A 112486-nucleotide genomic window follows, 5' to 3' on the forward strand; every position below is an offset into this window, starting at 1 on the left:
ACAATAGAGCTATTTTCTCTCTTGATTTCTCTTAAAGAGATATGTTACTGCAAAAGTGGTTCCAGTCCCAAGGCAAACAAAATAAGGCTGTTCCTGGTAGTGTATAGGTCTCCTGCTTCCATGCTGGACAACAGAAGTGGATCATCTCACAGTCCGGAGGCTGGGAGTCTAAGGTCACAGTGTCAGCAGGGTTGCTTCCTTCTGAGCGCTGTCAGGAAAGGATCAGTCTCAGGCCTCCTCCTTGGTTTGTAGAGGGCCGGCTTCTCTCTGTGCCTCTTCACATGGCCTTCTCCTTGTATGTTGCCTTCCTCGCCTTTATGAGATGATCATTTCTTCTGTTTTATGCAGAAAAGAGGTGAGAACTCTTTCCGCCCTTTTGCTCCCACCAGCAATAGCACCTCTATCTCCTGTAGACACCAATACACTTTTATCACAGAGGAGGTGTCCTTGGGCCCATCGCTGATTGCTCCTTCTTGGGACACCTTCCCACTTCCTCAGTGAGCTCATTCTATTACTTAACCCCTTTTTCCTGTACTGCAAAGGTCTCCTCTAAACAGACCCACTCTTCTGTATGTAAAGACAAGCTTAAGTCCCCTGTGTCTTTGGGAGAACCTCTCTCAACTTGACAACCTCTAACCACTTCCCTACTGCATTCTTACTGTTCACAATTGTTACTTGAAAGAGCTATTTACACTCACTGTCTCCACTTCCTCATTTCCTACTTACTCTTCTACCTACATGAATCTGGCTTCTGCTCCTGCCATTCACGCAGACTTGCTCTCGCTGAGGTCACCAATAACTTCCTGATCATTAATCACACAAGCACATTTTGGTGATTATCAGATACTACTGCCTACTTCCTCCCTCCGAATCTCTTTTCTTTGGCGTCTGGGCCCCACTCTGTCCTGTTTCTCTGCTCTGCAGCTGGCTCGCTCCCTCAACCCTCTGCAGTGTCCTCCCTTTGCTTAACACAGTATGTGTAGGGTGCTCCCCAGGACTCCGCCCAAACTCCCTGCCCTATCTCATCCACATCCCCAGCTTTAACTATACACTTTGACAACCCCCCAATCTGTCTCTGTGGCCCAAACCTGCAACCGTTGCTCCCTGCTTCTCACTGACAGATATAGGGCTATACCTGCATGTCCCTTTAGCACCTCGGAGAAGGCCTCACAGAGAAGGAATTCTTGACCTTGAATCTCTCCCTTTCTCCTTACGGCCACCACCGCAGCCTGAGTTGTGCTGCTTGGGCCATTGTGCTGGTTTCCTGGCCTTCTTCTCATTCCCCCTTTATGGCATTGCTAGAGTCACCTTCCTGGTCAGAATATGGCTACCTTACAAAACTCTACCAGCTCCTCCAGGGAAATCTTCAAACTCCCTCAGCATGGTGTACAAAGCCTTTTATGACCTTCCCCTCCACCTTTCTGGCCTTGCTGCTCATCATTACCCAAGCTCAACATTCTCCCTCATTCCTCTGTTCAGAGGCTGAACCCGCAAATGTCTACAGGGAAAGAATAGAGGTGGGTGCTCCAGTTACCTATTGCAGAGTAAACCACTCCAAAATGTCGTGACATAAAAGGACAACCACTTCATTATCTCTCAGTATCTCTAAGGACTAGGCAGGTAACATGAATAGTAGTGGGCAGATGAATTATAATAGGGACTATAGCTAAACTAGCATTTGGTCCTCATGCCGGAATGTGGGGCTTGTGTAGCTAAACCTGGTTTTTCATAATAAGTTAGAAATATGGATTTTTATATGAAAGTTCCAGATCTTCCAATGTTGGGAACTAAATTAAAACTTTCTGGCCCTTATCAGTGTGTCTCTGTTGGTTGGAGTGTCATCTTGTAAATGGCAAGGTCACAAGTTTGATTCCTGGTTGGGGCACATGTCTGGGTTGCAGGTTCAGTCCCTGGTCGGGTGCATATGAGAGGCAACCAGTCAATGTTTCTCTCTCATATCAATGTTTCTCTCCCTCTCTCTCTCCTTTTCTTCCCCTCTCTCTAAAATCAATAAGTATGTCCTCCAGTGAGAATTTTAATTTCTTTCCCCTGAAAGTGTTATATGAGCAAAACTAAATATGTCTTTGGTTTGGATGTGGTTTTTCTGGTCAACAGTTTTTTGAACTCTGTTCTTTGCCTTTGGCACAGGCTTAAAATGTCTTACTACTTTTGCTACCCAACTCCTACAAACCCTATTTATCCTTTCAGCCTCAGGTCAAAATTTCTCTCTCTGTGAAGTCTTCCCTGATACCCACTCCGCCACACAGTCAGTCCTTAAATTATTTCTTTTCTCCCCTGTGCTAGGGGCCCCTGGTGCATCCCTCTACCATGGCAATTAGTACCCTGGATAGTAATTGTTTACTGCCCAGCTCCTCCACCAGACTGAGTTTTATTCCCCCAGCACAGGGCCCAGCACTGGCATTCAATAAGCATAAGTGCTTCTTTCTTTCCCAATAACACTATTAAGTATATTTCATCTTCACCATTTTCTTTCCTGGCCAGTCCATCCTCTGTCCCCACTGCCATTTTCCTTCCTCACTTCTGCCCAGAATGAGTCCAAGAGCCTACTAACAAGCCTCCCCAACTCCAGTCTCCTCCACCGTCCCCAATCCCTGTTCTCAGACAGACTCTTCCCTAATGCACAGATCTGACTTGTGTCAATCCCATTTTAAATTCTTCCTTTATTCCTCAGAACTAAATCCAAACTCCATGAACTGCATTAGTGAATCCTTTTTGTACATCTGAATGCTGTTCATTTATTTTGGATTGTACATTGTGTTTGTATATTTAGGCTTTGTTTCATAGTAACCTCTCATGTTACAGAGTTGATTTGTATTAAGCACAAACTAAAATAAAAAGAAATGGCTGAAAGGGCAAAAATAAAATAAATGAAGCAATTCATCGTAGATATATGGGTTCATTTGTGGACTCTAGGTTCTATTTCGTTGATCTATATGTCGAGCTGTATGCTAGCACCACACTATCTTGATTACTGTAACTCAGTAGTAAGTTTTGAAATTGGAAAGTGTGAGGGAGTTGTATCACTTGGAGAGATACCTGGGGCTGACAAGGCTTTGGAATAAAATTATCCCTGGGGTCATGTGTGGTGAGCTTGGTTTATCAATTGCAAAATGGAAGTTGATCAGTGGTGAGTCTAGTGTTTGGAAAATGCAGCATGGCGCAAATAAATTAAGCTGGGGCCTTCTTTACTGAATGTCCTTTGTCTCATGTGCCTATCAATTCTGCTTTTAAGATTAGTCAAACCAGGCCCCTGAGACCACCAGCGGGTTCTTCATCTCACCTTGACTCTGAGAGCTGGGAAAGCCTGAGATGTACCTGGCTTCATGCACAACTAGATTGAGGGGCACAACAAGGTAATCAACTCAACCTCTGTCTCTCTCCATTTCCCACTCCCCACTTCATTTTGTTTGTAGACTTTATTCTCAGAAAGGTTTTTCTCAAATAGTGACAGAAATGGCTCCAGAAAAGCAAATCGATTGGCCCTGTTTCCACCCTGAACCAGCTGTGCTGGACAGGCACAAATCCTATTCTAGCACCTCTGAGTTTCCATATGAATTTTAGGATGTACTTGTCAATTTCTACAAAAAAGCCATTAGAATTCTGACAGAATTGTGTTTAATCTGTAGATCAGTTCAGCAATATTGTGTCTTCTGATCCAGGAACACGAAATGCCTTTCAATCTATTTAGACCGTCTTTATTTTTTAATTATAAAATAAGTTTATTGATAACTTTATATAAGTTATATATTTTGAGATATACAGAATCCTTGTATGTAACTGGCATAAACCTCATTATTTGAGCTCTCTTAATCACTTCTGTGATTTCTCGTTTCTTCCTACAAACACTTGTAATGTGGCTTCCATGAATGTATCCAGTAAATGGAGAGATAAACTGGGACAAAAGCTATACATTCTTATAACCTACAAGTTTTCGACAGAAAAATTTTGAAAAGAGGCTCCTTATAAGGATTTTCCATTGGGATGGGTACGTCTATATTGTGAACAACTCCACAGCACCACCTGGGTTCCGGGATTTGGGATGGACACAGCCGTGCATCTACTTTTTCCTCCCTATGGAGGAAAACAGCAACCATAACTGCCATTGGTTCCTGCTCCTCTTCCTACCTTCCTCAACAATTATTTGAAGTTTGCAGGGTACACGTTTTGTATTTCTTTTGTTAAATTTTCTCTTAAGACTTCCGGTCAAGATAGCAGCATAGGTAAACACAGCTTGCCTCCTCACATAACCACATCAAAACTACAACTAAAGCATAAAACAACCATCACTCAGAACAGTCAGAAATCAAGGTGAATGGGAATCTGAAAACTCGTCGTCGTCGGCGGCGGCAGCCGTCCGTCTCGAGAGACGATGGTGTAGCTTCTTAAGAGTCTATCTGCACCGCCGAGAATGGTTGTGCAGTCCGACTCGGGAGTGACACGGTATCTGTCTCCTCCCGTGTTGAATCGACATCTTGCGATGACGCTGGAGTGTCCTCTCCAGTGAAGCTGAAGCTACAGAGCCTGGGCAGGGTGATATGGAGGGTCTGCTGTTGCCCATGCAGCAGACCCCCCCTCTCTTCGCAGCTGAAGGATCCAAGGGAAAGACGGAGTCAATACAGCTTGGCTTCAGGTGCGCTGCAGGAGTTGCCGGTGTTGACTACAATGTCAAACCGCCTTAGGGACTCCGGCTCCGGATTTTCTGTCGGGGTTTACTCCCTTAGCCTTTCCCCTAAAGAGGTATGCCGCAAGGCAGCGGAGGTTTTTTGGAGTCAGAGTTTTCCTTCTCTGATGTGCCCTGACTGGAAGATCGAACCAGCGACACTTAGCTCGCAGGCCGACGCTCAATCCACTGAGCCACAGCAGCCAGGGCGTGGCTGCACCGTTTTACATTCCACCAACAGTGCACAAGTGTTCTAATTTCTTCACACCCTCACCAACACTTGTTTTCTGCTTTTTAAAAGTTCATGACCATTCTAACAAGTGTAAAGTGAATCCTCATTGTGGTTTTCATTTGCATTTCCCTGATGATTAGTGATATATTTCTAATTTTTTAGTGGACACCTTAAGATTTTCTATATAAAAGATAGTTTTACTTCTTACTTCCACTCTGGGTGCTTTTTATTTCATTTTGTTACCTAATTTTCCTGGCCAGAATCTCCAATACAACATCAAATAGAAGTGGCAAGACTGGACTTCCTTATCTTCTTCCTGATCTTGCAAGAACTTTCACCATTAAGTATGATGTTAGCTATGGGTTTTTCATAGATACCCTTTATGAGGTAGAGGAAGTTCCCTCATATTTCTAGTTTGTTGAATATTTTTATCATGAAAGGGTATTAGTTTTCCAAAGGCTTTTTCTGCACATTCTAAAGATTATTATGTGTTTTTCCTAAATAATATGTATTCTTCTAAATAATATAGTGTATTACATTAATTTATTTTTAGGTGTTAAACCAATCTTGCATTTCTGAGTTATCTCACTCGGTCATGGTTTATTATTCTTTTTATAGTTGCTGGATTATGTTTGCTAGTATTTCTTGGGATTTTTGCCTCTATAGTTTTATTTTTTTGTCATATCTTTGTCTAGTTTTGGTATCGGGGTAATACTGGCTTCATTGAAAGAGTTGGCAAGGGTTCCCTCCTCTTCCATTTCTTGGAAGAGTTTATGAAGAACTGGCATTAATTTTTCTTTAAATATTTGGTAAAATTCACCAGTGATGCCACCAGGCCTAGGCTTTTCTTTGTGGAAGGTTTTTGTTATTAAAAATTCAATTTCTGTACTTGTTCTACGTCTATTCACATTTTCTATTTCTTCTTGAAATTTGGTAGTTTTTGTCTTTCTAGGGTTTTTTCTATTCCATCTAAGTTATCTAATTTACTGACATACAATCGTTCATTGTATTCCTTCATAAACTTTATTTCTGTAAGATTGGTAGTAATGTCCCTGAAGTGTCTAATGAGAAATTGGATTTAATTAAATAGAAGCTGAATTCAATCACCTGAACCTAAAATAACTTTTGGGGAGTCAGGTACTGTTTTACTTTTTTGAACATTTTTCTGAGAAGAAAAGCTGTCAAATAGAACCCAGAAATTAATTATATTAAACAAATACTTTGCATGTGGCCTATCCAGGATAGGCAAATAAATCCACAGAGACAAAAATTATATTAGTGTTTCCAGGGACTTAGGGTGTAGGGAGGGACTAGGGAGTGACAGCTAATGAGTATGGGTTTTTTCCTCTTGGGGTGGTGAAAATGTTCTGGAATTAGATCATGGTGATTGATGCACACCTTTGTGAACATACCAAGGACCAAAACCACAAAACTGTACACGTTAAAAAAGTAAACTTTAGCCCTGACTGGTATGGTTCAGTTGGTTGGGCATTGTCCTGTGAAGTATAAAGTTACTGATTCTATTCCCAGTCAGGGCATATGCCTGGGTTGTGGGTTCAGTCCCTGGTCAGGGAATGTACAAGGTTTTTCTCTCACATGTATGTTTCTCTCCCTGTCTTTCTCCCTCCCTTCTCCTCTCTCTAAAAGTAAATAAATAAAATCTTTTTTTTTAAGCTAAACTTTATGCCATGTGTATTGTATTTCAATAAAGCTGTTGGTTGTCTTTAAAGGTTATATGTGGCCATGCTTTGATCCTGATTTTAAGGAATTAAATGCTGTATTTTCCCACCATTCAGTGAAAAGAGATAAGGGCTCTCTTGCTGTCAACTTATTTTATTACCCTTCTAAAATATAAAAATGTTTTACAAGAGTTGTGAAATACATTTTAATAATTGTGAGGAACTGTTAATAATACTTTATTAATTTTACTTATCTCAGATGAACCTGATTTACAATGAAATTTATGAGATTCCCCATTCAAAAGTCCTCTTTTGTTCCTTCAAACTGCAAAAAGGTGGTACAGCTTTTAGTTTTTGAGATAGCCAACATACTTTTCTATCATTCTTCTGCAGAAGTTAAAAAACAAGCTTAAATTAAAACAACAAAAACAGTACTTATGGCAGTTTCTAGACCTAAACATTCTTGGAACTTTGTTAATATTTCACAGCTACTACATTGCAATATTTTCTATTGTCCTTGCTAACATTCCCAAACCTGGTTTTCTCTTGAAAACTAAAGTGAAACTATTTCAAAGACTCAACTGAGAAAAGAGTGTTCCTGAGTCTGGCCGCCACACTGATGCTCTGACCGTGAGCTGCTAATGCAGGAACCGCCCCGCAGCATCCGGGCGGAGCCTGGAGAAGTGGGAGAATGGCAGCCTTGGCATTTGTCTGAGCCTGAGGGTCTTTCACAAAACACCCAGATGGTGCAACTGATCCTTGGCATTTGAAGCATTTCCTTTATTGTTCAGCCACAGAGTGGTAAAGAAAGAATTACTTTTTAATGTTTTCATAATTAAAAATTTTAATCTCAAAAGTAATAAACGTTCATTGTCTATTAAATCATGAAAGATAGATAAAGTTAATCATTTCCCCGCGAACCCTCCATTTCATTGCCCTGAGGTAACCAGTGTCAACAACTTGATATGTATTCCTGCACACTTGGTAAAGAATATCCTGAATGTGGGCACTTCACAGAGAGCCAAAGAAAGTCCTGGGCAATGTAAGCCTTCAAAAGGAAGAGGAGCCTAAAAACAAGAATAAAAAGGAACAGCCTGCAGTCAGGCCTGAGAAATCTTTTTGGAGTGATGGAAATGGTGTAAAACCACACTGTGGTAATGGTTTCACACGTCATTAAATTGTGCACATAATATGTGTGAATGTAAATTAAATCTCAATAAAACCATTAAAAAAAAAAATCAATCAGGCCCTGGCTGGTGTGGCTGAGTGGATTGAATGCTGACGTGCAAACCAAAAGGTCGCTGGTTCAATTCCCAGTCAGGGCAGCACATGCCTGGGTTGCAGGCCAGGCCCCCAGTTGTGGGTGTGCAAGAGGGAATCAACTGATGTATCTGTCACACACCACTGTTTCTCTCCCTCTCTTTCTCCCTCCCTTCCCCTCTCTCTAAATAAATAAAATCTTTTTTAAAAAATCAGGGCGCTAGGAGGAAAACAGGTGCTGGGGGCAAAGCCTATCTGTGAAGGGGGACTGCTCTGTGAAAGCCATGTAGGCACCCGAGGCAAGCAGAGTAACACCCCCTCAAGGATGTCCATACCTAATCCCAGAACCTGTGAACATGGAACCTTACATAGACGAGAGGACTTTGCAGGTGTAATTAAGTTTATAGACCTTAAAATAGGGAGAGCATCCTGTGTTCTTCAGGTGCGCCCACCCTAATCACATAAGCCTTTAAGAGAACTACTTTCTCCAGCTGGAAGCAGGAAAGACGTGGCAGAGGAAGGAGTCAGAGATTGACTTACTGCCACTAGCTCTGGGATGCAGGGGTCTGTGCAGCAAGCACAGGAGTGGGGCCTCTAGGAGCCCAGGGTGGCACCCAGTTGACAGCAGCAAGGAAATGGGGAACCTCAGTCCTACCTACAATCTGAACAGTGAATTCTTTACAGAGTCTCCCCATCCAAGTCCAGCCAACTGACCCCTTGATGCCTGGTGAATCCCAGAGCAGGGAAACCAATTGAGCCAACCAGGACTTCTGAACTACAGAACTGTGAGATAATAAATTTGTGTTGTTTTAAGTCTCTAGGTATGTTGCAACTTGTTAGGGCAGCAATAGAAAACTAATACAACACCTAACTTTAAATCTGATGCCAGACCCACTTCAAACCTCTTAATGACTTTTTATTGCCAAAAACCAGATGGAGTCTAAACTCCTTAATGTGGCATGTACAACCCTCCATGACCCGACCCCTGATGCACTCATTAGCCAGAGGGCTACGTACCCTGTGCACACCCTGCTACCTCTCATCTCCCTTCCTCTCCCTCGTATACTCATTCTTTGGACTAAGGTCAGGCATCACCTGTTTCAGGAAGACTTCCCTGTCTGTGTTCCATAGCAGCCTCTGCATAATTCCATAGTTACAATGCAGTAGTATAATTGTGATAATATAGTGTATAATTACAACTATAAAATATTACAATGAACCATTCATGTGCATGTATTGCCCTCTAAGACTGTAACTTCTTTGAGAGCAGGAGCAAGTCTTATTCGTCTTTGCTTCCCCAGTGGGTGCTCAATAAATACTACTTACATATGCCATTTGGAAGGAAAAGTTATGGTAACTAATAAATAATCTTATTAATCTATAAACAGATTAGATCCTGAAGGGCTGTTCATATGTCCATTCATTTGTAAGAAAGTAAGTGGGAATTAGGCTTGAAACAGCACTGTGTGTTAGTTCTCAAGTCCTAAAACAAGCTCCTCTTGCCCTCCTTGCAACTAATGTTTTTTGTTATAACACTACTGCCCTTCCTCCACATCTCAGTAACAGTGAGATCTCCTCGCAAATAACCACATCCACACTTGCCTCCTGGTGACTCATTTGGATGCCGTCTGTGTCAGAAGGGCCTTGAGCATGATACTACCAGAGCCAGGTGACTAAAGTTTTCACACAGTACCTTCACTAAGCTTACTTAGCCTGTAAGTTTTCTTAACTGGTATCAAGCTAGTAGACATGGGAGGCATTTGCCAATCTGTTTTCCTCTTCTCTTGATGATTAACGTCAATGACACTTTTGCACATTGCATAATTAGATATATGCTCTTCAGACTGGTTTCTGTTGGGGGAAAATGCATGTCATGTACACATAACCATTCATCATTTTCTTGTTTACAATTATTTATTGCTAATATCGCACTTCCTAACTAGTACTTTTAACTGTGATGAGGGATGGTGGGTTAACAATGTTTGTAAAACACCTCAAACCAAGCACAAACCAAGGAAACACACCAAAGATGTAGGGATATGCTAACGTTGAGTAATGAGAAAACGTTCGCACACAACCACTTAACTCCATCAAGCAGAGGAGGCATATGTTTTTTTTCAGGTACAGCTTGATTTTTCCTATAAAGGTTTATAAGTTGAACAAATAGGAAAAAATTGTGTTTTTGACTTGAAATTAAAATTGCACTGTAATAGTAAAGCACACATATTTAGAGAAAAATGTTCAAAGTGTCACCATTAACTTGCACAGATTGCTAAGAATGATGATCCATGAACTAACAAGCATTTAGTTTTCTATACTTTCTCTTGATGATCTTCTCCTTTAAATAAACAAGTCCCTAGGATCTGTCATGTAAACTAAAGGTGGCTGCATGTGTTGCTTAGTCAGTTTCATATTAATGTCTCCAACATTTGCTGAGCCCTTGATAAGATTTTTCTTTTCCCTAATATCCAATTATGGTGTTCAACCTCTGGCACGCTCCTGACACCCTGAACTTCTACTTTTTCCCCCAAACTATAACTGGTGGAATCATATGATGTCACTAACACCAACCAGGGATCTTATCAGGAAACACTACAAATTATCACATTTCATCTATATTTGTAAATGTCTTCATCAACATTCAAATGTATAAATGTTTTCCGGCAATATTCTGAGGCTGAGAAGCAGGATAAAATACTCTCTTCTAACAGAAAATCCAGTCTTCTTGTCCTAGCTCTTAGGGCTTATTTATAATCTGCCCCTCATATTCCTCCCCACACAGCTCTTATTCTTGACCTCTTCATTCATTTTCCCCCACTTTTGGTGTTTCTCATCATTTCTTTTACCTACCCAACCAAACCCAGCCCAAATTCCTGAAGTCCCAATTTTTTCATGAAGTTAGTCCTTCCTCTTCTGAACTTCTAAACAATTTATTAGGAATCAGAAAATTTAGTCACAAACAAATCGGATATCTGTATCTTATACATCAAGAAAAGGTTTAATTTTTAAAATTGGAACTCTTCAGATTAAAAGTGGTAGGTTAAACACATATATTTACTTTGGTTCCTTCCAGAACCATAATAAAATGGCAGTATGAAGACTTTTCTAATGCCACAGCCCACAGGAACCATGAGAAGGGAGAGAAGACCATAGGGGGAACAATTTTAGAGACTGGTACTAGATGGACACATGATAACAGATTTGCAAGAACTGACAAAGCAGACTCTTGAGCTGGCAGTGGGAGAAATGAGAAGTCAACAGATTTTCTTCACAGAAGCCACAAAAGACACAGAAGTTGGCACCTTTAGGCCGGAGATTGGAAGAGCCTTCTGTAGAGAATCTGGCCAACCCAAGAAGAAAGACCTGAAAATATTGACATAATGATGGCCAACTGGTTCTCCCTACAGTGAAGGTCACAGAATAGGCCTGCCCACATCTGCAGAGGTGCATAATAGTCCACACTTAAGTATGAGCAGAAACCCATGAGTAAAACATCTGATATATAAAAGACAGAGGCCAGATGCATGAGTGGATAAATAAAATGTGATACAGCCCTGGTCTGATGGCTCAGTTGGTTGGAGCATTGTCTCATACACCAAAAGGTTACAGCTTTGAATCGTGGTGAGGGCACATACCTATGTTGCAGGTTTGGCCTCCAGTTGGGGCAGATACGGGAGGCAACCGATTGATGTTTCTCTCTCACATTACTGTTTCTCCCCCCCCCTTTCTCCCTCCCTCCCTCTCTAAAATTAATAAACATGTCCTCAGGTGAGGATTAAAAAAGAAAAGAATAAAATTTGATACACACAAATAATACAATATTATTTTGCCTTAAACAAAGAAATCCTGACATAGTCCCACAACATGGATAAACTCTGAGGATGTTACACTAAGCAAAATAATCCAGTCACAAAAAGAGAAATACATTATGATTCCACTTCTACGAGGTACCTAGCATGGTCAAATTCACAGAGACAGAAAGAAGAACGGGCTGAGGGACAAGGGTTGGAGAGCTGGTGTTTAATGGGTACCAAGTCTCAGTCTGGGAAGAGAAAGGAGCTCTGGAGATGGTTACACACCTGTGAACATACTTAACACTCCTGAACTGTATGCTTAGAAGCAGGGAAGATGGTAAATGTTATGTCATGTGTATTCCATCTCTATAAAGTCCTAAACAGGCAGAACTAAACTGGGTTGCTTAGAGATTTACCCATGGGAGATAAGCTATGAAGAAAGTGAAGAAGATGGTGATCACAGCAGTCAATATGGTCATTACACCTGCAGAGTGGGACCAGCCTGGGATTGGGGTTGGGCTCTAGGAGGCTGGCAATCTTATTTCTTGACCTGGGTGATAGTCCTTTTAATAAACATTACTACAATAAAAGAGAAAAAACACTTAGGAAATGACTTTCCAGATTGATGGCACCCAACGCAGTGAATGAAACAGATCCAGACCAAGAATTTTAGAAAGCTGGGGCCAGGGAAGATCCCCACCTGCTTCCAGAAAGACAAAAAGGTTTCCAGCGGTCATGAACCAGAATGGAACTGGATTTCTCAGTGCTGACAATGGGAGCCAGAAGAGACAGGTGTGCACTCAAAATACTGAGAAAAAATGACTTTTAATCTTGAGTTCTTCTATTCAACCTATAAACTGTGAAAGTAGAATAAAGACATTTAGAGACACAGCGAAGTCTCAGAAACGCACCCTTACTTATCAGGGGTACCCTTGCTTTATCCCTGGCACAAAGCAAGAAAGAGGGAGACACAGAATCCAGGAGACTCGGGATCAAATTTGAGAAAGGTGTGAGGGGAGTCCCAACAGATGCTGAAGGGGCTTTTTGAGGAGATACCTCTACAGCAGGCCTGGGGAGTAACCACTCCTCATGCAGGCAGGTCAGAAGTCTTCACAGAGGGGTCGCTAAGAAAATTAAGCCATTAGATAGTTGTGGGCCAAGATGGAGGCATAGGTAGACACACTACATCTTCCTCCACAAATGAGAAGGAATACAACTACCTCAAAACTCAAAAAAAAACCCAAAAACTTCCGGCCAAGATGGAGGCATAGACCAACATGCTCTGTCACCCTCTACAACTAAGAAGGATTACAACCACTGCAAAACTAAAAATAAGAAGAAGTTCCTGAAAATAAAGCTACATGGAAGTCCAGCGTACGCAGTCATAAACAAGTGGTGCTCGTCCGGACGGGCAGGAAGTGCGAGCCCGCGGCTGAGAAAGACCGAACTGTGCTGGAGGCGGCAGCCGCAGCAGCGAACAGCGGGACCAGGTGAGCAGACGCCTGTGTTTGGGGGGACAAGAGAGGCGCCTGGGGGCCGCCCCGGCTGCAGACCGAATCCTTCGGCTCGCAATTCCAACAGAGGAGAGGGCAGACCCTGTTGGGAGGCGGCCCTGTTCCTCAGCGGAGAGTAACAGCGGGAATCCATCTTGGACCCCCCGCCCCACGCGAAGCGCCACAGGGTAGTGAGAAAGGTCGCCAGGTTGTGACAAGCACACGGGACTCCGCCCGATACAGCGTAGCAGGTGTGACAGCACCCTGCCCAAGAAGGAAAGATAAACAAAATTGTCAGAATGGCAGGATTAATGATTGAAATACCAATCACACAGCTAATGAAAGAACAAATAAAAGCCTTGACCGAGGAACAAATAGAGAATCTTTCGGAAGCTCAGTTTAGAGCCATAGTTATAAGACAGCTTAAGGACCTAACAGAGGGGCTGAATCAAGACTGGGAAGGAATAAAGGCTAGTCCTGCTAAAATGAACAAAAATACATACAAGACAGGTGGTGAGGAAGGGAAAGCCATGGATCAAATCAACAAATCGGAACATAGGGAGGGAACAAACAGTCAACCAGTGCAGAAAGAGGAAACGAAGAGTGAGGAATACGACGAGAGGCTCAGAAACGTCTGGGACAGCTATAAGAGAATGAACATTCGGGTTATTAGATTGCCAGAGGGTGAAGAAAAAGAATTAGAAATAGAAAAATTATGGAAAAAATAATGAAGCAGAACTTCCCGAACTTGGGGAAGGAGGTGAACTTACAGGTCCAAGAAGCACAGAGTTCCGGATAGACTGGACCCAGGGAGGACCACACCAAGACACATTATCATCACAATGTCAAAAATTAAAGATAAAGAGAGAATCTTAAAAGCAGAAAGAGAGAAGAATCATGTACAAAGGGGTCCCAATTAGACTATCAGCGGATTTCTCAAAGGAGACTTCACAGGCAAGAAGGGAGTGGCAAGAAATATTCAAAGTAATGAAAATCAAAAACCTACAACCATGATTACTCTATCCAGTGAAGTTGTCATTCAGGATAGAAGGGCAGAGAAAGTGTTTCCAGGACAAATTAAGAATGAAGGAGTTTGTTAGATCCAAACCACTGTTATATGAGATGTTAAAGGGACTTGTTTAGAAGAAGGAGGATCAGGACAATGAACATTAAAATCAAAACTGTATTACAACAACCAACAGCAGAAGCTAGGGAACTGAGGCAAGGGCAAACTAGGCAATGAGAAGGGAAAAAGAATTATAGGTAAGGGGAGCATATTGGGGGGAGAACAGCAGGGAGTGGGGAGAGGGAGGGAGATGGTGCAGGAATTGGGAAGCACAGTGGGAGGGAGCGGAATAGACAGGAAGATGTTGAAAGGAACTATATGCAGGACCAATGTGCATGGAGTAAGGGGGAGACAACTGGGGGGGGAGCAGAGGGGAAGGAAATTGGGACAACTGTAACAGCATAATCAATAATAAAAAATTAAAAAAAAACTCAAAAAAAAAAAGAGAGAGAGAGAGAGAGAAAGAGAGAGAACTACCAGAAAGTTGAACTGCATGGAAGTCCAACGAACAAAGATATAAAGAAGTAATTAATACTCATTCAGACACACAGGAGACTTCAGCTAAGATGGAGGCCTAGACTGACATGCTCCATCTCCCTCCACAACTAAGAAGGAATACAATTACGCAAAATCAGAAATAACTAGAAGTTCCAGAAAATAAATGGAAGTCCAACGTATGAAGGTATAAAGAAGAGGTGCTCATCAGATCAGGTAGGAGGGGCGAAGTCAGGGAGGAGAGGACAAGCTGTGCTGGCCGTGGCAGCGGCAGCAGTGGTGATAGCGGCAGGACGGCAGTAGGCACAGACACCCGTATTTAAGGGAGGGTGAGAAGCACCTGGGGAGCATCCCCAGCTGCAGACAAGACCATCAGCTTACGATTCCAATGCTGCGGAAGGCAGACCCCCATTACCTTGGACTGTGAGGCTTGGAGGGAGTGGGGACAGAGAAGGAGGCTCCCAGTCTCTCAGCAGAGAGTGAATGACAGGAATCCATCTTGGATCTCCACCCCCACAGAAAATGCCACAGTGTGGTGAGAAGGGTCGCCTGGTTGTGATGAGTGCACAGGGCTCCATCCCCTGTAGAGTAGGAGGTGTGACAGCCCCGCATAGGAAGCAAAGGTAAACACTAAACTGTCAGGATGGCACAGATCATCATAGAGATCCCGGTGACGCAGCTGACCAGACAGCAAATATCTAATCTAATGAAGCAGCAGATAGGAAATCTTTCTGAGGCACAGTTCAGAGCTTTGGTTATAAAAATGCTTGCAGACCTAATAGCAGATCTTAAACAAGATGGGGAAGGAATGAAGGCTAGTCCTGCTGAAATGAACAAAAACACATACAAAACTAGTGGTGAGGGAAAGAAAACCAGGGATCAAATCAACAAATTGGAACGGAGGGAAGGAACAAACAGTCAACCAGTACAGAAAGAGGAAACAAAAAGTGAGGAAAATGAGGACAAGTTCAAAAACCTATGGGACATCTATAAGTGGGCCAACATCCGAATCATAGGGCTGCCAGAAGGTGAAGAAGAACAACTAGAAATTGAAAACTTATGTGAAAAAATAATGAAGCAGAACTTCCTGAACTTTGGGAAGGAAATAGACTTACAGGTCCAGGAAGCACAGAGAGTTCCAAAAAAACTGGACCCAGGGAGAACCACACCAAGACACATTATCATCAAAATGTCAAAAATTAAGGATAAAGAGAGAATCTTAAAAGCAGCAAGAGAGAAGAAGAGAATTACATACAAAGGGTTCCCAATAAGACTATCAGCTGATTTCTCAAAAGAAACTCTGCAGGCAAGAAGGGACTAGCAAGAAATATTCAAAGTAATGAAAAGCAAAAACCTACAGCCACGATTACTCTATCCAGCGAAGCTGTCATTCAGAATAGAAGGGCAGAGAAAGTGCTTCCAGGACACAGTAAAACTGAAGGAGTTCATCAGATCCAAACCACTGTTATATGAAATGTTAAAGGGACTTGTTTAGAAGAAAGAGGATCAAAACTATGAACATTAAAATAAAAACTGTATCACAACAACCAACAACAGAAGCTAGGGAACCGAAACAAAGGCAAACTACATAGGCAACAACACTGGGAAAAGAATTATAGGTATGGGGAACATTATGGGGGGAGGTCAGCAGGGAGGGGGAAGAGGGGAAAGGGAGGGAAATGGTATAGGAATTAAGAGGCATAGTAGGAGGCTCTGTCTGCTGTGGCTCAGTGGATTGAGCGTCAGCCTGCTAGCCAAGTGTCGCTGGTTTGATTCCCAGTCAGGGCACATGACTAGGTTGCATGTCAGGTCCCCAGTTAGGGGCGTGAGTGAGAGGCAACCACACAGTGATGTTTCTCTCCCTCTCTTTCTCCTTTCTCCTCTATCTAAAAATAAATAAATAAATAAGCAAACAAACAAAAAAAAATTTTTTTTAAAAACATAGTAGGAGGGAGTGGAGTAGACAGGAAGATGTTGAGAAGAACTATATGCACAATCAATGGATATGGACTACGAGGGCAGGGACAACTGGAGTGAGGAGGGTCACTGGGTGGAGGGGAACAAAGGGAAAAGAAATTGGGACAACTATAACAGCATAATCAATAAAGCATATTAAAAAAAAACCTCATTGAGACAGGTAGGAGGAGTGCAGCGGGGGCAGAGAGAAGGTGGTGTGGTGGCGGTGGCAGCAGCACCAAGGCAGTGGCTGTCGCCAGTGGCAGAAAGTGCAGTCACACATAACAGAAGTCAAGAGGGACACTTGGGGAGCAATCCCAACCCCACACCAGACCATGCAGCTTGAGAAAAAATAAAGCCTCATTACTTCTGAGTACAGGTTGAGGAGACAGAGAAGTATGGCCCAAAAGAGGAAACAGATCAAGGTTCTAGTGGGATAACTAAGTGACAAGGAGATAACCAACCTAACAGATGAAGAATTCAAAACACTGGTAATAAAGATGCTCACAGCCTTGACAGACATGCTTGAGTATGGCAAATACATAAGGGAAGAAGTGAAGGCTGTGCTAAGTGAAACAAAGGAAAATCCACATAAAACCAGTGGTGAAGGGAAGGAAACCAGGATTCATATCAACGAATTGGAACATAAGGAAGTAATAAGCAGTCAAACGGTACAGAAGGAGGTAACAAGAATTGAAAAAAGATGGAGAGGCTTAGGAACCTCTGCAACAACTTTAAATGTGCCAACATCCGAATCATAGGGGTGCCAGAAGGAGAAGAGGAAGAACAAGAAATTGAAAGCTTATATGAAAAAATAATGAAGGAAAAGTTTTCTAATTTAGTAAAAGAAATAGACATACAAATCCAGGAAGCACAGAGTTCCAAACAAGCTAGACCCAAACAGGACCACACCAAGACACATCATAGTTAAAAGGTCAAAGGTTCAAGATAAATAGAGAATCTTCAAAGCAGAAAGAGTAAAGCAGAGAGTTACAGTAGTCCCTCTCTATATCACGGTTCACTTATCATGGCCTCACTGTATTGTGCGATTTTAAAAAATATTATATTTAATAATTTATCATGGATTTTTTGCTGTATCGTGGGACTTTGTGGTACTGTATACGTATGTTGTTAAAGTTACGTAGGTTTAAGAGTGTAGAATATGATTAAGAACATAAGTAGTGTTTATAAAGGTATGGAAAGGGTTAATAAGTGAATGGGAACAGTTTATAAGTGTGTGGGAAGGATTTATAAAGCCTTAAAATATATATAAATACTAAAATAAATGTAAGGTTCCTACTTCATGGATTTTCACCTGTCGTGGGGGGAGTCTAGATGTAATACCCATGATAAGTGAGGGAATATTGTACCTACAAAGGGATTCCTATAAGACTGTCAGCTGATTTCTCAAAAAAAACTTTGCAGGCAAGAAGAAACTGGCAAGAAGTATTCAATGTGATGAAAAGGAAGGACTTACAACCAAGATTACTCTATCCAGCAAAGCTATCATTTAGAATGGAAGGGCAGATAAAGTGTTTCTCAAAAAAGGTGAAACTAAAGGAGTTCATCATCACCAAGCTATTATCATATGAAATGTTAAAGGGATTTATTTAAGAAAAAGAAGATTAAAAATATAGACATTAAAATGACAACAAACTCACAACTATCAACAACAGAATCTAAAAAGTAAAAGCAAACTAAGCAAACAACCAGAATAGGAACAGAATCATAGGTATGGGGATCATTTGGAGGGTTATCAGCTGGGAAGGGGAAGGGAGAGAAATGGGGAAAAGAAGGGGAAGGGTCTAGTCAAGGAACTAGTATAAATGATGCATGGACATGGACAACCGGGTGGGGATTGACTGTGGGAGAAGGGTGGGGGGTGTGGGCAGGAGAGAGCAATGGGGGGGGTGGGACAACTGTAATAGGACAATGAAAAAATTGGGGAGGTGGAAGCATAATTGTTAGGTACAAAATAGGGGGAAGAAAGAATAGTATAGGAAAGAGTGAAGCCAAAGAACTTATATGCACGACCCATGGACATGAGGTGGGTGGGATTGCTGGAGGGAAGGGGGATACTGGGCAGAGGGGAGCAAAAGGAAAAGAAATTTGGACAACTGTAACAGGATAATCAATAAAATATACTTAAAAAAGAAAATAAAATTAAGCCATTAGAAAATATAATGTGTTTGAATGTAATGAGATATTTAAACCTCAAGGCAGAGTTTAGGCTTGAATTCATGTTATATACACAAAGCAAACAAAACAACAAAAACCATACACAACATTAACTCAGTTGAGGGGGGACAAAAAGTGCAGAAAAAATAGTCATAGTAACTACATGGTTCAACTATGAATAGTGTTTAGTGATGTAAGCTCTGAATACCTATATAACCAAAATTGTGCATGATACAGCCACATGGGGGAATGAAGACAGGAAGTGTATGAAAGATGAAAGAGTTAAAGCCTTGACTTCCAAAATGATAATAGTAATGGTTAAAACCAAAAAATCAAGAAGTAGCAATATGAGCATACTACTTAGATATATGGAGAATGCAAAATAATTAGCTAAAGTGGTTTAATGTAGTGCTTCTAGGGAACAGGAAATGATGAGGTTACCCCCAGCTTTTCATAGTATGTCTCATAGAATTTCTAAACATGCGCATATGTAACTTTGGAAATAAACACAACTGAGATGGACGAGAATTTTCCCACTTTCAGTATGTGTGCATTTTTATAAGAAACATATATTTTGTTTTTATGCAAAGATGTTTTAACAGATCAAAAGAAGAAATTGGTTAAAAGTAACTATTTCTGGTCACTGGTTTGACAACCTTCCAGACAGGGACATTATTTGTAAAACTGAGGCAGTTTTTAAATATGACCATGAATTCTTTTTTAATGGCTTAAAGCAATAACCATTTTATTAAGCTTGTAATTCTGTGGGCTGGCTGAGCAGTTCTCCTGAGCCATAAATTCTGACACCCCTCCCATCAAGAGGCAGGGCCTATGTCCGTTCCCCTACTCTGGGCTGGAGCGAAGGCTTCAGTAAAGAGCGATGGAAGTGATGCTCCGTGACTTCCTAGGATGGGTCATTAAAGGCCGTGTAACTTTCCCCTTGCTCACTGGAACACTCATTCCAGGAGTGTGGCACTTCCAAGTAAGAAGTCCAACTGCCCTGCCACACTACGCTGGTAGGGACAACTGTAGACACCATGGCTGAGCCTGTTCTTCAGGCACCCCAGCCCAACAACAGTTCCCATTGTTCCAAGTTCAGACATTAGAGTTACTCCCAGCTCTTCAGGTCATCCGAACAGGTGACCTGGAACAGAGTATAGCTTTTCCTGACATGCCTTTTCCAAATTCCTGACCCAGTGTGAACAAGACAATGCCTATGACTACTGCAATTCTAAATTAATAATTGGGTGCTAAATTGATGCATAAATTAATAGTTGGTTGCTAAATTAATGAACAATTATCACATTGCATGTACTAAATATTTTTCTCATCATTTTCCAATTCTAAACTAATATGTGTAGTTTAAATGATCATTTCAAGAATGTCCAACCAAACCTTTGTCCCTTTTAGATCCAGAAAGAGAAGCAATGGGAAGAGCATTTAAGGGAATGAAAGTGGCTGCACAGGAGATTCTATGATAGAGAATATGGCAGAAGGGCTGCCTACTTGGGGACAAATGCAAAAGACTGGTATAACAACCTGTAAGAACAGTGTCAGGAAGGCTGTAACTCGGGTGAAACTGAGATTGTGAAACATGCTATAGACAACAAAAAGGGTTTTTACATCTATATTTGGAGTAAGAAGAAGGAAGAAACAGGCCCACCGCTTAGCATAGATGGTGTAATATTTAACAGATGACCAAGAGAAAGGAGAACCTCTCAACTTTCATTTGGTTTGTCTTCTATAGAGAATGATGCTCAAAATTAAAATGGTTTAAGGGTATAGTTAGGAGGAAATTGAGGCCCCAAAGAAGTGAAGAATGATAAGAGAATACTAACTCAATTGAAATGTTTTAAAACCCCAAATTAGGATGCAATCCATCCCCCAAGATGCTGAAAGAAACTGGAGATACAGTTTTGGAACTATCATAGACAAACTTTGAAATATTTTAGAAAATAGGAAAAATACTGGGGATAGGCAAATCTCATTCTGACTTTCAAGAAGTTTTAAAATGTAATTTATAAAACTATTCACCGATGACTTTGATATTAGTCACCCTGACAAGGTTCTAGATTCTGTATTCTTCAGATAATTTGTGAGCACCAAGTAGTAGGAGCAGTGAGAACTACTCAGGCTAAATGAACCTCATTTCCCTTTTTCATAGTGTTTCAATAGAATTACAACACTGTTAAGGGAACTTTTAGAACTTTACTTGCTTTCTGCTTGATTTTAAGGAAGAAACACAATCTTTCAGGACATCTTTTCAGATTATATAAAGAAACCTGAGCACAGTATATAAATTCGGTGGGTGTACTGATGTTTGAACATTAATATTAATTAAATGTTGACTTGGGTGATGTCAGCAAAAATAGCAAAGGAAAGACCTATGAAAATTCACTCCTACCTAAAAACAATTTTTTTAAACCAGCAAAAAAAATGTCAGAATAAACTTTTTAAAGACTCTGTAATTTAACCAGAGCCCTGCAGCAAGTTGAGGAATGCTTATTCAAGAAAAATGACTCAATCTTGGTAAGGAGATTCAGCTCTGTGACTTTAACTTGCCCTGGTCCTGTCCCCACCTCTTCAGCTCTGTTGCAAGCCTGACAAATAGCCCCACATTCCCACTGAAACTTGGCAGCCACTGGAGGGAACAGAGTGGAGCTGGAGCTCTTTCCAAGTCTTATTCCCCAAAATTGTCATTATTGGCACTGACTTGTAGTTCCTTAAAAGACCCAGCTTACAAGGCTGTCTGCATTTGGCTTCACTTGGAGCTTGCCACGTGTGAAAAGCCAGCTTCTGAAATAATTTTTCAAAAGTAGTTACAGGCAAGTGTTTTAATTTTGCAGTTGCCGGAGGTACAGGATAGCTGTTAAAGCAAATAACAGGCTAACCAAAAAGCTTAAAAAGAAAAACAGGAAGATAAAAGTTCTGAGGTGACAATGTGAGAAGCTCTGTATACCCACTCCCCAGAAAGACAAGCAAAGCTGATGGAAAATTTTAAAACACTTTACAGTCTCGGAAAATTTTAAAACACTTTACAGTCTCTGAAAATTGTTGTAATGGCATATAGCCAATGAAGAAACATTTATTCAAGAAAAGCTACTAAAAACTTGGTAAGGATCAGGAGAGTCTGCATTGGCAGCATTTGAGCCAAACCAATTCCCTCTCCTTGTCACTTCCCCACCATTCTTTCCCTCAGCTCAACTTGAAGGATAAACTCTACTCTGGGTAGGAATGGGTAAGAAAACAATGTTTCTTCCCCCCACACCTCCCAATCAAGCCTTGCTTACCATATCTTGCCAGCGTTTTTCGTCCCCACTAACTCTAACTTGAAGAGGCTAAATTTCTAGTGAGTGTGGCAGAGAAGTAGGGGACTCCCTTCCCCCATGCAGCAAGGATGGCACCTGTGACCCAGGTGTGACAGCCCAAGTATACTGGGGCCCCACTGCCCTCATCCCAGCTTGCTAATAGAACAGATCCCATGTTGGGAGAAGCAAACCAAAAAGACCAGAGGCTACTGTCCTACCCAGTGCCCAGAGTAGTGGCTGAGAGATTTTTGCCCAGGCAAAAGTAGTCAATAGAAAATAGACTTGAGCCTCTCCCAAAGGCACTAACTTTACTTGAAACATTAATATGAGAAAGTTCAAGCTTAAGGGTCCTCTTTAAAAATAAAAAATAAAAAGTTCTTCTTAATTAAGAACCACAAGGCTAAACCATAGGTCACTTAATTCATTAGAGAGAACCAGGAAAAGAAACAGCTGAGAACTCTCCTGGGGTCAGAACATACCTCAAAGACCAGCCTCAAATTCTACTCCTGCCCACATTTAATCAGATCAGACTGCTAAACAACATATGCCCTAGGGAATTGAAGAAGAAAGAATAAGAAATAAGGAGAGGAGGCAGAGGAGGAGGGAGGGGGAGGGGGGGAGGGAAAGGAGGAGAAGAAGAGCAATCAGCCAGTAATTATACCTAACAGGTGGTGTGTAATACCAAATGAAGCAGACAGCTTAAAGAAATTTGTGAAAGATAGTCAAAGAGAGTCTGCTACAACCACTGTCATCCAAAGGTGACTGTGTGACCAAGGCTGTTTCCTCCAAGGAACAACAACAAAGATTTCACACTGAGAGGAAATAGACTTACCTAAAATAACCTTGTCAAGTAACAAAACAAGAATACAAACAACAACAAAAACAACCCCCATGGAGAAAGAAGGAAATTGTATCCACAGTTGCCACAATACAATATATTACCTAAAATGTACAATTTTCAATAAAAATTATGAGACATAAGGCAACAGAAACTTCCTGTGAGAGGGACCAGATGTCAATTTAACAAAGACCATGCTTAAAGAAATAAAGGAAGGTATGATGATAACGTCTAATCAGATAGAGAATATTAATAAAGAAGTGGGAATTATTTTACAAAAGAAAACAAAAAGAGCCAAATAGAAACTCTGGAGTTGAAAAGTACAATAACCTAAAGGAAATATTTGTTATAGGGGCTCAACAGTAGATTTGAACTAGCAGAAGAAAGAATCAGCAAACTTGGAGATAGAGATTATGGAATCCAAAGAACAGGGAGAAAATAGAATCTAAATAAATAAATAAATAAAGCCTTAGAGAAATGTGGGACATCTTTAAACACACCAACATATCTATAATAAGAGTACCAGAGAAGAGGAGAAAGAGAAGGAAGCAGGAAAAAAAGACAAGAAAAGAAAACTTGACTAAAGATTTCCCAAATGTGCTGAAAATTGTTAATCTATACACCCAAGAAGCTCAACAAACTCCAGAAGAGATCCACACCCAGATACATAGTAAAAGTGTTAAAAGACAAAGACAAATCTTGGAAGCAGCAAGAGGAAAAAGATTCATCACATGCAAAGGGATTACAATAAGACTAATAGCTAATTTCTCATCCGAAACAGTGGAAACCAGAAGTCAGTGGGATGACATATTCAAAGTACAGTGAATTCTTATTACTTATGGTAGCTATATTCTATAAAGTCACTGCAAACACTGAATTAGGTAATACTGAGTCATTGCTCCAAGGGGTAAATACAATACTTTTGTGAACCAATCAATATATAATCTTGTTTTATGGTGTTTCTGTTTAAAGATACTTTATTTAATATATATTATTGATTAATTAACATTGCACTTCCAGCCAGCAGCACTATACACATGCCTGAACAAATTTTATCTAAAATAAATATTTTCTAAGGCACATCACAGCTTTCTTAAACTTAGGAAAACTTGACAGCACTTCAGCACTATGCTTGGGGACATTTTATTTGTTTATTTATTTTAATATTTTATTTATTTAGTGATTTACTTTTAGAGAGAGAGGAAGAAAGAGAGACGGACAGGGAGAGAAATATCATGTGTGGTTGCCTCTCGCATGCCCCCAACTGGAGATCTGACCTGCAACCTAGGAATACCCTGACTGGGAATTGAACCAGTGACCCTTTGGTTCACAGGCCGGCGCTCAATCTACTGAGCCACACCAGTCAGGGCTAAACAGCAAAATCACCAAAAAAAAGTACAAAAATTCAAATCTCTGGCACTAAATAGATCATAACAAGGACACTTGTTTACAGTGTAAGAACTGAAACAAGAAGGCAGAGTTGTTCAAAGCTGGGAACAGGCATATCTGGTGACTTAACTTTCTGCTACATTGCGCTTGTCTGCAAATGACTGTGAAAGTACCATGAGTATTAATTTGGATATTACCAATAAAATTTAGCTAATAAGCAAATTTGTAAACACAAAATCTGTGAATAATGAAGATCAACCTGTACTCAAAGGAAAAAAAACTACCTTTCAAAAATGAAGGTGAAATAAAGATATTCTCAGCATTCTCAGATAAACTGAACGGAATTTGTTGCTAGCAGACCTGCCTTACAAGAAGTACTAAGAAATGTGTCAAAGTAAGCTGGATGGGCATAAACCCAGATAGAAATTCAAATCCATATGAATAACAAAGAGCACCAATAAAGGTGACATGTTATTATGTCAGTATCAGTGCACATTTTTCTTTTATTCTCTTAAATAATTTTAAAAGAAATTGTATTTAAAAATGTATATAATTGTATTGCTGGGCCCATAACATATAAGAATGGAATATACTTAACAACAACAGCACAAAGAAAGTGGGTGGGACCAAAGTTGTAATGGTGTAAGGAAATCACACCAGATTCAGATAATTTGAACGAACAGAAACAAAGAGAACGAGAAATAGTAAAATATATACTTGCTCTCCTGTCTTTTCTCAGGTTCTTTAATAGATATAAAATTATATAAGGTTATAGCAATGTATTACTGGGTTTGTAACATGTAGTAATATGTATGACAACAATAGCACAAAAAGGGGAGGAAGAACATTCTACATTTCAATAGCATTAAATTAGTATATATTTGAAGTAGATTCTGCTAAATTAATAGGTATATGGTAAGCCCTAGAGCAATCATTAAGACAATAGCTCAAGAAAAGTAAAAAATAATTAAAAATATTACAAAAAAAATATTTACTTAATGCAAAAGAAAGCAGTAAAGGGCCCTGGCTGGTGCAGCTCAGTAGATTGACAGCTAGTCTTCAAACCAAAGGGTTGCCAGTTCTATTCCCAGTCAGGGTACATGCCTCAGTTGGGGGCCAGGTCCCCAGTTGGGGGCGATCAAGAAGCAACCACACACTGAAGTTTCTCTCCCTCTCTTTCTCCTTCCCTTCCCCTCTCTCTAAAAATAAATAAATAAAATATTTTTTAAAAATTAAAATTAAAAATTAAAAAAAATTTAAAAGAAAGCAGTAAAGGAAGAAGAGAGAAAAAAGATATGAGACATATATGAAAATACAAATTTAAATAGCAGATAAAAATCCAACTATATTAATAACGTTACATGTGCATGGATTGAAAACTCCAATAAAAAAGCAGAGATTATGCCCTGGCTAGTGTGGCTTAGTGGATTGAGAACCAGACTGCAAACCAAAAGGTTGCTGGTTCTATTCCCAGTCCAGGCACATGCCTAGGTTGGGGGCTAGGTCCCCAGTTAGGGGTGTGTGGGAGGCAACCAATCAATATTTCCTCCCTCTCTTTCTTCCTCCCTTCCCCTCTCTCTAAAAATAAATAAATTTTAGAAAGGCAGAGATTATCACTCTGGTAAATCTACAGGAGACACACTTTAGATTGAAAGATACAAATAGGTTGAACATAACAGTATGAAAAAAATATATCATGTAAAAAGCAACCCTAAGAAACTTGGACTAGCTATACTAATATCATACAAAATAGACTTAAAAACCAAAAAAAAAAAAATGTTGCTACTGATAAAGAAGGATATTTTATAATAAAATGATCAACCCATCAGAAAGATAACAATTGTAAACATATATGCACCTAACAACGGAGCCCCAAAATATCTGAAGCAAAGTCTGACAGAATTGAGGGAGGAAATAGTAAATTTAATAATAATAGTTGGATATTTCCATACCTTATTTTCAATAATGGATAGAATAACTAGGTAGTAGAGCAACAAAGAAACAGAAGACCTCAACAACAGTAAACACAAACTAGACCTAACAGACATCTACAGAATGCTCAGTTCAACAAGAGCTGATATATATTTTTCTCAAGTGCACATGGGACATTTTCCCATGGATAGACCATATGCTAGACCACAGAGCAAACCTCAGTAAGTTTACAAGGATTGAAATCATACAAAATATGTTATCTGATCACAATTTAATAACAGAAAATTTGGGCAATTCACAATATGTGGAAATTAAACAACACACTATTTAAATGACCAATGAGTCATAGAAGAAATCCCAACAGAAATTAGAAAATACTTTGAGATGAATGGATATGAAGATACAACATACCAAAACTATGAGATGTAGCTGAGAAATGCTTGGGGGGGGGGACTTATAGCTATAACAACCATAAATTTGAACTATAACAGCTATATATTTGAGCCTATATAAGAAATGCCCATATTAGAAAAGTGGAAAGATTTCAAATCAGCAAGCAAATTGTCCATCCTAAGACACTGGGAAAAGACATGCAAGCTAAACTCAAAGCAAGCAAAGAAAAGAAATAATAATTAGATTGATAGAATAGTATTGAGAGCCCCGAAATAAACCCATATGTCTATGATCAGTTGATTTGCAACAAGGATGCAAGACAATTCAATGGGGAAAGAATAGTCCTGTCAGCAAATGGTGTTAGGATAATAACTGGGTATCCACATGCTAACTCACACCACATACAAATAACTCAAAATGGATCAAACACCTAAATGTGAGAAATAAAACTGTAAAGCTCTTAAAAGAAAACACAGGCATAAATCTTCTTGACATTGGAGTAAGCAGCAGTTTTTCTTGGATATGAAACCTAAGCACAAGCAACAAAACAACAACAACAAAAGAAATTGGACTTCATCAAAATTAAAACATTGTGTGTCAAGTAAATGAAAAAGCAATCCGCTGAACAGGAGAAAATATTTGTAAATCAGATCTCGATAAGGGTCTAATATCCAGAATATATGAAGAGCTTTCATAACTCAGTAACAAAAAGATTAACGTCCCAATTTTAACATGGGCAATGGACTTGAATAGACATTTGTCCAAAGATATACAAATGGCCAATAAGCACATAACCATCAGGAAAATGCAAATAAAAACTACAAGATACTACATCACACACACCTACTAGATTGGGTATAATTTTTTTTAATACAGATAATAATAAGTGAGAATGTAGAGAAATTGGAACCCTCACACACTGTTGATGAAAATGTAAAATGGTGCAGCCACCATGAAAAAATCTGGCAGTTCCTCAAAAGGTTAAACAGTTACTATATAAATACAGCAATTCCACTCGTAGGTATATACCCAAGACAATAGAATACGTATGTTCACACAGACACTTGTGTTTGAAAGTTCATAGAAGCATTATTCATAACAGTCAAAAAGTGGAAACACCCAAATGTCCATTAGCTGATGAGAGAACATATAAGTGTAGTATCTCCATACAGTCAAATATTATTCTGGCATAAAAGAAGTGACCCCTGGCTGGTGTGGCTCAGTGGATTGAGTGCTGGCCTGCCAACTGAAAGGTTGCTGGTTCAATTCCCAGTCAGGGCACATGCCTGAGTTGCAGGCCAGGTCCCCAGTTGGGAATGCGCAAGATGCAACCAATCAATGTTTCTCTTGCATATTAATGTTTCTCTCCCTCTCTTTCTCCTTCCCTTTCCTTCTCTCTAAAAAATAAATATAAACAAAATCTTTAAAAGGAATGAAATACTGACACATGCTACAACCTGAGTAAATCTTGAAAACATGCTAACTAAAAGAAGCCCAATGCAGCTGAGTCTCCCTCCACAACTAAGAAGGAATACAAATACCTCAAAACTAGAGACAACCTGAAGTTGCAGAAAATCAAGCTGCATGGAAGTCCAACAAACAAAGGTAAAAAGAAGAAATACCCATCCAGACATGTAGGAGGGGTAGAGCCGGGGCAGAGAGCATGAGGTGTGATGTTGGCAGCAGCAGTGGCAGCAGCAGGCTGGCAGAAAGGGCAGTCACACATTTTAAAAAGTTGGGAGGGACACCTGGGGACCGCTCCCAGCACCAGACAAGACCGCACAGCTCATGGTACCAGGGCCGGGGAAAATAAAGCCTCATTGCTTCCAACTGTGCAAACAAGTGGGGGTTGAGGTGGAGAAAGAAATTGCTGGTCTCTCAGTAGAGTCTGCTTGTTTAAAGGACCCCCACAGTCCTAGAACATCTGCAGACCCACCTACTCTGGAAACAACGGCCACGGCATCAGCTAGAGAGGCGCCAGTCCCATACGGAAGTGGGAGAAGTGCCTGGAAAAGAGGCAAATGCTGGGCAAGTGGCATTGCTCCATCCCAGACCCCTCCCCGACATACAGTGCCACAAGACGGTGAAACGGGTCGCCCGTACTGATGAATACCTAAGGCTCCGCCCCTTACAATGTAACAGGTGCAACAGCTCTACCTAAGACACAGAGGCAAACAAACACAGGAGTGTGTCAAGTTGAGGAGACAGAGAAGTATGGCCCAAAAGGGGAAATGGATCAAGGTTCCAGTGGGAGAGCTAAGCGACCAGGAGATAGCCAACTTAATAGACATAGAGTTCAAAACACTGGTGATAAAGATGCCCACAGGCTTGACAGATATGCTTAGTATGGCAAATGCAAAAAGGAAGAAGTGAAGGCTATGCTAAGTGAAACAAAGGAAAATCCACACAAAACCAATGGTGAAGGGAAGGAAGCCAGGGTTCAGATCAATGATTTGGAACATAAGGAAGAAAAAAGTCAACCGGTACAGAATGAGGACATAAGAATTGAAAAAAAATGAGGAGAGGCTCAGGAACCTTTGGGACAACTTTAAATGTGCCAACATCTGAATCATAGGGGTGCCAGAAGGAAAAGAGGAAGAACAAGAAATTGAAAGCTTATGTGAAAAAATAATGAAGGAAAACTGCCCTAATGCTACAGAGCCCCTGGGCTGCTCCAATTGAAAACAAACCCACGGGCTCTTTAGTTAGGGGTCCGATTGCCCGCCGCCAAAATTACAACTCTGAACATTATATTTGAGTGAAAAGAAAAATTGTTTATTTAACAGTTACACATATCCTTGCCTCCCCTCTACCAAACCTAGCCAGTTTTAGGGAGGTCAGAAACACCGTTTCCCTACTTCCTAGGCACAGTTCAGCTTTACCAGCAGCTGCCAATCACTCAACCTGATTGGCGAGATCCTTTCTGTGCTGTGGTGTCCTCCAGCTCTCGGTGCAGGACCGCCTGGATTCTCAGCCTCCTTGCGAACTGTCTTCTTTCTGTAAACCGCGTGGATCTCCTCTCCTTCTCCAGAGCACCTCTGCGAACACTCACCAGCGAGGGAGACAGCCCCCGAGCGTGCCCCCCCTAAAGTGTTCGCAGCTGCCTATATATCCCTGACTGCATCCTCTGACGCAGTGGATGTTGCCAATAGTTCTGACCATTGGCAAAACCCCACGTAGGCTCTGTGTGCTTTCCATACCATCACCTGGTTCAAGACTCCTCCCATCCACCTGAGGCTTTGGATGCATTATAGCAATTTGCATAATGAAAGACACCGGCCATCAGCCTCAGGCGTGTGGAGGCATTCTGAAAGCTGCTTCCTTCTCCCCATCCCCCAGCCACAAACTCCGGGGATTTTTGGACTCTCCTGTTTCTGTAACAGTTTCCCGCCTCTCAGACTTAGACGCTTTATAATCTTATAAAGGACAATGGGAGAAGGTCTCATGCTCTTCTAACTGCTTCCTGCTGGATGTGGTCATCGTCCTACCTAACCTTGGGTCTAGAGATCCCTAATAAGAGTGGGGATGTAGGGGAGGGTGGCCTTTCCACATGCGGAAAGATCTTGCAGAGTCCAGGTTAGCTGGCTGTTTCTGGGTAGTGGTATGCTTAGTTTCCAAGGGCTGGCACTGCTGGACAAGCTGGCATCCTTGTCGTATTCTGGAGGCAATAGATTTAAAAGGCAACAGGGTTAAAAAAACACAATTCAACCTACAACCGCTATATACAAAAGGCATCATTAAAACCATAATCACTAGATGACAAAAAAAGCAGGGATTTATCTCTCAGTGCCTCACATTACAAAAAGAAATGGCTTCTTTGGAGGAAGGTGTGCAGGGCGTGTCACACCTGTCCAAAGCCCTTTTGCCCACTTCACTTAGCTTGGGCTGAGGGGTATACTTTAAGATTTCCCCCCTCTCAGACCTCTGGGCCCTTTCTGTCCAAACCACTATGACAGAAAAGACAGACCAGTTTTAAGGTGAAGCCCACAGACACCCCATACTTCACCAACTCAACCACTTAGTTCGGCCAAGCCGTTGAGTCTCAGGAGGTGGGAATGCAGGTGGGCTTCTTAAGTGAGGCCTATATATACAGATAATCACTCAGGTAGAGATCATAGGTTTATGCCCTAAGAAAACAGGAAAAAAACAAAAAAACACACACGTTAATTCACACAACATGATTCACAAACCAGTCTCTAAATTTGCGAGACTGTCTTATTGGGAAGACCTCCAGTTGCAAGGCACTTGCTATTCTTCTATCCTTTATAATGTCACAACCTGGTCCAACTTTTAAATGAAAACAACCTTTAAATGAAAATAAACTTTAGGGACAGATAGCTGCACTAGTTTATGGTCTACCACTGAGCACTGTGATTTTCCTTGAGTCTTGATTTTTCTCCCTAAGGTCACCCTCCTTGTCAGTAAAGGGACTGCATTAAGTCCATTTATAATTTAGCCTGTTCATTTGCATAAAAACAACAAGAGCAGTGATTGATCACATATGATCTTTAAGTTTATTTTGCTGGAACTTACAGTAGGAACCTTCATGTTGACTTTTAGTTTGCCCGTCAGGGCACAGGAGCTGAGCCACACACCTGCCATTCAGCCTTGTCTTTAAGCGCCTGCTTTACCAAATCCTTCAGGTTTTCCATTATGTCTTAAGGTTCCTTCTAGCCACCTTTCAGGAAAGCAACCTTCGTTCCTTCCCTGGAAAGATCGCCATGAACCACACAACCAACCAAGGTGCCAGGCTTTTTCTTCTGGGCTTTCCTTAGCTTCAAAAGTCAAGTCTAGTTCCTCAAGGCTTTCTGGTGACAACCAGAGCCCAAGCATGCCTTCCTCAGGCATGTCATTCCAGCCAAAGTCTTGGTAAGAACCTCTATTAACAACTGGTCTTGTTAGTTTTATGCAAAGAAACCTAATGTCATTACCTAATTCTTCAAAATTGCCAAACTCTGGAGGCATCAGGTAAGGAGAAAAATACACAGTGTGGAGGAAAATCCTTGTCCTTCTATATAGAGCCAGTACCAATACAGAGAATTCCAGACCTCTCCTAGGTCTCAGAGAATTCTAACCAATACAAAGAATTCCAGACCTTTCCTAGGTCTGAGAATTCTAGACCTTTCATAGGTCTCAATGGCCAATACCAATACAGAGAATTCCAGACCCTTCCTAGGTCTGAGAATTCTAGACCTTTCATAGGTCTCAATGGCCAATACCAATACAGAGAATTCCATACCTTTCCTAGGTCTGAGAATTCTAGACCTTTCATAGGTCTCAATGGCCAATACCAATACAGAGAATTCCAGACCCTTCCTAGGTCTGAGAATTCTAGACCTTTCATAGGTCTCAATGGCCAATACCAATACAGAGAATTCCAGACCTTTCCTAGGTCTGAGAATTCTAGACCTTTCATAGGTCTCAATGGCCAATACCAATACAGAGAATTCCAGACCCTTCCTAGGTCTGAGAATTCTAGACCTTTCATAGGTCTCAATGGCCAATACCAATACAGAGAATTCCAGACCCTTCCTAGGTCTGAGAATTCTAGACCTTTCATAGGTCTCAATGGCCAATACCAATACAAAGAATTCCAGACCTTTCCTAGGTCTGAGAGAATTCTAGACCTTACATAGGTCTCCAATGGCTAATGCCAAACCAAAGAATTCCAGGCCCTTTCTAGGTCTCAGAGAATTCTAGACCTTACATAGGTCTCCAATGGCTAATGCCAAACCAATACAGGGAATTCCAAATGACCTTTCCTAGGTCACCAATGGCTAATGCCAATTCCAATACAGGGAATTCCAAATGACCTTTCATAGGTCCCAAGGCTAAATGCCAATACAGAGGTATGGTAACCATACAATAAGACCACAAGTTGTTGAGATTTCCTTTTCCCAGGTTTAAAAACTTTTACAACCTTATTATACAACATTTCCAGACTTTCCATATATTTACCCATTCAGATTTTAACCATAACCCATTTCCAATTCTTGTTCTTTTTTTTTTTCACACTGTAAAGGACTATACTCAAACTCAGTATCTGGCAGCTAAAAGTTCCCTAGATTTGCAGAGATATCCTGCAGTTTTCTTAAGCTTAGACCTTGCAAACACCTGTCATGCAGCAGTGACCTGAATGTTTAGACATATACCATTTTACAAACAAAGCACATCACCTTAAGAGCATACCTAACCCACCATTTTGCCCACTTCAAAGACGGTAGCATTACATGCAGCATCTTTAAAGATGGCAGCACCCATAAGTGCCACCCACAAGATGGTGGCAAACCCACGCGACTCTACCACCATGGTGGAGCACTCACGTGGCTTACCCAAAATGGCAGTATACCTATGAGGCTCAGTGTCCAATTCACAACCTTCATGCGGGCTCTGGAGGGAGAGACCCATTTCTCCTCCTGCAGGGGTGGAGTCATTGGCTTTGCAGTCACTTCAGAAGCCAGAATCAAAAAGGGTGGTACGAGAAAAGTCCCTTGAGTTTGCAAAGGGGTGAGCACTGCGGAAGCCACTCCCACCTGTGGAGTGGGTGGTGTGGTGGAAGCCGCCTCCACCTGGGGAGAGGGCAGTGCCGCAGAAACGACCTCTACCTGGGGAGAGGCAAGGACCAGAAAACATATATACCACTTAGGCATCCCCCTTCTCAGTTTTTTTCTTTTCACTCTCCAGGCATATTTAGGTGGTCAGCGCCCTCAGAAGATGTCTTCCAAGGGGGTCGGCCTGCCACGGGCAATTTATTAATGTCCCATCTGGGTCGCCAAATAGTTGCAGAGCCCGTGGGCTGCTCCAATTGAAAACAAACCCACGGGCTCTTTAGTTAGGGGTCCGATTGCCCGCCGCCAAAATTACAACTCTGAACATTATATTTGAGTGAAAAGAAAAATTGTTTATTTAACAGTTACACATATCCTTGCCTCCCCTCTACCAAACCTAGCCAGTTTTAGGGAGGTCAGAAACACCGTTTCCCTACTTCCTAGGCACAGTTCAGCTTTACCAGCAGCTGCCAATCACTCAACCTGATTGCCGAGGTCCTTTCTGTGCTGTGGTGTCCTCCAGCTCTCGGTGCAGGACCGCCTGGATTCTCAGCCTCCTTGCGAACTGTCTTCTTTCTGTAAACCGCATGGATCTCCTCTCCTTCTCCACAGCACCTCTGCGAACACTCACCAGCGAGGGAGACAGCCCCCGAGCGTGCCCCCCCCTAAAGTGTTCGCAGCTGCCTATATATCCCTGACTGCATCCTCTGACACAGTGGATGTTGCCAATAGTTCTGACCATTGGCAAAACCCCACGTAGGCTCTGTGTGCTTTCCATACCATCACCTGGTTCAAGACTCCTCCCATCCACCTGAGGCTTTGGATGCATTATAGCAATTTACATAATGAAAGACACCAGCCATCAGCCTTAGGCGTGTGGAGGCATTCTGAAAGCTGCTTCCTTCTCCCCATTCCCCCAGCCACAAACTCCGGGGATTTTTGGACTCTCCTGTTTCTGTAACACTAATTTAGTAAAGGAAATAGACATACAAGTCCAGGAAGCACAGAGTCCCAAACAAGCTAGACCCAAACACGACCACATGAAGACACATCATAATTAAAATGCCAAAGGTTAAAGATAAGGAGAAAATCTTAAAAGCAACTAGAGAAAAGCAGAAAGTTACCTACAAAGAAGTGCCTATAAGACTATCAGCTGATTTCTCAAAAGAAACTTTGCAGGCAAGAAGGGACTGGCAAGAAGTATTCAATGTAATGAAAAGCAAGGACTTACAACCAAGATTACTCTATCCAGCAAAGCTATCACTTAGAATGGAAGGGCAGATAAAGTGCTTCCCAGACAAGGTAAAGCTAAAGGAGTTCATCATCACAAAGACATCATTATATGAAATGTTAAAGGGACTTATTTAAGAAAAATAAGATCAAAACTATGAACACTAAAATGACATCAGACTCACAACTATCAACAACTGAATCTAAAAAATAAAAACAAAATCCAACTAAGCAAATCAGAATAGGAACAGAATCACAGGTAAGGGGATCATTTGGAGGGTTATCAGCTGGGAAGGGGAAGGGAGAGAAATGGGGAAATGGTGCAGGGATTTAGAAACATAGTTGGTTGGTAGAAAATAGACAGGGGGAAGTTAAGAATAATATAGGAAAGGGTGAAGCCAAAGAACTTGTATGCATGACCCACGGACACAAACTAAGGGCGGTGGGATTGCTGAAGAGAAGTGGGGTACTGGGCGGAAGGGGGCAAAGGGAAAAAAAAATGTTGGGTCTACTGTAACAACATAACCAATAAAATATACTTTAAAAAAAAGAAGCCCAATGCAAAAGGCCACATATTATGATTCTATTTACATGAAATACCCAAAATAAGCAAATTCATAGAGACAGAAAGCAGATTAATGGTTTTTGGGAATAGAACAATGAGGGAATGGGGGGAGGAGTGACTGATAATGGGTATGGGGTAATGAAAATTTTCTGGAATCACATAGTGGTGATGGTGGCACAGCCTTGTGAATGTACTTTAAAAATTGCTGAACTATGCACATTAAAATGGTGAATTCTATGGTATATGAATTATATCTCAATTAAAAAGTTGATTTCAGCCCTGGCTGGTGTGGTTCAGTGGATTGAGCTCCAGCCTGTAAACCAAGGGGTCACCTGTTCAATTCCCAGTCAGAGCACTTGTCTGGGTTGCTGGCCAGGTCCTGGAATGGGGGTATGTGAGAGGCAACCAGTTGATCTATCTCACACATTGATGTTTCTCTCCCCTTCTCTTTCTCCCTGCCTTCCCATCTCTAAAAATAAATAAATAATAATCTTTTCTTTAAAAGTTGACTTCAAAGAATGAAGTATTAATATATATGATATAAGTTAATCTCAAAAATATACTAAGTGTAAAAGGTCAAACATTAACACTACATACTGTATGATTTTGTTTATATGAAATCCTAGAAAAAGCAAAACTAGAGTGACTGAAGTAGTTCAGTCAATGCCTGGGAGACAGAGTCACCGGAAGGGGACTTTTTAGTTTGAAGAAATAGTTCTATATAATGATTAAGATGATTGTTACATGATTGTATTCAATTACCAAAATTCATAAAGCTGTATACTTAAAATGGATGGATTTTTATTGGTAATTAATATCTTAATCTTAAAAACAGTTAAAATTTGATGTCAACTTAGGGAAGTGTTTCTAATCATAAGAGACATGGAACATTTGTTATCTTTTGCAGTTTTAAGGCCTGCATATACAAAAATCTCCAAAACATTACTACACCTATGAACTTTGTGAAGGAGATAGAATTAGTTTTATTGTCACAAATTTACATTTAATAAAACTAAAGTTAAGAAAAGCTATGGCACAGCCCCCCTCCCAGACTCATATATAAAAGCATTTAAATCTCAACAGTCTCTTTGTCAGACAAGAAAGCTAAGGAAGAAGTTAAACAAGTGATAAGTGGTAACAGGATTCTAACTTGGGCATTCTTATTCCAGAGCCTGTATTTGTTTTCCTTTGTTTTTTCTTCACCCCCCCCCTTTTGTTTTTTCAAATTAAAGGAAAACAAAGTGACATGTGCCACCTGTTTATATAGTCTCCACTTGAGAGTCAGATAGACATTTGAGTCCCAGGCCCGACATTTATCAAGTGTGTGGTTTCAAGCAAGTCACCCACCCTTTCCAACCCAGCTGCCCCTTGTGTGAAAAGAGGCTGACGTCTAGCATCTAGTTCACAAAGCTAGTGTGAAAATTAGGTTAGATCATGGTACCCCCAAACATCTAGCACTTGGGAGGCACTCAGTTTTCCCCTCCAATTTAGCCGTTGCCTATCTGGCACAAAGGGGTTCAATAAATGTATGTTGAAATAACATAATCCAAGCTTCTGCAGTTAATAGAGTATACCTCATCTCTCCACAGTTCTGGGAAGTGAATTCCCAGAAGCTGAAAGTGAGGGACCTTGAAGCCCCCACACTTAGCACTCTATTACCTCACAAATGAATCTATAATGACAAATTGTGCTAAATGGCATGGAAGAAAAGAAGTCCATACAAGCAGTATATATTTAGATCGGAGGTTCAAGATAAGGCTCTGTGTGGAGGTTATTGGGCCAATGAGAGGGAAGCAATATTCATAGTGTACTCCCATTGGTCAGACTAGATATAGATAATGGCATTCTACCTACTGGTGTTGCTCAGTGGGTTGGGCATCGTCTCACAAACCAAAAGGTTGCCAGTTCAATTCCTGGTCGGGGCACATGCCTGGGTTGCAGGCCAGGTCCTGGCTGGGGGTGTGCGAGAGGCAACTGATCAATGTTTCTCTCTTTTTCTATCTCCCTCCCCCTTCTCTAAAACTAAATAAACAACTACAGTTGTTGTTTTTTTTTAATGGCATTTTATCTGGATGCTGCATTTTAACAGGAACACTCTCAACCCTGAGCTCATCCAGGAAAGCAGATTCCAGCTGATAAAGCCTGTGCAGACCATGCCATAAATATTCAATTCCCTCACTCAACAAATATTTATTGAGTGCAAAACACTACTTGATAATGAAGAGGGTTTAAAAATAAGGACACCAGCATTATGACCTTCAATAACTTTTACAATCTAGTAGGGAAAGCAAGATGAGTACATAAATAGATATAATACAAATTTGACATTTGCTCTAAGACAAGAAATGCGGACTTGCACATGCAGTTGGAGGATACCAGAAACAGCTCATGAAGGGGTAATACCTGAGCTAATCCTGGATATGGAAAGGGTTCCTTTCATTGAAAAACCCATCCCCATAAGGGGCATCCCAAATAACAGAAACAGCATGAGCACAGGTGCAGAAGCAGGAATGTGTATGGTATGCAAGCCTTGGAGAAATTCAGTTTGGCTAGAGCCTGAAAAGATATATTTGGGTCAGAATAGGTGGGGCCTTGGATGTTGGTAAAGGAATTTGGACTTCATTTGGTAATTAAAGAGAGGAATTTAGAATTTCTAAGCAGAAACTTTGAAATGGGCACTGCTTTTTTGTCTGCTCAACACTTTCTGGGGAAAAGCACCCAATTTTCATTGGGAAAGCCATCCTTCCCCCAGCCCAGTTCAAGTCATGCAAGTAGAGATAACTAACCCCCCAATTCCACACTGATTGGTTCAGGGATTTGTACAGGCTCCAAACAGAACCAATAACCAATGGGAGTCACATCTGGGATTTTAGCTATAAGGAGACAGAGAACAGCGGGAGAGGGGTGGAGAGATACAGGCAGACAGGCAGAGCTTTCTTCCCTTTGGAGTTCCCAGAAAAAAAGCAAATATGACAGTGATCTTGTCACCATGAGAGAAACCACCTGAGAATGAAACTGATTCAGAAGAAAGCACAGCTCAAAGATGGGACCAATGTCCTAACAACATTTTTTAAGTCCCTGGAGCCAACTGTGCTTTAACATCTACCTCTAAGCTTTTCTATAAGGAAGCAAATAAATATCCTTTCCTGTTTAAGTCAGTTTGAGCTGGGTCTTTGACCTATTGTTACTGTAAGATTCCTGCTTAATACAGACTTCATCAGGGCTGTGTTTTAGGCCTGAGTAGAGAGAAGACGGAGGAAAAGGAGACTAGTTAGCACAATAGTAAGAGTACAATAAGATAGTAAAAGCAAAGTGAAATGAGGAATCACAAGGACACATCAGACAAACACAAACTGGGGAACAGTCTACAAAATAATTAGCCTATAATCTTCAAAAGTGTCAAGGTCATGAAAGACTAAATAAATAAATAAGTAAATAACCAAGGAACTATTCCAGATTAAAGGAAATTAAGGAGTCATAACTGGACTGAACTGGATCATGAACTGGATCCTAAACCAAAAAATGGAGATTAGCGGACAGTTGGCAAAATTTGTAACAGATCTATAGATTAACTCTATCAAGGTTAACATCTTGATTTTAATTATTGTCCTGTATTTGTTTAAAATGTTAACATTTAGGGAGTGTTGATGAAGGGTATACAGAAATTCTTTAAACTCTTTTTTGCAACTTTTGGGTGTGTTCTGAAATTAAAAGTTTTTTAAAGTAAAAAAATTAAAATATGAAATAAGGGCTTGATCAACGGTGGAGAGGATGGCTTTGGGAAATACTAGGGTAATAAAATGGCAAGGAGTTGGCTAGATATGGAGAGAGATGAAAAAAATTTAAAAATTCCAGAGTTCAACTCCGAGAGAATGGTGGCATTACTGAATCAAACAGAGTCTAGAAAAGAAAACCCTCTAAAGGATTTTCACTGGACATGCTGAATTTTATGTATCGGCTAGGCTCAAGGTGAAGCTGTTGAGCAAACAAGGAAACTTTGGAACTGGAACCAGGGAGAAAGGCAATGGCTAAAGTTAGAGATTTTACATAAAGGAAAGAGCTGTCACCACAGGAATATGATGTAACTAAAGGATATACTGTGGAGAAAGGAGGCTGGGGAGAAGGGCAGCCCAGGGAAGGAGCCTGTGGGGTCAGGCAGAGCTGACCACAAAGATTTCAGAGAAGGTATCAGCTGAGGAATGTTTATACCAGAGGAAAAATGTTTGGTCATAGCTGATCTCTAATATATGAAGAAGTGTCACAAGAAGACTGTAACATAGGTTTCTTGAATTTAAAAAAAAAAAAAAAAAAAGTCAGTGTTCTGACCCTTATTCCTGCACAGTTGCTGCTTTCTCAGTTGGTACTGGCTAGCTGCGATAGTTGAAATGGGAATGGTCATTGGCACTCTTCAAATGTTACTCGTTTGTGCTACCCTGGGCAAATTATCCACTGACCTCTCCTGTGACCTTGATATCACAAAGAGGTAAGAACTGGTTTAAAGCTTAGACTAGGCAGATCTAAGAGGAGAGAGCTAAGCTAAATAGCAGCTGTTAGAACAACTCTAATGGTGTGGTGAGCTGTGAGGTGATGAGTTCCTGGACGGAGAAAATGATTCTTCCAGCTTCTTCCAACTCCACAGTTCAGTAAGCTTCTGCTTTTTTTTTTTTTTTTTTTCCTTTTAAATGGTTATAGTATCTCCTCCATATGGCTGCTGTGAGGATGCTCAGAGATAAAATACATAAAGGTGCCTGGCACAAAATAGATGTTCAGTCTATATTAGTTAACTATAAATCTATGAAATAGAAGAAATCCCAGTCCAATCTCCAAGGAAGTACCAACCTCAGCCACTAGAGGGGAACTCAGTTACATGCCTTTTATTTACTTATTTATTTTTAGAGAGAGCGGATGGGGGCGGGGGAGTGGGGGGGGGGACAGACAGCAATCGGTTGCCTCTGTCATGCCCCCAGCTGGAGACCTGGCCCGAAACCCAGGCACATGCCCTGACTGGGAACTGGCAGGATGGTGCTCAATCCACTAGGCCACACCAGCCAGGGCTCAGTTACATGCCTTTGAATGGAGTAAGACACAGCAGGAGGTGAATTGGGATACATTAGCCTTTCCTAAAACAAGAAATTCACTGCCATTCAGGAAATCTGTCTCCATGCTGAACTCCATGGTGTTTTCTGAGTTACTATATTCTCACAGTTGCAAAATGGTCTGGCAAAAGTCCCTCAAAGGCTTTTACTGTTTACTGAGTAACATCTAAACTTGCCAGAATCCAAGGCCTTCCTCAGTCTAGCCTCAACCTACCTCTCCAGCCTGAACTTCCTTTAATACTTTTTTTTCCTAGATTTTATTTATTTATTTTTAGAGAGAGGGGAAAGGAGGAAGAGAGGGAAACATGAATGTGTGGTTGCCTCTTGCACACCCCCAACTGGGGACATGGCCTGCAGCCCAGGCATGTGCCCTGACTGGGAATCGAACCAGAAACCCTTTGGTTTGCAGGCCGGCACTCGATATGTTACAGAACCCCTGGGCTGCTCCAATTGAAACAGAACCTACGGGCTCTTTAGTTAGGGGTCCAATTGCCTACTGACAGAATTATAACTCTCAATACCAGAGTTTAGTGAAAAAAAAAAGAATTGCTTACTTAACAGTTACGTAGATTTAGATTATTTGCGGATTTCTGCCGTTAAGTTTTATGTTCCTTAAAACACCGAAAACATATATCCTTGCCTCCCCCTACCAAATCAGGCTAGTTTTAGAAAAGTTAGAGATACCGTTTCCCTACTTTCTAAACACAGTTCAGCTTTACCAGTAACTTCCAATCATTCAATTCTGATTGGGGAGACCTCGTCTGTGTTATGGTGCCCACCAGCTTTTAACCCAGAACCTCATGGATTCTCAGCCTCCTTGTAAACTGCATAGTTAGTCCTTTGTAATCCACATGTTCAGTCTGTTCCTTTTCAAAGCAGCAAGGTACATCCCTTCCTTAAAACTGCATCGTCAGACTCCCATATGATCTGCCTGTCCCCAGTTAAATTCACATGGTCTGCCTGGCTAAAATGTCTGCCGCTCATTTTTAAATCCCTGACTACGTCCTCTGATGCAGTGGGTGTGGTAACCAGTTCTGAACATTCACAGGACCTCACGCAGGCTCTGTAAACTCTTTCAGTACCATCCCATGGTCCAAGACCCCACCCATCTACCAGAGGCCTTGGATGCATTAAAGCAATTTTGCATAACAAAGACACCAGCCACCAGCCTCAGGCATGTGGAGGCATTCTGAAAGCTGCTTCCTTCTCCCCATCCCCCAGCAGCAAACTCTGGGGTTTTTTGGACTCCCCTGTTTCTGTAACAAATCCACTGAGCCACACCAGCCAGGGCTCCTTTAATACTTTAATACTGCAGCTGCACTGGCCAAATCATGCTGCCCCTTCTTCTTGATATCTTTCCTCTATCCCCACTCTCTGAAACCCTACTTCTTTCTCAATGATGTAACTGCAACCTCCTGCATTACTCCTTCCTCACTTCTCTAGAAAGGGTGGCCTCGCCCACCCCTGAGTTCACACACCATATATTACATCCCCCTATCTTGTATTACATTGATTTATATATTTGCATCTCTTCTCTTCAATAGATTAGAAACGCCACAGGTAGAGAGGCCAACGGGTAATCCACCCAGAGTAACAAAGTGAGTAGTGGCAGAAACAAAATTCTAACCTGGGCAATCCGGCTCCAGAGAGCTCTTGCTCTCAACCATTCGTCGGCAGCCGTCCGTCTCGAGAGACGATGGTGTAGCTTCTTAAGAGTCTATCTGCACCGCCGAGAATGGCTGTGCAGTCCGACTCGGGAGTGACACGGTATCTGTCTCCTCCCGTGTTGAATCGACATCTTGTGATGACGCTGGAGTGTCCTCTCCAGTGAAGCTGAAGCTACAGAGCCTGGGCAGGGTGATATGGAGGGTCTGCTGTTGCCCATGCAGCAGACCCCCCCTCTCTTCGCAGCTGAAGGGTCCAAGGGAAAGACGGAGTCAATACAGCTTGGCTTCAGGTGCGCCGCAGGAGTTGCCGGTGTTGACTACAACGTCAAACCGCCTTAGGGACTCCGGCTCCGGATTTTCTGTTGGGGTTTACTCCCTTAGCCTTTCCCCTGAAGAGGTATGCCGCAAGGCAGCGGAGGTTTTTTTTTTTTGGAGTCAGAGTTTTCCTTCTGCTCTCAACCACTAATTCACACTATACAGTAATCTTATATCAGCCACAGTGCCTGGCTCAGAGCTTTGCACGCAGTGTCACTCAACAGCTTATCAAATGAATAACTTTTTAAAACATTGATCTAATTAACACCTCTTGAACCTTCACTGGCTTGTGGGCTACTGGGAACCACCAGCAACTTGGTCTCATTAAACTGAATTAGAGTACCTGGCCATAGATCTAATTATGAGCAATTTCAGAATAATTACTGTTCCACTTTGCTTCTTGTTCTATAATGCATATAAGGACCTCCTCCCAGCTTCTACAGGAGGAAAAAAACAATGTGATTACTTACTGAAGCCTAACAAAGTGTTTTTCTGAAGCTTCCAGCTCACATCTTCACTGTGAAGAGAGGGGACTAGACTGGATCACCTCTGAGGACCCTTCAGTTTTAACAATCTATGATTCTGGGAAACTGAGTGGAATTAAAAAGAGCCTCTGTGTCAGAAGATATTCTGAGTCTCAGCTTCCCAACTCCTATAAAACTTGATTCATCCATTCAAAAAATTTTCAGAGTACAAGTGCTAGGCACTGTACACTAATGAACAAGACAGGCATAGTCCCACTCATCCAGCTAAGAAAATCAGATGACACCTAGATTGTGGGGTGTACCCAAGGAAGAAACCGAAGTGGTCAACTATAAAGTCTAGTACAGAATCAGATGATGATCTTGACGGGATTCCAGTTTTGCCAAATCCAGTGACAGCAAAAAATGCGACCTATTTTGCTGTTTTTGAAAAAAGCCTGACAGTATGGTTTAATCAAGCCCAGTCAACACAGGCAGCAAGCAGCTTTCTCACCTTTCCCTTTCTGTCCAAGTAAAGGCACGCTGGGATTATCTGTTCCCTGCCGTGAGGGGACTGCACATTTGCTGACATAGGTCTGTTCCCTAGCGCATGTCAAAGGCCTCTGTCTGGGCGTCCGGACCCCTGGGTTCTCCAGCCCTCAGTTGTCTGAGTGACTAAGTCGCCAGCCCCGCTCAGGCTTCAGTTTCTGCACATGCGAGAGGCAGGACTCATTTGTGAGGAAGTCGTCTCCGACGGCTACTGTGAAACACAGGCGAGATCACTCATCGTCGGGCCGAAGCCAGCTCAGGGAGGCCTAACTCCGAGGGCTGGTGAGTACTCCCTTAAGGTCCCAGCCCCAGCCCCAGGCCACTCCTCCGGCTGCAGCGGCTCTGCCAGGAGACGCGGTCCTGGTCCCAGCTCCATCACACACTTGCTGAGTGGCTCTGGTTAGGTCACCGGGAGGCCGTACTCGCTGTTCTGTATTCGGCGGGAAGGTCTAGACCTTTTCCAGGCGGCCATGGGGAGCCCCTACGCTGACTAAAGCAGACGGAGCCGGCGGGTGCCAGCTGCCAGGGAACCAGCTGTGGCAAAGCCGGGCGCACGCTAGGGCGCGTCACGTGACGGACGCAAGGACGCGGGGAGAACAGGGCCTGGCGCGCGGGGCTCCGCGGGTGACCGGGCGGGCGGGAAGGGGCGGGGCCTCGGGCGGGGCCGCTGGGGAGAGGCGGGCGGGCAGGAGGGGAGGAGTGGAGATGGCGGCGGTGGCAGCAGCTCAGGGGGGCGGGGGCGGGGAGCCCCGGGGAGCAGATGGGGTCGGCCCGGGGGGCCCGGGGGAAGTGGAGATAGTAAAGGGGCAGCAGTTCGACGTGGGCCCGCGCTACACGCAGCTGCAGTACATCGGCGAGGGCGCCTACGGCATGGTCAGGTGAGGGGGCGTTGCGGGGCAGGGGGCGTCTCTTGGGGAGGAGGCTGGGGCGGGTGGGGAGGGCTGCCGGGTGCTGAGTGCTCTCTGGGCCTTGAAGATCCGAGTGTCCTGAAGAGGCAGGGGCTTCGCGCGGCCGGGCACCATCCCAGGGAGAGGGCCTTGAGTGCTTTCTGGGGGAGGCAGCGCTGCCTGCGTTCGAAGGAGAGGCGGCTTGGAACCTTTGAACTGACTATTCTGTAATGAAGGGAGAGGTATCTGAGTATATGGCGGAAGCTGTGGGGACCTTGGGGACCCTGTTGACTTGGGGTGAAATGAAGAGAAGAAGTGTTCTTGGGGAGGTTCTGTCCTTGGTGGAGAGAGAATGAAGGACCCTACTTTGAGAAGAGGATGCCTTAGAGCCCCTCCGCGAGGCCTGTCTGGGAGTTTGGAAGAAAAGAGCAGATCTCAGGGCTCAGCAGGGTGGGGCAGTGCTTTGGGCCTGGGGGTCAGGGGTCCAGAGAGCCATGAGGGGTCCAGGAGTGCCTCCCTGCAACTTTTGGGAGGGGTCTGTGAGTTTTCCCATCCCCACTGCGTGCTCTGAGCCTCTGTTCATCTGGGAAGAGCTCTGCTGCCCATGTACCCTGACTCGGTGCCTGCCTTACCCCTTCCCTTCAGTACCCCCTGTGACACCCTCCATCTCCCTGTATTGGTCTCACTGTGTGTCCTCCACTCATCTCCCAGCCCCTGGACCTGCCTTGGGTTGAGGGAGCTCATCATGGGAAGGGGAGGATGAGGGGTCATGGCAGCTGGAATGGAAAGGGTTGAGGAGAGGGGAAGTCAGTGAGCGGTCAGTCTCTTCCTCTCTTTGTGAAGTCACTGAAGGGCTGCCTGGCTGGTCCCCAGCTTTCTCCCTGGAGATCCCAGGCTTTCACAGCAGGAAGGAACCAGCATTGTTTATGACTTGGCCAAAGCCCGCTCTTACTCCCTCCCTTCCCTGCCATGGCCTGGGTGGGGCCACCAGGCCTGGACTCCACCTTTGTAAGACCACACCAACAACACCTCTCTGGCCCTCTCAGCTCAGCTTACGACCATATATGCAAGACACGCGTGGCCATCAAGAAAATCAGCCCCTTCGAACATCAAACCTACTGCCAGCGCACCCTGCGGGAAATCCAGATCTTGCTGCGTTTCCACCATGAGAATGTCATAGGCATCCGAGACATTCTTCGGGCATCTACCCTGGAAGCCATGAGGGATGTGTATCCTTCACCTTGGCCAGATGGCTGGCCAGGCACAGCCTCAGAGCTGGGCTGGGAGAACACTGGCTCTCTCTTTCTGCTCCCTTCCCTGTCACCTGTCACCCCCCCAAACAAACCCACTGAAAGAAAGCTTCTAGCCAAAAAGGAGGCCACAGAGTGTAAGAGTACTGGGAGGCCTCAGGTGAATCCTGGCTTGCTGCAGACAGGCAGTATAGCCTTGGGCAACTCTGTTCTCTATGCTGTGCCTTTGTGGGGGGCTGAGCAAGATGTTCTGTATGGGAGCTTTGTCTCCTAACGTGCAGTTCTGTGACATAATCCAGCCTCTGCCCACAGTCAGTTCTTGTTTAACAGATGATTTCTTCCCCTCTGGGTTCTCAGACTGGAAGGCAAGCAGGCAGGAAGAAAACTGCCCTTTTCTGAGGGCCTACTATGAGTCAAGTGCAGTACTTGCTCAGAGCTTTGATGTTTCTGATTCTATTTCCCAACTGCCCTATGAGATGGGTCTCAGCTCCCTTTCATAGATGAGAAAATTGAGTCCCAGAAAGCCTGAAATCAAGAGCCTTTGTTGCTGCCTCTGCCCCTCCCCCAAAAGAGACCAGGTTCTTTCGCTAGGACTTCCTGCTCAGAGCCCCACCTGAGTCACCTGTGGACTTGCACCTTGCCCAGGGAGGCACAGCCCTGTCTTTGTTGCCCTTCCCCCATATTGCTTTCCTAGTTTGTTGTCCACTTCCTGCCTGGCTCTTGTTGTTAGTAACTTGTAATACCCATCACCTCTCCCCTACTCTACCTACCCCCAGTCAGTCCCAGTTCTCCACCCAAGTGTGGGGACTTATACTGCAGTGTCTGCAGCTCCCACCACAAACTGTGGTCAGGAAAACTGTGGTCAGGAAACCTTCACACTCACCCCCAACTCACTGTGACCTTAAACATTCTTACTGGGTGGGCCTCATCTACAAAACAACAGGGTTGGTCCATATGTTCTCAGAAGGCACTTTTGAGGCTAATTCTAAAAGATAGTCCTGACTTATTCTTGCAGAGACAAGCCAAGTAACGTGTGTGTGTGTGTGTGTGTGTGTGTGTGTATTTAATCTTAAAATATAAAAGGATACATTCCTCTGTCTTCTGATCCATGATCAAGCACTCTTTGAGTAGGAGCGTGCTGTTTGGAGTTTCTCATTTGTCTTACACAAACCATTCCCATAAGGTAGGCATTTATTTTTAAGCAAACATTTATTGGCCCTGGTCAGGTAGCTAAGTTGGTTATATTGTCATCCCAATACACCAACGTTGCAGGTTTGATCCCCAGTCAGGGCACATACAAGAATCAACCAGTGAATGCATAAATTAGTGTAACAACAAATCGATGTTGCTCTCTATCTCTATCTCTTTCTCCCTCTCTAATAAATAAATAAATAAATAAATACTTTAAAAAATTTGCCCTGGCTGGTGTGGCTCAGTGGATTGATCACCAGTTCAATTCCCTGTCAGAGTACATGCCTGGGTTGCAGGCCAGGTCCCCAATTGGGGGTGTGTGAGATGCAGCCAATTGATGTTTCTCTCACATCTTTTTCTCTCCCTGTCTTCCTCCCTTCCCCTCTCTCTCTCTCCCTCCCTTCCCCTCTCTCTGAAAAAAAAAAAAAAATTATTGCATGCCAGATGGTATTCATACATTATCTCGTTTAATCCTCTCAACAGCCATGTGGCTCAGGCATTTATAATAGCAATACTAGTTCATGTTTGCTGAACACTTTAAACATGCCAAGCACTGGGCTGGCTGCTTTACATGGGTCATTTCGTATCATTGTCACAACCACACTCAAAAGAACTATTCTTTCCCCTTCTTTTCAGATGAGGAAATAGAAGCTCAGGCAGGCTGAGGTCATAAAACCAATGAGCATTGGGTGTGGTTTCAGCACCATCAGGTTAAGCCCAGAGCTGCTGCTCTTAACTGTGAAGTTCTGCCTCCCACAGTTTATTGTCCCCATTTTTCCTAGTAGGGAAACTGAGGACACAGAACTGAAATGCCTTTGTTCAAAGTCACCAGCTGAGATGCAACAGAGGCACTGAGCCCGACTGCTGAGTATGGGCCTTACCCAGTTCTTGATATGGGTTGGCTGATCTCTTGAGTCCTAGGGGTGTCAGTTGGAGGGGATGTGAAGCCTAGTCACCAGAACCCATTGTTCTTAACTAAGTACCTCCTGCTACCCCCACCTGCGGGGTCTCCGATACCATCCTCAGCTACATTGTGCAGGACCTGATGGAGACAGACCTGTACAAGTTGCTCAAAAGCCAGCAGCTGAGCAACGACCACGTCTGCTACTTCCTCTACCAGATCCTGCGGGGCCTCAAGTATATCCACTCAGCCAATGTGCTCCACCGGGATTTAAAGCCCTCCAACCTGCTCATCAACACCACCTGCGACCTTAAGGTCAGAGGACTGAGTGCCTATTCCCTCCTCCCTGTGGGGTCTGGGGCTTCCATTTGACTAATAGTCCCCTGGAGTAGGAGAACATAGCAAGCAAAGGGAACAGCATGGGCAGAAGCATGGCAATATGATTGCTTGGGCTGTGGAGACCTTGAGTACCAAGCTTAGCAGCCTGGGTTGGATTCCAGATCTGTGATTTTGGCCTGGCCCGGATCGCTGATCCTGAGCATGACCACACTGGCTTCCTGACGGAATATGTGGCCACCCGCTGGTACCGGGCCCCAGAGATCATGCTTAATTCCAAGGTAAGGGGGCCACCCACCCCCAAAGGGATCAGGTCCCAGAAGGCGCTGGAACCACCTCTGAGCCAAGCAGTGACCTCCATGATGCAGGAAGTCTACCCCCTGGGCCATGCCATATTGCTGTCGTTCTTGGGATCTGGGCACTAGCTCCTGCAGGCCTCTGCTCTCTGCCTCCCTGAAGCATTGAATCGAGGTTGGGGTGGTGGCTTGGCCCAGACAACAGGGACCTGTTGAGGCTGGCCCAGGAGCCCACCACCTTCTCCTCCTCCCCAGGGCTACACTAAGTCTATTGACATATGGTCTGTGGGCTGCATTCTGGCCGAGATGCTCTCCAACCGGCCCATCTTCCCTGGCAAGCACTACCTGGACCAGCTCAACCACATTCTGGGTGAGGGGGACCTGGCCAGCTGAGTGGAAGGGATGTTAGCTTATTGGAAGTGAGGTTTCTTTTAGGTCAGGGTCGGTGGGTCTGTAGGAGTCGGATCAGGGGTACCACCACACTTGGAGCTCCTGTAGCATTTCACAGTGTTTCAGTGAGATACGGATACTATCCCATTTGATACATGGGAAAAGCAAGGCTATACCCTATACTTAGGAAGTGCTGGTGCTGAAATTTGAACCCAAGGTTGCCCAAATCCAGACCCCTTGCATCACCACCATAGTGTTAGCTGGGAGATAACTGGCAGGACCTGGAATGGGTTGGTGGGCACTCTTGTTCTTGGCTCCTCTGTCCCCAGAAAGGAGAGAAGATCTCTCACCAAGTCACCTGCCCTACCCACAGGTATCCTGGGCTCTCCATCCCAGGAGGACCTGAACTGTATCATCAACATGAAGGCCCGAAACTACCTACAGTCTCTGCCCTCCAAAACCAAGGTGGCCTGGGCCAAGCTTTTTCCCAAGTCGGACTCCAAAGGTGAGAGAGACATGGGAACAAACATGGGATAAAAACTGGGTGTATGAGCCCAGCGGCTATTGGAGTAGACAGGTCCCCTGAGCACAGAGGAGCAAAACAGTGCTTCTGGGAACTTCCCTAGACTTCCCTTTGACCCCTAATTCCTGCACTTCCTTAGCCCTTGACCTGCTGGACCGGATGTTGACCTTTAACCCCAATAAACGGATCACAGTGGAAGAAGCCCTGGCTCACCCATACCTGGAGCAGTACTACGACCCAACAGATGAGGTGGGCCAGCTACCGGTAACAGGTCTGGTGGGTAAGTTGGGTAGGCATCCCTCAGTATCTGGCCTAAGCCTCACTTCTTTGTCACTCCAGCCAGTGGCTGAGGAACCTTTCACCTTTGACATGGAGCTGGATGACCTACCCAAAGAGCGGCTGAAGGAGCTCATATTCCAGGAGACAGCCCGCTTCCAGCCTGGGGTGCTGGAGGCCACCTAAGCTGAACAGGTGCTTCTGCTTCCTCGGGCCTAGTGAGTGCTGTCCACCACCCACGTGCAGATTCACCCTCAGGCCATATAGCCATGCTCATGCCCATGATCCCTGTGTTTGGTGGCAACAGAAGGGCCAGAGCCTGCCCAGGCCTCAGACCTGTGGTCTACCTAGTCTTCATGTCCCTCCTCCTTTCCCCCAGCCACAAGTGTCTCCCACCTGTCAACACCCTGCTTTCTCCAGTCGCAGTAGCCATTCTGGGCCTTCAGAGGTCTTTGAGGGCCCCTCTCACCCATCCAAGGAATGGAGCCAGGTTTTGCCTCTCTCGGTATGGGCAGAGGCGGTAGGTAGGGCAGTAATTGCTTTGGGAGGAGCTAGCAGCGCTCAGCCTGACCCAGATGCCAAGCTTTCTCACACCTGGTGCCCAGGTCAGTGGTTCTTTGGAAGACTCCACAAGGCCTGTCCAGACCCACTCTGCTCTTCCTCTCGTCTTTTCTGTCTTCCTGCCAGCTGTAGACTGATAGAAGGAAGGCAGACACAACTGTAAGAGCCCCGTGATATTGTGCAAGACACTTCACCTCTGCACCTCAGTTTCCTGGGAATAGTCCTGATAATGAGAACAAACAGAGCACTAAGCATCATTCTAAGAGGTTTATGTATATGGACTCATTTAATCCTATAGCAGTACCATGAGATAGGTACTAATGTTATCCCCATTTACACATAAGGAAACTAAGACACATCTCACCCAGCTGAGAATAAAATGAGAGAAGTTGAGGTCAGCGCTCGGGCAGGTGCTCTCATGGGTGCTAATGGTTCCTTTCCTGCCTGCTTTTTTGTTTAGGCCCTGCCTCCTGCCTGCCCCTCCCCTGGTAGACTGTTAGAAAATGGACACCGCCCAGCCTGGACCCCAGCAGCCCAAGTCAGGGCAGAGGATGGGCCTGGTCACCTTCTCTCACTTCTCTCAAGCCTCCTGCTTTAGGCAGACCAAGGCTTCCTCTATCCCACCTGCCCCTCCCGGGATCTGCGGGGCTCAGGTGGCCCCAAAGCAAATTCCCCTCAGCTGCTCTCCTCTACCCCAGCTATCCTAGTCTATGGTAGTTTTGGAATCAAAGGGCTCTGGCTGCCCTATGACCTACTGTGGAGTGGTGGGGGATAGGGGTCACTGAGTAGGGACTCAGGGCATCCCTGCCCCACTGGCCTCATTAAAACCTCACCTATTTTCCCTGAAGGAACATTCCTAAGGCTCAAGGGCTAGTATACCTGAGGAGCAGGGCCCTGTCTGAACTCCCTCCCCTAAGCTGCCACATGTAATGCTCCTGCTGCTTCTGTATGTGGGTGAACAGAAGTGGAGGTGGGGGCACGTGGAGAGCCCAGTGCCCCTGCCCACTCCTGTGCCTGTGTCTAATATATAAATATAGAGATGTGTATATGGTGGCCCTGGCTCTGTCTGTGTTTGCTGATGTCGTGTCCCTCGCCATTGCTGTTCCAAAGACTGACACTTCAGCCCAGCTGCTTGCCAGCTGTGGCTTTACCATGGTGACCTTTGGCTCCCCAGCTGGCCTGGGTTGTGGATGGGAGTGTCAGAAGCTCCATACTCCCAGACAGAATGGGGTCAGTCTTCTCCTTAGTCACTGTCCTCTACCCTCTCTAATGTCTTCCTAAGTGCTGAGATGATTGGGGGGTGACTTGGGCACCCTACACACCCCAGATTTTCTGGAAACGGCAAGGGGCAGCGTGTTGTATCCCTCGACCACATGCACAGGTGGTAAGGGAGGGTGAAGGTTATGGCAGACCTGGTGGGATGAGGGACTTGACCACCCCCAGTGCGGCCAAGGAGAGGGAGTCCCTGGGTCTGTGAAGGGTTGGGGTGTGAGGGCCAGAGCTGCCTGGCTCCTCCTCCTGCCTCTACTCCATCTCCAGCTGAGCCCTGCAGCCTGGCCCTGGGCCAGCAGCAGGCTCAGCAGGTCCCAGGGGCGTGGTGGTGACCAGTGCTGGAACCACGGTACATCAGCCAGGCAATCAGCAAGGCAGCACAGTTCATGAGGGACAGCTGAGCTCGCGGCAGCCAGCGCCCGGAGAGGCCGTGTGGCCATGAGCCCTCTGCTGTACTATGCTCTGCCCGCCCTGGGCAGCTATGTCATGCTCTCCATCTTCTTCCTGCGGCGGCCTCGCCTGCTGCACACACCCCAAGTTCCTGCCTTCTGTCCCCACCTGGGGGCCCACCGTGGAGGTGAGATGGTGGGGGCAAGGGGGAGGGTGTCAGCTACTGAGGATGGAATAAGGATAACAAGTCATGTGCCAAAGTGGACAGCAGAGTGGAGTAGCTCTAAGGTGCCAAATGTTAGAAAGAAGGCAAAGACCAAGGTAGGAGAGCAGGTGGCAACATATTGTGTGGGATTAGGAAGAAGAGGTTGTTCAACCTGGGCTGACTCGGGGTGATGAGGGAGGGGGCGAGGGAAGGAGGCCAGGCCCCAGGGACCCACTGCTGCTGCCCCTCACAGGATCTGGAGAGAAGCTAGAGAACACCATGGAGGCCATGTTAAAGTAAGTGCACCTGCCCAGCTGAGCTGCCTGATGCCAAGGGGTGACGGGAGCCCCCTGGAGGCACTGCACAGCCTGCACATCCCGCCTTAAACTCTCGCACACTCCCCTAAACCTCCCACAGTCCTGCAGTCTGGCCTGTCCCAGTGCTCCAAACCTCCCTGACCTTTGTTCCCATAGCTCCATGGCCCAGCGAGCAGACCTCCTGGAGCTCGACTGCCAGCTGACTCAGGATGGTGTGGTGGTGGTGTCCCACGATGAGAACCTGTACCGCCAGTCAGGCGTGAATAGGGATGTGGGCAGCCTGAAGTTTGAGGTGGGCCTCGCCCCAGCCCCCCACCAAACCCAGAGAGCCACCACATGAGCCTCCTGGTCACATGCTCCTTGCTCTTCCCAGGAGCTGCCCCTCTACAAGGAGGAACTAGAGGTTTACTTCTCACCAGGTAAAAGCATGTCATGGCCCCAACCTCTGCCCTCTCTTTTCCCCTGGGACTTGCCCCTCTTCCCCTGGGTTCTTACCCCCGCCCAACCAATCCTCTGATCTCTCTTCCAACAACCCCCCAGGCCACTTTGCACATGGGTCAGACAGGCGCATGGTGCGTCTGGAAGACTTGTTCCAGAGGTTCCCTCGGATGCCCATGAGTGTGGAGGTCAAAGGGGAAAATGAGAAGCTCATTCACAAGGTGGTACTGCAGGCAGGGTGGGGGGTTCTGGGCCTCAAGAGAGGCCTAACTCCCCTTCATCTCCCCTCCTCCTCCTTCCAGATAGCCAGCCTGGTGAGGCACTTTGACCGCAATGAAATCACCATCTGGGCCTCAGAGAAGAGCTCAGTCATGAAGAAGTGCAAGGCTGCCGTAAGTCCCTTTTCCCTTCCTGCTCCAGTGACCCCTCCTCCCAGGCTAGAGAGGCTTGGGGGTTTCTGGAGGATTCGGAGAGGTGAGGTGGTAAAGGAAGTATGTGAGCAAAGTCATGCTGGTGGGAATGCGGAAGGTGCATTTAGGCTTCGAGTGCTGGGCCAAGATGTGGCTTTGATCCTGCAGGTAAGTAGGGTTTCCTGAATGTCCAAAATCTTCCCCTGCAGCCCAAGCTCCTCTGCTTCCCCAGGAGCACACTGATCCCCTCTCACCTTCCCTTGCCTCCCAGAACCCCAAGATGCCGATTTCCTTCACAATAAGCCGAGGATTCTGGTTGTTACTGCTGTATTACCTGGGGCTACTGCCCTTCATCCCTATCCCCGAGAGGTTCTTCCTCTGCTTCCTGCCCACCATCATCAACAGGTACCCACAAAGTCCCCATTTCCCTTCTTCATCCTCCCCCAGGCTTCCAGCTACTTCTGTTCTCAGAAAAACACCTCCCCATCTCAAGCTCCATTTTGTAGGCTCCCCAGTTCCCTTCAGGATAACCCCAGGGTGCTTTGAACACAGTGGTTCTCACCCAGCATTCCTAATACTAAGGGAACCATAAACTCCCTGAAGTTCAATGCAAATGGTGTTTATGTGGATGGGGTTTTAGGAAAAAGGGTTCATTTATTCATCCATCCAACAAATATTTATTGAATGCCTACTCTTCCAAGAGTGGGTACACTAGTGAAGAAGACCAACATGTGTGGGGCCAAGCCCTCAGCTTATAGTTTGGCTAGGTGAACAGATGTTACTTATAGTATCACTCTCTGATTCTCAAAAGGAAAAGCAAGTGTTTTCCTGTTGGGAGACAAGGATTAACAAAGTAACATCTGGGTAAAGTGTCAGAAATTCAGATATATCACCAGCTCTCAGGCAAGCCCCTCCCTTTGCTTTCAGAGAGCTCTGTAGCTGCCCCAGTGCTGTTTGCTCCCCTCTGTGGTCATGAGGGAAGCTCCCAGCCAGCCTCCACAAGCCTTTGCCACAAAGACATCATCACACTACTGAACATTGTGTACATAACTTTTACTACAGGACATACAAACTTTTCACATCCCTTAGTGTAGTTGAGCTTTATGTGGCAGCACCCCAGGAGGCACAAGAATCATGCATGACCCCACAGTACCCATGGAGCGTCTGAGGCTCAGAGTTCTGTAACCTGCTTGAGGTCATACAGCTAGAAGTACAGAGCCTGGTTTGCCCTGGATCTGACTCCAAAGTCTGTCCTGGGACATTGTGAAGAGCCTCTAAAGTCACCCCTGGAGTGCGACAATTAGGAACAAGTAGCCAACCCATTAAACACTGTCTGGTCTCAGGAAGCTGGTCAGATCCAACCAGGAGGATCTCCAGATTGGGAATCAAGTTGAGCTGGGTTTTGGTCCTGGCCCCATCACACTTGCTCTGTTACCTCGGGCAGTTAATATAGCTCTTCTGTAGAACAGTGAGGGTTGGGCACACCCTCAAAGCATGGAGTCAAGGATACAGGAGTAGGACCTCCCTGAACAATGCATGACTTGTTCATCTGGGCAACTGGAAAGGTTCTTCTAGAGGGAGTAGGTTTCAATAGGCAGGGATCACTACCACCCCTATTCCCCACCCCCGTGACAGAGAGAGAAAGACCCATGGACTGACCATGACACCACCTTTCCGCAGGACCTATTTCCCGTTCTCCAGTCCTGTGCTGAACCAGCTGGCAGCTGTGGTTTCTAAATGGTAAGTGGGACGAGAAGGCTGGGTAGAGTGTCCCCATAGAGACCTGCCTCTGCCCCTCTCCTTAGTCCCTCTCAACCTGTCCTTTGCCATCCTCCTCCCCACCAGGCTCATCATGAGGAAAAGTCTGATTCAACACTTGGAGCAACGAGGAGTGCAGGTGAGGCTTGACCCCTCCCCTCAGTTCACAGCATGGGCCTAGCACAGCATTTCAATCACAGCTCGGCTACTGCCTGGCTGGGCGCCTTGAGTCTTGGTTTCTTCATCTGTAAATTGAGATAATGATATATTTAACTCTTCTGGATATGTAACTGGTACTTACTAATGGCTTGATAAATGCTAGCCATTATGATGATGTCTTGAACTGTCCTGATCCCTATTGAGAAGGATTAGGGAAAGAAGAGAGAAGGGAAAAACCAGCCCAGCCCACCTCCTTCTGCCCCCCTGAGCATCAGCTTTGACCAGGTCATTTAATTAGCAAAACAGTGTTGAGAATATGTCCCAGGCATTATGGTACTGAGGATGGAGTAGGGAGTTAACCACAAGAGCAGAGGAAGGGAATGAAGCAGGCCATCACACGGGCAAGTAGTGGACAGAAAGGAAGCAGTGCAGTGGTCTGTGGGGTCACAGGAGGCCTTCTGGAAGAAGTGAGGAGCTGGCTCTAAGGGAAGGGCAAGGGACAGCATCTCAGGCAAGAGACTCAGCATGTGGGAAGGCCCAGAGGAGCAAGAGGCCTTGGCAGTCTGAAAAACTGTGCGGGCTTCCACCAGGCTGTGGTCTGAAGGAAGCAGCACAAGGAGAACTAGAGAAGGCAGAAGGGGCTGAGGCAGGCAACCCAAGGACCTCAGTGAGGAACCTGTACTTCAGCCCAAAGGGAAGAGAAGCTTTTGAGGAGAGAGACCTGATCCAACTGAGATTTGTTGAGTGAGGGTCACCCCGGCCACCATGTGGAGAAGTGATTGTGGGGGCCATAGTGGAAGCAGAGTCTCATGAAGAGGCTGAGGTGTTAACAGTTGGGATGCATAGAAGAGTTAACTCACAGACAAGCCATTGATTAGATGTGGGGGTAAGTGAGGCACGGATGTTGGGGTAAATGAGGATGATGTGGCTCTTCCATATCAGCCCTCCCACTCCTGTGGGCTTCACAACTCTAGGAGGCTGGACCATAACTCTCAGTTGTCACATTAAGAAACTGAGAGATCCAGTGACTTGGCAAGGGTACAAATCCCATCCCACCTATGTAAGTGTCCACAGGAAAGGACTCAGGAGTCAGAGAAGATGCAGAGCAGCAGCAGGTGTGGGCAGGCTGCGAGGCATTGGCATGCTGGTAAACAGTCCACAGCCAGCTCTCCAGGAGGGAAAAAGCACCCTGATTTGAACATTAGATCATTTCCCTGGTGTATATACTTCTACCTCAGCCAATTTCAGGCTACCAACATGATGTCACTGAACAAAGAGTTGAGAAAAGATGTGAGGTAGCACATGGTTATAGAGTATTTCCTTTGTACACATTTGACAGACATAACTTCCAGAGCATAGGTGATAGTAAAATGTAGTAAAATTATTAGGATGTGATGAGTTTTTAGTTTTTATTACCTTTGTTTTTAATATAGTTTACTGAATTGCAAGTTTATATAAGTTAATATTTAATAATGGCTGTGTTCAAAACCAATTTGCAAAATTTTTGAAAATTTAACAATCAGCTCCTCAGCATACCACTGCTGGGTGGTATCCAGAGGACAGCTCTGACCATCTGGATGCTCAGGGGAGTTCCAGGTAAATTTGGAACCTACAAGCCCCTCCCTCCCCACTCAGGTGATATTTTGGTGCCTTAATGAAGAGTCAGATTTTGAAGTAGCCTTCAATCTGGGGGCCACCGGCATCATCACTGATTATCCCACAGCCCTGAGGCGTTACCTGGACAACCGTGGAGCAGCTGCCCGAGTAGCTGCCCGAGTCTCCTGAGCTGGAGGCCCTAGCCCTCTCTTCTGTATCTCTTCCCCAATAAACATTTTCTTTTCAGTCATGCTTTTTGAGGAGGATGGGGGGAGGGGTTGGAGAGCCTATTGAAGTCCAATAATGGCAGCCCAGGACAGCCTAAGGCCAGAGTCTGGGGCCCTAACTAGCCTGACCCACTGGTTCCACTGCATTCCAGACCCAGAGTAATGCCACACCCTGTGCCAGCCTGGTTTCCACTCTCCTCAGGAATGTCCCTTCATAGCCACAGATATTCCATTCTGAGACCATTAAGAGTGCAGGGCACACAGCAAGGGACTTGACTTGCCCCTGTGGACCTCCTCACCTAGCTGCAGAGGGTGGGCATGGCTGGGACAGCTGAGTTCATGGCACCACCCATCTGCTGCCTCAGCCATTCCAACGTTCCACTCCTGTTTCCTGCTCGAGAAGCTCCCTGAATTCCTCAGCCCTCTCCAGCCCTAGTACTAGTACGTCATGCACTTAAGGAAGCACATATTTAACAAATGTGTATTGACTGCTCCAGGCCAGGCCAGCTACTGGGTCCACTGCAAAGAACAAAACAAGTTTAGTATGGCAGACATATTTAAACATATTCAGAGATGAGAAAGGGAAAGGGGGAAGCCCACAGCAGACACCCACTCAGCCTGGAGGGACGGGGGCATCAAAGGAGCCTATCACCTGGAGGAGGTGATGCTCAACAGTAGGAATTAGCTTGTTCCCAGACTCTGGCTCCCAGGGGTCTAATACCAATGGACACCTTTAGCTCTTCCATTCAAGAACTAATGAACAACACAAACAAACAAGCAAAATTGAACCACAGGCATGTAAACAAGGAGCAGACTAACAGTGACCAGTGGGGGAGAGGGAGGGAGAGAAGAGGGGAAAGAAGGGGAAGGGTCTAGTCAAGGAGCTAGTACAAATGGCCCATGGACATGGACAACGGGGTGGGGATTGACTGTGGGAGAGGGGGTGGACAGGGTGGGGGGGTGGAGGGAAGCAATGGAGGGGAAAAGTGGGACAACTGTAATAGAAAAACAATTTTAAAAAACTGGAAAAAAGAAAAGAAAAGGAGTCTGTCCCTGGTGCTATGGCCAAAGCCGTGGACGCAGACCAAAGTGAGAATTCCAATTTTGCCTCTTATCAGCTGGATAACCTCAGAAGAGCTGTTAGACCTCTTGGGACTCAAGTTTCCTTGTAAAATGAGAACAATAGCAGAAGCTGCCTCGGGATTTGCTTGCGTGGATTAAGAGTGAGGCACGGGCGGTGGGAAACGCAGATAATTATGATTATTATGTCCCCCGGGGGCGTGCATTCCGACACCGTCCCCCTCCTAACCCCATGCCAGGTCAGGTACCTCAGATACGTGTCCCTTCAAGAACCGCCAGAAGCCATAAGGGCAGCCGGATTCGGACCCTACCGGCCGGCTACCTGGATTGCTGGCCGTAGCCGCATTTCCGGGCAGGCCCAAAACGGGAGCTGGGGGAAGGGTAGCCCAGGCCTGCGCTGGCTGCTGTGTGACGCGCCCCCTCATTTGCATGCTGCGCGCCGATTGGCCACAGCGACCGCCGGGACCAGGGGCCGGCCCCCTCCCCCTCCCGCCGCAGCGGCGGCAGCAGCTGGTCTCGGTGTAAACAAGTCGCGGCGACTGGGAACCCGGGCCTGGGGGTGGACGGCGCCCACCAGGAGCGCCCCCCACTCCCAGGCCAGCCACCCCGGCCGACCGGCCTCCCGCGGGCCCAGGCGAGGTGAGGACCGCATCGTCAGGGCCGCGAGTCGCCCCGCGCCCTAGCCCGCCAGCGAGGACTGCCCCCTTCCCTGGCGCACGCCCCCCACCCCCGCGCCCCAGGTGAGCCCCGCAGTCTCAGGTAACGTCCCGCGGATGGAGGTAAGAGTCCCTCGGCATAGACAAGGCCTCAGCGTCCCTAGGTAAGAGCCCCTCCCCTCCTCGGTGACCCTCCAATTTCAGTGAGGCCTCCAGCCTTCCCCAGGTGTGGGACCCGCTCCTCAGGTGAACTCGCTGTACTTTAAGTGAAGTCGCCCCCTAGCTCAGCCCTCCACAGTTCAGATGAGGTCCTAAAAACCATCCTATTCCTAACCCCTGCAAGCTCCCCTAAACGGAGAACCGACAGCTCATCCACTCTAAAGCCCCTTCCTCCAGGTTCAGTTGCCAGGTCAGCAGGGGTGAGGTCGAAAGCAAGTGGGTGACTCATCATGGGCTCCTCCTAGCCTCAGTTTCCCCTCTGATGCAACGTGAGGCCTCCTCAGTGAGTCAAAACTGAGATGGCTCTGGCCCCTGGAGAGGCTGCTGGCTCTGGGGAGAGGAGAGAGCAGCCAAGTGTGACAGAGAGAGAGTCCCCATAGCCATGTGTGTGGCTGGGGTCCTGACAATCCACTCACTACCTCCTCCACAGGCACTGAGCTCTCTCTGCTCCCCGTGGGCTTCTCCCCAGGTGGGGCCACTACCCCCAGCCCCCGCCATGGTGCGGATTTCAAAGCCCAAGACATTTCAGGCCTACTTGGATGATTGTCACCGGAGGTATAGCTGTGCCCACTGCCGTGCTCACCTGGCCAACCACGACGACCTCATCTCCAAGGTAACCAGGTCACAGTTGGGGCTGGAATGGGAGGCTAGAGGGACTGCTTGCCAACTCTCCACCAATAACCCTGACCCCCTCCTCTCTCCCTTCCATTCTTTAGTCCTTCCAAGGCAGTCAGGGGCGTGCCTACCTCTTCAATTCTGTGTGAGTATTCAGCCTTCCTTCTTTCTTTCCCTGACCTCTACTATGACCTGTGACCCATGGCATCATGCTGAGACTCCCAAAATCCCCTGGTTCAGGCAAGAAGCTAAGGACAGACACAGTTGGAAACAAGCTAGAGGTGGGCTTCATTATGGGACCTTCCCTGGGACTGCCCCCATGTCCCCACAGGGTGAACGTGGGCTGCGGGCCAGCCGAGGAGCGGGTGTTGCTGACTGGCCTTCATGCTGTCGCTGACATCCACTGCGAGAACTGCAAGACCACTTTGGGCTGGAAATATGTGAGTCGGTAACTTCTGACCCCAGGCTAGCCTTTGACCTGACCTCACATCATAAGCAGTTATCTTTCAGAGTGTATAGGCCCAGCTCACACTAGTCAAACAGTCTTTTCATCCCATGACAATGTTTTCTTCTCTCACATCCTGCAGAGACTTTTAGAATTTTTCTGTTAACCCATCCCTCTCTTCACAGGCACAAGCATCCCCATTTTAGAGATGATGACGTAATCAGAGTTACCACTTAATGAAGGCTTGTTGCTATGCACTATTATGTGCTTGGCATATACCATTATCTCATTCAATCATTACAACCATTCTGTAGGTAGAGTCTATTATGATCTTCGTTTTACAGAAGAAAGGAAAGCACAGAGATGTTAGATAACTTGCCCAAGGTCACACATCCAGCAAGTAACAAAATAGGGACCAGAATCCTGCTTTGTTTTGTTTTGTTTTTTAACTCTAGACCCTTGACCTCAGCTTCTATTACCATTCATAGGATCAGAAGCATTGCCTAAGACTCCACAGCAACGTGGAGCTTGGGTCCGTGCACCTCCTTTTCCACTGCCCTCATTGCCACTACTGCTGTCCAGGGTCTGATTTCACTACTCTGAGTCTCATTTCCTTATCTGGCAGTAGAGGATAAAGCCACCACCTGGCACCCAAGATTGTTATGGAGATCAGATAGATGCAACAAAAGAAGATGCTCTTGGGAAACTGCAGTTGCTGGGAGCTGTGGTACCTTGGTGATGAGGATGCCCCAGGCAGACAGGCAGACAGCCCTGACCTGAGTTCACCCCTGGCCCTGCCACAGATTTGTTTTGTGTCCCTGTACAAGTGACTTGACTTCTCTGGACCTCTGTAAAAAAAAAAAGGTGGCCAGTTTAGAGGTCAAAAACTCAAGTGATTGCAGAGCCAAGCAGGTACTGTGGATCTGCAAAAGGAGTAACACAGATTGGGGGGCTGGGGGTCAGTCTGTGCCATGCTGCAGTGAGCATGGCCTGCCTGCCTATATGCTAGTATTTCGTTATTTTTATCAAACTCTCTGGTGGGCAAACAAAATACACATGTAGGCCAAAATTGGCCCTCAGGCTACAAGTTTGTAATCCCTGGATCTCGTAGAAACTTCTATATCATTGTTGTAGCTAACATTAGTATTTTAAAAGTGCCCATGATTCAAAGAGTTCTGTCTATCCTGTTGGTGAGAAACTCAGCCCTGCCACTTACTGACTCTGTCTGTGGGCAGGTGATTTGGCTTCTCTGGGTGACAGTTTTCTCGTATATGAAATGGGGCCAATCACACCCATGCCCCCAACCCTTATCCCTGTGGGTGAGGCCCTTGGTCTAGCGATGACAGCCTCTCCCCTCCTTTCAGGAACAGGCCTTCGAGAGCAGCCAGAAGTACAAAGAGGGGAAGTACATCATTGAACTCAACCACATGATCAAAGACAATGGCTGGGACTGACTCCTGCTCTTTCCGCATGTGGCTCCAGCCCTGTTTGGCCGCCAGGGGGCGTCACTGGCTTCCCTTCTTTGCCAGAAGGGAGGTCTGGACCCTCAGAGCCCCTGCAGAGGAAGAAGCATCCACCTCCTGTACATACATTTTACTGCATGCACTGTGACCTTGGGGGGAGATCAGAAGGTGGACGACCCCCGCACCCCCACCTCCCTGCGATCTGGCTGGCTTGGATCTCATTTTTTAACCTCTTCTTGCCCTGCCTATCCTGTAGATACGGACTGTGTGCTCTTAGCCCAGTGCACCATTTGCTCTGTGAACTTCTCCGACTGGGCCCCTCTTACCGCACGCGTGTCTGCTCCCCTTGTTCTGTAGCATTTGTACATAATAAAACAATGGAGTGGAGACAGCCCCAGGCTCATGTGGAATCAGGAAGGGGGAAACTCAAGTGCAGATTCCTGCCTCTATAGACCTATTCCCTTCTGAGCCCCAATGTGGCAGCGGGTAGTCACCGTGGTCAAAGGTGGCAGTCTGCACTCCTGGGGCCTGACTTCAGCCATCTTCTCTAGGACCCAGGACAGGTAGTGATTCCCAAGCCCACTCTAGCTGCATAGACCTTGACTTCTGCTGATCGGTGTCTTCTCAGCTATAGCATTTTACTACCGCCCAGCGGCTCCAGCGGTATCTCTGTATCTCTGTGCCCCAGTGGGCGTTGAGCCTGCTGGGAAATGTAGTTCCCAGGATTCCCCAGCACGGGACCTCCTGGGAAGCCCAGGCGCCTGCCAGTCAGACTGTATAGCTGTGGGGACCTCTAAACTTTTGAGACTGGGATGAGGGTGGTGACTGAGGACCAGGAAGGTCTCCAGAGTTCGGCCTTCGGCTGCGGACTCCAGTGTCCTGCGTAGCAATGTGCTCAGGCTGCGTCCCTCCAGTCATGCTTGTCCCTCCAAGCCCTGTAGTCCAAGTGAATTGGGGGGGCTGAGAGGGGGGAAGAAGTGGGTCACCTGCCAGAAAAGCCTGAGGCGCCATGGTCAGCCCCAGGACTCCAGACTCCATCCCAGGGTCCAGACCCCGCCCCCTCAATAGCTCATCCCTAGCTGGGGCTCCCCCCGTGGGAACGGGGACCAGCTGGCCGGAAGCGCCAAACTGCATCCCTGTCCAAGCCCCGGGGATCAATCAGGCCGAGGAGTTAATTATGTAACGAGGGGGCAGGGGGTCGAGGCTAATGAAGCCTGGGGAGGAGGGGTGGAAAGGAGGGTACCCAGGTATCCGGCCCCCTCTGGGACCCCTTCCAGGCCCCAGGGGTCTCCACCCCAGCCCAACTCAGGGCCCCAAAGAGGGAGGGGCTGTGATTCTGGGTCTGGAAGGGGCTGAGCTGTGAGCTATAAAGAGGGTATCTCTCAGCACCAGGGAACTCTAGGCAGCGTGTCCTGAGGCCAGGCTCCATGTATCATCCAAGAGAGTTGTACCCCTCCTTGGGGCCCAGCTACCGTCTTGGGCCCCCCCAGCCAGTGGCCGATTCCAGCTTCCCGCCTGCCCTAGCAGAGGGCTACCGCTATCCTGGTGAGCTTTGGGATGAGCTCCTATGTAGGGATTGGGGGGAGGTGCTGTGACCCTGGGCTGTCTCCTCATTCTCCCCCCATCTCCAGATTTGGACACTCCCAAACTGGATTGCTTCCTCTCGGGGATTGAGTCTGCTTCTCGCACCCTGGCTGCTCCCACACCGCTGCCCCCTCTGCCCTCAGCCCTGGGCACTGAGCCGTCTCCCCTGGCCCCAGAGGCTCTTCATTCACTCCCTGGAGTCAGCCTGAGCCTGGAGAACCAGGAGCTGTGGGAAGAGTTTAATTCTGTGGGAACAGAGATGATCATCACCAAAGCTGGGAGGTGAGGTCAAAGGACCCAGCGTGTTTCTGGTAGGGATCTCTTGGGAAAGGCAGAGTTTCTGGTGATGGGGCTAAGTTTGAGGGTTTCTAGCGGAGCTAGAGTTCTGCCTAAGTTCAGAACATGATTGTGGCCTGGGTTACTTCAGCAACTGGATCAGGGGTCATGTTGTGGAGGGTCTGTTTAGTCTGTGGCTGGTTTAGGGACCAACCTATTGGCAAGGGTCATATGTCAGTCTGGGCCATGGTCAGAAAGTCTGGCTGGGTTACAGCTTAGCATGTAGCCTAGAGTTGGGGTTCAGACTATGACTAGGGTCAAGGGACAACCAGTGACCAGCATCAGGGATATCTGGCTAGGATCAGGATCAGGGTTAGTGTTTGTTTGTGACTAGGTCCAGGGTTACCCTGGAGGCAGAGATATGCTCAGTGTGTGACCTTGTTGGGGGCGTTGGGGTGGGGGGAGGCAATGTCTTTAGACTGGGAGCTCAGGCCGTAGCATGGTGTCTTCTGCCACACTGAAAACAGGGCTTTTTGTTTTGTTTTTTCTTTTTTTTTCTGAAGCAGCTTTGTCAAGCAGCTGTAGATTCAGGTGCTGGGTATCAGGTAAGAAGGCAAGGTGGTTCCTGGAAAGATTTCCAGGAGAAAAGTGTGTCACCCTTCTTCTGCAAATAGATTTTGAGGGGTCAAGAGTCAGAGGAGTCTGAGCTCTGACACTGGTCAGATTACCTAATCTTTTGTTTCCTGTCTATAAAATGGGATGAAATAAGCTTCCGGATTCTGCCCTAGTTCCAACTCCAGCTCAAATGTTCTCTGACAGTCTGTGAGCTGGAGGTTCTGCCCCTTGGTGTACCTGCCTCTGGCTGGCAGGTAGCTCCAGGCCTCTATCTTCTATCCCATCCAGACGTATGTTCCCTGCTTGCCGAGTATCAGTCACTGGACTGGACCCCGAGGCTCGCTACCTGTTCCTTCTGGATGTAGTGCCAGTGGACGGAGCGCGCTATCGCTGGCAGGGTCGGCGTTGGGAGCCCAGCGGCAAGGCAGAGCCCCGCCTGCCTGACCGTGTCTACATTCACCCTGACTCTCCCGCCACTGGTGCTCACTGGATGCGGCAGCCCGTGTCTTTCCATCGTGTCAAGCTTACCAACAGCACACTGGACCCCCATGGCCACGTGAGGCCCAGGCTGGGACCCCAAGATGGAGGGTGGGGGTGGGGCCCAGGGCAAGGGGTCACTCCTATTTCTTCCCTTCCAGCTGATTTTGCACTCCATGCACAAGTATCAGCCCCGCATTCACATAGTGCGGGCCGCCCAGCTTTGTAGCCAACATTGGGGGGGTGTCGCCTCCTTCCGCTTCCCTGAGACTATGTTCATCTCTGTGACAGCCTACCAGAACCCCCAGGTGAGTGACCATGCTTGAGGGGGATTGTTTCCTCTCTTCGCGTTGGTGATGGCTTATAGCAAGCCCTTAAAGAGACTCTCAAGGTCACACTGCAGCCACTAGCAGGGCGGGTATGGCCCAGAAAATGAGGACCCTGATGTCACAAGGGGTGGTGGGTGGTGGTACTCTGCCCAGGGTGCAGGAGTCCTGACTCTGAATGTGTGCCCCCAGATCACACAACTGAAGATTGCAGCTAACCCCTTTGCCAAGGGTTTCCGGGAGAATGGCAGAAACTGTAAGAGGTGGGCACTGTTCATTCATTCACTTGTTCATTCAGCAAATGTGCATTAATTGCCCACTATGTGCCAGGCACTGTGTTGGATGCCAGGAACATAATGGTAAGCAAAAACATTTCTTCATTGATTCAATACTTCTTTAGCACCTGCTATGTGCCAGGCAGAGTTCTAGGCACTGTAGATGCATCAGTAAACAGGACAAACTAAAGCCCTGTCCTCACGGAACTAATACTCTGGCAGAGCAGACAACTAAACAGGAGAATATAATATATATATATTAGGTATAAGTTCTTAAGATAAAAGAAATAAAGCAAGGAAGGAAGACAGGAAAAACTGGAGCTTGATATTTATTAGCCAAGATGCCTGCAAAGGCCTCACTTATAAAGGACCTGAAGGAAGTATGGAAGGAAGCCATGTGGATATTTGGGAACAGCATGACAGGGAGTGGAACCAGCATGTGCACGAGCCCTGAGGTGGTGTGGCTTGAGTGGAGTGACAGAGGTGAGGTTTAGTTAAGACTTTGGCTTTTATTCTAGAGAGTACAGCCCCCTGAGCTGGCCCTTGCCCTCAAAGCAGAAGAGACATAAGTAAATCAACAGATTACCCTAACAAATGTAACAGTGTAACTGCTGACAAATGTTATCAGGGAGGGTACCTGGTGCTGTGGAAAGTCAGGACTTCTTGAGGAAGTTATGCATAGACTGAGACAAGGATGAGTTAAGCAGGTCAAGAGGGGTCAGAAGAGGGTCCTGAAAGGCAGTGGAGATGGCCAGAGAGCAAGGTGGGATGAGCCTAGTAGCTTGGGAAGAAGTTTCCATTAATTCTAAGTACAATAGGAAACCATTGTAAAGTTCTAGGTGTGGAGTAAGTCCCACCTCTGCTATTTTCTAGTCATTTAATTCTCTGGCCTTCATTTCCTTCATCTGTAAAATGGGTATAATAAAACTACTTGATAGGGTCCCTGGGAGGGCGAATGCCTGGCACCTGGTGCTATTATATTTCCCAGGGAGCGAGACGCCCGCGTTAAGAGGAAACTGCGGGGCCCAGAGCCAGTAGCCGCAGAGGCCTATGGGAGTGGAGGTGAGTATAGTCCCATGGTGATGGGGCCAAACCTGAGATGGTGATCCTCCTTAGCCCAACCCGTGTCTTCTGGCTCCCCAGATGCACCAGGTGGTCCCTGCGATTCCACACTGGGTGATGTTCATGAGTCAGATCCAGAGCAGGCTCCAGCGCCCAGAGAAGCTGCCCCTGTCCCAGCTCCTCCATGTGGTAGCTCCAGTGCTGAGGCCTACCTTCTGCACCCTGCAGCTTTCCATGGGGCTCCCAGTCTTCTTCCGACCAGGTGAGTGGGGCAAGGGCATAGGGCTGAGCTCTTCCAGTTTGGCGGGGGGGGTCCCGCTCCCCTGTTCTAATACCTTTTTCCACTTTAGGAACCCCAGCTTTCCTCAGGCTCCAGCCCCCTACTCAGCTGCATCCCTAGAGCTACAGTCTGGGCCAGGAGGCTCAGGATACCCAGCAGCTGCACACACAGCACCCTTTGCCTCACATTTCCTCCAAGGGGGCCCTTTGCCCTTACCCTACCCTGGGCCTGGGGCCTACCTTGATGTGGGCTCCAAACCAATGTACTGAGCCACTGCTAGGCCCGAATCCCTCCCTCAGTCTTCCATCCAGATTTCCAGTTCCCTTCCCCCAGGCCTGTAGCCTCCTCACTTCCACTGGCCCCATCCCCCACACCAAATGGCTGCCTCCTCCACCCTACTTCACACTTTGACTTCATTCCCACCCCCCTCTGGCTTCAAAGCTCTGGCTAAGCCACTGGGAGTCCAGCTGGGGCCAGCTTCCCCTTCCCAACTTTCACCTCAGTGTGAAGAGGGAGGCTCTACCTGGCCAAATGGGGCCTTGGGCCGGCAATACCAAGTCTTGGGCTTCATCCTCGGGCTGAGCTAGTCATATCTCCTCATCCTAGTGTGAACCACACCAATCTGTTCTCAGGACCAGAGTATTTTTGTTAATAAAACTCAAAAAACATCAGTGCTCTAGAAACATCAAGCTAATGTTGTCTGGCCCTGGGAGGGATAGGATGAGCAAAGATTTTATGGGGAGACCCCTGTCCCCAATCTAGACTTGCCATTTCCAGCTGCTTCATCTTGTGTACCTAAATCCACCTGCTCTGGGCTTGGTTCCTCTTCAAGAAAACTGCAGAATCAACGGCCTGACACTTATTGTTTTGATAATTAAATAGGGCCATCTCTGAGAACCTGGCCCTCTACCTAGATTTCAGGGAGCCCGCAGGAACAGTCACTGCCAGTGGATGAGGACCCAGGAGGCTCAGGGCAAGTGAACTGGCCTGAGCCTCACCTTCCTGTTGGGATTAAGGTTCCAGGGCAGTCAAGGTCCTGATGTCCATCCCAGGTCCCTGGCCAGCATCACTACTCATTCCCAATTAAGTCTAACACAAACCCAAAGACCGTACTTCTTCTATTAGATTTTTTTCTTTTTCTCAAAATTTTTATCTAAAAACAAAAACAAAAAAGGAAAAAAAGAAAAGCAAAAATTATTGGAAACTTCATGGTTCAGGTGGGGAGAAAGGAGAGGAGGAGCATGCAGCTCCGAGCCTCTCCAGAGAAAGTCCTCACCATCGAAGTGCCCTCTGTGGGGAGAGCAGAGCCGGGGACAGCCCTCCATGCCCAGCCTCCATCTGGAGAAGAGAGTAGCATCACAGTGGTCCAAGGGCCAGAGAGGCTGGAGGGGAAGGGCAGGGGCCAAAGGGGTCACAGGAAGTAGTCAGCCACAGGCTTCTTGGAGGGGATGCCCCGTGTCTCTTGGGGAGCGGCTTCAAAGATGATGAAATCTTTCTGGAGATGCTCATCCAGCTCCAGGATGGCTGCCACGTTCCCACAACTGGAGGTTAGAGAGCAGCAGTTAGTGTGTGTCAGCCTAGGTCCCCACCCGCATTACAACCTCCTGACCCAGGGAGCTCACCGATAGCAGTAGTTGGGTGCTGACCACACAGTGAGCACAGTCTCATTGAAGTGCCACTTGTAACCTTCCATCACCAGTTGGTGGGCACGGCAGATCATATCAATGTCGTTGGCTGCATTGAACTGAGCTACCACGTCACTGCCAAATAGGTAGCCAGCCCCACGGGGGCTCACACCCCAGCCTGTTGTGTCTAAGGCAAATGAAGGTAGAAATGGGGAGAGATGTCCCTCAAGGTTTCTCTGACTGCCCACTGTCCTTCAAAGGATATTCTGTCCCCCTCCCCCAATCAGACCTGTGGGGCAAGAGGACAGGGCCTGAATGTGTTCTAGGTCGGGGTCGGGGGTGGGAGTCCTGAGGAGCAGGAAGCAAATGTTGAAGCGGATAAGCTCCAATGAAGAAAGACTTTCCTGATAGCTGGAACCACCTCATAGTCAGAGTGACTGTGCAACTTAACTGTCCACACAGGCACCCAGGGGAGAGAAAGAAGGTGCTCCTAAGAGCCAGTATAGGTGTGAACAAGGGCTGTCGCCGCTAGTCTGGGAGTAGCAACAGGGCAGTCGGGCACAGCGGTGAGAGTGGAGGCTGTGTTACAGCACAAGGAGCTCTGGACTGGTACTTGGGAGACTTGGCTTTTAATCTCAGCTCTGCTCCATACTAGCTGGGGAATCCCACAAAATGAGAGGTTCTCAGGGGTCTATCATTCCAGGTATCTGACCTCTACAGAAGCCCCTTTACATAGAGTCTCAGCAATTTTGTCTTAAACAAGCCTCTGATATACAGGCCCTAATTCCGTCAAGAGCTCAAAGTACCCAGCTACTCACATTCCTGTTTTGTGGGTAATACCCAGTCCCCAGGTCAAGCACTGACACCAGTGAAGACCAGCCCGCTCTACTCTTCTCCAGACTTACCTGGCCTGACTGTCCCTTTGAGGTATTTGCTTTAACCAAAGGGGTCCCTGCCCCATCTGCCCTCACCTTCAGGGTCAGACCAGAGCAGGTCACACATGGGACCATCGTGAGGCACCTCTTGCTTTCGGTCAATTGTCCGGATCTGGTCAAGGGTCTGGATGGAGGGGGAAAGGCCCCCGTGCACACAGAAGATCTATAGGGGAGAGCAAGGCAGGAGGGTGGAGAGGCTGAGGCCTGGTGCCTTTCTCACCCCTCCCATCCCCATGGAGCTCTGTGGCCAGCCTACCTTGCCATCAATGATGGCTGACAGGCTGAGGTAGTCGAAGATCTCAGTGCAGTAGCGCCACACAGTCACCGAGCCATATTTACGCAGGCACTCATCATAGAAGCCATAGACCTGGGTAATCTGACGGCTCTCGTGGTTGCCCCGGATCAGGGTGATTCGGTCAGGATAGCGAACCTGGAGGTAACCACCAAGCCAGGGCTGGGGTCTAGGCTCTGCCCCTTCCTCCTAATTTTCCTCCCGTCTGCCAGCCCCACTCCATACTCACCACCACCACCCTGCCCGATTCATGTCATCTCATGCATGAATGGTATTGCACCCACCTCACAGGCTCCCAGTCCCTCCTCCAGAGAATACAAAGCTGACGCCCCCCATCAACTACAGACCTAATGGCTCCTCTTTGACCTACAAGATAGGGACCAAGTCCTTAGCAAGACATTAAAGGTGCTTTGTCATCTTGCCCCTTGCAACCTTTCTCCCACCAGTGGATGCTGTATTCTGTGAACTCAACCCCTTATCACTTTCTGAACACACTGAGCCCCTATCCCCTCCCCTACAATGCCACTCCTCTGACCTCATCCTCTAGGGGCCCATCAGATGCCCCCAAGTCAAGGAAAGCTTCTGTGACCACCCTTGCCAAGCAGAATCTGTCACCACCAGCAGCACAGTTCAGAGTTGGGGGTGGATGAAGCAGGAGAGGAGGGTGAAAAGGATGCAGCTTTGTCAGGCCTGAGGCGGCCCAGGTTTGGGCGCCAGAAGACAGCAGTTCCCACCTTAAGTGCCAGCAGCAGGAGGAACGTTTCAACGCTGTAGAAACCACGATCCACAAAATCCCCCATGAAGAGGTAGTTGGTCTCAGGGACGTCGCCACCCACCTGGGGGGAGGGAGAAGGTTCTGCTTGGTCCTAAACTGTCCCCTACCTCCTGTTGTGGCCCATTTTCAATCAAGTTGAAGCCCTTCTTTCACAAAGGGCCCACCTAACTGGAGGCTTCTTGCCTCCACTCCACTCACCAAATTAAAAACTTTCCCTCTCAAAGGGGCCTTCCAATCACTCTCTAGGTCACCCTCCCCAGTGTTTACCCACACTCACTCTGAACAGCTCCTTCAGGTCATAGAATTGTCCATGAATGTCGCCGCATACCTGGGAAGTGAGAAGGTGGATGGGAACTCAAGTCTGAAAACCTGTGCTCCCCGGGGCTTTCTTCAAATGATCACTCTTGGCTAAGCCTCTACTTCTCAGGCCCAAAATCAACTCTTCCACCCCAGTTAGCCTGGTCTGAAATCAACCTCCAGCCCATACTGAGTGCCAACTATTCCCTGGGCAAGAGCTGGAGCCAGGTCTGAAAACAGGACCTCTGTTTCTGAAGGACCTGGCCTTTCCCTTCCCTATTCCCCTTAAGATACCCAGAATGAAGTTACTAATAACAAAAAATGCACAGAAACACATGGAGTAGAATCAGTCACCAAATTAAGAGTCCTTCTGCCCTGACCAAGAGTATCCTATCCCTCCAACAAATCAAAAGACCCTTCCCAAAACATCCATTTCTTATAGTGAGGGTCCCTTGAAAATGGGGTTCCCAAGGATGAGCGAGGCCATAAAACTACATGGAATGTCTTTGTGTCTAAAAGACCAAGCTAGGCTCTGGAAGGGCAGAGGGTACTCACGGTGACTGGCGAATCCACCCTCTGCACGTTGCTCTCCTCTACCAAGATCTCTCTGGAGACAGAAGACCAGGGTCACTACAGCCAAGCCAAGCCAGCCCAATCCCTGACCTTTTTCTTTTGGGGGCTGGTGGTGGTGGTGGTGGTGGTGGTGCGGCAGTCCCTGAACCTCTACAGGGCAGAAGTGAGGTGTGCATGTCTCCAGGATAGGCTGACCACAGCCCCCACTGCTCTCAACAGCCTTCAGTGGTTCCCCCACTGCCAACAGGCCAAAGCGCAAACACCTGTTCCAGCTTTCAAAGCCTTGCCAGTAGGCTATGACTTTCCCAGCCTTGACCACCCCCCAACCCCACTGCTTCCTTTCATGCATCCAGCACTCCCAGAAATCAGACCTCCTCCCCTCCCACAGAGCCCTCTGCTCCCACTGCTCCCTCAGCCTGGAGTGTCCTGAGACTGTGCCTTTCTCTGAGCTCTTACAGTCCCTCTTTACTCATCATAGAAGCCTGCTCCCAGCCTGTCCAAGGCACACAGGCACTTGTCCTGGGCAGGCCAGTAATCAAAGTAATCTTCAAAATGATACGTCGTTGCTACTTTTTCACTATTTATTTAGAGGAAGTGAGGATTTCATTCTTCCATCTCTCCTGGCAGTGCACTCTACTTCTACTTCAGTGAGCATGATATAAAACCACTGTCAGGTTCAGACACCCAATTTAAGCAGTACCATATTTCAAGATTTTATCCTTGATGATAACAGCAGCAGTGAATGTTCTAGGTCACACCATGTGCCAGGACTGTAGTAGGAGCTTTGCATGGATGATGCATGCAATAAAACCACCACCCTAAAAGGCAGGCACTGTGATGCTTCCTATTTCTCAGGTGAAAAAAATGGTCAAAGTCATACAGGTGGGGCTTGAACCAAGGCAGCCTGGTTCCAGGGTCTGGAGCGCTTTCATCAAGCCACTCTGATGTGGCCTAGTCACTTGCTCAGCTCTCACTTTCTGCCAGTCTCCCCCCACTAGACCAGGCCCCCCTCAGGGATTCCTACAGGTCCCTCAGGGTACTCTTCATGACAAAGGCATCCCCAGGGAGGTGTGCTTTGGCTTTCTGGGAATGGGAGAAGGCACTGGCTGTACGTAGTCTCAGGGGCCATGCAGCAACCAGGCTCTCCCACCTGTGCTGCATCTTGTGTTGAACATCCTTCCAAATCAACTGCTTATAATGACCTTTCCAACTGACTTGGGGAGCTTCTTTTCATCCTCATCTGACAGATAGAGAAACCGAGGCTTAGAGAAAAAAGGGACAGGATCAAGGTCACAAAGCTGGAGTGTCTGAATTGAAACCCAGGAGCCCAACTTCCTGAGAATTTATGCCAACCACTTCCACACTCCAGATCAAAACCCCTCCTTAAAGGCAGTAAGTCCCCAGCATGGTCTGGAATAAGACCCAGCCTCCAACCCCATCTCTGTCACTTGCAGCACATCACCAGCCCTCTCAGGGCTCACACCTACTCACCTTTACTTCCACAGCTAACACACCTTTCATAACTGCTTACCAAAGTGCCAGGGCCTGTCCCTGGATATGAAGAATCTCACTGAGTTTCATAATGATGTCAAAGACAAAATGACTTGACTAGGGTCATACTGTACACAGAGATAGAATTCATACTGAGGACGACCTGATTCAAAACCCCCTGCTCTTCAGCCCTGGCCAGGTGGCTCAGCTGGTTGGAGCACCAACCCCGTACGCCAAAAAGGCTGTGGGTTTGATCCCTAATCAGAGCACATACGTAGGTTGTGGGTTTGATCCCCACTCAAGGCACGAAGAGGCAACCAACAGATGTTGCTCCATCACATCTATGTTCTCTTTCCCTTCTTCTTTCTCTAAAATCAATAAACATATCCTTGGGTGAAGGCTTTTTTAAAAACCTGCTCTTCGAATATGCTGACTTTTTAGGCTCAAACACGTCAGGCTTCTGTAATTCCCAGGATTTGAGTCTGTATACCCTCTGAGCAAGCTGAAGCTCTTGACACTACCAGCCTTCGTCTGGGTCCCTGGTGGGTCCCCAGGAGGCCATGGCCTGGTGCTAAAATTGGCCCTTTTTTGACTGGGCCTGGGATGATAATAGCCAACTCAGGCCTCTGTCTAGTACCTCCTAGCTCCATCTCAGTTTCAAATGGGTATCTACTCACCCCAGTTCTCTGTAGTGCCCTGCTACCTCTCACACAGTCTAAATGTCTCTGTCTGGCTGTCCATAAGTATGGAGTACAGTAAAAGACTTGGATCCAAAACCAACCTCCCTTTCAACCAGCTGTGAGACTGTGGGCAAGACACTATCTTCTCTGAGCCTTGGTTTTCTCTTCTGTGGAATACTTACCCCTTCCCTGACTATTCCATAGGGCTGCGGCAAAGAACAATGGAGACTATATGTATAACTTCCCTGTTATTCTGGAAACTCCACCATGCTATCCAAGCATTACCACCAAACCGATCCAGGCCCTATAGGGGGAGATGAGACTTATGGAAGAAAGAATGGTGCCAGGCAGCAATTGGTTTTAAGTTCCTATAAATACCAATCAAGAAGGAGAAAGCAGGCAACACATGGAAAAGCCACAGACAAGCATTTAAAAAAGGGACTTGCCTGTTCCCCAAACCCATGCAAGGAACTACATGGGTTGGGGGTGGAGGCAAAACCAAGCAAAGAGCCTGACGGCCACAAGTTCAGAACACAGCTGCCACTTTTTCTCTGGGTAACCTCAGTCAAGTCACTAGGATTCTAGGAGTCGTGGCCTCCCGTTCTGTAAAATGGAGCAAACAATTCCAACCTCACAAGATGACTGTAGGGAGGAAATGGATAGAAATCCTTTGCCAGGACAAAGCCAGGCTAACAGTAGGCCTGTTGTCCAATAAATGTAGGGTAATTCTGCTGGCTCTTTTCTCATAATTCTCCTACTTGGTGGAAGCCATAGTCAGATAGTGCCTCAGAGGAGGCAGATAACTGGTCTCCTCACTGTTGCCCACGTATCTCAGGGCCTCCACTCCTACTCTCACTCTACTTAGAATGCCTTCCTCCCTGTCCCTGACCCCATTAGCTATCCAAATTACTTTCATTTTTCAAGGCCACCTTCTCTTAGAAGCCTTCCCCAATGACTTCAGTCCATATGGGCATTATCAGCACTGCACTCTTCCTACATAGTATTGTAATAACAATAATGTCTAAAATTGTTGTGCACTTATATTATACCAAAGCACTATGCTAAGTTCATCCCAAGCACTAACTTACTGACTCTTCACAACTCTCTTATTATGTACTGCTATTCCCACGTTGCAGATGAAAAAACTGAGTTTCAGAGACCTCAAGATCACCAATACTGCTAGTAAATTGTAAAGCTCAGACTCTGACTTACAGCCATGACATTCCGAAGCCTGAGATCTTTTTTTTTTTAAACCCTTAGTTGAGGATATGTGTGTTTTTGTCTACTTTTTTAGAGAGAGAGGGGGAGGGAGGGAGAGAGAGGGGGAGGGAGGGAGAGAGAGGGCAAGTGGGGGAGAGAAAGTGAAGTGCTGTTTGATTGGTTGTCTCCTGTGTGCACCCCGACTGGGGACTGAACCTGCAACCTAGGTATGTGCTCTGACCAGGGATCAAACCCACAACCTCTTGGTGTACAGAACAACGCTCCAACCAACTGAGCCACTTGGCCAGGGCCAAAGCCTGAAATCTTAATTACTACATCATGCTACTTCCCACAGAACCCTTGAGTTGGGCCTCCCTTCAATGATGCTTAATTCTACTCTGGCTGCTTTGCTACCATGCCTTAGGCTCCCACTGATCCAACTTCCCTTTGAATTGCGGCCTGAAAAGGACAGAACACACAGAACTGGCTTCAGACTCCATCCCTTACTTGCTGGTTGACTCTGTGAACATGAGAGTCCTTAGCTGTAAAATGAAGACAATACTATCCAACTTGCTGAAATTAAAACTATTTTATAAACCAGTCTTTAGCTTTTCTGTCTTGAACATCTGTTCTTGTTGGCACTCCCATTTTTCACCTTACTCCTCAGGGCCTACCCCAAAGTTCAGTTCCTTCAAAAACTTTCCTGTTGCCCCAACAGATAGGGTAAATGTTTCTCTGTAACTCTCCAACTCCACTGAAAACTTTAAGTGTCTTTATCCAGGTCCGTCTTCCCCAAACAGGCTGGTTGCTCCTCGAGGGAAGTGGCCCTAGACTGCTTTTTGGGAATGTTTCCAGGACGAGCCAGGCCCAAGGTTCTCGGCTGGATATGCCCTAGGCCGGAACCCCTGGGCAGCGGCCCCCTTCCCCACGGCCAGGGACTCACCTGGCCTTAGCGCACAGGGCTTTGACTTCGCTCTCCTTGATGAGCTCGCAGCGCCGCAGCTGCTCTATCTGCCGGTCCAGGTCGCTGATCTCCGCCATGGCCCACCCCCCCCCGGCGCGGGTCAGAGCCGGGGCCACCGCCCCCTCCGCACCGCACAGGGGTCTCCTGGGAAAGGCGACGACGAGCCCGGATAAGAATGTCCCTACGGGGTCCCAGGATTTAGAGCGGGGCGGGGGTAGGCAACTATTTTGGAGCTGTTCCGCCCCCTCCCCCAACCTCCCCTCACAGCGTCCCACGGCCCTGCCTGCCCCCTGCTGACTCCCATCGAACCCCGCGGTCCCGCTCTAGGGACGGTGGCCAAGAGGGGTCTCCGAGTATTACCGCCGCTGTGACTTTGGCTCCGGCTCTCGGGCGCCCTGCCTTCCTACTTCCCTCAGCTTTGGGCCGCCGCCACCGCCGCTTCTACTTCCGGTCCCGCCGCGGCAGCAAGGGGAGCCCAGTTCCGCCACGCGTCGGATGTGACGTCATACACACCCTCCCCCTCCCACGCCGCGCCCTTAACCCCGCCTCCTGAGCCGAAGAACGGAAATGAGCAGAGAAACCCGGTGTCCACCAATTGCTCGTGCAAGTTATTATGGGCCAAGCGGAATGTCGCTGAGGTCTGAGATACCCTAGCCGAGTCACCTCCTATCAGAGAAACTGCAGCTTAGCCGGGGCTCCTCCCTGTAACTTTCTGTTACACCTTTTTCTTTACTTGCTTTAGTGAGCCTCCCCCATTGCACTGAGGAATGGAACTTTCGTACACCCATGCGGCTCCACTGCTTAGAAGGCCTGGCACGCTAGGCATACATAGGTAGTTAATCATGGATGAAGGAATATCAGCTTAAATCTTTCCATTGCCAGAGAGAAATCTCTGCCACGGAGGACCTCTGAAGTTACAAAGCAGGGCACTAAGCTTATGCCTCAATCAACAATGGCCTCCCTGATTACAGATTGGTCCCCTTGGTAACCCTAAATTGCTTTCCGTTGTCTGCAAATTTTATTCTTTTTGGGGGTTGTTTTTTTTTTAAGTTTTTTTAAAAGTATGTTTTATTATGTTGTTACAGTAGTCCCAATTTTTTTCCCTTTGCTCCCCTCTGCCCAATACCCTGCTTCCCTCCAGCAATCCCACCCCCCTTAGTTCATGTCCATGGGTCCCACCCCCCTTAGTTCATGTCCATGGGCCATGCATATAAGTTCTTTGGCTTCACCCTTTCCTATATTATTCTTAACTTCCCTTGTCTATTTTGTACCAACCAATTATGCTTAATCCCTGCACCATATCCCCATTTCTCCCCCTCCCCCCTCCCAGCTGATAACCCTTCAAATGATCCCCATACCTGATTCTGTTCCTATTTTGGTTTGCTTAGTTGGATTTTGTTTTGTTTTTTTTTAGATTCAGTTGTTGATAGTTGAGTTTGTTTTCATTTTAATGTCCATAATTTTGACCTTCTTTTTCTTAAATAAGTCCCTTTAACATTTCATATAATAAAGGCTTGGTGATGATGAACTCCTTTAGCTTCACCTTGTCTGGGAAGCACTTCATCTGCCCTTCCATTCTAAATGATAGCTTTGCTAGATAGAGTAGTCTTGGTTGTAGGTTGCTTTTCATCACATGAATACTGCTTGCCAGTCCCTTCCTGCCTGCAAAGTGTCCTCTGAGAAATCAGCTGATAGTCCTGTAGGCACCCCCACTGTAGGCAACTCTCTGCCTCTCTTGCTGCCTCCAGGACTCTTTTATCTTTCACCTTTGGCATCTCAATCATGATGCATCCTGGTGTGGTCCCCTCCGGGTCCAGCTCGCAGGGGACCCTCTGTGCTTCCCAGACCTGCATGTCCATCTCCTTTGCAAAATTTGGGAAGTTTTCCTCATTTTTTTTCAATTCTTGCTCCTCATTCTGCACTGGTTGACTTTTTTTTTCTTCTTTATGTTCCAAATCATTGATTTGAACCGGTTTCCTTCCCTTCACCATTGCTTTTGTGTGGATTTTCCTTCGTTTCACTTAGCATAGCCTTCACTTCTTCTCTTATGCGTTTGCCCTACTCAAGCATATCTGTCAAGCCTGTGAGCATCTTTATCACCAGTGTTTTGAATTCTGCATCTGTTAGGTTGTCTATCTCCTCATCTGTGAGGTTGGCTATCTCCTTGTTGCTTAGTTCTCCCATTGGAACCTTGATCCGTTCCCCCTTTTGGGCCATACTTCTGTCTCCTCATTCTGACAGGCTCCTGTGTTTGTTTGCCTCTGCATCCCAGGTAGAGCTGTTGCTCTTGTTACATTGTAAGGGGCAGAGCCTTAGAGATTTGTCAGTACAGGGCGACCTGTTTCACCACGTTGTGGCGATGTATGTGTGTGTGTGTGGGGGGGGGTGGTCCGAGAGAGAACAATGCTGCTTGCTCAGCACTTACCCCTTTTCCAGGAACTTCTCCCACTTCCACACTGAACTGGCACCCCTCTAGCTGCTGCCCTGGCCATCGTTCCTAGAGTGGGTGGGTCTGCGGACATTCTAGGACTGTGGGGGCCCTTTAAACAAGCGGACTCTGCTGAGAGACCTGCAGTCTCTGCCTTCACCCCAACCCCCACTGGTCAGCACAGTCAGAAGCAATGAGGCTTGATTTTCCCCTGTGCTGGGACCCTGAGCTTCAAGGTTGTGAGTAGCTGGGAAAGCTCCTTAGGTGTCCCTCCTGACTTTTTTAAATGTGTGACTGCGCTTTCCTCTGGCCTGCTGCTGCTGCTGCCACCATCACACCACATCCTCTCCGCCCCTCCTACCTGTTTGGATGAGTACTTCTTTTTTATATCTTTGTTTGTTGGACTTCCATGCAATTTGATTTTCTGGAACTTCTGGTTGTTTCTAGTTTTGAAGTAGTTGTATTCCTTCTTAGTTGTGGAGGGAGACGCAGCGTGTATGTCTATGCCTCCATCTTGGCTGGAAGTCTTTTTTTTTTTTTTTTTTTTTTAAGAGGAAACTGGCTCAGTGACCTTAGGTAACGTGTTCATGTTTGCATACCTAAGAATTTGGGATTTGAATTAAGGTTGAAATTTGAACATAGCTTTCTCTTTTTATTTCAGATGTTTCAGACTTGACAGTAGGCACAGAAGTTTTGAAGGGCAATAGGAGAGGCTGGTTTTGTATGTAGGCAACAAATGCAAATGTGCAAAGAAAGGACAAAGGTCTTAAACTCCTAGATCCTAGGTAAATCCATTCCATGCCTATGACTATATGGGTTTAGTAGGTTCACAGAAATGAGAAAGATCAAATATCTTTTTTCTTTTTTCCTAGAAGAGAGCTCAGAAAAAACAGCCTGTATCAGGAAATTTGGGAAGTGACAAGAATACTAGGTCCCTTGTTATGACTGGGATCTTTTAACAGCTGAGACTACCTGGTGTATACTGCTGCACCCCACCCTGGGTTAGGGAAGGGTTCAAGGCATGGCATAGGGGTAAGTGCATAACCCTCATTCTGGCTTCATGGAATACAGCAGCTAGAGGCTCAGTTCTTAACCTGGAATCTGAGTTTTGTGTTTGCATTGTTGAGAAAGTGTTGGAGAGGATTCCAGGTTCTTCAAGGAGTCCCACAACCCAAGAAGACTAAGAAGTCAGTTCTAATCCCATTTCCTATTAAGTTGTGAAGATGGACAAGCTCAACAGAGTAGATTGAGATATGTATTAATAATCTTGTTTCCAACAAGAAACAGTGCAATCTCCAGCAATAAAGCTTTAAGCATAGGGAGGTGGACGGGGCAGGGGAGAGCAATGGGGGAAAGATGGGACAACTGTAACAGAACAATAAAAAAAACAAGGGGACAAAACATTTTTTAAAAAGCCTTAAGAATAAATTGGGAATGACAGCACCTACTCATATAGAACACTTATCATGTTGCCTTGCTCACAGACTCAGGAAATCTTGGCTTTTATCCGTGGCTATTTTGTCACAGGGACCTCCTGCACCCATGAGTTCTAGGCCTAGAAGTGAGACTGAGCCTGCAGCCTTGTGCAACTAGCAGTTAAACACACACACACTCCAATTATGAGCCTCATCTGATGCTGCTGGTAAAAGAGGTAAGAGACCTTGGTGGTTGGAAGAAAATTTCACAGCCTTTCCTCTTGAAGCCCTGGGCAATTATAAAACAAAGCAGGAAAGTGTACCCCACACTTCACTTTCTTCCTGCCTAAGAAGGAAGAACATAAAACAAGGGCTCTTCTGGACTCAGCCACCTCCCTAGGGCCTCCCCTGACCCAGATACTACAGACATGGACAAGAAACTCCCCCTTGAATAGTTGTTTATTGGCAGTGGGCTGGAAAGGGCACTGGAGTTAGCATACAGAGACAATACCACGCACCAATGTCACAAGGGAGGCAAGAGTGGGAAGGAGCAGCCTAGAGCCCCAGATGAGGCCCCCTCTTCAAGAGTGAGTATGGGAGGGGGCGGGGCAGGGAGTGTTGTGGGGGCAGCCTTAGAACACCTGTTTAGTAGGCATGGTTAGAGATGAAGAGGGACTGGCTGGCTGCAGCCCCGGCCTGACCACTTGGGGTGTACTTTCCTTGGCAGGCGAGGCTGTTGGCCTAAGAGGGGAGAAGAGAGGAGCCAGAGTAAAGTCTGTTCTCAGAATCCCATTCACCCCAGCACTCTGCCCACCTCCTGCTCCATCCTCACCAGTGCTCGCTTGACATATTCCTCCTGAGCAGTCTTCAGGTTCTCCTTCTTTCCACCCCAGGCCTTCAGAGCAGAGGCCTGCAGGGCTCGGCCATAGGAGAAGGTCAGGGCCCATGGCTTTAGCAGGGGGCACTTGTTGATTGCATTAAGGTTGATGGATGCCTCCTCCTCACTTTGACCTCCAGATAGGAAGGTGATCCCTGTAATACAAAGGGTGAAATGGCAGGAGGGATTCTAGGCAGACCCAGGGCACTGGCAGGAGTTGCTAGAAGCTGACCTAAAAGTCAGACCAATGGGCGTAAGGATTGGGTATAGTTCATCTATCTCCCAGAGGGCAGCATGAGAATATGGGTCTCACCAGGGACAGCAGGGGGCACTGTGCGGCGCAGTGCAGTGACTGTTGCCATGGCAATCTCCTCATTAGAAAATTTCTGGGTACAGGCATGGCCTGGGGTGACCATATTGGGCTTCAGCAAGGTGCCTTCCAGGTAGATGTGGTGGTCACTCAGAGCCTTGTAGACAGCAGCCAGCACCTAGAGTAGGGCAGGACCAAAGTGGGGTGGGGTGGCACTGGGGAACAGGAATCAACCCCAGGGCCGTGGTCCAGCTGCCTAGCCCACCACACTACCCAGGCAGGCAGGCAGGCAACCTACCTTTTCAGTTACATACTGACAGCGCTTCAGGTCATGGTCCCCATCAGGAAGGATCTCAGGCTCCACAATGGGCACGATGCCATTCTGTGGGGTAAGGGCACAGAGTAGCTATGAGGCCTCCTAAACCGAAGTCCAACCTATAGTTCTCCACAGCCACTGGCCAGGTCTTATCTCCATGAAGAGAGAGACTCATGGCTTCAAAGCCCTTAGCTTTGCCGGGTTGTAGGAGACAGGATCTTCTCAGATTCACCCACACAAGCCTTGTTCTGCCCCTGTGCTCAGGGTTCCCAGGACCAAGCCTGATGACTGGTAAGGATATGGAACAGTTGCCTTGGGCCATGTAGACATCTTGGAAGATGGGTGGCAGGCTAGCTGACACTCTGGAACCAAATGAGGTGGGAGCTGGCCTGCTGGGGACATGCAGGCCCACCTGTTGGCAGATGCTGGCATAACGGGCCAGAACGTTGGCATTTTCCATGATGGCCAGGGCTGAGGGGGTGTGTTCCCCAATCTTCAGCACACAGCGCCACTTTGCAAAGTCAGCTCCATCCTTCTTGTACTGGGCACAGCGCTCAGACAGCCCATCCAGCCCTGTAGAGGGGACACAGAAGTCAGAGCATGGCAGAGGAGGGGACAGGTCGCTCCCACTCACCCTGGGCACCCAGAGGGGCATCAACCTGCGTGGGATGCTCAGTAGGGCAGGAAGCCAAACAGTTCTCACCTTGGGTAGTAGTCTCGCCATTTGTTCCTGCCAGGGGTACCACACCCTTGTCTACCTGTTGGGGGGAGGGGGGCAACAATGTAAGACAAGTAAGTGATCTCTACCCCCCTTTTCTGCTCTAGGAGCCCTACTCTGCCCCCAATTTAACTTAATCTCTCAAGTGGCCTCTCCTGGTCCGCAAATCTTTTCACTTAGTTACAGTATCTAATGCTATGAGGCAGGATACATGGGGATATTATTTGACAGAGGACCTGGGCTCCTACTACTTCCTAACTCTGTGAACAAAACACTTCACTGCCTTGAACTTCTGTTTTTTCATCTGTACAGTGAGGGTAATGCCTTGTTCTTAGAACTTTGAGGATTAAAAATGCCAAGCAGGGCCCACAGTTTCTAGTTTTCCTTACATGTGACCTGGGGCAGATTCCACCCAGGTCTCCAGGCTCCCAGCCCAAATTCAACCCCTATTACTCTGGATTTCTCTTCCCTAGACTCATCTCAGATCTCACATCCTGAGGCCCAGCCTCCTCACCTTGATTCCCACAACGCCACCCTTGGATTTGATAACTTGGGGGAAGGGACGCCCATCATCTGTCTTCTGATAGAGTGTCTCGTGGAAGAGGATGACCCCCCCAATGCAGGGATTCACGCGGTCATCGGCAGTGAGCAGTAGCTGGCGGTAGAAGCGCCGGTTCTCCTCGGTGTTCTCAGTACCAATGGATTGCAACCGCTTGGCAATGCTCCCTGGGAGGGAGAAGCACATGGTCATAAAGGGATCAGCCTGTTACCCACAACCCTGGGCCCTTCTCCCACTTGAGTCCTGCCCATACCAGTGGACTCATCTGCAGCCAGGATGCCCTTGCCCGGAGCCACGATGCGCTGAGCAATGTCAGACAGCTCCTTCTTTTGCTCCGGGGTCAGTGCTGGGTATTGGTAGGGCATGGTGCCAGTCAGTTCCTGGGCAGAGGAGACAGATGGGGGAGTACTGGTTAGCTGAGTCTTTCTATGGCTTCCCAATGGGCAGGGCCCCTTGCCTGGAGGTCAGGGCAAAGGTTCCCTACCCAGTAGGTCTTGAGTCATCTTTTGCCCCCAGCCCTCCCCTACACCCGACTTCCCTATACTAGACCTGCCTCCTGTACCTTTCCTAACTCTGTTTGTGGCTGGGTGTTGCCCAGCTGAGGGCGGGGTTGCATACTGGCATCTGGGGTAAAGGAATAGACCAGTGCCATGGACAGGTGGCTCATGTAGAAGCTGGACCCCTCTGGCTTGCACCTTGCCATGGGGTCACCTTGCCTAGAAGCAAAATCAAACCGGAGTACTTCAGAATTTGGAGGTCATGCATAAGGCAGAGGGCCCAATCCCCTCATCTGAAAGGACCCAGAGAAGAGAGAGGTTTGCACTTCAAGTCACAGAGAAACCCAAGGGCCAGATCTGAGAGTAGAACCCAGATCTTCTGACTGCCACAGGAGTGTTCCTTCCAATCTACCCAAGATCCCACAGCTGGAACAGCACCAAGGCCTCAAGGACATCCCAAGGTCAGACTTCTCCTTCACCCTCCTTTCCCTCAGGGTGGGGGAAGGCATTAGAAAAAGGGTGTTGAGAAAATGGTAGGAGGGAATCAGAAGCCTAGGAAAAGGCAGCAGAGGAAGCCCAGCCCCAGGATGAGGAAAAGGGTGAGGTTTGCTAGTCTCACTGCTCATGCAGGGTTAATAGTGTGGAGGAGAGACAAGCGCCCCACCCCTTCCCCCTGAAAAACGCTCGTCTGCTCCTAGAGCTGCAGCTGTTCCAGGCTCAGAATCAAGGTCACCCGATAAGAAAAGACAGGGAAAGTGTTAATTGGGCAACAGGCGTTGCCAAGTGTTGTCCCCTCCTCGCCAGGGGCGCCTGTCTCCCAGGGCAGGGGTCAACCACCCGCTTTTGGGAACCCTGAAGGAGTATGGGAGCTGCCTCTTAGAACCCCACCCCTCTCTGCCTCTTAAGAGTCCCTGAGAAACAAAGGGATCAAAATCCTTTGCACCAGGGGTCCCAGCAAGTTAAGGGAATGGCTTTTCAGCTCGTCCTGCTTCCTCCCCCGCCATGACTCAGCGCGCAGAGCCGCCGCATTGCGCAGTAAACCAAGTGAGCTCCAGCTAGAGAGGGCTGGGGAGTCTAGGGTGGGAGCTTCTGTGTATGGTGGTGGTGGTGAGGCTAGGATCGGGTGCAGGGGGTTCTGCCCGACACACAGTGGCCCCCAGGACCCTTCTCCATGGCCCTGGACCCTCGCACGTGGCGAAAAGCGCTCACCTGGCACAGGAGAGGGGCGGGCTTGCGCGGTGCTGCGACGGAGGGTGGCGGGGTGGCGGGTAACTGAGGAAGCGAACGCTGCGATCGTCACTACTTCCCCGGTTCTGCGGCGCATTCCAAGAGGAACGCAGCCTATTAAGTCCCGCGTGGGCGGCGCAGGGGGCTAGGAGGAGGGACGTAATGCCGCGCCTTCTAGGGCGCCGCTCCACCCTTCGCTGTATTTTTTTCCTTTTGCAGGGGCCGGAGGCGTCCCGGCATCCAATTACAGGCGAGTAACTGTGGGAGCGGCCGCCCACAAAGGCGCAGCCCGGAGTTGGGCGGGGAGAACAAGGTCGCTCCCCTGGTCCACCTCGGACGTGACTCGGGCCACATCCGCGCGGGGCCGGTACCCGACCCCGCCTCTCCCTTTCCTCCCCGCCTGACGCGCTCTAGGGCACCGTGACTCAGCCGGTTTGGGGCACCGGAGGGGATTAGGATTGATGGGGTGGTGGAGCCTGAGAAGACCGAAGCTCAGCTTCCCCTCCCCGGCCGGGCCCAGCCCCAGCTTCCGGCCTACGCTGATGCTGCGTGTGTCACACAGTCGCTGAATCCAGCTGAGTCCAGAGTTCGGGCGTCTGGCGGCCTCGCCTGCAGGCTGAATTTGGCGGGCTCTGGGACACAGGGCCGCACCTCCCTGTGTCACGGGCCCAGGCGTAAGTGGCCGTGGAAAGGGCAGTGAGCCGACGCACATAGATCGCAAGGAGGTGGCTGGGCTGGCAGGAGGCGAGGCGAGGAGGCAACGGTTCTGGGTCACCGCCCCAAGCGCGCCCCATCGGTGCCCGTCTGGTTCCAGGGGCCGGCCGCCAGGGCCAGCCTCGCCCGAGCTCCATCAGGGGCCGGCGCCTACCTGCCTGAAGTCCCGGCCACCACGCAAAGCCAGACGGCGTGGCAAGTGGGCGGCCGCGCTCGGCCCAAGCAAGTCAGAGCCCCTGCGAAACTTCTCCCTTGGACCTGACACCTCCAAGTAAAATTTGTCTGGCGCTGGTCAGCCTCCCCCCCACTCCCATTCCTAGGTCTTCCCTCCTAATCCGGACGCCTTCAGCCCTACCCGACCCCAGCTCTGTCTTGCAGGGGCCCACCTGGATGGAAGAGACCAAAGAAGCAGGCAGAGCCTGGCCGGCAGCGAGTGAGCCAGGTCGAACCGGGCTGGGTTATAAAGACAGCTCCTTCCCTCCCCCAACCTATGTCCCCAACTTTCTCCAGTGACCCCTGCCCTTTCCTCACCATGGATTCCCTGGCAGGGACCTATATTTAGGGAAACCTGAAGCTCCTGACATTCAGGCCAGCATGGGACCCAAAGTGAGAAAAGGGGGGAGGGAGCCGTGAGCCTGCCCTATTTTGAGGGTGAGGGAGGGCCCCCTGCCCACTCACCCTTACTTCAGAGGAGATTTCTTCATTGGAAATCCAGATTGAGGTCCTCCAAAGGGAAATAAATCTTTGGACAGGGATCTGTGGGGAGAGAAGGGGAACGGCGACTCATCAGGTGGCCCTCCCTGCCTCCTCTCTGATCCCCCATCCTCCCCACTAGGCTCTGATGGGGGCTGTTATGATTCTCTGAAGCCCATTTCTTTCTTTTCTTTTTTTTAAATATTTATTTTTAGGGAGAGGGGAAGTGGGGGAGAAACGGGGCGAGAAATATTGATGCATGAGAGAAACATCAATGGGTTGCCTTCGTACATGCCCCAACCCAGGACCGGACCTGCAACCTAGGCATGGTCCCTGACTGGGATCCAATCGGGATGATCTTTGACTTTGCTGGATGAGGCCCAACGAGGCCACACCAGTCAGCTGGAACCCATTTCTTTGGAGAGCGAGCAGATTCAGGCACTTCACTCACACCTCAAAATAACCAAGAGCTCATGGACTGGGTATGCTAGGGTACCCCTAATCCTGATACTTAAGGTCCAGGTTCCTCCCATAATGCTGTCTGTGGTTAGCAGTGTCCCCCACCCTTACCTTCAAACATGAACTTACTTCGGGAGGGGATGAGGAGGGCAGGGGCATCTGCCAGACAAAGCACTAGCCCCTCTTTCTTTGGGCCCTATGAAGGGGTGCAGTCTAGCAGGCCAAGGGCTGAGTCTTACTCTGCTGAGAACAAAGTTCTCCACTGCTGATTCCCAGGTCAGGGAGCCAGGCAGCCCATTTGTGGTTCCAGTGGCTTGGAGAACGGTGTCCTAGGGCCCCTCAGGGAAGAGGGCATGTGGGCCCCGGGGGCTGGCCGCTCCCCAAAGGGCAGGGACGTTGGGTCCTCATCGGAGCTTGATCTCAAAGCAGAGGCAGTTGAGGCTCTGGCAGTCAGGAAGTTGGCACGCACAGGCACAGTCACAGAGTGGGCAGCAAGGAGGGCAACGAGGGGCCCAACCCTGAGGGAGAGGAGAAAGGAGTGAGGGAGGTGGGCAGGAAGAAGGAGGACCAGAGCCTGAAGCTATTTCCCTCTCAGGAGAGAAGGAAACAGGCCTGGAAAGTCCTATTTGCCCAGTGGAACAGTACCATCCACTAATCGTGGGAACAAGTCAATTCCCTGTGCTGTTGAGAAATCAGCAAGGAGGCAATGTTCCAAACAACTGAGTTTAGGGCTGGAAGAAGTTATTCAGAGGGCCCTCTCTTTCTCCCCATCTTATAAGTGAGGAGACTGAGGACCGGAGAGTAACTCGCCCCGGTCCCATACTAGAATTCAGGTGTCCCAATGTTTAGCTCAAAGATGGCTCTACTACATTTTTGTGGCTATGTGCAGTGGAAAGTCAGTAGACAGGGAAAGCACACACACGTTTTCTGTCTATGATGAAGATAACTTATTGGTTTTGTGGATTTCTTCCTTGGCATGAAACCAAACTGCACGATTTTATTGATCACTTCTGAGCAACCAGTCTGTGCAAGGCACATATTGCACTCATGTTTTTCAAATCTTTCTTGTGTTTTTTAAAAATGGTATTTGCATATTAAAATTTTTTTAATGTCTTAAGTTGTATCTCTTTTAATTATTAGAACCTTGAGTAGGGGGTCTCTTTACAGAAGAGGAAATGGAGGCTCAGAGAGGGGAATGATTGCCTAAAGGAATACAACCAGGGAATGCTGCTGGGATGGACCTGGCCTGCCTGCTTCCAGCCCTTACATGCCCCTAGACCACATTGCCTCCCAAGGCCAGAAATACCAGCTGCTTCCTGGGTCTGCATGGGCAGGGACAGTTCATCTCACGTCTCCCCTGAGCTAGCATGGGGACTCATGCTCAGTAATGAATGTGAATGAATGGATAAACTAAAGCACATCACTTTTCCCTTTGTATGCAAAGAAGAAAGATGTCTTTCCAGTTCCAGGGGGAAACAGGTCTGTCTCTTGGGAAATAGAAACAGCATGTCCTTCAAGACAGGAAGGGAGAACAGCTTACTTTAACCCACTTCTCTCCTGTCCTGGGGCAGAGATGATCTGAGACTGCTTCAGGCATGACTGGAGTCAGTTCAAGTGGCTGGGATGGGACATGCCCAGGATGTGTGACAGATTGGCTTCTTGCGTCCTGAGGCAGAGCTAGTGACAGTCACAGTTGCATAGCTCAGACACAGGGCCAAGCCAGGAATAGGGGAATGACCTTTTGAACAGCTAAGGTTTCCGGGTGCGGTGTCAGATGACGGGTGAGATCAGATATCACTAGGGGCCCCGGTGAGGGGATGGGACCTATCTTCTCCAGGGAGAGGGGTCTGCACTGGGCTGGAGCTACTGCCAATAAAATTGGCTCTCAGGGAGGAGGCTAGATGTGTCATTGTGGAAGGGAGAGAAATGCAAGGTGGTATCCTTGTGTTTGATGAGGGTGTGGTTTGGGGTATCTCTGCAGAGTCCCAGTTTGGGGATGAAGTTGGCTCTGTGGGTTTTTAGAGGACCATACTGTCGTTCTGTGCACAAAATTGGTGGCTGACAGAGGTTTCCCTGCTCTCAACTCAGAGAAGATGGTATTAAAAGCATTTCCTGGCTCTGTCCATTGGATCTAGTCATTAATAGCTAGGTAATGGATTTCTCAATTCTTTCAGGCAGCCAGGTGGCTTTTGGAAGGAATCTGCTATTTAAGTACATTAAACAAGGACTCCACAATGCTGTTAAGCCTTGTGTTTCTCTAGTCTCTGCAGTTTTTCACTTGATTTCTTTTGCTTTGCTTTTGTAAAGGCCAGCTATCTTTACTGGTTAGAGCTCAGGCCCAGCTTTGAATCTAGTTGAGGCCCAGATCTGGCTGAGTCATGTTTTAAGCCTCAGTTTCCTCATCTTGGAACCCACTTCTTAAGGTCATTTTGAAGAATCAGTAGAAAGAACTAAGCACGACACCTGGTACATAGTGAGCACTCAATAAAGGGAGCTATTCCCAGCCTCACAGCAGTTGTTCTCTGCCCTGGTGGGGGGTAAGATCACATGAGAACTTGTTAAAAATCCACCAACTCCAATCCAATCCCAGAACTACTGAGTGGGGGGCCTGAATGCCTAGTTCTCTGTTTAAGCCTGATACCTGCTCCTGATCACACACAGGGCTGAGAAGCAACTGCTGCACTATGTCACGTCATTCCCACACACTGTTACTACTTATTTCTCTGTTCTTCACCATAACATAAGCCCCATGAGAGCTGGGACCATGTCTATCTTGTTTCCACTGAATGCCCAGGGCCCATCATGGTGCCTCAACAATGACTCCATAAATCTTTGGTTAAGTGAATAAATAATGAATGAATTAGATACTTGTGACATTCTGTGAAAGAAGCAGATCAGGCAGGTTTCTTCCCCAGGGAGGAAGAGAAACCTGGGTTTCTGTCCTGGCCCAAGCCTCAGGCAAGTCACTCAAGCCTCTGTAAGCTTCAGTTTCTATGCTGTGAGGTGGGAGAGAGCTTTGTAATATTTGTGATTGATATTGTTACGAAGGAAACTGGAGAACAGAGACTTTAATGCACCAACTACAGAGTGTCCAAGTTATAAATCTGCATGGTCTTCTATCCTCACTCTTCCCTCTCAGGGAAGGTCACCACCTCACGGGCAGGAGCTTCACTGTCTAAACCTCTGAGCCCAAAATAATTATTGCCTAGGAAGGTGGTCAGTAACACTGAACATCTTTAAAACCACAAATGCAAAAGTCGGCCTGTCCTCTGAAAGCCAGGCTTCTCCCTGAGGACTCTGTTCCAACACACTGTGGAACAATTTGCTATGCAAGCCTCTGCTGTGGAGTACTGGAGAAGTGATTAACTTCCCTTAGCCAATTTACTCCCCTGCCAAAGGAGGATACAAATACTTACCAATGTACATGCACAGGCATAGAGAGGCGACCAAAGTGTGATTTTCAAGTTAAAAAGGGCAAGTAGCAATTGCGATGATATAGTATATGTGGTATGACCCATTTTTACCAAATAACAGCAAAATTCAGCAGTGATGGCATTGTACATTAGTATGCGAGGGTCATACACAAAACACAGCAACCTTGGTTAGAGAGCTGCTTTATAAAGTGCCATGTGTTTTCTATGTATTTCTACATGCACACTTTGTAATCAATACTTTTTGTGATCAGAAAAAATATATTTAGGATTTTTAAATATACCCAGCTCCCAGGGTTGCTAAGAAAAGAATAACGGAACATAGTATTCACTCAAAGAACAGAAAGCTCTGTGAGCGGTTCTGTTTTTTTCTTTTAACTACTGTTTTCAGAAGTGATTATATGCCCTACAGTTATACACATCACCTTTCTCCAGCCGACATCCTGTTTTCTTTTTTCCCAGTGGCTTTCATCACTAGAAATTATATGCTGTTTATGTTGTTTTTGGCTGTCTCCACCTGACCAAGTACCTGGAATTGTACCTGGCCTAGAGTAGGTGCTGAATAATAAATGTTGAACAAAAAAAAATGAATGCACAGAAAGTGCCTAGATCAGGGTTCAGGGAGCTAGAGGACAGTGTAAGAACTCACAGCCTCGGTGGGCTGGGGGCAGCAGGCATCCAGGTTGCGAGCTGGGCTAGGCAGAGGGAAGTCGCAGGCTTCTGCGCAGGTCCAGCAACAGTCCTGGGGCCTGGAGGCACCTTGCTTCCTGCAGGGGGCGCTGCAATCGGCACAGCAGCCGTGGGCCTAGGAGACAGCAAGGCTCAGGATCTGGGCCAGGTGGCAGGTAGGAATAACCAAGACATTGTTTTGGTAAGACGGGCAGGAGCAGGTTTGGCAGGAAGCAGCAGAGGAGGAACTCTCTTGTCCCATGAAAAGAGTAGATGTGGGGACTAAATAGCAAAGGAGTCTCAGATTAAGGGCCTGCAGATGAGGGCACAGATTAACTGGGTTCCTCTTCCCCACAGTCCCCCTTCCGCCCCCACCAGGCTCCTCACCAGCAGGCAGTGCCTGGTCAGCAGCACCAGGCCTAGCAGCAACAAATAGATGCCCACAGCGATGAAGACGATGGCAGGGACGGGGAGCAGCAGGGAAGGACTGCTGACAGGAGCCGGGGCGGGATCCCAAGGGCTAGAGGAGGCCTGCATGAGCACAGGAGGAAGGGGTGACAAGGAGGCAGGAGGGGCTGCAGGAACACCAGAAGGGACCCAGGCAGCTGGAAAAAGGGGAGAAACAGCCACCAGACAGTGGGGAGTCAATAGAAGTACACTCTCTTGTACCCCATCCTGCCTATTCTGTCCTCTCCATTTCAGCACCATTAAGGGTTTGTTGGTCATTCTAGACTTTCCCAAGACTTAATGAACTTCCTTTGAGAATGTCTCTCCAAATGGACCTATTGTCTCTCTAATTCTTTACCATCCCTAAGCCAATATTACTGTCCCTTAACTGTCTTCCAGTCTGCAGTTTTGCCCCTTTCCATACCAGGTGTCCTTGTGTATACCCCACTTGCTTACAATCCATCAATGGCTCTCAGTGACTTAGTCCAAACTTATCTCAGTGGCAAAGGCCACACCTACCTCTCCCTCCCCCCCCCCTACCTGAAGGTTATCCAGCCAAACTAAGTCCCCAAAATGCCCTATCCTCTTTCACCCCCAGGTCTCTACCCACGCTCTTCCTCCTCGTTGATTACTTGGCAAACTCTTCATCTCACCAGGAAAAGCAGGAAAGTGCCCTCCCGTAGGAAGCCCCCATCCCTGGCATTCTCTCTCAACACTCTTATCCTGAGCTGAGGAGTTTTTGTTGAGTAAACAGCCTCTTCTCCAGTGCAGCCGGAAGGAAGGCAAAGTCGGTGTGAGTTTAGGGTGTTGAGGGGCTGCTCCAGAGAGGGTTAAGGGGCCTAGGACTCACGTCCATGGGACAGGACGCCACCAGTCAGTTCAGGAGCTGCAAAGGAGAGAAAGTCCCGGCCTCAGAGATTGAGAGGGGCCGTTGGACTGGGATGCCCACTCCCTTCCACCCACTTCCCATTTGGAGAAATTGAGGCCCAGTGTTGGCCTCTGATCCAGACAGTAGGGATGAGGATCTAGGGATTCGAGGGCGACACCTCCCTCGCGGGCCACACCAGAGGACCCCGAGTCCCTCCATCCACCCAGCCACATCACCTGTACCCTCGGGGCAGCAGATAGTTCAAGGATTCCGCGGCCGCGTTAGGCCCAATTGGCTGGCGTGGCTGCACAGGCCACAAACCTTCCGCGGCTTCCTGCGATTGCTATGGAAACAGAGCCCTGCTCCTACGGCGGCCGCCGAAACCCAAACTTCCTTTTCCCCGCCTAGCTTCTCCTGCCGTTTTTCTGTGGCTACCAGCTCTTTTTAGTTGCGGTCTGCTGGCTTTCCCGCAGCTATTGCACCGAAATGGCAAATTTCTGCCGCCACCCCCCCGGGTCAGGTCCTCTTCATATGCTGGGTTCTGAGACACTACAAAAGGAAGACTTTGAGTTACACCACCAACTTGCTGTGTGACTTCGGCGAAATTGCTGAGCCTCGCTGAGTCCATTTCCACCTCTGTAAAAGGGGAGCCACCTTTCTCATAGGGACATTGTAAAAGTTAAAGCTACTTGTCAATTGTCTGGCATCTCAATATCTTTTCACCTGATGTCACTCATTTTCTTAAAGATTTTATTTACTTTTAGAGAGAGGGGAAGTGAGGGAGAAAGAGGGAGAGAAACATCAATGTGTGGTTGCCTCTCTCACGCCCCCAGCTGGGGTCCTGGAGGGCAACCCAGGCATGTGCCCTGACTGGGAATCAAACAGGCTACCCTTTGGTTCCTAGGCTGATGCTCAGTCCACTGAGCCACACCAACCAGGGCTGACCCCACTTATTTTTATTGACAGTGTCCTAATTTTAGACTTTAAAATCTGGTCCTGGCGGGGTAGCTCAGTTGGTTAAAGCGTTCAACCTGATACACCAAGGTTGAAGGTTCAATCCTCAGTCAGGGCACAAACAAGAATCAACCAAGGAATGTCTCTCTCTCTCAGTCTCTCTCCCTCTCTCTCCCTCTCTCTCAAAAAAAAAAGCTTCGGAGAATATAATGCTAAGTGAAATAAGCCAGTCAGTGAAAGACAAATGCTATATGATCTCACCTATAAGAGGAGTCTAATGAAAAAAATAAACGAACCAACAGAATAGAAGCAGAGGCATGGAAACAAGGAACAGACTGACAGGGACCAGAGGGGAGGGAGGAGGGGGAGGGATAATGGTGGAAAGAAGGGAAGAGACAAGTCAAAGAACATGTATGAATGACCCATGGACATGAACAACAGGGTGGGGATTGACTGTGGGAGCGGGGGGTGGGATGGACAGAGGAGGGCAAAGGGGGAAAATTGGGATGACTGTAATAGAATAGCAATAAAAATGATAACTAAAAAAAAAAACTTAAAAGTCTTCATAATCTGATTTCTTCAACTATTGCATCATTGTCAAAGTGATTTCCTCCCACCCACAGCAGATCTTGTTCCTTTTCTATTTTTAAACCTCCAAAGGCTTCCCACTGAGTACGGGATAAAGCCCAAATGCTTCAGCTGACTGTCAGCACCTTCCAGTGGGTCCTGCCTGTCTTCAGTTGACTCATTCCCAAACATACCTCACTGGGGGCCAAGTACTGCTCCAGGCTCTGAATCTCTAGCAGAGGAGGAAGCAGACAAATTTCCTCCCCTTGTGTTGCTTACATTACACTGGGGGAGGGGGAATCAGAAAATATGTAAAGAAATTATTGTTTTGTGCCTCATCAGTTCTTTCAAGGCTCCACCATAGGATCTGTTCAAGGTTCCTGAACCAGTGCATAGGGTTTCACAGCCCCACACCTTTGCAGATGCTGTTCCCTCTGCCTAGAACAACACCCACCCCCTGTTTCCCTTCTGAGAACTCCTCCCTCCTCCTTCAAACCTCTGCTCAGTTTTGCCTCAGGGAGGTTTTCCTGCCGACTTCAGGAAGAGGTGGCCACTTTGGACACCATGCCTATAATGCTGATCTATCCCTTTACTACAAGGTATTTGAATCTCCACTTCAGTACCTGACTCCCCAATTAGACTGTGAGCACCTGGGTCTGATTCACCTCCATATCCCTAGCACTAGCACTTGGTCTGGGTTTGGGGGCATCCAGTGAGGAATCACTGATTTTATGAATGAATTGAATCCAACTGTATCTACCAATGAAGTGTCGCTATCTGATGCCCTAGTTCTTGTAGCTCTCAGGGAGCCGAGGCACTCAGACCTCCCACTTTCATTCCTGACCTTTGTGGTTCTACACACATGCTTGCATTTTTAGCAGAAAGCTCTGCCACTCTGTACCTATTTGTGCCCATGTTCTCCACCCAGATGTACCTCACCACAGCTGCTGCCCCCTGGGGATTGCTCACACCATGAGGAAGTCACAGAAATTGCTAGGGTCTGTGTCTCTGGGTCCCAAATTTCCCCTCTCACCTTCAACCACACTGAGAGGTCCCAGACACCCCTGATACCAGCCCCTCTTCATGGGGCTTCAAGCTCAGAAGACAGAAGTCTAGGTGTCCCTAATGTTACCAACATTGATTCGAAGGCAGAGTCAGATTGCCTTATTGAGGCTGTTTTCTTGTCTGCCCCTATCTTCTTTGCAGAATCCCAACGTCCAAGTAGAAACCAGCCCCAGGAAAGGCCTCACGTGACACATCTGCCTCCCTCTTTTCAGCTCCTGCCAACACAGAGAAGTGAGCCTTGGCAAGGCCTCTGAACACATCTATGGCCTGTGATGGTCAGACTCACTACTGATGGTATTCTGTTCCTACAATGTGCTCATACATTATGCAGAAGGGTGGACAGTGCCAAGCCAATAGGACAGGTGATATATGCACCCCACTTTGCCAGGGCTCTACTTCTTCCCACATTTGTTGGAGGCTGGGAAAAACTGACTTTATGAAAGCTGGATAATTATGAGATCTTGCTCTACCTACAGTTCAAAGTTGGAGATGTCAGGTATCATCACATGCAGTTTTGCACTGCCCCTGGGAAAGAGAGAAAAGGGATATGTACTCCCAATCATCATGGGGTGGGTGGGAGACCTGAGATGCACAGGAAGCCCAGAAGATGAAAGAAGCCTCAGCAGGCCTGAGCCTGGCTGTGGGAAGGAAACCTGGTAGCTCTGATTTGATCTCATACTTTCAGCCCCTCCTATGGACAGCAGACAATATTTGCCTCCCAGAGTCTAAAAGGTTCAGCAGCCTCCTCATTATGAAAATGAAAGTCCTGTGCTCAGATAATTACCCTGGGGAAATAAGAAGCTAAAGCAAGCACCAGTAGAGGCCTCTCCACAGACTTTGTTTTATTTAATCCTAACAGTAGACCTGAGAGGCAGAAACCATTTTTTTTCCTTAATGAATATCACAATGAGTATTTACACACATCTTATTCCATCATCCCAACAGCTCTATGTAGAGGTACTGCTCTTGTGCCCATTCTGTAGATAAGAACCCCAAGGCTCAGAGGTGTTAAATCACTTGCACGAGTTCTCCTGGCTAGTGAGTGACTGAATTAAGATTTGAGTCTGAGCAGTGGGACTCTGTGTGTATATAACTGAGGTTCAGAGAGGCCTGACACTTGACCAAGGTCACACAACAATAAGGGGGGAAAAAAGCCTGGATCCTTAGTTTTCTGACTCCAACTCACGTGCTGTACCCCTCAGCTTTTTCTGTTGTACAGCTAAAGGATGGGACTGGACTTGTTTGGAACTGTACTTAACCCAGGACCGGTACAATTAAAGCACTAAATAATAAATGTTCTGGCCCGCTGGCCAGGACTCTCCCCGTAGCACTTGTAGGGGGAATCGGACCCTTCCCTGGGTATCATGTGGGAAACAGGCCACTTCTGGCTACTTATTGTTTACTTATTCACAGCCTTCAATGATATCACACCTGCAGTCCTCTGCAGGCTGGGGCTGCGCTACACCCAGGTTCTAAGACGTTGAAAGAGCCAGCATTTGGATGGAGAAGCCTGAAGTAGCAGGAAACAGTAAACTTCAGGCCCAGTGTGAACTGTGTGACAGGTATGTGAGGACAGCCTTTGGGTGAGAGGGCCACCTGGTGAGCCAGGCTAAGGTGGGGCGGGGGTCTTTGCCATGCACCAGGTGAACCTTGGACAGCACTTGGGCAGTGAGCCCCACCCCACGCTGCACCCTGCGGGTACTGCCTTCCAAACATTGGGGCAAGGTGCTGCACTCCTGTGCCAAAACTGGCTGGTCTTGTCTCCCTTCCCCCAGGGATGTTTGGACACGCCTGGAATGCCCAGACAAGGGCCCACAGTGTGTGGAATGCACACCATCTTGGATTTATCTTGGTACACAGATCAGCAAGAAAGCATGCATGCACATGGGAAAGCTATGCTTTCCAATGCTCTTTCAACACTTCTGATTATTCCAGGAGAAAGTCTCGTTTTGCTGCCAGAAGCCTTTTAACACTTCTCTATCCACGCTTATCTTGTCTTTAACAAAGAGAGAGCAGGCTTTTCGTTCAGTATTTGGAGCAGGCGATAGTATCTAGCTAAAATGTTAGAACAAGTTATTTCATCTTATTAATTTTTTTGATATCCTCAATTTACAAGTGATAATGGTTTTCTAGTTTCTATAGTGATAAAAATTTTCCTTTTAAAGTTCATGGTTAAAAAAAGCAAGTAGTCTGGAAATCAGGCTACTAGGTTCAAATCCCAGCTCTACCACTTACTACCTGTGTGACTTTGGACAAGTCAACAACCTCTCTGTGTCTCAATTCTTTCATTTGTAAAGGGAAAGTAATAATGGCATTTCCCTCTTAGATTATTGTGAGGGTTATATTAGTTAATATATGTAAAGGGCATTGATTTGTGACTGACATCTAGCAAATGCTATTATAAATGTTTGTTATTATTAGGTCAAATGGGGGAAAAAAACACAACACACAGAAAACACTTCTTTGGACCAATCCCACCATTTTCCATGTGCGGAAACAAAACTTCAGAAAAGATCATTAAACAGCTGAGCTAGGATCTCGGTAGGTCTCTGGATTCCCAATCCATTTACCAGCCATTTGAATCCTCTATAATTAATGTTAACCTTTCAGCCTTGGTTTATTCATCTGTAGAATGAGATTAATACAATCTCATTGGATGTTGGGATGGTGTGTAAAGACTCAGAAAATGAGTTGGTATGTCTCGAATGCATTCTCAACAGGGGTAATATCACCCTCAAGGGGGCAAAAATTTCTTACTTTTTGATATATAAAGCACAGGTATATGGTATATCTGTCATCAAAATTTCTCAGGGAGTGGCCATTAAGAAACAATGTCTTTTAAAAAGGCTCCTTGGGAGAGCATTAACAACAGCAACAAAAAAGTTAAGAAACCAAGGTTTTTCCAACTTGAGCCATTACTCACAGTGGGTTGTGAAACAGACTTAATAGGATATGACCAGCATTTTGAGAGATTACGCTGATATAGAAATTGTCACAGTGTACTGCACATAAGGATCAATAAGTATTAAATGCTACAATGTACTGCACATAAGGATTAATAAGTATTAAATGCCACAGCGTACTGCAAATAAGGATCGATAAGTATTAAATGCCACAGTGTACTGCACATAAGAATTATTAAGTATTAAATGCCACAGTGTACTGCACATAAGGATCAATAAGTATTGTAAGAAAGTTTGGGTTCAGTTTGGGCATGTGTATGCATGTGCTGAGTTAGGAAATAAAATGTGTCTCTTGTGGGTTACTGTAAAAGAAATTAAAAACCATTGCTCTAAACAAGTATTTTTCTTTTTCTCCCCTGATCCTCTGTCTCTCAGACAAGACCATGCAGCCTTGGGCTGTTACAAGAAATTAATAACGAAAGAAGGAAACATAGGTGAGAGTCCAGATTCCAATGCAACGGGGGCCTGACCTTTACCAGTCATGGCCCAGGATTCTTTCCTTCCTTATTCTATATTCCAGGGTAAGCCACAGGGACAAGGAGAGGAAACTGTCTCCCACTGTACTGCACGCTTTCTTCCTGTCCTCTCTTCTTCCAACTTAAAATCAGCAGTCATGTTGACCTTCATCTGAGTCCTAGCTCTGCCATTTACTATGCGATGTGGGGCAAGTCATTTCACTTTCCTGAACCTCAGTTTTCTCAGCTGAAAAATGGGGAGATTATTTGTAAGATTGTAATGATCCGTAAATGAGAGAATGTATATCAAGCATTTTGGTATTTCAGTGCCTTATATACTACAGGTGCTCATAATAGTAGCTAAAAGGCCCAGAATCCTGTGCAAAGTAGTTCATACACACTATTTCTATTTAATCCTTGCAATGAGCCTGAATAGGAGCTGGGAAGATAACAGAGCAGATTCCAGACAGCATGCCTGGTTTCAAACCTCAGTTCAGTATCTTTTCATATGTTTAAGTGTCATTTATATTTTTTTGTGACTGCATGGATTCCCTTTCAAAAACCTTTGCATATAATCCCACATAATGACTTCTGCTTACACCATATTGACCAGACCTCTAACTGCAAGGGAGGCTGGGAAATATTGTTTCTTAAAATAGGCACATTTTAGTTCCCAACAAACTAAGGAAGATGATGAGATTGGATACTGGTTAGGCAACCAGAGGCCTCATCTTCAACAATCTTATTTTAACCTTTAATTTCATTTTCGGAGGACTATCCAGAAGGGGGAAAATGGAAAAGCTAAGGAAGCAAGAACTATTAACAGAGATAAGCTCTGAAAATGTGACTGACATGTCTAAACTATATTCAATGATGCTTTGTTTCTTTTTCTTTAACTTTTCAGCCCCTATAGAAAAATTAACTTATGAGTTTTCTATATCTGCTCACATTATTTGACCAATACATTCTCTATGCATTGGTGGAATAGCAAAAATAATGATGGGGGGAAAAATCCCTGTCTCATTCACTCCCTGAGAGTTTGACCATGGACAAGGCACCAAACAGCTCCATGCCTGTTTCTATTTTCTCATCTGTAAAATGGGCACAGTAATTATCTTTACCCACAATGTGGTTTTGAGGAAATGACTTAATGTTTTTAAAACCTTAGAGCAGTGTCTGGCCCATAGTAAATGCTATATAAGGAGCACTTAACGAGCTCGTATTATTTTCCCAACTTCACAAATGAAGACTTGAGACTCACAGAGACTGGCCCACCAGCATTCAGGGAATGGAAAAGCGTAGCTTTGTTTACCGTTTTTAAAATTCCAGCTGAATTTAAATAAAGTGCAAAATTTTTAAGAGTATTCCTTGAGAACGTTTAACATATGTAAGCACCAGTGATCGGCAGCCGTCCGTCTCGAGAGACGATGGTATAGCTTCTTAAGAGTCTATCTGCACTGCCGAGAATGGCTGTGCAGTCCGACTCGGGAGTGACACGGTATCTGTCTCCTCCCGTGTTGAATCGACATCTTGCGATGACGCTGGAGTGTCCTCTCCAGTGAAGCTGAAGCTACAGAGCCTGGGCGGGGTGATATGGAGGGTCTGCTGTTGCCCATGCAGCAGACCCCCCCTCTCTTCGCAGCTGAAGGGTCCAAGGGAAAGACGGAGTCAATACAGCTTGGCTTCAGGTGCGCCGCAGGAGTTGCCGGTGTTGACTACAACGTCAAACCGCCTTAGGGACTCCGGCTCCGTATTTTCTGTCGGGGTTTACTCCCTTAGCCTTTCCCCTGAAGAGGTATGCCGCAAGGCAGCGGAGGTTTTTTGGAATCAGAGTTTTCCTTCTCTGATGTGCCCTGACTGGAAGATCGAACCAGCGACACTTAGCTCGCAGGCCGACGCTCAATCCACTGAGCCAAACCAGCCAGGGGGATAAGCACCAGTGATCAATATAAGGATATTCCTTTATTTGGGGCTCAGTAGGCCCCCTGGAATCTCCTCAGTCAACACCTTCCTCCAACTTAAAAACTGTGATTTTTCACGTAAGATATTTTTGAACTTCATCCAAATGGAGCCATATAGAATGTTTCTTTTATTACCCACAGAGTCTGAATTTGAAACCCAGGTGGTCCCCCGCTAGAAACTGCAGTCTAAACTAGTATCCTATACTGTCTTTCAAAGCAACAACTACTTACGCTGTTCTTATTTTGCCGTCCCTCCTCCTCCTTTCTCCTCTTTCAGCTCCGCCCCTGAAACGCGCTGTCCATCAAGCCATCAACAAATTCTAATTGGCCAATTCTGCAAGAGAAGGCCCCACCCCTCACCTCCGCCAGAGCAGGCATCTTCTCCAGGAAGCATATGATAGGGCACATGTGTTAAGAGGTGGGCTAATGGGAGCATGATATATTCCAAACTCTCCATCAGTCCACCAATGGGAGAGTGATGTTCCTTCCTTCTCCAACTGCCTCAGCAGAGCTGCCTCGCCCTCGTGCCTTTGCAGTTTGACACTTTCCTTCTATCCTGACTAGGTCCCCTCAAAGATTCTTAAGGAGTGCAGGATGGCAGGCTCCCTACACCCCTTTTGGGACTTCCCCACTCCTCCCTTCCCTGGAGTGGATAGGAGGGGAGGCTTTTCCAGACAAAAATAACATTTATGTAAATATGTTTGGGGCTTCAATTTTTTTTTTTACATGGGATAATGTTTGTTAGGTTTTTCTTTTAAAAGAAATATTACTTTCAAATTTCAAATCTTTACAATTTGAACACCCCCTCAACGTTTTTTCAAGTTCTGGGTGCTGATGAGAGTTAGTCTCCTTCTCTAGTCTCCACCTTACCCCTCAGAGGTGAGGACCTAGGAAAAGGGAGAGTTGCCATGAAGAGCTTGGGCGGGGGGCAAGGGATGGAATGACCTCGATTAAGTTAAGGGAAGACTAGCACATCATCAGAGATGAAGGAGAAAGAGAAGGAATTTTAAGGTGTAATATGGACTAGGAGGTGTAGACCAGCTTCAGGGATTAGAGGAAAAAATGAATTTAAAAAATGAAATTATTGGAATTGGGTTGATTAAAAAATAGGATGTCCCCCTGCCTTGAACGATGGATATTTAAGTACAACAAGGATCCCGAAGAGATTAGAGAAGAGCTATGCTTGGTGGCTTTTGATGGTTACAGATGGATGGATCCTATGGGCCAGTGAGCTTTTGTTATGAATGGGGTCTCCGAGTCTGAAGACACTGAGCTAAGGTGTTCTCATGGCCATCTTTTCTCACCTCTCTACCGCAGACAGGCATGACCCTGCTCTTTGTAGTGGGCTGCATCTTCTTCCCGTTGATCTTTGCTATCCTCTGCTGGTGTCTGCAGAACCACTCCAACCTGAAGATGGAGAGACCAGAAGCTGTTCTGGTGGCATCCAAGTAAGAGGACAGGGTGAGGGCATCCTTCCTGGGGTCAGGGCCAATGGAGCTGATCTTCTACTTTCAGGAAGAATTAGTGGTGAGAGTAGCAGCAGTGTGTGTGTGTGTGTGTGTGTGTGTGTGTGTGTGTGGCAGCTGGGGGGAGATTCAATAGTCAAAAGACATTGGCTGTGGAATATTTTGCAAGTCACTTAGCATCTCTGAACTTTGGAACCTTCATCTGTAAATTAACTTTAGTAAGAATACCCACCTTCCATTCCTTATGGAGATGTTGTGTGAAGGTCAGATGAATTCATGTTTATAAAGTAAGGGTTACAACCTCCTGCAAGTAACACAAGGGACTTTGTTGGGACTTCATGAGTTGGAGGACTCATATTCATCCTATTAAATGTGGGGAGAAACTGCTCAGCTCCAACCAAACATTTTGGAGTTAGGATGTGGGCCCAGCGTTGTTCGACCTGATCCGTTCTTTCTTTCTTCTACAATTTTTTTATTGTTGTTCTATTACAGTTGTCCCATTTCCCCCCCATTGCTCTCCCCTGTCCGCCCATCCCCCTGATTCTTTCTTAAAGAACTTGAACTTTTAGGTGAAATCTCTTAATTTTCAAACACTGACAAATAACTTAGAATCTAAGAAATTACAATATAGGCATCACCATACTGCCCAAACAAAACATGTTTGTAAGCTGGATTGGGCCCTTGTGCTGCAAATTTATGACCTATTTGACAAAGCTTAATATACATGTGAACTATCATCAGATATTCGGTAGGAGAGGGAGAGGGCAGCAGGGTGGAATTTCCCTGGGTGCCCGGGTGAGTTCCTGAAAGACAGAAAACTGTCTTCCTACTTTGACCCACATCACCCAAAGTGAAGCCGCAACTCCTCAACTAGGTCTGTGGTCCTCAATTAAGCAGTCATGGTTGCCTGCCATTGCCCATCCTCCCCAACCCTGTACCTTTTGGTAACTTTGCTTTTACCTCTGGAGTTATGCAAACATGGGTTTAAAATCCAGCTTTGCCAATTCTCAGAGCTGTTTTATCTTGGGCAAGTTTTTTGTCTTGTTTTTTTAAATCTCTAAGTCTCACTTTCTTATCTGTAAAACAAGGATACTACCATCTGGGAAGATGAAATAAGAATGAATATAAATCACCTTGTCCTGTACTGAGCACAGAGTGAACACTCAGGAAGTTGGGGACCCTTTAAGTGAAGCCCTGAGGTCAGGAAGCTAGGTCCACTATTATCTCTAAAATTGTCCCTAACTCCTGCCCAAGGCCAGAGACCTCTTAGGGTCTGTTCCCACAGATTGCCACTAGAGGACAGCGTGCAATTGCAAATCTCAGCTCTTTGACTCTTAGGGAGAGGAGATGGAATGGGCTTTCAACAGGAAAAGGCAAATTGTAGGGTTACTTATTGAGGAGAATCTTAGGGCAGGCCTGGAAACCAAACGTTTAGGTAGCAGGTTCCCATCATGCAGAAGTCCACAGGGCTGTTGGGCTCAGGATGGGAAGGCTGCACGAAAGAAAGAGAAGCAGCACCAAGGCCGAGGCCAGTCTGGATGTGGCCGCAGCGTGACCCTGGCCAAGTGGCTAGGCCTTGGTTTCCCTATGGTTGAATGAAAGGCTTGAACCAGCCAATCCCAGTTCTTTTCCCATTCAGAAACTTCCTGTTCTGTGAAGTCACAGAGGAAGGGGCATAATAAACCTGGGAAAAAAAAGAGCAGACTAGTGCTTAAGGGAGGTCAGGAGAGGCCAGGAAGCTGAAGGGTGGGGCCGGAGCATCCTGGGGTCTGAGGTGGGTTTTCTGAGAGGCAGCATTTCCCCACCCTCTTCAAACCCTGCAGCCATGTTGACACCTAGTGTAAAAGGGTTCCTGCCTCTTGTTAAACATGTGTCATTGGGGAGGGTCCCTGAAGGCGTGGGGAGCATTTGTTGACCTGTAAAAAGGGGACAAGTGTTCTTACCTCAGTGATGCTACAATAATTAGACAGAAATCATGGGACAGTTTGAAGCGGAGTCAGGACCTAGAAGCACAGCATATATATATCTAGAGTTTTCCTCCCTTCCATTGGTGTGCAGGCCATGGGCACCCCTGAGTCTGAAGGACACTGTGTTGAAGTGTTTTTATTCCTGTCCATTCCTTAAACTCATCCTTCAGAGGCAGCAAGATGCACCACTTTCTCTGCTCCCTTCCCCAGGGAATCCTCTATCCGCTGCTGCAGTGGGCTCCCCTAAGCCGCAGTGAGACCCCCAACAAGGCGACTGAGGGACATGTGTGGGAAGCTCTGACAGAAGGGGAAATGGCAGGCATTTGCAAAATGTTGCTGGGAAACAGGGTCAGGCCCACCTCGGGGCTCAGAGTCCCCTCTCAGCTGGCCAAGGAGTTTGGGCCACCTTCCTCCACAAGAGGAGAGCCTCTCCTCCAGCAGCCCCCCACCCTGTGCAGCAGCTACTGTCTCTTTAAGGGCCTCCCCCCCCCCCCCTTTCTCTGCTCCCCTCCTCTCTGTCGCAGCCGCTGCCGTGGCTCAGAGCTGCATGGGGAGCCGCCACTGCAGGTCCGGTTTCTCGGTGTCTGGTCGGTGTCATCATTTCCCCACCCCTCCCCCGCCCTACCCGAGCTGGTGACTTACCCTACCCCTCCCCCGCCCCGCCGAGGGGGCAGGGGGCTGGGCACGAACTCTTTATAATACCCCATGCAGCGTCAGTGCGGGGCAGCGGGGACCGTGGCAGCAGCTCGAGGCAGGAGCGCATTGCTGACCGCCGACCACTTTCCCGGCTGCTCCTCTGCCTCCCGCCCGCGCTCCCTACCTTTCAGGGCTGGCACCACAGTCCCACCCCACACCCCCACCCCCATCCCCACCCCGCCTCCTCGGGCCCCCCCAGCCTCTCCGTAAGCAATCCCACCCCCCCCCCCCGCGCCCCACCAGCCTTGTCTCTCCCTCCCCTCCCCCACCCGCATCTTCCTCCTCCTCCAGTACCCTCTCCTTCTCTGTCCTCTTACCATGTCCTCCCCTCCTCATCTTTTTCCCTCCCCGCGGCTGGCGTTCTCCTGCTCCCTTTCTCAGATCCACCCTTTCCCTGGCCTCTCCCCTTTTCTCAGCTAATCTAACTCCCTTTCCCCTTCCTCTGGTCTGACTCCCCTGACCCATCCCTTCCTGCCCTCTCCTCTTTGTGCCCCTTTCTCTTTCTCTCTCTGCTTCTCTGTCTTTGCATTTTTTCTCCACCTCGAACTCCTTTCAGCTCAGCCTCCCTGCCCAGGCCTGAGCCAACATGCTGACCCCAATGGTGGCTGGGGGGGTGGTGTTCCCCGGACTCTTCCTCCTCTCCAAGAACACACTCCAGCGGTTGCCCCAGCTGCGCTGGGAGGAGGCCGACGCAGTCATTGTTTCAGCCAGGTAAACTGCACCCCTTCCCCTCAGCCCTTCTCCCCTTCTCAGGCTTTATGGGGTTGAGTGGGACCCAGTACTTCCTTGAACCCTTGACCTGGTGGGATCTGGGGATTCCTGAAGTGGTCAGTAGGCTTTACCTCCAAGCTTCCTTTCCTCCTCACTACCCTTACTATCTGTCCCAGGAGACCTCATCCAAACCCAACCAGCTGGTCTACTCGCATTCAGATTGCTTTTCTTTCCTTTCCTCATTCACCGTCCCACCCTCCAAAACAGGATCAGCATGTGATGAAACATTCCTACAAAATATTAGGGAACAAGGCAAGAAGCAGAGAGCTGTGTATTATTTAGTGCATGTGTTTGGGAGGACGAGGGACCGAGGAGCGAAAGTTGGAACTCTGTACAACCCTGGAATGAGGGCCAGAGTTGGAGAGGGGAGCATGGTGGCAGTTAAGGAGACAGTGCAAAGGTGGCCAAGGGAAATTCGGGGTCACTGAGGTACTAGTTGATGAGAAGTATTGTGACTGGGCATCTGAGAAGTGCAAGAATAGGCCCAGGGCTTCCCCGTGCCATCCTGTGCTGTCCCCACTCTGTCCCTCCCAAGGAAGGGGTGTTGGTAACAGCCACACATTTTCAGCATTGCTTCACCTCAGAGTGACCTCCCTGGTGTCTTCCTGGGAGGAAGACAACCCAGTGCCCACAACTGAGGGAAGGAACCTGGCAGCGAGGAGTGGGGTGAACTGTGGAGTGGCAGCTGGGCAAGTCCAGGAGCAAAGATGGGTGGGGAGTGGCCTGAGAAGTGACCAAGTCAAAAGCCTGGTAACTGGACAGTAAAGAGGAGAAACCAAGGGGTGTGTCGACTTTCCCTACTGCTGTCCCCTCTTCCTCCTAGGCTTGTGTCCTCTGTCCAAGCCGTCATGGCTTCCACAGCTGGCTACATCGTCTCCACCTCCTGCAAGCACGTCATCGATGACCAGTAAGTGCCATGAGACCCCCTTTGCTCACGTTGCGGCAGCTTAGGTATGTGTGGGCCCTGAGATTTTCTAGAGGACTCTTTCAGTGTCCGCAAGCCCTTCACTTGAACCTGAGAAAGTTAACTGCAATAGCTGCAACTCCACACCCAGGGATAAATTTATCTGTGTCCTGTCCTTAAAGGTCAGAACCAGCAGGAGAAGGAGCAGGGATCAAACAGAATTCTCAAAGCAGCTTTTGGGCTTCCCTGCCACTTGCATCCTAGGATCTGAATGTTGTTTCTTCCTCTACCTCCTATCCTTAAACCCTTCAGACCCCATTTCCAACCAGCAGCTAACTGGAGTGCCTTCTTCCTCATTTCCGGCTCACCTCTCACATCCTCCCTGAACTCGGGGATCCAGGCCCCAGTTCTATGAACGAGGGAGATGAGAGAAAAAAAGATGGCATGAACAAGGCCACTAGCGTGTAGTGTGTGTGTGTGCGCGCACGCGCGCGCGCGCGTCTGCAGAGGTCAAAATTTGGCACTGGCAGCCGCTGCAGTGCCCGGTGCGTGCCAAAAAAGCCCTGAGGAAGGAAGGAGAGGGGCTCTGTCCATGGTGCTGACAGACCAGTTCTAGGTGGCCCACAGGCTGACTAGAGTTGCCTGTAAGGATGCTGATGACTCCTCATGCTTCACTTCTGACCCTGCTCCCCTTCTATGGTGGCTGTTGAGCCCCAGGGACATGGTCTGGATGAGCCTGACCTAGAGCCCCCCACCCCTTCCCCTGCAGATGAGTTCCCAGGCAGCTCCAAGGGGGAGTTGAGTTGTGTATGTTTAATACTTAGAGCAGTTCTGGCTCACATAAAGTGGATACTTAACTCTTTCTTCAGACTCCACCCCTGTGACTTGGCTTCCTCTTGCCCTCTCCTCCTCTTCTCCATTCCAAGGCCTAAAATGAGCCTGGATCCCCACACATTACCTCCTTTTGCCTTCTTACAGAGGTCACCTTCCAAGTCTTACTACTCCTTCCCCACCCCAGCTCTGTTCTTTTCCCTCCCCCTTTTAATCCTCAGGTAGGTGAGTAGGATCAGGGTTAATCCAGGGGCAACAGCTGTTCCTACTTCGGAGGACCTAATTGCTCAGAGAATGGGTTTGGGTTTAAATCTTCATGTTGCTGTCTAGGAACTGGTGAATGGTCCTGGTCACCCTATAAGCCAGTGGTCCCACTTCCTACAATGTCTGCTACAGCCAGTTCTCCTGGCCATTCCCTGCTCTAACTTCTTGTGGGCTGTTGGACCCCTTTCCACTTTGCTGCTCTTTGTCTCTCTAAGCTGCTCCTTCTCTCTCTCCCTCGTGGTTGCACTCTCCAACATAAGTCTCAGCTTCTCTTTTCCTGAAATCACCCCTGCCAGTGTGAGCTGCCTGTTCTCTTTCAGGCCAGCCTCCCCCAGGGCTTTCATTCTGCTCCCAGCTCGACCCCCAATCTATGCCCATCTACTTCCAGGTCTCACTCACTTCTTCAGCAGCTCCTTACATTTGGGCTCAGTTCTTTTTCTGTGTTTCTTTCTGGCTGACTTTGCTTCTGTCCCTCCACCTAGCTGGGCCAGTTCCCCTGGCCCTGCCCCTTTGACCTCCCACCCTCACCTCAGATCTGTCACAGCACTATAGGATTTAAGAGAAAGTGCTCAATGTACTGACTCAAGCAGAAAAATGCAATGTTGCATATTCATGCACTTTTCATTTTTGTTTACTCTCAAAGTACATAGAACTTTCCCTGCTCTTGGTTGCTTTTGCTCAGCGTTTTCTCCATAATGCTTGGCTGTACCTGAAAAAAACAAGAGATTGGACCACATTCAGGAAGAACGGGTAGCACAGACAGCACCAGCTTCCCAACAGGGCCTAACTGTGACACTTGTCTCAAATCTTCCAGGGGACAGCAGGGCTGAGAGCGAGGGTGATGGAGCCAGATTTCTCATGTTTATTCCTTGGCCAGGTTACCTAGCCTCTCAGTTTCCTCATCTGTAAAATGGAGGTGATAATCATACCTATTTTTTAAAGGATTTTTGTGGGGGAGTAAACAAGTTTATGCATAGAAAAGATTTAGACTATTAGAATAGCACCTGCATGTAATAACTAGACAATGTTAGCCAATACGGTCCCTTTCCATCACTCTCAGCCCTTCTGCTGTTATTTGTCCTGACCTCAGCTGTCTTTCACATCGTGCCTGAGCTTGTTTTCTCACTCTATCTCTGCCCTTTAGTCTGTGCTGCCTTTTTATCTCTTTTCCTTTTTTCTCCCACCATATTGTGAAGAGGGAGAGGGAGAGGGGGAGGGGGAGAGAGAGAGAGAGAGACTGAGGAAGAAGAAGAAGAAGAAGGATGATGATGATGATTGTGGTGGGGAGGAAGGGGAAAAGGGGGAGAGGAGGAGAAGGAGGAGGAGGAGGGAGAATAGAATGAATGAATGAATGAATATGAAAACTGGGTGGGTTTTGAAGTCAGTCTGGGTTTGAATCCCATCACTACTACTTACCAGCTATGTGATTGTGTGACTTTGAGCAAGTTTCTCACCCCCTAACCTGGGGTTTCATTATGTAATTTTAGAGTCCTAACAGCTCCAGGTTGCTGTGAATAGCACTTGAGATCTGATGCACATCATGCGTCCAGCATGAACCCCAGCACCTGGCAGCTGCTCTGTCCATTTCCTTCCTTCCTGACCACCTCTTTCTCTCCCCGCCCCTTTTTGCCCAACAGACACTGGCTTTCCTCTGCCTACACACAGTTTGCAGTGCCCTACTTCATCTATGACATCTACGCCATGTTTCTCTGTCACTGGCACAAGCACCAGGTCAAGGGGCACGGAGGGGACGAAGGAGGGGCCAGGGCCCCAGACAGCACCTGGGCTGTGGCGCGTGGCTACCTGCACAAGGAGTTCCTCATGGTGCTCCACCATGCAGTCATGGTGCTTGTGTGCTTCCCGCTGTCGGTGGTGAGTCAGGGTGCTGGCAGCCAGGGCCCCCATGCCCTGCTCATGCCAGTACTGTAAGGACCTTGGTGAGCGGGGGTCCTGGTTCCAGCAGCAGAGCAGGCCTAGGGTGGAGGGTCCCCACGGAGGGTTTATGAGCACCAGACAGCAAGAGGGTCTGGGGTCAGCCTTGCCTGGCCAGGCCTACCTAGCTGTGATGCTTTGGAGCTGCTGTCGCATGTTTCTGAGTCTCGGTTTCCTCATATGTAATATACTGTATACAGTCTTACCTACAAGATTGTTAGATACAGCGAGGTCATGTCCAGACCATCAGGATTCAGCATCTCCAAGAGTGACGGAGGGAAGAGCAGGAGAGCAGGGGAGCAGGTGCTACCCTGGAATCCAGGGTGAGACGAGGGTGTTTCCTCCCTCTCCTCTCAGGTGTGGCGGCAGGGCAAGGGAGATTTCTTTCTAGGCTGTTTGCTGATGGCAGAGGTCAGCACACCCTTTGTCTGCCTTGGGAAGATCCTTATCCAGGTGAGAGAGTACCTGAGGGTATATGAGCCTGACGGGAGGGCACAGGAAGAGCAGACACTTTCAGGGACCTTTAGGGATTCTTTAAAGGACAGGCGAAGTGTCAGGTCTAGGAGCGACCATAGGACAGGACAGACGGGAGGCGGTTTCCAGGGCCTTTAGCCGGGCACTGTCGGAAGAGGGGAAAGCCTGGAGAGGGGCAGAGGAGGCGGGGCCCAGAGATGATCGGGGGCGTGGTCAGAGAGCGGAGGCACGCCCCCCGCCCCCCTCACCTGTCCCTGCTTTCTGCCGCGCCCCCACCGCAGTACAAGCAGCAGCACACACTGCTGCACAAGGTGAACGGGGCCCTGATGCTGCTCAGCTTCCTCTGCTGCCGGGTGCTGCTCTTCCCCTACCTGTACTGGGCCTACGGGCGGCATGCGGGCCTGCCGCTGCTCGCCGTACCCCTCGCCATCCCCGCCCACGTCAACCTGGGCGCCGCGCTGCTGCTCGCCCCCCAGCTCTACTGGTTCTTCCTCATCTGCCGCGGGGCCTGCCGCCTCTTTCGGCCCCGGAGCTCCCCACCGCCCTCTCCCTGTCAGACCCAGGACTGAGGGTGGAGCCAGGGGATTCTCCCCACCCCTATTCCTACGGGGACAGGGCTCTGGGGCTGCTGGATGGGAGCGGGGAGCCAGTGTCCTGACAGCCCTATGACTGACAAATGGACTCCGAAGGAGTGGGCACAGGTCCCCTCAGGGGCTAAGGGGCCAGGACCAGGTGAGGTGGAAGGCAGGGAGAGAAGGCCTCTTCTCCCCAAGGTGCGGGAGCTGAGGTCCGCAAATCCCTTCCTGCATACTCCCTTCTCTGATCATAACCCTGGGGCCCTGGAGTGTGAAGGGCAGAGGAAGGGCACCACTTCCCATCCACTTAAGGCTTGAGGGCTGTGGGGAGACTGATGGAGACTCAAGGGGACCAGGAGTCAAAGAATGTGGGGGAGGCCCTTTTGCCAAGGCCATCCCATACCCCCTGCTGCAAACTCCTTTCAGCTCCCTGACATCTGGGAGGGAAGAGACACCCTAACTAACCCCCATGGGCCTTGCTCAGGGCTGGTTGCCCCCATAGCTCCTCTCCAGGGGAGACCAGCCTGAGGAATGTTATTTATTTTATTTATTCGCCCAAATTCAAACTAGTTTGTTGGGGTGGGGGGAGGGAGATAGCTGCTATCCCCAGCCTTCCTAGTGCTGAGCAATCCCTGGGGCCAGTGAGGGGCACCCAGCTCCTTCCCCCTTAGGCTGCACATCTTGCCCTCAGGCCATGGCATGTCCCTGGTGCTACAAACCTCTTCAGGCTTCCTCCGGTCTGGGGTCAGGGGGACCCTGGGAGGTGCTTTACAGACTGCTAATAAAGACGATCTGCGTGAACGCCACCATGACACTCTTAGCCCAGTTCTTTGGGGCTGGGTGTGGGGTGAGAGGCTGAAGATGGAAATCAAGAATGACCACAGGACAGGGCAAGACCTCCTGGTTGGTCACTGAGCAGTCAGGGAAGGAAAGAGCAAGGGTTTTTATTCATCAGCAGGGGAGGAGGGTGGGTCTGGACATTCAGGGTGACGTCCAGGGTCCTTGTCTGGCTCTTTAGGCCCCTTTCTGGAAGCTCCTATAGGATATGGAGATCAGATGTGGGCAGCCACCTCTGGGTCCTTTAACTTCTCCCAAGGTAGGCTGAGGTGGATGGGGCTGGGGCTAGGGGTGGGGTGGGGGCAGGCCTTACATGTGTGTGCAGAACTGGAAAAGGAGGAAGAAGAAGGCCACTACCAGAGAGCCTACCAGGATATGATGGAAGAACCTGGAGTTGGAATCTGCTGGACAAAGAAGGGGGAAATGGGGACCCTGGACTCAACTCCAAGGTCAGCTCTCCTCCAGGCACTGGCAAGGAGGGGACCCCTTCTCAAGCTGCTTCATACCTGAGTTAGCAAAGATGATAGGTTTCTCTCCAATAAACTGGGCCAGAGCCAGGAGCCTGGCTTGGTCTGAGTCTGGGTAATCAAAGAAGTCAGGTCTGTCTGCGAAGAGTGGAATCTCTGCTCTCAGGGCCAGCATCTTGGCACTCTCTGGGCAGGGTGCTGGGGACCCAGAGCAAAGTCTATGACAAGAGCCAGCCAGATCCGGGGTCCCCACCCCAAAAGGCAGAGGTATTCAGGGCTCTGCCAAGCCATACAGCCTTAGTGTGGCTACAAAGGGGCTTGATTTTTTCCCCAGGAACTTCTCAAAGATCATTTGAGCTCTCCACAAGAAGGCCCATGCTGGACAGAATGGGTAGGAGAGAAGTGTGGAGAGCAGAAAAAGGCTGAAGTTTGGCCTCCCAGTCCCTAAGAGAGCATTGACCCTTTCCCCCCACGCTTTCCTCTTTCCCACTGCTCTTAGGACCACTTCTCACCTGTTTCTACGGCCCCCAGCCCAACCAGCCACACCCACACCCTTGCCCACTGCCACATGACCCCTGATTCCTCTACTCCTGTGACAGGGGCAGTGGCTCTATGATATCACAGCCTGGAGCCATTGTGATCACACACTCTGGGGTGAGGGGAGAGAGAAAGTGCTGAAACTTGGAACCCTTCCACCAACCACCCCAGAATCAGAAAGAAAGAAGCTGGGACCCACAGAGCCTTCCACCCTTTGGAATAAATGGTGTGGCAGCCCCAGAATTTAGAAACAGGAGGGATTTGGTGGGGCTAAGGAAACTTGCATTTGTATAGAAGGCACAGATTTTTTTTTTTTTTTGTATAGAAGAGGCAGCAAGGTGAACACCTTCAGTTATCCCTTTGAGCAACCACAGGAGCATATTGAGCACTTTTTACTATGCCAAGTACTTTGCACAGATTGACTCGCCTGACCATCACAACCCTGTGAAGTAGGTGCTTCTGCCCTCACTACACGGAAGAGGGAAACCAGACACAGATGGGCAAAGTAATGTGAGCTATGCATACTCCCCAAGGGTGTTTGCTTTCCTTCCTGAGGCTCCCCCTGGCCTTGTGTCCCCGAATTCAGGAGCACAGGCATTTCCCCCATCTCAAAACCTTTTTACTTGGTGCTCAGCCAAGGATGATCCTGGTGTTAGGAACCAGGAGACATAATAGGCTTTTCCCACTAGGTGGCAGCAGTGTCCATACCGGGCTGCATGCTTGTTTTCCCTCTTCTCCCAGGAAGACACAGCTCCCCAACTCCGGGCCCTTCACCACCCTCTTCCCACAGGTTGCATCAGGTGCTTCAGGGGAATGTCAGGCATCGGGGGTGTGAGAGGAAGCCCCCTGGTCCGTCTCTCAAGGCAGCTTTCCCAGTCATGCACAGAGATTTTGCAGACCCTCCTCTCTGGGTGGTCTCCCCCAGGGGCCCTTCCATTCCCCTTTTCTAGTTCCCTGTTTTCTCTTATTTGTTACTTCCCAACAGCCGCTTTCACTCCTGCAGGCACGTGTCCGCTTCAAAGATTTAGTTCCCCTCTGATTGGCAGGTAGGATTGTCTGTCACAGATGTGTCCCACCCTGCCCAAGCCCAAGGACACTTCAGGGTCTCCTTGGTTTTATTACACAGATGCGTGTTCATGTGTGAGGTCCTCTGCCCTATGGATGGAAGCTCTCTCCTCCTCTGGATCCCCACCCTTCATCTTTCCTGACCTCATGGACTGCCCACTGCAACACTGGGAGGCCCTTGCCATCTTCTGCTTCCTTAATAAGAAAAAGCCCAGGGAGGAAAGGGGGAAAGAGGAGGGAAAGTAACACCTTGGGGGCTTTTTGTGGGACTGGCTCATGTGGGCCTCTTCTCCCTACACTTATCTCTTCTAAGAAAGAGGAAGTGAGTTATCCGAAGTCACAGGCATGTAAGGGGCAGCAGGGATGCAACCTGGTTCCTGGCTCTGGGCCAGGGCCTTGGCCCCACGAGCAGCTTCTCCTGAGGGTTAGCTAAGAGAAAAGGGAGGGGTTCAGAGCCTTTGGCCTTTGGAGTGGATTTTGCAGTTTCCTCAAGTGCCTCAAAAGAATGCAGTTGTCCTCTCTACTGGAAAAGACCTTTTGACTCAAGCAGTGAATTAGCCATTCATTTACTCATCCAATTATTAAACAAATGTATTGAGCTCCTACTATGTGCTGGGCTCCACACGTGGCTTAGATGGAAATCACCAGGGCTTGTTCTCTGCCCCCAGGGTACACAGGGGAGAGAACACGTGGGTGCACATCATTAAAGTACAGACAGACAACCCCTCAGGGGCTGGCTACACTTGCTGTCTCTGCTTCTTCGTGCTAAATATAGTTTTCAACCCCTTCAGACCTGACTTTGTCCCCACCACTTCACTGAAGCCACTTTTGCCAGGTCCACCAATGACCTCACAGATTGTCAAACCTAATGATTACTTCTCTGTTCATTCTGCCTGTCTCTCCGTATCCTGAACCTGCCTCCAGGCTCCGAAGCCACACTCACTGATTTTCGGGACTCTTCCTTCTCTAACCAGCTCAGCCTTGGACCTTCTCTTTTCTATCTATACTCTCGCTCCCTAGATGATCTCATCCAGTCTCATGGCTTTAAATACCATCTATATGCTGATGACTCACAAATGTATATTTCCAGCCCAGCCCTCTCCTCTGAGCTCCAGATTCCACTATCCAACTCCTGCTTCACGCCTCTGTGTGTTCAAAAACATCTCGGACTCAATAGACCCCAAATGGAGTTCTTGATTCTCCTACCCCAAACCTCTTCCTTCCCATCGCTGCAAATGGTTTCATGGTTCCTCTAGATACACAAAAGCCCAGGAATCATGAGTTCCCCCTGTCTCTCTTCTGACAAACCCATGAGCAAGACCTGCCGGCTCAATTTCCAACATAAATCTCTAATTCATCCACTCCCTATCCACTCCTGTTCTGCCCCACCCTTG

General features: G+C 47.6%; 9 protein-coding genes across 20 annotated transcripts; 5 read left to right on the plus strand and 4 right to left on the minus strand.

Moving 5' to 3' along the window:
• Positions 1–43830: 43830 nt before the first annotated feature.
• On the plus strand, positions 43831–50789 carry MAPK3 (mitogen-activated protein kinase 3). 2 transcript variants are annotated; one of them, XM_090277518.1, is made up of 9 exons: positions 43831–44003; positions 45059–45241; positions 47480–47669; positions 47855–47971; positions 48242–48356; positions 48750–48881; positions 49039–49148; positions 49239–49393; positions 50197–50789. In XM_090277518.1, the coding sequence occupies exons 1-8, from the start codon at positions 43831–43833 to the stop codon at positions 49359–49361; spliced, it is 1143 nt and encodes a 380-aa protein (XP_090133644.1). In that variant the 3' UTR covers positions 49362–49393; positions 50197–50789. The 2 variants fall into 2 exon arrangements, with proteins under 2 accessions (XP_090133644.1, XP_090133643.1); XM_090277517.1 differs by having other exon boundaries at positions 49239–49370.
• A 610-nt stretch (positions 50790–51399) lies between these two features.
• Positions 51400–56527, plus strand: GDPD3 (glycerophosphodiester phosphodiesterase domain containing 3). Its single transcript, XM_090277520.1, has 10 exons — positions 51400–51585; positions 51857–51899; positions 52077–52212; positions 52294–52339; positions 52461–52579; positions 52661–52750; positions 53040–53173; positions 54449–54508; positions 54614–54665; positions 56321–56527. The coding sequence occupies exons 1-10, from the start codon at positions 51447–51449 to the stop codon at positions 56468–56470; spliced, it is 969 nt and encodes a 322-aa protein (XP_090133646.1). The 5' UTR covers positions 51400–51446; the 3' UTR covers positions 56471–56527.
• Positions 56528–58075: 1548 nt separating this feature from the next.
• On the plus strand, positions 58076–61258 carry YPEL3 (yippee like 3). Of its 4 annotated transcripts, none has more exons than XM_090277522.1 (5): positions 58076–58227; positions 58894–59076; positions 59180–59223; positions 59410–59518; positions 60888–61258. In XM_090277522.1, exons 2-5 carry the CDS (start codon positions 58960–58962, stop codon positions 60975–60977), a joined length of 360 nt encoding a protein of 119 aa, XP_090133648.1. In that variant the 5' UTR covers positions 58076–58227; positions 58894–58959; the 3' UTR covers positions 60978–61258. The 4 variants fall into 4 exon arrangements, with proteins under 4 accessions (XP_090133648.1, XP_090133650.1, XP_090133649.1 ...); XM_090277524.1 differs by having other exon boundaries at positions 58933–59076; XM_090277523.1 differs by lacking the exon at positions 58076–58227 and adding an exon at positions 58251–58328.
• A 1133-nt stretch (positions 61259–62391) lies between these two features.
• Positions 62392–66578, plus strand: TBX6 (T-box transcription factor 6). The gene is made up of 8 exons (XM_090277525.1): positions 62392–62531; positions 62618–62852; positions 63750–64017; positions 64100–64246; positions 64457–64527; positions 65528–65601; positions 65683–65863; positions 65952–66578. The coding sequence occupies exons 1-8, from the start codon at positions 62414–62416 to the stop codon at positions 66148–66150; spliced, it is 1293 nt and encodes a 430-aa protein (XP_090133651.1). The 5' UTR covers positions 62392–62413; the 3' UTR covers positions 66151–66578.
• Positions 66579–66982: 404 nt separating this feature from the next.
• On the minus strand, positions 66983–75191 carry PPP4C (protein phosphatase 4 catalytic subunit). 5 transcript variants are annotated; one of them, XM_090277526.1, is made up of 9 exons: positions 75074–75138; positions 74693–74894; positions 70361–70412; positions 69786–69836; positions 69468–69569; positions 68698–68871; positions 68478–68604; positions 67504–67693; positions 66983–67422 (listed from the first exon to the last, which is right to left on the minus strand). In XM_090277526.1, the coding sequence occupies exons 2-9, from the start codon at positions 74788–74790 to the stop codon at positions 67293–67295; spliced, it is 924 nt and encodes a 307-aa protein (XP_090133652.1). In that variant the 5' UTR covers positions 74791–74894; positions 75074–75138; the 3' UTR covers positions 66983–67292. The 5 variants fall into 5 exon arrangements, with proteins under 5 accessions (XP_090133652.1, XP_090133653.1, XP_090133657.1 ...); XM_090277527.1 differs by having other exon boundaries at positions 74693–74857; positions 75074–75131; XM_090277531.1 differs by lacking the exon at positions 74693–74894 and having other exon boundaries at positions 75074–75191.
• A 3191-nt stretch (positions 75192–78382) lies between these two features.
• ALDOA (aldolase, fructose-bisphosphate A) lies at positions 78383–84219 on the minus strand. Of its 2 annotated transcripts, none has more exons than XM_090277532.1 (9): positions 84161–84219; positions 81590–81716; positions 81292–81503; positions 80763–80817; positions 80472–80632; positions 80042–80125; positions 79747–79921; positions 79389–79588; positions 78383–79297 (listed from the first exon to the last, which is right to left on the minus strand). In XM_090277532.1, the coding sequence occupies exons 2-9, from the start codon at positions 81699–81701 to the stop codon at positions 79202–79204; spliced, it is 1095 nt and encodes a 364-aa protein (XP_090133658.1). In that variant the 5' UTR covers positions 81702–81716; positions 84161–84219; the 3' UTR covers positions 78383–79201. The 2 variants fall into 2 exon arrangements, with proteins under 2 accessions (XP_090133658.1, XP_090133659.1); XM_090277533.1 differs by lacking the exon at positions 84161–84219 and adding an exon at positions 83043–83099.
• A 94-nt stretch (positions 84220–84313) lies between these two features.
• Positions 84314–89925, minus strand: LOC150009623 (uncharacterized). The gene is made up of 4 exons (XM_090277537.1): positions 89414–89925; positions 89007–89162; positions 85056–85444; positions 84314–84530 (listed from the first exon to the last, which is right to left on the minus strand). The coding sequence occupies exons 1-3, from the start codon at positions 89750–89752 to the stop codon at positions 85331–85333; spliced, it is 609 nt and encodes a 202-aa protein (XP_090133663.1). The 5' UTR covers positions 89753–89925; the 3' UTR covers positions 84314–84530; positions 85056–85330.
• Positions 89926–102271: 12346 nt separating this feature from the next.
• TLCD3B (TLC domain containing 3B) lies at positions 102272–108992 on the plus strand. Of its 3 annotated transcripts, none has more exons than XM_090277536.1 (6): positions 102272–102306; positions 102992–103146; positions 104030–104113; positions 106843–107077; positions 107495–107590; positions 107893–108992. In XM_090277536.1, the coding sequence occupies exons 2-6, from the start codon at positions 103022–103024 to the stop codon at positions 108178–108180; spliced, it is 828 nt and encodes a 275-aa protein (XP_090133662.1). In that variant the 5' UTR covers positions 102272–102306; positions 102992–103021; the 3' UTR covers positions 108181–108992. The 3 variants fall into 3 exon arrangements, with proteins under 3 accessions (XP_090133662.1, XP_090133661.1, XP_090133660.1); XM_090277535.1 differs by having other exon boundaries at positions 102288–102326; XM_090277534.1 differs by lacking the exon at positions 102272–102306 and having other exon boundaries at positions 102701–103146.
• Positions 108993–109200: 208 nt separating this feature from the next.
• Positions 109201–110060, minus strand: FIMP1 (fertilization-influencing membrane protein 1). Its single transcript, XM_090279382.1, has 4 exons — positions 110003–110060; positions 109530–109688; positions 109337–109424; positions 109201–109222 (listed from the first exon to the last, which is right to left on the minus strand). Exons 1-4 carry the CDS (start codon positions 110058–110060, stop codon positions 109201–109203), a joined length of 327 nt encoding a protein of 108 aa, XP_090135508.1.
• Between the last annotated feature and the right edge of the window lie 2426 nt (positions 110061–112486).

This window comes from Furipterus horrens, unplaced genomic scaffold, assembly GCF_987537825.1.
Source record: "Furipterus horrens unplaced genomic scaffold, mFurHor1.1.pri manual_scaffold_5, whole genome shotgun sequence".
NCBI classification, from domain to species: domain Eukaryota; kingdom Metazoa; phylum Chordata; class Mammalia; order Chiroptera; family Furipteridae; genus Furipterus; species Furipterus horrens.

What these genes read in the sequence shown, in the direction of transcription:
- MAPK3 (XM_090277518.1), top strand. Translation starts at nt 43,831, where the DNA reads ATGGCGGCGGTGGCAGCAGCTCAGGGGGGCGGGGGCGGGGAGCCCCGG. An exon ending in GGCGCCTACGGCATGGTCAG is followed by an intron (nt 44,004 to 45,058) that starts GTGAGGGGGCGT and finishes TGGCCCTCTCAG; the next exon opens with CTCAGCTTACGACCATATAT. An exon ending in AGATCATGCTTAATTCCAAG is followed by an intron (nt 47,972 to 48,241) that starts GTAAGGGGGCCA and finishes CCTCCTCCCCAG; the next exon opens with GGCTACACTAAGTCTATTGA.
- GDPD3 (XM_090277520.1), top strand. Translation starts at nt 51,447, where the DNA reads ATGAGCCCTCTGCTGTACTATGCTCTGCCCGCCCTGGGCAGCTATGTC. An exon ending in TGGGCAGCCTGAAGTTTGAG is followed by an intron (nt 52,213 to 52,293) that starts GTGGGCCTCGCC and finishes TGCTCTTCCCAG; the next exon opens with GAGCTGCCCCTCTACAAGGA. An exon ending in CTGCCCACCATCATCAACAG is followed by an intron (nt 53,174 to 54,448) that starts GTACCCACAAAG and finishes ACCTTTCCGCAG; the next exon opens with GACCTATTTCCCGTTCTCCA.
- YPEL3 (XM_090277521.1), top strand. Translation starts at nt 58,846, where the DNA reads ATGTGTGTGGCTGGGGTCCTGACAATCCACTCACTACCTCCTCCACAG. An exon ending in ACGACGACCTCATCTCCAAG is followed by an intron (nt 59,077 to 59,179) that starts GTAACCAGGTCA and finishes TCCATTCTTTAG; the next exon opens with TCCTTCCAAGGCAGTCAGGG. An exon ending in GCCTACCTCTTCAATTCTGT is followed by an intron (nt 59,224 to 59,409) that starts GTGAGTATTCAG and finishes ATGTCCCCACAG; the next exon opens with GGTGAACGTGGGCTGCGGGC.
- TBX6 (XM_090277525.1), top strand. Translation starts at nt 62,414, where the DNA reads ATGTATCATCCAAGAGAGTTGTACCCCTCCTTGGGGCCCAGCTACCGT. An exon ending in CAGCCTACCAGAACCCCCAG is followed by an intron (nt 64,247 to 64,456) that starts GTGAGTGACCAT and finishes GTGTGCCCCCAG; the next exon opens with ATCACACAACTGAAGATTGC. An exon ending in CCCAGTCTTCTTCCGACCAG is followed by an intron (nt 65,864 to 65,951) that starts GTGAGTGGGGCA and finishes TTTCCACTTTAG; the next exon opens with GAACCCCAGCTTTCCTCAGG.
- PPP4C (XM_090277526.1), bottom strand. Translation starts at nt 74,790, where the DNA reads ATGGCGGAGATCAGCGACCTGGACCGGCAGATAGAGCAGCTGCGGCGC. An exon ending in GGGTGGATTCGCCAGTCACC is followed by an intron (nt 69,837 to 70,360) that starts GTGAGTACCCTC and finishes CTCACTTCCCAG; the next exon opens with GTATGCGGCGACATTCATGG. An exon ending in CAGCCATCATTGATGGCAAG is followed by an intron (nt 68,605 to 68,697) that starts GTAGGCTGGCCA and finishes TCTCCCCTATAG; the next exon opens with ATCTTCTGTGTGCACGGGGG.
- ALDOA (XM_090277532.1), bottom strand. Translation starts at nt 81,701, where the DNA reads ATGCCCTACCAATACCCAGCACTGACCCCGGAGCAAAAGAAGGAGCTG. An exon ending in TGGCGAGACTACTACCCAAG is followed by an intron (nt 80,633 to 80,762) that starts GTGAGAACTGTT and finishes TCCCCTCTACAG; the next exon opens with GGCTGGATGGGCTGTCTGAG. An exon ending in AATATGTCAAGCGAGCACTG is followed by an intron (nt 79,298 to 79,388) that starts GTGAGGATGGAG and finishes CTCCCCTCTTAG; the next exon opens with GCCAACAGCCTCGCCTGCCA.
- LOC150009623 (XM_090277537.1), bottom strand. Translation starts at nt 89,752, where the DNA reads ATGACCAACAAACCCTTAATGGTGCTGAAATGGAGAGGACAGAATAGG. An exon ending in TGACCAGGCACTGCCTGCTG is followed by an intron (nt 89,163 to 89,413) that starts GTGAGGAGCCTG and finishes GCTGTCTCCTAG; the next exon opens with GCCCACGGCTGCTGTGCCGA. An exon ending in GCCCCCAGCCCACCGAGGCT is followed by an intron (nt 85,445 to 89,006) that starts GTGAGTTCTTAC and finishes CCTCTCCCTCAG; the next exon opens with GGTTGGGCCCCTCGTTGCCC.
- TLCD3B (XM_090277536.1), top strand. Translation starts at nt 103,022, where the DNA reads ATGCTGACCCCAATGGTGGCTGGGGGGGTGGTGTTCCCCGGACTCTTC. An exon ending in GCAGTCATTGTTTCAGCCAG is followed by an intron (nt 103,147 to 104,029) that starts GTAAACTGCACC and finishes TCTTCCTCCTAG; the next exon opens with GCTTGTGTCCTCTGTCCAAG. An exon ending in AAGCACGTCATCGATGACCA is followed by an intron (nt 104,114 to 106,842) that starts GTAAGTGCCATG and finishes TTTGCCCAACAG; the next exon opens with ACACTGGCTTTCCTCTGCCT.
- FIMP1 (XM_090279382.1), bottom strand. Translation starts at nt 110,060, where the DNA reads ATGTGGCAGTGGGCAAGGGTGTGGGTGTGGCTGGTTGGGCTGGGGGCC. An exon ending in TATCATCTTTGCTAACTCAG is followed by an intron (nt 109,425 to 109,529) that starts GTATGAAGCAGC and finishes TTTGTCCAGCAG; the next exon opens with ATTCCAACTCCAGGTTCTTC. An exon ending in TTCCAGTTCTGCACACACAT is followed by an intron (nt 109,223 to 109,336) that starts GTAAGGCCTGCC and finishes CATATCCTATAG; the next exon opens with GAGCTTCCAGAAAGGGGCCT.